The following is a 144,179-nucleotide window of genomic DNA, read 5'->3' on the forward strand; positions in this document are numbered from 1 at the left end:
GAAAGCACCGTCGTCAATCCTGATGAATTCGCCTATGAAATTGCCGATAGCCGCAAATGTTTTCTCTGAAAAAAACCCCAGGGGGAGGTCATGTAGTTGAACCCAAAAATTAGCAGTGTCGAGCGGTGTTACTATAGGGGGGATATCCGGTTGAACTTTGGCTAGGGCTAGTAAGTTTTGTTCGAAGGACCATGGTCCATCTTCAAGGACTCTCTGCATGTCAATGTCGTGGAAGAACTGGAAGAGGTAGGTGTTGTTGATGAGCTCTTTAGCAGCCACACCCATGCGTGGACGCCACACGGCAGCCATGGTATCCCTCATAAAAGCAAACTTGACAATCTTGTCCGTCATAAGTCTCCCAACAAGAGTGAGGCTGAAATCAGTGATTGGGTCGACATCTTCCTCAAAACCAAGGTCGAGACCATCAGATTCATCATCAGCGTTGATGTCGAGGGCAGCATAGGCCTCCTCCAGAGGAGGTATGGGAACTTCGGTTGGGATGGATGAGCTTGGATCGTGCTCAGACATGGTGAACGAGCGAAGAAAAACAAAGAAACAGAGAGGGAAGAAGGATGAAGAAAGAAAGGAGAGGCTTGCTACAGAGAGCAAGAAGAAAGGCTAGCTATCTAGAGAGAAGCTAGAGAGAAAACACATGGTTCATATTCATTAAAAACTATTAGTTTCTATATTAGATAATGCCTTATTTTTATTTTTATTTTTTGAATTATAGTAATTGATAAAAAGTTTTAATTAATTATACTTTTCGTTGATCGGTACTGCTGTACATAGTACGGAGTAATCAATATGTTTCGAATTAAATTAAAATATTTTATTTTTACAAATTGTATATATACTTTTGAAGGATAAATTTTTATAAATTAATTTAGAGGAAATTTCAATTTTGGTCATATAACTATAGGGGTCTTGTTAATTTTAGCCCCTGACTTTTAAAAGTGTCAATTTAATACCTTAACTATGCAATTTTTGTCAATTTTGGTCACTCCGGTCAAATTGTCGGCCAAATTTCGCCGAAAATTTTTAATAATTAAAATAATGAGAATATTTTGGTCGTTTCACGCCTCTTTTCTTCTTCTCCGGCGAGTCCATCTCTTTCTCTCCCGTTTCTGGCGTTCTTTCTCCCTGTAAATCCTATCTTTAATATCATCAAGCATCCTTTCCCCATCATCTTAGTTCATTGCATTCGCCGGAAATGGGAGAGGAATGAATGGACTCGCCTGGGAAGAAGAAAAAAGATGTGAAATGATCAAAATACTCTCATTATTTTAACAATTAAAATTTTCTGGCGGAATTTGTCCGGAGTGATCAAAATTGACAAAAATTGCATAGTTAAGGTACTAAATTGACATTTTTAAAACTCAGAGACTGAAATTGACAAAACCCCTATAGTCATAAGACCAAAATTAAAATTTCTTCATTAATTTATAAGCAATATGGTCATCATTTGATTCTATTATAGTTTTTTTTTTTTTTTTTCCTCCAATACGTCATTTAATGAGAGTAAAATAGTTATGGAATAATTAAGGGGCTGATGTAGTGATCGAATACACCTGGATATACGGTTTAAGTGATATAGTGATTATTGTAATCGAGCTCGGGAACAAATGACAGTAGGCTCCTAAGTATTTAATGTAGTATTTATAGAGGTTGAGAGGGGACACATGCGTCCACGTGAGCAATGATTCCTGATAAACTCACATGCAGTGAGGTCGGGCAAACTGATAGGCAGAGGGGTTTTGCGGGAGAAAATCCAATAAGAGCATGGATGTCGAAACCGAGCTTAGGTTATGCTGCCATAAAATAAGGGCTCGCACCCGAGAGAAAGACCGGTCCTTAATTTAGGTCGGGTCGGGACCTTTCTGGTCGGATCCGGTTGGGAAATGTTCATCAGGGACTGTACGTACAAAGTAGGTACACGATCGTATATACAAGGGTATATTTCTCATCAGGGGCAAAGTGAATTATTTAACCATTGTTGTAATTATTTTTACATAGTATGTATGTGCATATATAATTAATTAATATAATGCTTTATTTAAAAATATACTCCACGAAATATACGTACACTATAGAGTGAATTTCAGTTTTCATATTTTTATAAAATGGATCGGAGTTTTTGATGGGTAAGGTTTCGATAGATTAACAACAATTTATGTGTTGTTTCAACTTTCAAGTGTGATACATGTAGAGCAATATAGGTCATGTTTCGAATTGTATATAGTTGAAATATGTGTTCTATTTTAACTAAAATATTAATTTATTGTTAAAATTCATGACCTTTTAGCTATTCCATTTACCAGATTAGGGAATTGAAGAACATATTGCATATGGCTATATATATAACGCATAATTAGGCTACTGACTGGTTGGCTAACACATTCAATAGGTGTTCAGAGATAAAAGTACTTACGAGATCCCTGTATTATAACATTATATTTTGTTCAATTTAGTCTCTGTACTTTCAAAAGTGGTGCAATTAACGGCAATAATTAATGGTGTTAATATTACCGTTAACTTAGGTTACGTGGCGCTGACGATATTAATATTCTTACTCATATATTACTTTATAAGTATTTAAAATTAATTATTTTTACCACCAATATATTAAATTAGTATATCCAAAATAAATAATTACAACCATGTTCTTAATGAGATTTAGACAATTGTCCTTAATTAGTTTCACCACTTTTTAAAGTAGAGAGACTAAATTGAACATAATAAAGGTATAGTACAAGGACTAAATTGGACAAAATATTATAGTACACTGACTTCATAGATAATTTGACTGACTCCTATCTTTCTTCTAACCATTTTTTTTATAGAGGATCAATTGGGTGTCAGTGTCACATACGAGACCGAATTGGAACAGGGAAAATATTACATGTACTCCCATTTTGTACTCCCAAACACAAAACTTTGATGTAGACACTTGTATTGGGACCTACATGAAAAAAATAACTTATCAGAATCCGTCACATCAGGGAGTAAAATTTAGGGGGTAAGATTAGGGAGTACACGTAGTAGAACTCTTGGAATAGTGTCACATACAACTCCAATCCACAAAAAATAAGTACACTGCAGCTCCGTTTGACAATTCGAAAAATGATTTTCGGAAGTTATTATTATTATTTTTTTTCCGTGTTTGGCTACTCAAAGAAAATAAAGTCAAAGAAAAATAATCATTCTGGTCAATGGAAAAAGGTTCAATTTAGTGAAAAATTTCTTCTTAGATTATATTTTTAGTCAGAAGATATTTTTTCGGATAATTTATTTTCATGTCTCTCTTTTCTTTCAATTCTCTCCAAGCTAATTTTTCAAATTATTATTATTATCATTATCACCACCACCACCACCACACAACCACCACCTCTATCACCACGACACCACCACCACCACCACCACCACTAACACCAATACCAGGCCACCACCACGACACAACCACCACCACCACCATCACTATAATAATAATAATAATAATAATAATAATAATAATAATAATAATAATAATAATAATAATAATAATAATAATAATAATTATTATTATTATTATTATTATTATATGTTCGCTTTCAAAATATGAACCAAACAGAAATAAATACAATTTCTTAACTTTTAGCCAAACAGAAAAGATAGTTTTGTGACGTGGATTATTTGTGATACTATAAGATCGAGATGAGGAACAATGAATTTTAGTTTCGACATTTATTTTTATTTTTATTTTTTCTTTCCTCCAATGCCTAATATAAAGAGTATCCATATATGTTTGGAGTATTAATATTTTTTTTTTTTTTGTTTTCTTTTTGGGTTCACATCTAAAAAAAATTTAACTAAGAGATTTTTTATTTTTTATTTGTGAATTTATATATGGCATTATGACAAAAGTTATATTGAAATGTGATCATCTTGACCTTAGTTCTCTATGATTATTATCACCAAATGGTAACATACAAAAACAAATATATACAAGTTAATTATTGTATATTGTATATATATAATATATATACCACAATATAATGCAACCAATGAATTAATGTCAGCAGACAACATTATCTTCATTTCCAAAAACTCAATTCTTCTTTGTATTGAAAATCTCCTTGACCTCAAACATTAGCAAAATATATATACTCCGCCATGCATACATCATCTTCTTCACCCTCCCCCCCTCTCCCATATATATATCTTCAAACTGCATTTCAGCTAAGCTAGTAATTCAGCAGACGAAGCCAAAAACAAAAAATAAGGGAAAAGAAAACTACAAAGAGGAGGAGGAGGAGGTTTACGTGCATGGCTGTTTTAGTATGTTAAAACCTTGGCTGTCTGTCGGCTGAGAATGCAAGTATATATATATATATATATGGGATGGAGCAGTTCAAGCTAGAAATACCTCTTTTTTATATTTATATATATCGAATAATGCATTCCTTTTTTTTCAATTCATTCCCAAAAAAACCAAAAGGAAGAAGTAAAACAAAAAGAATAACCTAATTAGTAAAACCCAAAACCAGACGATAGCGGATAGTGGATTGATCGAGTAGCTCGGTTTGGTTCAATAATGTTGTTTTAGTCACGCTCCTTTTGGACCCAGTCTGGCCTGCCTAATGTGAATTCCAAACTAGGGTTCTTTTCACAGTCCTGCAAAATAAATTTGTAAAAATATGGCTAAATTAAAGCACTATATTACATTCAATTCGATAACCATATATATAGTTCAGTAGCATAAGTATGAGACACTTTATATGATGAGAGGTTTTGTGTGCTTACGTCGATTGGGTGACCACATCTTTGTTGTGTTGGAAAGGATGATGATCTGATCAACCCATTGCTCTCCTGGGAACTATTAGTTTGTAGCCATGCTTCTCTGCTGCTGAAAAATTTAGCACAAAATTCTTTTTGAATATAATTGAATTCTCTTAAACATAATAAGAAGGGAACATTAAACAGAATCTCTAATTAATCATATATTCATATTAGCAACTAGCCCTTTGAGACCCATCCCAGATTGAAATCCAAAATATCGTCCACACACACTTATAAAGTTTAAACTTAGGGACTTTTCACCGCTCCAGCCTGGAGACAGGAGACGGTGGATGAAGCAAGTCCATATATATGTATATATGTGTGTGTGGGGGGATATATATTAAGTTATATGTATTTGGGTGTTATATATCCATAATGTATGATATATGATTATTGCAAGAAACATTTTTTTTTGGTTGATCCAGTACCCTAGGATTTTTCTAATTATTACACACACAAAAACTATATATATATATAAAATCTAAAAGTAATTAAAAAGACAAGATAGAGAATATAATTAGCTTGGGGAAGAGGGCAAGAATCCAGACAAAACTAAAGACATTTTAGAGAAGATTATGGATCCAAAATTCCAAATAAGGTTGAACTCTCTCTCTATATGTATATGTGGGTGTGTATGTATATATGTAATGTATATGTGTGTGTATATATACACACACATATATGATATATAGACTGTGCGGGCATGTCTATTTTTTGAATCAAAAGACACACAAAGACAAACACACGCACACAAAAACAATGGATGGCTTATATAAATACTACTTTGAGAAAAGGAGAGCACTTAAGTCAAGATTCTGGTCCCTTTCTGCTCATATATGCTAAAATCACCTCGTGAACAGAATAAACACAAAATGCATTAATTTATATTTATTAAAAAAAAAAACTAGACTGAAAAAGTGAGGCAATGGTTTGCTTTTTTACTTTCTTAATTAACCCTCCACTTAATCACCATTCCATCATTACTTCTTTCCTCTCCCAAAAGACTGAATCCCCAACCCTAAGAGTCCCATTTAGAAGGATGTAAGTTATCGTGACTCAATGACTCAGCAGACAAGACCAAATCACAGTGACTCCATCAACTAACACTACGCAAATATGGTCCAAAATATGTGTTGCAGTAAGTGATAGATAGATATATACATATATACATATATATATGTACAGTAGAAAGGTATATGTTGTACTAGGTACGAGATAGATAGATAGATAGATAGAGGGATTTATGAGATGGAGAATGGTATTAAAAGAGATGAAAGACAAGAAAAGCAAAAGCTGAAGGTGCTGGGGAGGGGAGGGGAGAGAGAGGAAGCTTTTTGTTGCTGAGAAAATGGTGGACGTGCGTTTGCATTTCTGATGAGATTCATGCAAAAGAAAAAGGGAATGAAATTAATCCCTTTCTCTCTCTCTCTCTATATTCAAATTTCCATTACTCTTAAAAGTCACCTGCTATCTGCTGGTGCAGATTGTACGTGCGCGTTTTATTCGCTAAAGATTTTTCCATTTTCTTTTCAAAAAGTGTAAAAGACAATTCAAGAAACTTAAATGATACTACTCACTCCATTAATTTCAATCAATGGTTTCTGATCTGATAATCTTACCTTGAAGAGTTGCTCCATAGAGTGGTGGTTGTGGAGTTAGGGAAATCCGGTTCCGACGACCCATCCGCCACCGCCGCCGCCGGATGCCCTCTTTGATCCATGAGCCGAATCCCGCCGCCGCCTGCGGCGGTGCTTCCCAGCACGGTGAGATCTTCTTCTCCGGACCCGTCGGATTGCCCTTCAAAACCAACGAAAAAAAATAAAAAAACAAAATACTTGAATTGAATTTCAATCTCCTCTACAATATCTATCTGGTAATGCAATAATGCATGCATTTCTGGAGTTGTATGGTGAATAAAAAACAAAAAAAACTGCATGAATATATATATGCAATAATGATTAGGCTAAAAAGAGACTAAAATTATCAAAGTATGAATTACCTGAGGAAGCAGCAGGCTTGTCAGTGGTTTTAACAGTTCTATACATCTGCATTGGGAAACCATTTTGCAAATTAAATTCAAAACCAAATCAAATAGCTTTTGGGTTGCTCTAAGAACAACTAAAATATAATCAAGCCCTCCATCTCTCTTCACAGCTAGAATACATACATATACTTCAATATATATATATAGAGAGAGAGAGAGAGTGTGATGAGTTTTGGTGCGTGCAGGCATAAATCTGAGGTTGTGAAGTACTGAAAATGTTGTTTTTTTCTGGTCATTAGTCACGAGGTCGATGTTTGATAAGGAGGTAGTAACAATAAACAATAAACACTACTACTCTAATACGGCTAGGCTGTATTATTGAGAAATGATGACTTACTTTTGTCTGTTACACTATTCTTTCTCTCTCTCTATCTCTGCCATCAGAAAATCAGACTTCTTTTACTGTGTATTCTTTAATTCATTCATTCACTGCACTCATCGGCTACTGTGCCGGAGCTACTCAGCTCAACCCACCCCAGAGAGAGAGAGGGATTGAAAGATATTCCCTTTTTCTTTTTCTATCTTTAAGTTTTGCTCTTACCTGCAAATGGCTCTTCACATGAGCTAGAGTGAGATCTTTGACATCCATTAGTTCCAGTACTGATTTTGGAGTTGCCCCTATATATATAATAAAATCAAATCATCAAATCGCGAACAAGAAAAGCTAAGGGGGGGAATTAATTAAAGAAATTATTAAATTAAAGATTTATTTGTTTACCCACTTTCATGGCCACCGAGGAGCTCGACGGCGTGGACGAAGCGGGCGTGGAGGGTGCTGGTCCAGCGCATTCTGGGGGCCCGCATGCTTCGCTTCGCGGGAAGCTTAGGGAGAAATCTCGATCTCATCATCATCCCGTGAGACGGCGGAGCATCGTGGTGAGGGTGGTGGTGATGGTGGTGAGAAGCTGCGGTGGCTCCGATTCCAACTCCGCCGTACTGGTTGTGGGGCAGCTGGTAAGCGGAAGAGAGGCCGTTGAATCTCCGGTAAGCTGCTGCGGCGGCGGCGGCGGAGGAGGAGGAGGAGGAAGGAGAGGGGTTGTTCAAGAGGGATAGATGATCGACGACGGGGTTAAAGAAGGGGGAAGGAGAGTGGGAAATGGAGGCGGTAGGCGGCGGCGGCGGCGGCATTGGGTAGAAGCACATCTTGCTGGGATCCTTGTTTTCTCGGTCCATGGGGAGGAAAGGGAAGGAACGGTTCTGATACACCGGGATGCCCTTGATGGGCCGCAAACCGTCGGATACATCCAACAGTGAAACCCCATGATTTATGTTGCTCATCTGGCTGCAACTGCTGTTATTACTATTACTATTATTCTGTTGAAAAGTATGCGTTTGGAGATGATAAGGTTGAGGATAAGTTTGTAAAGTCTGATGTTGTTGTTGTTGTTCCCTCCCGGTTCTCAAGAACCGGTTCTCCTCCGCTGCGGTGGCGGTCGGGTTCGCCAACGACAGCTCCGGGTACACGGCGGCGGCGGCGGAGGTACTAGTGTTGTTGTCCGTTTGACGGTGGCGGCGGTGGTTGGTGGGAAGATCGAATCCGGCGGCGGCGGCTACCAATTCATTGATACAAGACGACGGCCGGGAAGACGATATGGTGTTGTTGGGCGGGCTAATGTGGAGAGAAAGATCGGGAAGAGGGTTAGAACGAGAGGAGGGTTCAATGAAAACCCCTTCTAAGGGCATGTTTTCACCTTCTTTCTTTTATATATTGTATTCTCTCTCAACAAAACTTGCAAGAATGGCTACCTCACCTTCCCAGCTCCCTTTTGCCTTTTCTTTTCTACAAAGCTAGCTAGATAGAAGCAGCTCTCTTTTGTACGTGCAGGTTCTTGATTTAGTGAAGATGCAGCTTTAGAGGATTGAAGGAGAAAGAAAGAGAGATAAAGAGAGAGAGAGAGAAAGAAGTTTCAAATTAAAGAGAAAAAGAAAAGGAATTCCAGAAAGGAATGGAATGGAATGGAAAAGGAGGAGAATTGAAGAAGGGAATGGGGGGAGGATTTGGGTGTGGTGTTCCTCGAGAGTATATCTCGGAAAATGACACTAGAACAATGAGGTCTCTCTATCCATCTATACTCACTAGTCAAAACAAGCAAAACAGCTGCAAATGCAATAATAATAATAATATATATATATATAAAATTATTATTTCTCATCAAATTAAAAAAAAAAAAAAAAGAAAGAAAAAAAAGATAAAGGGTCACTTTTTGATTGATTTCCTTTTCGATTACTTCCCCGTAGAGGACGGGTTAAAAAAATGGTTGAGAGAGAAAGAGACTCCTCTCTGTGATTCTTTTTCCCCCACCCTCTTTGCTTCTTCAATTCTTCTCTACTACCTCTTGTCTTTTCTTTCTCCATCTCATTTACTTTTTTACTGCACATATATTTCTTCCTTTATCATTCCAGGACATTAATGAATTTTAAAGGCGTTCCATTTCCATGCTATAGAATGGGCAGCAAGGATAATGTTATTATTCAACGCAACCTACTTCTTCAATTCTCTCTTTCTCTTTTCTTTTCTTCTCTTCTCTTTTTAACTTACCCCGGCCCTACTCTACCAACACACCAACTCCAACCTCTTACTATAAACACATCCAACATCAATTTGGATCATTAGTCAAGTATTTTGATTTTTAATAATGTGACCAAAATGAGGATCCATTCCCCAATTTGGTTTATTACCCCCATCTACCACCAAAACTAAGAGACCCTAGCCACTTTTTATATATATAAGAGACGGATCAGGTCAAAAAGCACACTCAAGCTAGTGTGAAAGTGCACTGCACAAAATTGCAAATTGTAGTTCTGCATGGTGCACTTTTAGAGTATGTACATTTCTTGAATGCACTTTTACATGTAATAGGATGCATTATTTTGTAGTATTACATAGTGCACTTTTTGTTGAGTGACAAGGGAAACTTGTAGCCACTACCCAAAAGTGCGTACTGAGTAAACCTTCTCTTGTGACCCTAATCGACAAAGGATTACAAAGAGGTAAGCCAACTTAAGATGCCCATATAGCTAATTATGACTCGATCAAATCAAGAAGGTTAATAGGCTAATACACATTACAGTTTTGCATTTGCAGTTGGACGCTCATTCTCACTTATCCTTCCCCTCTCTCTCTCTCTCTCTCTCTCTCTCTCTATATATATATATATATATATATATATATATATATATATATATATATATATATATGTTTCAAATCAGGTGAGGACTTATCCTTAGGTGAGGACGTGAGGACTAATCCAGATCATTCATTTGGAGTGATCTAAAGGCTATGACAAAACAAAAACGGACTGCACAACAAAGTGGGATTGATGCACATCAATCACACTATGAATGCACAACAAACTGGGACAGAATGCACAACAAACTGAACACGGTGACATTTTCGTAAGTATCACCAACTTTACTATGCAAACATGAGCACCAAAATCTGTAATTTTTAGACTTTTCAAGGTTTGCACATTTTGCATGTTTAGTATTAAAAGATTGTACTTACAAAAATACGAAAGTGCATTGCACTTAGAGTTTTGATTTTATTGACTGAGTTTTTTGGTTTTATTTGGTTTAATATTTCACTTTTTAATACTTAGGGTCTAGCATTTATGGTTTATATTTAAAATTTAATTTTTTTTTATTGATTTTATAAAATTTACCAGGTTTGCATAGTTTTTTTTTTCTTTTCTTTTTTTGAAAGCAAAAGCGAGAAATGGATTACTGTAAAAGATCTGAAACAAAGTCAGGAGGGACAGAGTCCCAATACAATAATTCTGGGTGAGAATAGGCCTTTGAAGCTAAAGTATGAGCTAGGGTATTAGCACTTCTAGAAACAAGAGTAACAGTACAATGTTCCTACAGAAAGAGAGTGTATAATGTTCCTACAGTCGCTTGCAGCAATACCAACATAAGACCGAAGCTCTATCGTAGGGGTGGTAAGAATGTGATGAAGGGAAGAGCAATTAGTCTTCAAGAGGACAAAAGTGCCCATACGGTCTTTCAACCAGGACAAGGCCTCTTTACATGCAAGGGTCTCTTCCATAATAGGGCTCGTGCAAGCCGGAAGAACTCCGTTTATGGCTGCCAAATAGACTCCCGAGTGTGAGAACAATACTACTCCAAAAGTTGCCTTGTCAAGTGAAGGATTATAACCAAATTTGCATAGTTAGTTGTAAAAGATTGCATATTTAAGTGTTAAAGTTTGCATGGTGAAATTGATGATAATTACGAAAATGTCACCGCATTTTTTTTTTAATCTGATTAGATCCGTCAAATTTTTATAGAAGTAAAGTCGAGATTTGTTCTTAGTTTTCTCCGATCCTAAGCATATATATATATATATATATATATATATATATATATATATATATATATATATATAATAAATTTTTTTTTATATCACCTAGTCTAGTACCTCAAAAATGAAAAAGACAACTATATTTTAATCATATTAAATTTTAAAATGACAATGAAAAGATGTGATTTCTTCCAAACTAGTGGTACAAAAAATTCGTTATCTCTTGCTCTGATCTAGATTGTCATGTCTAAAAAGAAATTGAATATCGGAATAATTTTGGGTGATAGATTTTTTTTTTTTCAATTACTTGTTAGGACTGAAATATTCTTATACTGTTACTGTTTTTAGTAGAGACACCGAAGACAATGACACTAAAAATTTTCTTTTACACATAAGTATATATAATACAATACACACACATCTAGCTAGTATATATTATATATGCATATAGTAATATATTAGTACATGTACACGAATATATATGTATGAACATAAAGTACAAGTAGACCCATTGACTTGAGAGGGAGAGAGAGAGCGCTACAAAGGGGTATTTGTTTTGTAGTAGAGAGTACTGTATAGTTTGAAATATGTGTGGTGAAGTATGTGCATGTGCATAAACCTAAAGAAAAAAGAAAAAAAAAAAAAACACACATACATACATACACACACTACATTACCTTCTAATTCCCTTATCATACTCCCAAATATTCCCTTCTAATCTTTCAACAACTTTGTCTGGCATCTAAGGTTTTTATTGTGTCTTCCTCCACAGCCTCATATATGCACTTTGACTCCCCACCACCCCAACCCCCACTTTCCAAAACCCTAGGCTAAATCAATGCCTAAATATTCATTTCTTTATGTTTGGGATCCTTTTTTAACCATTATTATACTGCCTTACCTTCTTCTTCTTTATTTGTATTGGGAAGTATCTCCTCTGGCACTTTTAATGCTCTCACTGAAGATGAACAAAACTAGGTCTAGGAGTTGCAAACATCTTTGTGCTATCCTTTTTATTTTTATTTTTTAATTTGGATTTTTCCCATTAATTTATGCTGTGTGGATATAATATTGTTGCAGACACTTCTCCAATGTGACACTAAATGACACAAGTCCATGGGCAGTGTTTGGCTGGGACATTGGTGATAAAAATTGGATTTTTCACAAATTTGAGGTGAGATCCGATGACGCAATGGATAAATTTTTTATTTATATTATTATTTTTGCAGAAATTTGCCCATTGCGTTTATAAAATTAGCAAAGTACATTAATTTAAGAGGGGTGAAGACAGGAAAGGGAATTGGAAATGTGGATTTCATTATAGTACGTGTTGGCATAACATATAACTTGATTGTGGAATTAAAGTGTGTAGGGAGTATGAGGTTAGTTGCTTAGTAGAAGTAATGAAAATGTAAAGTGCAAGAAAAAGATTGATTTTATAGTGGTTCGGAGAAATTTACTATTCTACTCTTCTCCATTATCACCAATGAAGATTTCATAATGAATGAATTGCACAATACAAGTGAAAGAGAAGCCATCAACTTCTTCCGATTGGCAATCATTGAGATAGCCACGAGAGTCTCGTTAACTTATCCTTCATTGCCTGATCAAGAACTAATCAATAGTTAATCACCAAGTCGCCTTGCTAGAATGATCTTCCAACTTCAATTCCTTTGCCAGGAAATATGATATTTGTTGAGTGTTGGACTTTGAAAGAATCAAAGTGATTATTCTTTAGGCTTAGAATCCTTGATTTTGCAATGCATCAAGTTTCTCTTTCAATAGCTTTCAGTACTTTGATCACCGTAAATAGTTTTCCTAGCTTCTTCTTCTAAATTTGGGGTTCTCCTTTTTATAGATGAGGAGAGGTAAACGCCAACTTAAAATTTGAATTTTTTTTTTGTTTTCGCTCAATAAGTAGTACCTGCTCAGAAGCTCCACAATCACCAAAAAATTCGTTTCCAAATCCCTCGATCGACTTGTGCAACTTATGAACCATAGGGTCAAGACTTTTTTCTATTAGTGTATACGCACACTTTGGTTCAAAAGAACTTGTCTACTTATCACCAATTTTTCTTGTGTGTAGACTTGTAGGTGTCAAATAAGTAGCAATGTGCCTAACAAATCTTTTTATTCTTCTTCGTATGAGCTCTTTCCAAGGATGATCTTCCATGAAAAGATTCAATAAAGACTGTTTTGTAGCTTGGTGAAGTGATAGTAGTGAATGTCTTTGAGAAACCATTTACAACATCCTAGCTTGATTTGAGTGGAAAATGCCTTCTTCCGTCACTATTGGAAATTATGGAATTTTCGACCACGCGAAAATGATCTTAAATCAAGTCGAAAGCCTTGTTCCGACCACTTTTGGTATCCGGGAAAATTTTTGTTGCTATTTCCGACCACTTTTTGGTATCAACTTGATTTAAGATCACTTTCAGGTGGTCGAAAATATCATAATTTCCAGTAGTGCGTCTTCTGTTCTTTGATTTAAGATCAGGAGCCTAATTGCACTATTAATACTTGTTCGGACTTATTTGACCATTTTCTTATAAATTATATATATTTAGTTCAAAATTAGTCAAATATTATTAATTATATTATCTTTAAAATAACATAAAAATCTTTAAAAATACTAAAATGGTAGAAAATGTCTCAACTAGAAATTGAACCAAAGATCCTTGCCTCAAGGAACTCGTAAATGACAAATGTGCACACTGCACACAGATCATATATTGTTTATTAGATTTTTGTTTTTATTTTTGTTTGTTTGTTTTTTTTTTTTTTTTTTTTTTTTTTTTTTTTTTTTTTTTAAGAAATGAAAGTTAATTAATGTCAATTTGACCACATTAAGCTAAGGTTAATATTTATATATTGATCCCTTATCCATCCATGTCATAACCTTCCTTAGCCATTTCTAAGTGTCTTCATCGGACAAATATTGTATTAATTATAATTTACGATAAGATAGATTTGACAAAACCATCCTATTAAAAATAAATTGTCAAATACACATGGAAGGAAGTGTTGCATTTGTTTTGGGATATAAGCTCTTATAGTTAATGTAATTATATTGCCTCAATACTTTAGGGTGTGTTTGATTCATGGTTTTATACACTACGAATGTGATTCAACAGTAGTTAGTATTTGGTTGATAACCTTTTAAAACACAACTATGGAATTTGATTACACTTTCAATTAAAAATCTCATTTTCTAATTAAAAAAGGGTCTATAGTTTAATTTTTAAATTTGAATTAGTACTTTTAGTTGGGTTAAAATGGATTCAAATTTTCAATTTAGCAGTTGGATTTTATATTTTATATATTATACGATTATATAAGGAATATTTTTGATTGTTTTGTATTGTTGTTGTTTCCCACTTTCGAGGGTGGAGATTAGGGATGACAATTCGTCCCGTTCCCGACAGGAATTCCCGGCCCGTCTCTGTCCCGACAGGGACAGGAATGAGAAAAATTTTCGGGAAATGGGGACGGGGACGGGGACACCCCTCCCTAGCCCAACCCTGTGCCCGAATATATATATATATATATATATATATATATATATATATATATTAATTTAAGATTTTGACTAAAAGTTGAATGGGGACGGGGATTCTCCGTCCCCACCAAATTCTCTATGGGGATGGGATGGGAACTATTTTCAATTTCCCGCCAGGGATGGGGACGGGGACGGGGAGTATACTCCTCGCCCCGCTGCCATCCCTAGTGGAGGCCTCCAGAAAAGAAATCTATAGAGGGAGAAGAGAGCACCAGAAGAAGATAGTAAAATTTTTTAAATCCAGGATGATGTCCCTTCATTTTATTTCTACAATATATATACAAGTAGATGTTCTAACAAACATCGAGTTAATACCCAAAATCGTCTTCGACTATAGTGGTTTTTCTCAATTTTGTCCTAAACGACTTTGGTGACTTAATGTAGTCCCAGAGTTTTGTGTTTTTACTCAATTTCGTCCCAGACTTTTGTGTTTTTGCTCAATTTAGTCCCCCATTTGTTATTCCGTCCATTTGTTGTTAAATAAATAGACAATTTAGTAATTTTAATATTGGCATCTCTTTATTCATAGACATGTGAAGTGCGAAATCCCTCTTTTTTTTTTTACGAATTACTCCCAGAATCACTTCTAAAGCTGCGAATATAAAATTTGATTTGTAGGTCTGAAAGTAACTCTGGGTGTAATTCGTGTAAGAAAGAGAGATTTCTCACTTCGCAGGTTGAAAGTAAAGAGAGGTCAATATTGATATTATTGAATTGTGCCTTTATTTAACACCAATTTGATGGAATAACAAACGGAGGACTAAATTGAGCGAAACACAAAAGTCTGGGACTAGATTAGGTCACCAAAGTCGTTTAGGACGAAATTGAGAAAAACCACTATAGTCGAGGACAATTTTGGGTATTAACTCAACAAACTTCCTACCAAATTACCTATAGTTGCTAGTTTTATTTAATGACCAGAATAATTAAAATAAGATAAAGACAAAGTAAAAAAGCTAGATAATTTAGGAACAGACATAGTCATGTAGTTTTAGAGGTGATCGTGTGATCCGCTTATTGTGTAGATGGTCTGTCTTCTTCATAAATATAATATTATAAATTTTATTTGTGTACTACACAAAGCCAGGGCTGAATTTTGGGCTGTACAACAGCACAAGGTTTAAAATTTTAGAGGGCCCAATATTTAATTTTTACCTAGCTAGTTAAGAAAACTAAAGACAAAAAAATTATAATTAATCTTAAAAGACTCATTGGTAGAACTGTGTGTTTATTGTATTTCGTCTTGGAGATCTAAAGGTTGAATCTTGTTTATAACTCATTTGGTAAGGGCTCATTTATGGCAAATTATGCTATGGAACCGTGTCCACCTTGCAAGGTGGACACAGTTCCAAAACTGTCATAATTACGAATATAGAGTTCTATAATTAAGAACATAGAGTCTCTAATTGTGAATATGAAGTTCAAAAATTATGAACATTGAGTTCAACAATTATGAACATAGAACCGTGTCCACCTTGTCATTTATTACAAGAACGGTACCACGAAAATCTAGCTTCATAGTGTATCTATTGATATGTTAAATTTGTTTGTACTACTTTTTAAATTGTCACTGCTTTTTGTCATATTTGTTAGGATCAAGTGTCGCCGAGTCCTTCCAACCCTTCGCCCAATAGTTCAACAAGATTCTAATTTGTGACTTGCTATGATATCAATTGTCAGGCTCAACCGTTTATCACTACACCGAATGTTATATATATTAGCAAAAAGATAATTTTATTCCATTATACTTATGTAGTAGTCAACATCACATTTCAATGATAGAATTGAATGCTAAACTCAACTCTCTGCGTCACTTCCCAACCGTTTTACTTTAGAATCGTATGCCAGATCGACAACTATTATTATTTCATATATATTTTATAAGAACACATGTTTTCACTTGAACTTGTCTAAAGTATATATATATATATATATATATATATATAGTAGGGTTCCAATGAGAACACATGCTTAGGTGAGAACATGAGAACAAATCGTGTGCATCCATCTAATTGTCTAGATTAGATTAAGTGTGTGCGAACGTGAATTAAATGTGTGCAAACGCACTTAATCGCGTTTGCACACATTTAATTCGTGTTTGCACACACTTAATCTAATGTAGACCATTAAAAAATATTAGATGGATGCACACGATTTATTCTCACCTAAGCATGTGTTCTCATATGATCATCTATACTAATAAGAGCCCAAGAGAGTTAGGCTATAATGGGTAGAAAAAATGACGGTCACAGATTTTAATCAAATGAATGGCTCAGATTGATTAAAAGATTGACCAGATTTAAATTTTACACTAAAATTTCCTAAAATACCCACACACCGTTACTAATTCCGTTATAATTTTAAGAATAGCCGTTAGTTCACCGTTAACTTACTCATTGATTTCAATAAAAAAAAGTCTTAGGTTCGAACCTCATCCCAATCAAAGTTGGCATAATTAGTACTCTATTTTACTCTTATTAAATTATCTAAATAATAATTTAGTAGTTACAACAAAAAATAATACATATGCATTTCTTTAATTTAGAATTATGTGTCCTCAATGCCTTTATTCAAAAAAAAAAAAATTATTCATTATCAATAAATTAAATAAGAGAAATAATTTTATTAGTTATATTGTCTTTATTTTTTTCAATATAAAAATTCTTTATATTCAAATTTATTAATTGATTATATTCGCTACATTGTCCTTACAATGTCTTTATTCAGTGAAATTTTTTTTATTAATTATCAATAAATTAATTAAAAGAAATATTTTCATTAGTTATATTGTCTTTATTTTTCTCAAATGTACAAATTTTTACATTCAAATTCATCAATTGATTATATTCAGTACATTATCTATTATCTTTTTTGTGCACTATTTTTCTAATTAAATATCAAAGTTATAATACAAAATAATGCTATATATTTATTTACCAAGTATTTTATCAATACCATGAAAAATTAAAAAAATATAATTAATAAAGCCAACCATATTAACTACTTGAGAGATTTTGTGACAAAGAGAGTATTCAAATCACACAACAAATTGAAGTGAGAACTACCTCGCAATGTCCTTGTTTGACAATCAGCAGTTAGCGGTTAGCGTTAGCGGATTTGACTAGCGAATTTATTTAATTATTAACATTGGGTAGAAAAAATGACCGTCAAATTATTAAATCAAATGAATGGTTCATATTGTTCAGGTTTTAATTTTTTTCTTTTAAGATTTTCTAATTTATCCTTAATTATATGATTATCCATTTAACTTTTCCGTTAATTCACCGTTAGTCTAATTCTAATATTAAAGTCTAATATGGAATTATAACTACACCATTAATCTAATTCTAATATTAAAGTCTTAATAGAACTTAACCACAAATCCTAATGTCGGAATCTCCTCAAACAATATTAGTATATCTTTAATATTTTATGCCCTAATTTTTATTTGTTCTCCCTTATGTCCCGTATTTGGTTTCAACTATACCTATACAATTATTTTATTGACAATTATAATCAATATTGACTATATTATCTTGCATTTGTAAACTTAGAATTACCTATTTAACTCGCACGGGCTTAGCTCAATGGTTTAGTGGGTAGTATTTGGGAGAAGAGACCAAGGTTTGAACCTTGGCGGCGGCAGTGCGGGAATTATGTCCAAAATGGGCAGATTCCTTGTGCGTATCAGCATTTGGCCCTGTCTGCTGAACCATTGAGTCACCGTGATTTACAACTTCCCACAATGCTCTGTCGGGTCGGAGTGTGGGGGCCCTTGGGGTTGGGGACTCAACCTTTGGGAGAAGAATTACCTATTTAAATACGCAAATTCAACCTTCAATTATCTATGCATGAACAATTTCAATATAATCCTGCCTTAATATACTTTAAAGTACTTATTTAACAAAAAAGCATTGGGCATTATCTCAATCGCGCAATGCGTGTAAAAAACTAGTATATATATATATGGGAAGAACACATTTGTCCAACAGCCTCAAGGTGGATAACACAATTGAACTCTTTGTATAAATATAATCGATCGATTAGAGAGTATGTTTAATCACGTTGCTTAATGGTCCCGTTTGATAAAACAAATGAATATGGACAATATGCTAAATTTCTCCCAAATTTAGCAATTAAAAGTTAAGCTTTCTGTTTCATATTTCTCAATTGATAATGGACAGCTTTTGTGACTTTTGCTAACTCAATATTTTGGAAAACTCCCTCTGATGTTGATTTTTTTTTTTTTAATTACTTTTAAAAAAAATTCTATTAAGAGGCAGCATCATATGATTTTGAAATTCTTGTTTAATTTATTGTGATATCAAAATTTGGTACTACAGAGTTCATTTTTGGACCGTATCCTTACGTGCACAAGAGATCAGATTCCAACAACACATTAAGTCCTCTTTAAAAAATTGAAATGTATTTATACTAGTGTAAACCTATATTTATTTTCAATATGAGAGATATATATGATGGTCTTGGTTAAGTAATAAGTCAAGAGAGGGGGGAGGGGGGGGAGGGATGAAGTGACGTGAATAAACTTATTTAAATTTTAAAAATTTTCAAAGATTTTTGAGAATAGCTAGAATCTTAGATTAAGGAAGTTAATTTATCAGCACAACCATAAGGGGGCGTTTGGTTCAGGTTATATAACATAACTAAGGGAATGTGACATTCCAAAACTCACATTCCTATGTTTGGTTCACATTATCTCAGGGAATCTAACATTTCTCAGGAATGTCACATTCCCTCCACATAGGATTTTGAAGGGAATGTGATTCCCTTCAATTTCTAAGGTTATGTAAGATAACCTTGGTTATGTTAGTTTATCACACACACACATATATAATTATTTTTGTAATTATATATATATTTTTTATTTTTATTATGCTAGGTTAGCATATAAAATAATTTTATTTCTCAAGTTCAATATTTTAGTTAATATTTTAAAATCATGTAATTATATATGATACCGTTATCTTATTTATTTATTTTAATTTTTAAATTTATTAAAATATATGAAAATATGTTAAGGATATTATAGTGTGTGAATAAAAGATAACCCTAAACCAAACATGATTATATTACATATCCCAATTTTAACCAAAAACAGGAATCTAACATTCCAGTAATCTAACATTCCCAGCAATCTAACATTCCCAGCAATCTAACTTAGTTATATTGAAATCTTAACTAAGTAGTCCACATACTATACGATTTGGATACAATTTACAGCCGAAAATATTATTTGCACACTTTGTGATTTTTATAGATGAAAAATATATGATAGTAGATCTTATGCACATAATGAAATGCATGTACTCAAAGTAAGAGAGAGATTGTTAGGAATAAATGTATAATAGCTAGATTTTGATGTTGCATGTAAAAGAAAATTAAAAATTAAAACTCCAAAAATTTCCATTATAAAATTCAATACAACTTATATTCAATCAACATTACAAAAAATCTCTAAGTGGGTATTGATAGAGTATTAGAGTATAAGTCTACAAATGACATAAATGCTGACATCATAAAATAGCAAGAGTTATTTGATGAACGGAATTAGTTGTTCTCTCCTTTCCAAATATTACTTTAGTTTCTTTTAAAGGAGCACTTCACATACATATATGCCAATGGAAATTAAGTTGCATTTTGGATAGTTAAGTTTTCACACTTTTGTTACTTAATTCCCTTTTTGGTTATTTTATTTCTATTTCTCAATTTTTAAATTTTGAAAAATAATCTACTAGTATTGTATTTTAAAATTATTTCACATTTAATTCAATATGTCTAAAATTCTTTCACATGAAATGGCAAAATTTGGAAAAATGTTTGTCGAGTAAAGATACTTTTAAATATTTTAAATTAAATGTGAAATAATTTGAGAATAGAGAACGAAACGTCTCAAAAAATTTAAAAATTGTTGATGTAATTTGAAATTGTCATTATGCTTGGCAAAAAAAAAAAAAAAAAGAAAAAAAAAGGAAAAGTAAAAGAAAGATAGAAAAGTTTCAAATATACTTTTTGACTCTTATTTTCTTCAAAAAAGGTTGAATTTTATGTGTCGACAAATCAATGAATCTTATGTTTATTATATACTTCAAGGGAACAAAACAATTCTTGCATAAGCAACAAGTTGTTTTGTAAGTATAGTATCATCCTATAGTGACATTTCTAGAACATGATGCAAAGAAATTTAAAATGACGAATTGTTACAATTCCACTGTTGTAAAAAAAAAAAAATGCATACATTAAAAAAAGTCAAAAGTATACAATATTAACTTATATTTATGGTATGATATGTCATGTCGATCAATAATATTCAAATAATGATATGTTACATATTAAATTATTAAATGTATATTGTTGACATAATGCATCCGATTGGATGCATCATAGTGGATGCAATAACTATTTTGCAATGTCCCATTGAGAATTAAATGCATTATTTCTTTTATGATCCTTTTTTCTCATCTTTCCACTACTGCCTTAGCTTCCATTCTGGCTTAATATTTTTATTATTATTATTTTTAATTTTAAAAGCATTTACCTTTGTAGAATTGTAGGGAAGTGATGATAAGACATTTGCCCATCAGCTACATCTAAAAGCTTTATAGCACCAAACATGTAATTGGTAGAGTTTGAAGGACTTGAAATTCATTCTTTGGAAACTATTTTTCTCTTCTTAGGTGAAAGAAAGTGTGAAATTGGAGCCAATTTGCGTTGAGTAGAAGTTTGAATTGGATGACCAAGTTCGACATCTTATTATTAAAATGTGATGCTAACAGTTGTGCAAGAGTATAAAGAAATAAATATGATAGTTGGTTACTAACTATAATTTTTGGCGTAATAGTAAGAACCTAATTGATTTTAACAATTGACATTATAGCAGGTTATAGGTTATAATCCCATTTTATTGCTGGGAAAGAATTAAATATGCAAATCTCAAAAGCAAGGTGATTCATTGACGCTTTTGTGTTCTTGATGTATTGTTTAATTGATCAAATTGACAATGGCTATGTTTGGCAAACTTAGTTGAAAAGGTAGCTGAAAGCTGAAAAGCTAGAAGCTATAAGCTAAAAACTGAAGAGCTGTTAAGCTAACAGATTATGCTTAAAAATGTTTGGTAAAATTATCTTTTAAATAAGCTGATAAATGTAAAAAGACTAAAAAAGACATCTTCATAAAATTTAAATAGTTTTAAATTTAAATAGGTTTGTTTGCATATTAAAATTTAACATTTTGAAATGAAACTATTAGCATAATCATGATCTAACATCTCATAATGAAATAGCAATATTGTTGCGAATCTCCTATCTCAATATAGGTCTCACTTAAATTTTCATTGATGGACTTATGAACGGACGATTAGAGTTGGAACTTTAAGGAGTTGCTGGGTGGTGAAGAGTTGAGGATGATGATGAATAAAAATATAGGAGAAAAGGCCAAAATGGTACATGATGTCATTTATTTAAAATAATAAGGATAAATATGAAAAAAAAAAAAAAAAGTTAGAAGCTACTAGCTTATTTTTGAATCGCTACCTAAGGTAGCATTTTAAAATAAGCTCTTACTTTTTTGGGAAAATGACACTTTTTCCCCCTGAGTTATATACCTATAGCATTTTTGCCCCCTAAATTATTGAAGTGGCTGTTTTCTCCCCTGAAATGTTAAATGGACATATTTACCCTTCAACTAAATATTTAATTTATTTTTTTTTCTCCAACAAATTATGACCATAATTTGGTTCAAACCAAACAAACACTATAGCAACCAAACCGAAATATTCCAATTACAATTTAGAATCGAAATCCGATATTTAGAGTTTATTAAAATCGTGAACCAGAACGGACGGTTCATGTTCCGAACTGAAAAAATAAAATACATATATTGTTGAATTTATACTATTTTAAAATAAAAAATAAAATTTTAAAATAAAGGCGGTTCAAAATCGTGAATCGGATCCAGAACCGCCGGTTCACGGTTCAAGATTCAATTTTTTTGATACATAATTTTAATAAATTGACATTTAAATATTGGATTCTAGATCTGAATTATAACCGAAAACTATTAATTCGATTGCTATAGTATCCGATTCAATTCAAACCGAACCGTGCTCATCCCTACGTATACGCAATAATTTGTTGGAGAAGTAAAATAAATAAAATGTTTACGTTAAGGGTATAAATGTCAATTAAATATATCAGGGGGAAAAAACACCACTTTTAGAATAACTGAGGGGGCTAATGTGCTTACCTAAATAATTGAGGGGGAAAAAGTGCTATAAGTATATAACTCAGGGGTAAAAAGTGCCATTTTCCCTACTTTTTTTTCTTTTTTCTTTTTTTGAGCTAAAATAAGCTCTTATTTTAAGCTACTAGTTTATTTTGAAAAGATTACCACATAGAGCTTAAAATTTATTAGTAGCTTAAAATAAGATATAAGCTCCTAAATAAGCTGTCAAACATAGCTTGTATAGGTGGACTTCAAACCAGTGCTTAGAGAACTTTTGGCAACTCATCTAAGGTTAAATTCTTACATTGTGCACTTGAATTTCAAGAAAGATATGGTAACTTTTTGCTCATTTGTTTTGTGACTCAATTTGTTTGATTTTCCCCCCTTTTTGAAAGTTATGATAAATGACAGTTACTTTTAAAAATGAAGATCTTTTTAAAGCATCTGACACCTCACCGTCTAATTAAATTTGTTACATTAAAAAAATATGCATGGAATCCCTAAGTTGATTCCCTTATACAAATATTTATTAAATTAACACCATCATTTTTTAATCATTGATCATCCTAGATAGATGTATCAAATTAGTCTACATGAACATCTTATATATTCATTTGTGTGTGTATGTGTGCGCGCGCGCCAGTGTTCCCGTGAGCCCACCCTGTTATATGAGTTCCTGTGGACAGATCTGGGCCATTGAATACTTGAGATCAATGGCTTAGATTTGGCCAACTGTGCAACTTCGCAACTGTGCAATTGTGCAACCGGGCAACTAGAGACTTCACTTGCATAGTTGGCGAAATCTAATTCATTGATCTCAAGCATTCAATAATGACTCAGATTTGTCCACACGGACGCATATACCAGGATGGACTCATTTGATCACTAGTGTGTATATATATATATATATATACACACACACACACACACACACACACACACTAGTGATCAGGTGCGGGGAAGGGTTCCAGTGCGATTGTGCGGTTGACGCACTTAAGCATTAAAATGGCGCACCTTAAGTACATAAACCACGCACCTTAAGCTACAAACAAAACACCTTAAGAACACAAACCACGCGCACCTAAAGCTTTAGGCCGACGCACCTTAAGTACACAAACCACGCACTTTAAGTACACAAACCACGCACTTTAAGTACACAAATCACGCACCTTAAGAAGCAAAACCACACACCATAAGTACACAAACCTCGCACCATAACAACCGCACAACCGCATCTGAGAACACCAACTGCACGGAAATCCATATATATATATATTATATACATACATACATATAGGTATGGAACTTTAATGAGGTAAGAACAATTTTGTTTGGTAAAAAATAATAGTACAATATTTGTAAAGTAATGTACAATTGTACTATTATAGAAATACAAATAAAAATTATTAACACCATAATGACCTAAATCATTCCCAATATTGCAAAAGCATAATTAAAATATTGAGTTTTGTTCTAAATAATCAAAAGAAGATAATTACATGGAAAAAAAAAGGAAAAAGAATTAAGCTTCCTTATTATTATTCTTTGATGCTCAATTGTCAATGCCATGTATATAGTTTGGCTAATTAATTGACCAAAGTTCATGTTAAATTTTTTATTGTATTTTTTAATACTTTTTTTTTTTTGAAAATTGTATTTTTTAATACATTCTAACATATTCATACTATATGTTTAACAATTATGTCAACTCTAATTGGGATAGGGTTTGAATCTAAGACCTTCCTTATGAAAATCTATATAAGTTAAGAATAATAAATAGTTAACGGAATATGAACCATTCATTTCAATAAACAACTGGACCAACATTTTTTTTACTTTCCGTTATAGGCCTAAGTTTATTGGCACTTATTAGATTAATTATTTAGTAGAAATTTTCACAACTTTTAAAACATTTGAAAATAATCTATTTAAATGACGAGTAGGTAAGAAATATGACAAATTATATTATGGATCATTGTCCACATTTCAATGTGAACCACTAATAAATGTTCATTTTAGTATTCTGAATGTTCATTTTTAATGTAGAGTTAATTACTAAAATGGTCCTTTGACTATAGTGAAATTATCAATTTAGTCCTTAACTATTTTTTTAACCAATTAAGTCCCTTAACTTTAAAAATTTTAACCAATTTGGTCCTCCGTTTGTTTGACCGTTAGTTAACCGTTAACTTGGGACCAAATTGGTAATTTCGCTATAGTCAAGTGACCATTTTGGTAATTAACTTTAGGGGTAGCCAATTCGGTTTAGTTTTCTCGAATCGAACCGAACAGTATTGGATTCTTGTATACCGAACGGTCCGATAAAAAATCGACCCGAACCGATTGGTAAATTATTTGGTAAAAAATTGAACTGAACCGAATATCGTTTGATTTTCTGTTTTTAAAAATATAATAAATAAATAAATAAATAAAAAGTAAATCCAAATCCCTTGCTACTTGCTCTGCCGTTCAGCTCATATTCTCACGGGTATCTCGGTATACAAGAATCTATTACCGTTCCGTTGTTCGGTATATTACCGAATCTAACTAGTTTGGTACGGTTCGGTTCGAGAAAACTTAACCGAACTGCCCACCCTTAAAGTTAATTACCAAAATAGTCCATTGACTATAGCGAATTACCAATTTGGTCCCAAGTTAACGGTTGACTAACGGTCAAACAAACGGAGGACCAAATTAGTTAAGATTTTTAAAGTTGAGGGACTTAATTGGTCAAAAAAATAGTCAAGGACCAAATTGGTAATTTCTCTATAGTCAAGGGACCCTTTTTGTAATTAACTCTTTAATGTATAGAAGATTCTTTTTTCAATATACTACCTAAAGTGAACTTTGATGTCTGTTTGGTACACTGTAATTTAGTTGTAAAGGAATTGAAATTCAATGTACAGGTGAATTACATTGTTTGGTTGGAGGGAATTGCAATTCCTCTGAATTACAATTTCCTCCTTTTGTTGAATTGCAATTCAATCATGGGGTACCCCCATGAATTGCAATTCAATGGATGTGAGAAAGACAAAATAGATGAAATGACATTATTACCCTTAGTTATTATTACTATTATTATTACACAAAGGTATTTTAGTTTTTATACCACTTCTTTCTTTCTCAATTTCAGTAATTCTATTTCTCCCTACCAAACACGATAATTTAAATTTCTACTTTATTCCACCTTATTCTTTTCCCACCAAATTACAATTCCTTTCTCTCATAATTCATTCTTTCCAACCAAACGCCTTATCAAATAATACACTAAAAATATAAAAAAAAAAAATCATACTAAAAATAATGTAACCTTCAATATATTAAGAATAAATATGTCTGTCAATGGTCCATGGTATAATATGATTGGACAAATATTTGATGGTTCACTTTTAAATGAGTATATGACATACATTAACACAACAAATAATTAATCATATAAATATATGTCTGTCAATGGTCCATGGTTTAATATGATTGGACAAATATTTGATGGTTCAATTTTAATATGAGTATATGACATACATTAACACAACAAATAATTAATCATAATCATTGAGTGATATAAATTTGTAATTTTAACTAAGATGTCATAATTTTAATTATTTAATCCCTTTTTAGGTCTAATAAAGAACATAAATATTAAAAACACAACAAACATGGCAAATCCATCCTAGTAAATAGTAATGATTCTCGTACTAAGTAGATATGGTTGCTTCGGAAGATCTTGTGGTATCATATGTCCTCGGAATCAAATTGCTGATATTTTCTCTAAAATCTCAGGAGTTCAGGTCCAATCTTCAAATTTCTCAATCCGAAGAGTCAATTCTTTGGCCTAGAACAGTATAAGAAAACTGTGGAATTTTTATTAGAGTTAATTACTGAAATGGTCCCTCGACTATAGCAAAATTACCAATTTGATCTTTGACTATTTTTGTTGACTAATTAAGTCCCTCAACTTTAAAAATCTTAACCAATTTGGTCCTCCGTTTGTTTGACCGTTAGTCAACCGTTAATTTGGGACCAAATTGGTAATTTGTTATAGTCAAGGGACCATTTTGGTAATTAACTTTAAGGGTCGGCAATTCGGTTCAGTTTTCTCGAACGGTACCGTACCAAACTAGTTAGATTCGGTAATATACCGAATAACCAAATGGTAATAGATTCTTGTATACCGAATGGTTCGGTAAAAACTCAAACCGAATTGAATTGTTCGGTAAAAACCGAACCGAACCAAATACTGTTTGAACTTTGGATTGCTATTTTGTTATATATTAGAATTTGGATATGGACTATGTAAACACCATAACACATAATATAAAACTTTTGATAACAAACCATAAATAAATCAAATAAAACATTTACGAGAGATACCCGTGAGAATATGAGCTGAACGACAAAGCAAGCAACAAAGGACTTGGATTTACTTTTTATTTATTTATTATTATTATTATTATATTTAAAAAAAAAAAAAGCAAACGGTATTCGGTTCAGTTCAATTTTTTACCGAACAATTCAGATCGGTTCGGATCAATTTTTTATCGAATCGTTCGGTATACAAGAATTCTATACCGTTCGTTGTATATTACCGAACCAAACTAGTTCGGTTCGATTCGAGAAAACTAAATCGAATTGCCCACCCATAAAGTTAATTACCAAAATGGTCCCTTGACTATAGCGAAATTACCAATTTGGTCCCAATGTTAACGGTTGACTAACCGTCAAACTAACGGAAGACCAAATTGGTTAAAATTTTTAAAGTTGAGGGACTTATTGGTTAAAAAAAATAGTCAAGGACCAAATTAGTAATTTCGCTATAGTCAAGGGACCATTTTGGTAATTAACTTACTTGTAAACTTAGCCAAAATACTTTCCCCAAATCGATAAAAGCCCTAAGTTGCTTATGTAATCAGCGAAGAAACCCTACTCCCATTTTTCTAAAAAATCAAATTTCAATTTTTCAATTCTATTTATATTAAAAAAAAACAATTTAAATTACAATTTTTTGACAAATACATAAATTTGTTTCGTAACATGGACAAGCTTGGTATCTTTTCCCTCGATTAGCATAATTCCATGACATTTTGATGGGTAATAAATCATCACATCTACATTGAAAATTATCCCCAAATTGAGGGAAAGATGAAGTACCACAACTAAGAGATGAGATCCTATCAGTAATGGCTAAATTAGTTCATCAAACATATAAAATAGAGAAACAACTTACCTGTGAATTTCGCAACTTGGAAGTGGACGAATTTGAGATTTTAGAGCTTGGGTAAGAAAAAGACCTTCGATTGTAAGTATAAGAAGAAAAGAATGACTATTTGCGCAATGGGTTTCAACATAAGAAGGGGATTATAATTTGAAATTCTTGTTTTACCCCTCTACTATTAAATTGTTTTTAAGTTTTTCGTTAGCTGCAGACGGAATATTAACGCTAGGGATCAAACTCACCACTTCGCTCATAACTGAGGGACTAAACTCGGATACGACCATAACTTAAGGACTGAGTCAAAACTTGGTTATAACTCAGGGACTAAAGATGCAATTTTTCCTTATTATTATTATTATTATTATTATTATTATTATTATTATTATTATTATTATTATTATTATTATTATTTTGGGTACAAAAGTGTATCATTTTTATCTACATAGCTACACAAAAGAACTGACTTTGTTACTTTACAAGAGGGTGGAGCTGGAAAGTGGGAGAGGGTTGGGATGGTGGATAAATAGCCAACAATGTTTATCAATATAAGGATGAAGTTACAATGACCAAATTAAAAAGTTTTTATCAAAAATTTTCATAATAGTATTTGATATGCTGATGTAGCAATATATGATTCATATTTGATTAATAAGTAGATTTATTTTTAACGTGAGGCGGCGAGTTAATCAATTCAGGGTAACTAAAGAATAAAAGGTGTTTTATTGTCACGTCAAATAATGAAAGATTTTGGTGAAAATTTTTTGTCTATCTCTTATAATTTTTACTTTATGGCTTGTTATTTAATATACTGTAGATTTTTTTCCTATATGCATTTCATTCTTGCCGAGACTTTTTTTTAAAAATGATATTTCTTTATCTAATCATCAATTTGTGGTGATATCAGAATAATCGATAAATATTGAATGTTTTCGTTTTTAACCTTTATAGATAATTTCACATCAAGGCAATAAGTGAACATAGCATGCAACTTGTGGTAGGAAAAATAACCTTTTTTGTTTTGTTTTGTTTTGTTTTTTTTTGTTTTGTTTTTTTTTTTTTTTTTTTTTTTTTTTTTTTTTTGTAACAAGAAAAACTCGTAGTCACCAACCGAGTGTGTGCATTGAATAAATTTCACATTGTGATCTTAGTTGAAAAATAATCACAAAATAACTAAATTAGTCTAGGTTGTCCATAACTAACTGGTTCAAACCAATTCAAGAAGACCAATAGACCACCCACTAGGATTTGAACTTGAAACAATGTGGTTATAAACTAAGCGAACAATTTGACAAACTTGATTGACCTTGCTCCAACATTTTTTTTTTATTAATATATACATTATTGTGTGGTTATTGTGTCAAAATACATAAATAAATGAAAGTACTCCATACGTACTGAACATTTACTATTTTAAAAGATTTCACTACGAGATATGAAACGCAGCGCACATTTATAACCAAGCATCTACCACATACCGTCCAATATTGAATTTGTGGATTGAAAGTCCCAATATCTAACTTAATTAACTAAAAATGTTTAAAGAATATGCTTATATTAAGTTATTTGTCCAACTTAATTATAAGCCAAATTAAAGGAGGTGTTTGGTAAATAGATATTAGCTTATTAGATTAGTAGGTTTGACTAGTTGATAGCATTAGTTGATTGTAAAAAATTAAAGTGTTTGGTAAATTACTGTTAATTGATTACATGCAAAATAACTCTCAAAAAGTTGTTAAATCAAATGCACACAAAAGTTGCATCCACTCCCCATTGTTCAATCACTCAGTACACAATACATTTTGTAAGAATCAATACCTCCACCATCGAAGTTCGATTATGTGACTACTCATTTGAAATGATAACAGAAATGTCATCACACTATATATATAATAGTTAACCGTACGCATCTATTATTTAACAGAAAATCCACTAAAAAATATTTTATAAAAATAAAAAATAAAAAATAGGGATGAGAGTGACACATCCCAAATTCCATTTAATTCCTCATCTTTATAGTGTGACATTTGCAAGATGGTGTAGCCCTAGGATGTTTCTGCCTCAAACCTATGTCATCTAGCTATCACAAAAACCATGTTTTGTCTCTAATTATCAACAACGTGTCATTCCTTATCTTTTAACTACGATATGATACACCATTTTTCTTATTATATATATTGTGGGTTTATATTATTACGCCCATATGTTTTTCCTAATCACAACATTCACTTACATATGTGTTTATATTCCTACGTCTAGTCCTAGTTTTTCCCGTCCTTTTCTTCCACCTCTGTCGGTTGGCCAAGCGTACCGATCATCGCCACCCGGCCCCATCGCCGCTGTGCCATTTCCTCGACGATACTCTCACTGTGTTCCGATGGCGATTTGCCCACTACACTTCAAATTTCCTTTTTTTTTTTTTTCTCTCTCTCTGCATTATTATTTGTTTTTTTTTTTTTTTTTTTTTTTTTTTTTTTTGCATACGTCTAAACAGTAAACAGTACTTGAATTTACGTATGAGACGACTCATCATAAATCGTGTATTCCTACTAAGAGCATCTTCAATATGCATGAATTTTTTGAGGAGTTTTTGCAGATGTAAGTAAGATTGAGAACATAGGAGAGATGAGGGAAAGAAGAAAAAAAAACAAAAACAAAACGAAAAAAAAAAACTGCAAATGAAATAACGTGCCCACTGGGCGCGTGGAGGGTGGGGGTCCCGGGTGCGCATTATGTGCACCAGGGAGCAATTTCACAGATTTGGTAGGGTCGACACAGACAAAAGTCAAAATCTTTTTTCAAAGACCTAAATTACTCTCTCCTCCCTCTATCTCTTCTACATATGGTTACATTTCCTAAAAAGATTATCCCAAAGTCTCTATTGGGGATGCTCTAATGATTTGTGATTTAAATAGGAGTTTAGAGCATTTTCAAGAATTCAATTTTTTGGATGGTTAAAAATGAAATAAAAGTCACATTTACGTGCCCAGTTAGAACGATAACTTTTTTTTTTTTTTCTAATACAATGGATCCGAAAAAATGTTGTATTTGCAGGATTAAAAAAAAAATGTACAAAAAAACCCTCCACCGAATTTTTACTTATGAAAAAATCACCCTAAAAAATTACTCTTGGAATTGCACTTAGATTTTCCATGAGAAAAGAGGAGGGAGTTATGAACCAACTACTCATAAATCAGTATTTGAGCTGATTAAATCCAGGCTAAAAATAGAATCTAATAATTAAGCTTAGATTATAAACTTGATCCGTAGAGAATAGAGGTTTGGATGACCAATTCTAGCGTCATGCTCTCAATGTGCTTTTCGACATCAGCAATAATTTATCGCATAATAGTAAACGTTTAATATTGGCAAATTCAACTCTTTATTTCTAACTTTTTAATATATAAGACATATTCAACAATATCACTTTAAATAATTTGAATCTTGCATATTGACAAAATTGAATTACTGACTTTTTAATTTAGGAGTCTCATCAATTTGAGAGGAGTCTCAGTCTATCTCCTACACCTCGTCTTTAACTGCGAATTCTTGGGAATTGTCATGATTTATCTTTAGGCAGGAGGATCGTAATTAGATAGGTCTTAGTTTCTGTTGCAAATTGAGTGTATCCTTCTCTCTCTTTCAAAAATAATAATAATATAGAATACTATATAATTAAAGTACCCGCATGAGTAGTTCAACTGGTTATAGAGGTGAAAGTTTAGAAGAATGACCAAAGATTAAGTCACACCATCGGCAGTGTGGGAAAAACCTCTCAAAGTGAGGGGATTCCTTGTGCGCAGTGAGCAAAGATCTAGCTTCGCCAGTCTTTTACAAGAATGCCTTTAATTACGGTACTATGCTCGGATCAAGATTAATTATTGTAACTCAATTTTTTTTTGGGTTGCCCAAAGGTATCCCTCCAGCCGATAGTCAGAAGACTAATCCCCCGTCCTTACGGTCAGCACACTAAGTAGTAGGAGACTGGACAAATGGTTTGCTCCATTTACATGGGTGGGGATCGAACCCCAACCTCATGCTTAACTCAATTTAGATTAGTTGAAACTAGCTAAGTATTAGTTGTTAGCCGATATTAATTAGTGCATTGAAAAATTCATCAATTTATTATAATGCATGTGAAGAAAAGATAATACTTTTTAAGTATGTTTTACTTCTAAATCCCATTTCCCTCGTGGGAGCGAACAGATTGGATAGATGTGAAACAACGTCCGACTAGGTACAACTCACATTAATACTATGATCAGATAACCTCATAATTTAGTGTCAATTAAGAGACCTTTGAATTATAAATAGTGAAATTGGTACATGCATGAATGCCACTCAAGAGTGCCCTTTTAAGTCAAATAGTTGCATCACAAAAAGCTGTCCGGAATTGAAACTAAAATAATTTTGATACACAACAAAATGTGTAAAGCGTTCACATGTTCAATGGGGAAAGGTTCAATTATGCCCGGGTAACTCAGTTGGTTACTGGAGTACAGTGTAATTTAGAAATAATGACTTGAGAGCGAGTCTCACCAGCCACAGTGTGGGAATAAACTCTCAAAAATCATCTAAAATGCTTCACTATTGAGGATACTCTTAACTTGTTGTTTGATTATGTTAGCGAAATTCCTTTAACTATTTTGATATCAATTACCAAATTAAATGTTTATCATTACACAAAAAGTTATAATTAGTAACAAAAACACAACTATATTTCTTTGTACTTGCATAATAATAAGCACTACATTTAGAAGCACTTTACTTTCTTTCTATAATTGCAATAATTCGTTAGTTCCTAGATTTACTAATTTATTGGCTCACTCTGCTTGTTCAATGTATTGAGACTCTGTTCTTCCTGACTTTGTCTCAGTCTTAATACAGTAATGCAATTATGACTTTTATTTCAAAATAATAATAATAAACGCTACATTTCAATTACAGTTAATACTCAAAATCGTCCTCGACTATAGTGGTTTTTCTCAATTTCGTCCTAAACGACTTTGGTGACCTAATATCGTCCCAGACTTTTGTGTTTCGCTCAATTTAGTCCTCCATTTGTTATTCCGTCAAATTGGTGTTAAATAAAGGGACAATTCAATAATGTCAATATTGATCTCTCTTTACTTTCAACTTGTGAAGTGCGAAATTCCTCTTTCTTGTACGAATTACACCCAGAATTACTCCCGGACCTGCAAATCAAATTTTATATTTGCAGTTTTAGGAGTAATTCTGGGAGTAATTCGTAAAAAAAAAAAAGGGATTTCGCAGTTCACATGTCTATGAGTAAAGAGATGCCAATATTAAAATTACTGAATTGTCTATTTATTTAACACCAAATGGACAGAATAACAAATGAGGGACTAAATTGAGCAAAAACACAAAAATCTGGGACTAAATTGAGCGAAACACAAAAGTCTGAGACGATATTAGGTCTCCAAAATCGTTTAGGACGAAATTGAGAAAAACCACTATAAGGAGGACGATTTTGAGTATTAACTCATTTCAATTACAGAAAATTAGACTTAACCTTTCAAACTTCTATCCAAAACAGTATGTGAAGGTGCTATCTTACCAAGCTACTACGCATTCAAACATTATCGTAATAACGGCTCCTTAAAGTTCTCAATTCATTACTTCACATGCGAAATCCTTTTCGACTTTCCCTAAATGAGAGAATGGATGTTCACTAGGTTAACGACGTTAACCTATCGTTTTAATCACAATTTAATCAAACATCAATTATTTTACCTATTTCATTCTAAAGCGTTTTACAGTTGTAATGTACCAAAACCACCCATGTCTATTGAAGTCTTGGTATCCCTAGACAACACATTTCTAAACAACAAAGTTAAGAGCCTATGGCTTACTAGGGGAAGATGGGAGGTCCCTCAACTTTAGGTTTTTTTTTTTTCAAACAAAACTTTATTAACAAAGGAACATTCTTCAAGTGTGGTGTTTAGGTTTTTTTTTTTTTTTTTTTTTTTTTTTTTTTTCGTTTATAAGATTGAGATTGTAATTATATCAATATAGTCATTAGTAGTTATAATAGAATTGTAATTGATAGGGTTATTGGGTAATTCAATAGGCCTAATAATCATTGTTAGGAAGGAGTGTAATTATATTAGATTTTGATGAATCAAAGTATAAAATATAATGAATATATAGAGCTAATTGATCTACCAAGCTCAGACTTTCAACGTACTCACATTTGTATTCTATTGCATAAAATATGTATTGTAATATTGCCACTAAAAATATACTCAATAACATAACATTGCACTATTACTTTCTACACTACTATATTACTCTAAATCTTACTCCCCAGTCAATTTAACCCATCACTGCTAATATAATATTTGTATTGATTGATAAAACTAACGTTATTAGGGGATAAAAAATTGATGTTATCTTACGTTGGATTGTGTGGGGTCATAATGTGTGAGATTCTAATTAAGTCAAGACAAGCTTCCAAAATTAAACACAGTGATCTACACAAGAACACACTGTTGCAAATTTGACAGCACTATCGATATCCTTTTTTTTTTTTTTTTTTTTTTTTTACGTGGTCAGTAATTATTGAATGTGAAAGGGAGTGAATAATATAATAATAATGATTTTTGAGAATATTCTAAGGTTAGTACAACAATAGCTTTGGAAGAACTATTTACACAATATTCCTGGAGATCCACAGAAAAATGTCAATCTATCATCATATTTACTGTTCATAACGTCGTTGCTCTTGTTGGGCTATTTTACAATTAGGTGCCATTGTTCCATATATAGTCCCCAACTTCTGCCACAGTGGCACCAACATTCCTTCCATTCAATTCATTTTTCTTTTAATAATATATATATATATATATATATATATATATATATATATATATATATATATATATATATATGTACCATATTGTTTTATATTGTTGGGTGGAGGCCTAGAAGGTCAAGTTCAACATCTTGTTATTGAAATGTGTCATTGGCTATTATACAAGCATTTGAAAAATAATAAAGTTGTTTTTTTGGGTATAATTAAACTATATATCTTTTGGCGTAACGGTATGCATTCGATCTGGCCATTGGTATCAAAGTGGGGTTATGGGATAGGTTGGTAGGTACTGGGAGGTAATTGTTGGGTGGAGATATGGAGGGCTAAGTCTAGTATATTGTCATTGAAATGTGCCACTAGCTTGTAAAATAGTGGTAGACGCTTAATGCTAACATATTGGTAGCGTAAATGGACTCCGAGTATACAAGTCCAAGTCATGGTCTATGCCATTTATTTATACGGAGATAAAGTGCAAATGTACGAAATAGTGAGCGATGATCTTATTACTGTTTTGAGTACTATGTAGGGAGACTAGGAAGCTAAGGCTCCACACAAGGTTAGGAAGCTCCGGTTGGTACCATACAAGTTGTGTGAAATCAACGCTCTTTACACTAGGAGGGAGACTCTATTTATACTAAATAGCAAGCCAACATCATAATGACAAGTTACTAATAGAGCTTCTGTGACATTTATCAATTGGGCACTTAGATCAGTCACAACCCTGTAAAATGTTGATGTAACCATTGGTGAAGCGATGGCGGAATTGATTTGTCTAATAGTGTTATCAAAATGTTTACTAATATTAACATCCGGTAGTTTTTTAATATCAAGAATTGAAAGTTATTTGATATTGAGACCAAAGAAGTCAATTAGAATATAAATTTTTTCACTTGAAAAATGATGTAAATTAAATTAATCAGGGAACTAAAATTTAAAAGTTTTCTTTTTTTTTTTTTAAAGGAAAAAAGTTTTCTTATTTAATTATTGATAAAATTAATGTTATAATATGTTGATAAAGAATTTTTTACTATTCCGGCATGTGATCCTGATTTGATCTTTAACAGTAATAGTAGTGTAATACCATACATGTATCCCAATTTTATTTCATTTTTTTTAAATGAAGATTTTCAGTAACTTGTTTGATTTTTATTATTTTTTTTTTTTTAAAGAGGACCCCCGTGAAAAGTAGAACAATTATTTGTCATCATTTTGTTATCTTTTGCTGTAATTATTACACCTTTTTTCTTACCACGTCCCATGTCTAATCATGCTCGTCTTAGTCATCAGTTAAATCAATTGTCAATATTTATTCTATATTTATTTATTCGTCCCCCCACTTTTCTCAGCTCTATCCTTTAAAATACAATTTTTTTTTATTTAATATTTTACCTTTCAAACATTGGTTAAAAGTTTCAAATGCACGGTTGTTAGGTTAGACTTTTCATTTTACAATTGCGACGTTTTGTCGGCTTTGTAATTTATTAAAAAATTAAATTTTATTGATTAGTCCAACATTTTTGTCATATGTATTTATTAATCATCAGTCATAGGATATTAACATAACAAAAAAACTTGTGCGAGACGATATGTGAGACGGTAGGCTCAGAATGAAATGTAATATTTTTAAAAAAAATATTTATTAATGATATGAAAAAATGTAATACTTTTGAAAAAAAATATAATAATTTTACATTTTGATATAAAAGTATTATATTTTCCTTTATATGTGCAACATTATTTATAAGGAAAAATATAATACTTTTGATGAAAAGGTAATACTTTACATCAAAATATAAAAGTATTACATTTGTCCTAAAAATTATTATGTTTTCCTTTATAAGTAACAAATATTTTATTTTTGATTTAGTATTACATTTGCATCGTGACCAGACCAGACCCGTCTCACGAATAAGGATATGTGAAGCAGTCTCACAAAAGTGTGACTCTATTAACATTTCTTGCGTATTATATGTCTACATATATTTTGAATTTGATTAAATAATATTGTAAAGTGAATCCCTGGTCTTTTCATTAATTAAAATATTCTTAAAGTGAAAAAAAAAACAAAAATTATTAAAAATGTAAAAAAGGGATGAGATGCTCAAATATAAAATAAATAAATAAAGGGGTGTATTTTTATTAAATATTTATAAATATTAATTGATTATTATTAGTTCCATAATTAAAACTATTAAACTATATAGATACATATAGTATATAAAATATAGGAAACACACATGTCACAATATGAAATAAGAACTTAAATTAGAATTCTTTTGATCTATTTTTTCGATTATAGCCTAGAAATGAGCCCTTAGGAAGCAAGCCTAAAAACTTTTAAATATACAATTACATCCCGAGATATTTTATGAAAATTTTAAATTTTTAAATAAAATGTGTATGAACCACTAAAATACTATTCTAGATTTTTTTTTAGTATTATAGTTTAAAACTATCATTTCCAAATAAGTTTCAAGCATTGGGAAAGTTCTCCTAATGTATACACTAGAGAAATGAACAAACCAATATAAATAAGGTATAGACTCAAACATCAACGAAACAACAAATGTCAACTTTTCCCATATGAGAGGAACCAACACAAAAAATTTATGCACTTCAAATTAGATGGTACCTAATATAATTACCAATAATAGAGGGTTCCTAACCAATGTCCTAAAAAGAAATTGCCCATTTCTAGTCTTAGAATTTTAGCTTTCATTATTATTATTTTTTTGTAGTACTACTGATTCTGTTATAATGTAGTATCTGTTCAAACTACTTTCTCAACATACTGAAAGAGTTAATACCGCCTCCACTAGGATTCAAACTCATGACTCATTTGGGAGAGCCACTTCATACCACTAGAACACAAGACCATTGAAATTATCTTTAAAATTTTTAGTTTTAGGAAAAAAAAAAGAAAAAAAAAAGAAAAAAAAAAAAAAAAAGAACAAACATGAACATATATGGATTCTTAAATACTATTATTCGGATGTGAGCAGTTTTGTCATACACAATACTTATATACATGTCTACATTTCTAAATTGGTCCCCCTCATATGAAATATACAACACATAACAGGAATTGTTCCTAGCTTCCAATGCAGGATAGAAAGGAATTTTATTTTTTTTTTTAAGTACAATTTTTTTTTCTCTCTTTTGTATGATGAAATTCATGAAATGACGTGGCAGAAAAAGATAAAAACTAATTGCCAAGAAAGGGTCATTCATGTATGAACCCAAAGTAGTGTGAAAAAAAAGGGATAGGTTAAAGTCTATGAAAGCAAGAGCAAAAGGGGAACTCTGAATGCTATGTGACATTGGCCTATTGTCTATCCTCACGTGCCCCCATTTGTTCTTTGAAATTTTACTCCAATTATTGGTGTAATCATGGTAGCATTCAGTCAAAAAGGTATTAGACAACCTAGCTTGCTCTTCTTTTTTTTTTTTTTCAAATATATATATATATATATATATAATCACACTCAGGTGCAAATGCTTCGCTCAGGCGCGAAATAGGAATAGATTCTGTCCGTCCACGTGTCCAGATCTAATGGATGAGAAACACTATTTTTTTTTAAAAAGCGCGGTGACATTTTCATAAATAATTGAACATCGAAGTGCAAGTAAAATGTATTACAAGTGCATGTAAAATGTATTATAGGTGCAAGTAAAATTTACACTGAGCATCAATACTAAGTGCACCTATAGTTATAATAGTTGCACCTATAGTTCTAAGTAGTTGCACACATAGTTATAAGTAGTTGCACCTAGGTGCATGAATATTTGCGAGTGGTTTTCAGGAGTATTACTACCCGCTGAACTCAAATCAATGAATGTTAACAAGGTAAAATTACATGCACTTATAGGTGAAAGTAGGTGCATCTATAGTTATAAGTATTTGCATCTATAGTTATAAATAGTTGCACAAATAGTTATAAGCACACCCAGGTGCATGAATGTTTGCGGGAAGTGAATGCTAACAAGGCAAAATTACATGCACTTATAGGTGAAAGTAGGCGCACTTGTAAGTGATTTTACTTGCACTTTGATGTTCAATTATTTACAAAAATGCCACCGCATTTTTTTTAAGTTATTAGATCTGGACACGTGTCACGCGCTGATTCGTTCGCATATTCCTTCCTGGGCACTTATTCGTACCTGAGTGCATCCCTCTCTCTCTCTCTCTATATATATATATATATATATATATATATAAAGATTAAAAGATGAAATTTTTTGTCTGATTATTGATTACTTATGACAACTAATTAAATGATGAGATATCACAAAAACAGTCAGCAGTCAAATTAAATATAAAAAGAGTTGAACCCAACAATTTGGGATAAATTGTAAGCGGACTGCGAATACGATTACAATGTCAAAAAATTATTTTTGTAGGAGTGCTTCCAGATTAAAGAGTTTTGGGTTAGACCTTGCTCAAGAAAAAGTCAAACTCTGTTGGCCCAACTCATGTTGAACTTGAATATAATTTTTCTTAATACCTAAGGTTTTCTAGCTTACATTAGACTAATTCTAAGCTTCAAGAACCCTTGCTCAAGAGTCGTTGAAGGGGATAAATCTCAAATCGTCCTGTTAGTCTCAAATTCCCACCCCTTGTTCATATATTTTGTACATAGAGAATCTTTATCACCTCTGGTCGGTCAAGGTATACCAATAACGTTTGCTATCAAACCATATTATATGAACTATATTGTCGGGGGAAGATTGAAGGTCGTGCGAGAGGAAGATGCTAATCACGTGACTGGTCATTGTTTTGTTGTATGTGTGTTATTTCCAACTCTGTGATCTCCTAACACACCACATATGTCCCATGGAATTATTATTAATCTATGCTAATATATAGCAATATTTTATGTGAATGCATGCATTGGTTTATATATATATATATATATATATATATATATATATATATATGTTCAAATGCGGAAGCTTCCCGTGTGGCTGGTACGGATTGCACCCTTAGATATGTATAAATGCATCATACACTATTCGAAAATGCACAAATGCACCACACCAAAAATATACACTATCTAATAGTGCATTTTTAAACACTTTGTGGTGCATTTATGCATATCTAATGGCGAGTGATTACAGCGACGACCCTATATATATATATATATATATATATATATATATATATATATATATATTGCAGACAAAGAATTTGGTTTTCAATGAGGTTTTATTAAAGTATACATAAGCTCCCTAAAAGAATATATCATAATATGAGAGATTGGTAAGTCTCCTATGATTCTACTTGCCTTTTGACTCTCCCACCCTCCTCTCTCTATACATATACCCAAATACATATCTCTCTCTGCAACATTCTTAATGGGACCATCCCAACATTTACGGCCTCGCCAGCTGTTCCCCTCAATCTTGTTCTGAGTATTTTTTAACTTCATGTTTTGACCCCACTTATTATGCCAGTTAGACACAACGTTGTGACTCATAAAACCTCTTAGAAGCATTTAATTCGCCACTTTTGATTAAGGATCCAAAATATATATTGTAACGTTGTGCTTAACCGATTGAGAAAGTATAGATAAATAGATACTACAATATAATAAAGTTAGTAGCTTTCAAAATAATATATATATTATAACGTTTATCTACTAATTTTTAATTAACTAATTGAGTATATTTAACATTTATATATATATATATATATATAATTATATATATACTTAGGTGATTCCAACTTTACCGGACTAATCCTCAATTGTTATAGCACCAGGGCGCACAAAGCATTGTGTGCCCCCACCCTGCCCTAAACGACATTGTTTTGTTAAGTTTTGTGAGGAGTTGACGCGACGGAGTTTATGTGTATTCTGTTATACAATTATGTACATTCGAAACAAGAGATTTTTTTTAAGAGTTAAGAGTTTATGGGTATAATGTTAAGAATTTATGTGTATTATGTATTATACTATTATGTTAGATTATGTGTATTATCCTTTCAAAAAAGACTGTGTATTCTGCTATACAATAATGTACATTCTATTATACAATTATGTACATTTGAAACATGGAAATTTTTTTTTTAAAGAAGTTAACAGTAGACACGGGGAGCGAAATTTTCAAAAAAAAATATGTACAAGCGACGTCGTTTTGGGCCAGGGCGCACAATGCATTGTGCCCCTGGTGGACGATATAATTTGCCACTAACCCTAAGCTTACAACACCCCACGCCCCTCGGGTCACTACAGACGTAAATAGCGAGTCGCGCAATCAATCAACCGGTCAGATCCTAGTCTTCAAACGCGCACATTCACACATTCCATCATCATTGACCTTTTTCTCATTCATGTTTCCAATGAGACTTTTTAGTCTTTGTTTGATCTTATTGGATAGCGACTTAAAGGGCTTGGCCCACAATGTTGTTATCATAACGTGATATGGATTGTTATGCAATTATAAAGAAATAAAGTTATACACTCGCTATTAACCATAACTTTTAAAGTAATGGTAATTAAGTGCTTGAAATAGCTTCGAATGTATACTCAATTTGTTCAAGAACACAGTTCTTGCTTGTTTTGTTGTTGCTCCCTATCCATCATTAATTCTAACGATTACTTTTGAGACTTGTAATGAAATATACCATTTTTTTTTTATTTTACCATGAAAGATTCTAGTTTTAATTATCAGTTAATTTTGATTTATTTGACCACTATTAACTATTTAACTTGATTAAACAATTAATATTGAGTTCGATTAATTAGCTTTTTGTAACAACATATTACTTCAAAATACTAAAATTCACTAATTCAATCCACAGTTTTTTACAATCGCTATCAACTAGTCAAACTCACTAATTCAATCAGCTAATAACTATTTACCAAACACCACCTTAAAAAATATATATATACATCAAGAAGAGATATGATAGAAGAATTTGTCGTGTGAATGATGAACTGCCCAAATCACCTTTGGGGATTCCCAAAATCCAAGGGGGACTTTTAGGAAGGTCCGTGTTCCCCTTCCTTTGGTAAAATGATGCTTTCATTTTCATCAAAGTTGGCCACAACAACAACACACAAATGCCTGTAAAAAGCAAAGCTAATCACTTTCTGTAAAGTCATATATTTATACTAATTTATATCTCTCTTTCTTTCTTCTTGCTTTCTTCACTTTGCTTTTCTGCATGGAGGGATATTTTTCATACCTGTCCTTTCTTGTGAGATCAACCAAATATTAGCATAAAATGTCCATTTTCTATATATGCTCATCCCTTGCCAAATTAAATAGATTGTTATCTATATACCACATCTTGGTTTAATAAGATTCGATTATTTAACATAGACTAATTACAAGATCTTTAGAGCAACTTCATCAATTTCAAAATTTTCACAGTTTTTTTATGTGCCAACTTGGAGAGAGAGGAGAAAAAAGGAGAAGGAAAAAAAAAAAAGTTTGATCGTCTGAGGAGAATTTTTAATAAAAAAAAAAAAAAAATAGCAGACGGCGTGCACTGCACACGCACAAAGTGAGTAGTCTTCTGCCATCTCTCTCTTTTCGGACTCACAAAAAACACTGCTGGAAATTATGAAATTTCCGACCACCTGAAAGTGATCTTAAATCAAGTTGAAAGCCATGTTCCGACCACTTTTGGTATCCGAAAAAACCCTTGTTGCTATTTCCGACCACTTTTTACTTTTGACTTAAGATCACTTTCAGGTGGTCGAAAATTCCATAATTTCCAATAGTGAAACTTGATGTTGCAGGAGTAAAAACCACCTTAAAAACCATTGCCCATATATATATATATATATATATATATATATATATATATATATATATATATATATATATATATAACCATCTTTAAGTTTTTAATTTGACAAAAACAATCAAAAAACAATTGTTGTGGAAGCTCTTCATTCTAATGTTGGTAAAGAAATATATAAATTTATCCATTTGATGTGTTCTAATGTTACTTTTGAGCAGGGTCGACATTTGAGGTTCAGGTTTGAGGTAGCCTCTTTGAGTGTAGAAATGTATAGTTTGATAGTTTAATATTGAGTTTCAAAAGTTAAATTGCTTCAATTTACTTTCTCATAGGCTTGAAGACGAATTCATGGGGTCTAAGATATATTCTGACGTAGTCAAGAAAGCTGGATTATAAAATTGAAAAAAAAAAAAAAAAAAAAAAAAAAAAAAACACAAAAAAAAAAAAAAAAAAAAAAGGTAATGTGACCCACACACCTAAGATTGGCTTGAATTATGTGTACATACATATGTTCTTAAGCTACTTTTTCCCTTTAAACAATCAAAGAAGTCGTTTGTGCTTAGGATAGTGGCTTCTTCTACACAAGGAGTATGATGGTGGTTGTAAGTCAACATCCCCATATCCCAACTAGCTGGTACAACTCTACCTCTACTTTTCCCACTTAATGAAAACAACATCCATCATATATTTGTAATTGCAAACAGAACATATATCAGGGGATATATGATTGATAGTTTTATTTTATTTCTAAAATATGCATACACTTTTTTGTAAAACATAAAAGAACTTTCTAAAATATGCATAATTTCAACATTTTTAGGGGATTGGGCTCATCATTGATACATATGCTTTCTCATGCTTAACCTATAAACAATGGAAAATTTTAAACAATATCATATTGGGGGTGTTTGGTAAATAATTGGTAGCTGATAGTTGTTAGCTGATTGGGTTAGTGGATTTAACTAGTTGATAACATTAGCTGATTGTAAAAAAAGTATTTGGTAAATTAGTTGTTAGCTCATAGCTAATTAGTGTAAAATGACTTTCACAAAAAACTGATCGAAAAGCTACTTTGAGCAGCTTTTTGAATTTTTACCTTTTGGAGCAATAAGTTGTTACAAAAAGCTAACTAATCAAACATTCATATTGATTGTTTAACCAAGTCAAACATCAAATAGTGATCAAATAAGCCAAAATTGACTGATAAACTAACTATGTTACCAAACATGGCCATTATCAAAAAGAAAAAATATTCTATAATTTTTACTTTCGCTTTTAAATTATATTAAGGGGTATATATTATGATCTCTTGATGAGAGTTGGAATAAGAAATTTTAATTTGAAGTGTAAAACTTGAGAATGGTGATGAAAAATGTGGAGTAGGGTGGAAAAGACAGATCCTCACTATCAAATTGTTGTGCTAATTGGATAAATTATTGTGCTAATTGGATAAATTTTGTGTAGCTACAACTTTGTCTTCACATTAGGGAACTTCATTGAGTGACATTCATCCCCTCTTAATAGCATATATTGTATTAGTGTGACATGATGATCATGTTACATCTTGTCTTCAAGAAATAGCTATAAATTGATAGATTTTGATGATTATAAGATTTTTATTAAGAACTTAGATTCTCCAAATTAATTTCAACTTTTAAAAAAAAAAATTAGTAAATTTGTAAAGACAACAAATTTAAGTAAAACTAAATGCAAATATGCTAAGTCTACAACTAGAAGCGTTTATCAATGGTTGAGGATTTTAGTAAAAAAAAAAAACAAACACAAGATTAATTTTATAATTATTGAAAACGTTTAAGAGCTTGATTTATTTTATAATTATTGTAAACTTGAAAGTTTAATTAGCAACGGTAAGATCCTAGCCTTTGATTTCTCAAGATAGAAAGTGTGGATGTGTCCATAATTTTTACAGGGGGGGGAAGTGTTCTCACCTAGACCCTCCTATATATATGTGTGTGTAGCAAATTGCACTTTTAGTTATATTCTTTTAATTTTACCTTATTACATTATTAACTTTTTTTATTGTCACAATTTGTTCTCTATTTTAATAAATAATGATGACAATCATAACATACTACATGTTCAAATCCCATTAAAAGTATGTTATGCAACTACGCGAAGGAAGCATAATGTTAAATGTTTAACCATTACATTATCAAAATTTAAAATTTATTACATTAACACTATATAGATTTCTTATTCTTTTTTTTTTTTTTTTTTTTTGGCAAAAAGGGGATCATCAAACTTGATTGATTGAAAAGGATAGGGATTGGATGAATGATATTAATTCTAAAGCCCACTAGGACAATATTGAAAATTGATGCTCAAAAGGCAAATCAATTAATGTTGGCACCAAAAGTCTAAAATCAACAGGAATCCTGAAAGCTAACAGGTCACCTCGGTATATTTATTACACAAGGGCATAGGTATATAGAGAGAAAATTTTCCAATGTTGATTCATATCTATAAATTGTTTTTTTTTTTTAAACATATCTATAAATTATTAAAATGGATAGGTGCGTCTTGCAATTTTGTGCAGTACGTTTTTAGCTTTAGCAAAGTTTGAGATACTTGTCAAAATATTATCGCTTTTTATATATATATATATATATATATATATATATATATATATATATATATATATATAAAGGTGGATTCAAATGAGAATAATATTTTCCTGTAAAAAGTGAAGATTGATTTTAATTGTCATTGAAGGTTAATTAATATAATGGTTGAATGTTTAAGTATAAAACAAAACACGAGATTAATTTTATATTTATTGAAAAAATTTTAAAAAATTGTAATAACTATAAAATTGACCATGTGCCAAGCACCTTATGTTCAAATAGTATTTAGTGACTCTCTTATATGGGAGATCCAGAGATTGAGCCTTAGTGGATGCGGTGTTGGCTCTTTGTGCTTCAACAGATTGAGAAAGTATAAATGAACAAATATTATAATAGAGTCAATAGTTAAAAAAAAAAAAAAAAAAAAAAAAAAAAAAAAAAACGACCCTATTTATTTTCTCTTTATTTTAAACAATTTTCACATGTACTCAGATGAATATAATCCTATATATTTGTGTCTGTGTGTGTTTGAATTTTCCAATGTTATATTATAAGTGATGAATGTTTGAATCATGCACAATTACTACCTATCTACCTTAGCTTAGCTTAACTTAGCTAGCTAGCAACTCTAGACTTTGAGTTCAGTAAAATTTAAAAAATAAAAGATAAAAAAGTAAATAAAGATAAAAGCACAGTGTAAAGAAGAATAATCACGTTTTGCACATACTTTTATGCTTTGACTATTACAGCTGCACCATCAAATCAACAGTATTCATCCCTCCATTCCCTCACCCTCAGCTCTGTGATCTCTGAAATTCACTTTTTATTTTGTTTTCTTTCATTCACTTTTTAACCATATTTTGCTTAATCTTTTATATGCTCTTTTTTTTTTCCTGCAAAGTAAAAATTCATGTGTATTAAGCATGAAGAAACGAAAAACTGAATAAAAGGAACTAGGTATTACCTAATTAACATTCAAGATAACTACGTCAAAAGATGAAAGCGTAACTTTATTTTTATATATTTATATAATAATACCCAGCGTCATGTTTCGAATGTAGGATACTGGACTCAACCCTCCAAGTTTCTGCCAAACATTAACCATTTATCATACCAACATAACACGATAGATGTTTAGATAGCGCAACTAGACATGAAAAATATTATTTGTAGTCTTGTTTATATGATTTTGATTGATTCATCGGAAGTTTAAAAAAAAAAAAAAAAACTAGAATTATTAGTAGGAAACGAGAGATTTTATGTTAAATTACATAAACTTATTTTTAATTTTTCATTCTTTTATTGCTCTTTTAATGAAGAAAGTAAAAGAAGGTGAAAATGTGATAACTCTCAATGAAAACAATTATTAGTGTCTTCTGTGTTAGTACGTAGGCGCTCAACAATTAATTTGTACTTATCATATTTTCATATTATCTTTCTCACTTAATGTGTAATTTAATGATTCAAAATTGACTTGAAGTGTCATTAAATAATTGGAACGATAAAAGATGAGTTAGTATCTCATAATATACCTAAGGGAAAATGGCACTTTTTCCCCCTATGTTATATGCTTATAGCACTTTTTTCTCCTGAGTTATTCATGCATCCACATTTGCCCCCTCAATTATTATAAAAGTGGCGGTTTTTCCCCCTAATAATATTAAATAGACATTTTTACCCTTAAAATACATATTTTATTTATTTCTCTTGTTCAACAAATTATTGTTTATACGTAGGGATGGCCACGGTTCGGTTCGAACTGAACCGAACACTATAGCAATCAAATAAAAAAAAATTCGGTTATGATTCATAACATAACCCAATATTTGGGTTTCCGTTTATTAAAATTGTGAAGTGGAAAAAAATAGATTCTGAACCGTGAACCAGAGGTTCAAATCGGAACAACTACTAGCAATAGCTTAAAATTAGAATTATAATATTTGCAAATAGTGTATGTTTTTTTCGCATTTATATTGACTCTCACATATAAGTATATATAATCGCGATTTGGTTTTTATTTTGAATCATTGTTTCACAATTTCGGATCCAATTTGAACTGTTGGTTCAAACATTATTTTAAATTTTTTTTTTTATTTTTAAAGTATTCTAAATTCAACAATTAATGTATTTTATTTTTTCAAATTGTGGTTATAATTTGTTGGAGAAGTAAAATAAATGAAATATTTATTTTAAGGGTAAATATGTCCATTTAATATATCAGGGGGGGAAATTGCCACTTAAATAATATAGGGGGAAAAAGTGCTATAAGTATATAACACAGGGGAAAAAAGTGCCATTTTCCCTATACCTAACTTTGATGAGTGAATTAGTCAATCAATGAATAAATAATGATTTAATGCAATATCAAATTTTGAAAGGTATAAAATCTAATGTGGTGAAGTAGACCGTAGCGGGGTCACCCCTCCCTTTTATTTAAAAAAAAAAAAATTAATGTGGTATCTATAAGGGTATATTTGGTCTAAGTATAGTACGAGTTTAAAGTGCCTTCTATAGTTAGAAGTTGCTCAAGACACCTCATGCTTGACTAAAAAAAAAAATTGATTGACACAATAAATTTATAATAAAGTAGTAATTTTGGTAATAGACCTATATATAAGAGGTTATGATATATATATATATATATATATATATATATATATATATATATATGTGTGTGTGTGTGTGTGTGTGTGTCTTTTCAATTTTTATTTTATTTTTATTTCTTAAAACAATCAAACACAAAATCAATTGAACTCAACCAACAACATCATTGAGGTTCATTGAAGGTATTAATTTCATATTTTGTGTTTGATTATTTAAAAAAAAAAAAAAAAAAAAAAACAGTCGAACACAAAATATGAAATTTATACTTTCAATGAACCTCAATGAGACTGTTGGTTGACTTTAACTGATACCTAAATTTTATTTTGAATATTCAAAAATTTTGGGTGATACTTTGAAACCTAATATCCAAACCATATAATAATTCGGATAATAATCTTTTTATCAATTTTATTTTTTACATATTAATATTTTTTGTATACCATCAAACTCAATATAGTACTAAACACTAACATATTAAGTAGGAGAGTTTTAAAAATTAATATAATATTATGATGCAATTTTTAATAATTAATATATAATTTACTATCCTAATTATAATATTTTTAAATTTTAACACCTAATATCTAAATCAAATTCTAATTCAAATATCACAATTTAAAATATTTGAACTGATGACTATTTTTTTTTTTTTTGAAGGTCAATCATGCGATTATATTAATGAATCAAAGCCGAAATAGCGTCAGGTGGGATAGAATCCCAGTACATAGCTTGATCCTGTGTAAATGCTAACGAAGCTAAAGTATGCGCGTGTAAATTAACCTGTCTAGAGACATAATTTAAAGTAATACGATCAAATAAAGACATAAGAGTTCTGCATTAGTCAACCGTGACCCCAACGTATGAACGAATCGGCGTGTGATGGTGCCGGATAATTGTAGTCAACTCCATGCAATCCGTGAGTAAACTTACTGATGTGTTGTTCCGTTCAAGTAGCCAATACAGTGCTTCCTTGTACGCCTGCGCCTCCGCCATAAGTGGTGAGAAGCAAACCGGTAACTTGCCATTTTTTGCTGCCACAAAAGAGCCATCTGGCGCTACTAGTAATATGCCGTACGTAGCCTCGCCCGTGCCGTGACGGAAGCCCGCATCCACGTAACACCGCAGGGCGCCACCTCCCGGTTCGGTTGATGTCACCGACGCCGCATCCGGTTGGGTGCGGTAATCCTGGGCAGCACCGTATGCCTGAAGTGCTGCGGCTGCTGCCCTGCCAACTTGGGTAGGCCGCGTCATAGATCCCTTCCAAACAGCTGAGTTTCGGGTGCTCCAAATATAGTATAACACCGCTACCATCAATCGGGTTTGCTCCTCCGTCAAGACCGCCAAAACCCTTTTTAGCCATGATGTAAAAGAGTCTGCAATAATATTAGTGATAGGCAATTGTGTTACATTCCAAACAAGTGTAGAATATTCACAGAGCACTAAAACATGTAACACATCTTCATGATCTAAACCACACATTGGGCATATTGGGTCCACCTCCACCCTTTTAATAATCAAGTTAGTGGTTGTTGTCAAAATATCACATATGGCTCTCCACAAGAAAGTCTTCCACTTGGGGGGACTTTTAATTTCCACATTGAAATCCACTTATCAAACATCACGGGGTTATTCTCATAGTCGCCCACAGTACGCCTATAGGCATTTTTCACAGTATATGTCCCCTTTGGGTCACCCATCCAATACCATGAGTCCTCGTAATCAGGACTAATAGGGATCATATTTATTCGTTCCACATCCTCAGGAATAAACAGGTCAGATAAAATATGTGGATCCCATGTATGTGTATGCAAATCAATCAATCCTGCAACACGTGCCTCTCTCAACTGCCCTGGCATTTCTGTTTGGATCAATGGGCTAGGATTATCTCGCAACCACGGATGTCCCCATATTAAAGTTGTCTGTCCATTCCCTATTCTCCTTCGCACCCCCGAGACCACCATTGCATGTGCTGCCATTATACTTCTCCAACAATAACTTGGGCAATTACCAATAGTAGCATCAGTAAAACTGGCTGTGGGGTAATACCTTGCTTTATAAATTTTTGCTGCGAGTGTTCCTGGGTCTGTTAGAAACCGTCATGCCTGTTTTCCCAGCATAGCAAGATTAAAAGCCCTAAGCTCTTTAAAACCCATATCACCATACTTTTTCGGTACGCACAACCTGTCCCAAGCCTTCCAATGTATTCCCCTTTCTCTTCCATTCCCCCACCAGTACTTATTCATAGTTCGCTCAATTGACTGACAAACTGTCTCAGGTAATAAAAAAACACTCATTGAGAAGGTAGGCATAGATTGCGCTACACTTTTCAATAATACTTCCTTACCAGCCTGAGAAAGCAACTTTTTACTCCACGAACCAATCCACTGTCTGATCTTCTCCTCCACATAACAGAAAATAGCTCTCTTATTCCTTCCCACAAAGGAAGGCAGGCCCAAATATTTCCCAAAATTGGGTGCTTGCACCACCCCAAGATAATCCGCTACCTGCGCCCTGTCACCCTCCTGGGTATTCCTGCTAAAGCATATATTAGATTTATTATAATTCACCACCTGGCCTGACAATTTCTCATACCTTGCCAGGCATTGCCTTATAACTCCAGCCTCCTGGATATTCGCTTTAAAAAATAGGAGACTATCATCCGCAAAAAATAGATGTGATACAGGTGGTGCCCCCTAGCTACTCTGCACCCATGTATAGAGCCTGCTAATTGCTCATACTGCAATATCGTCGAGAGAGCCTCTGCACAAATAATAAATAAATACGGAGAGAGAGGATCCCCTGCCTGAGACCCCTGGTTGGTTTCACGCTCCCTCCTGCCATACCATTGACCATTATAGTATAATTAACAGTCGTTACACACAGCATAATAATAAGTTTTATCCACTTCTCAGTAAATCCCATAACGGTCAGCATCCTTTCCAGAAAAGTCCACTCCATTCTGTCATAGGCCTTTGACATATCCAGTTTCAATGCACTCCAACCCACTACACCACATTGTTTTCTATTTAGATAATGCCCCACCTCAGCCGCCACCAAGATGTTATCAGTGATAAGCCTTCCCGGAATAAAAGCACTCTGGGATTCTGAGATCAGTCCTCCCATGAGCGTTTTCATCCTATTTGCTATCATCTAAAATTTAAAATTCAATTTGAATTTTGTATGTTAGTTCAAAGAATCCAAATAATGGTCACCCATAAGCAAATTTAAGAATGAAATATGAATCTTATTTATTTCCTACGCAATATATTTCTTTGATTTATAAGAAAGCTCGCAGCTGTTACTCAAAAAAGTGATCTTTGAGTAAAGTCCACCTTGTGACCCTAAGCAATAGCGCGCAGACCAACACGGACTAAGAAAGAGAAATCTAGTTCTTATAAAATAAAATTCTTATTTTATCAAATTTCATTTCACAAATAAAATATGTTGTAAATTTCTAATCATTGTTCCCCTAAAATGGAAGCTAGACAATATTTAATTGCATCAATATTTTGAATTAATGTATCATTTCCTTAAATTAACTAAATTAATAAGTTAATTTTTTTTTCCCTTGAGGTGTGGGGGTTTTATGTATATATGATCGGAGAGGGATGTTTTGGTTTCATTATAGAAGGATGTGAGCAGTACTAGCCATGCACAGTGCAAAGACAGGGGATGTTTCAAAAACCCAGACAATTATTCAGTTTTCACATGTATCATTCTTGTTTTTTTCCTTGGATTAATCCTCAGGATTTTCAGAAAAGAAAAAAAAAATCTCTTTTTTTTCTTGAATTTTTTTTTTTTTGGGGCGGAATTACTATCTCCATTGAGGTCCAATCGCTGATGAGCTTCGTATGGTCGTTGTTTGTGGAAGATTTATTAGAGACAAATTTAGAGCATGGAGATATTCTTTTTTCAGTTTTGTTTATATATATAATATATACATTTTATAATCATTACTACTAAATCATGTGCCTTCAATAATTTGTCAATGATTCCTTGTACAATTATTATCAAATAATGTTATTTTTCCATCTTAAATTTACTTGTTTTCATTTACTGTCCATAAATTAACTGGCTCATTACGTGTTTAAAAATGAATTTAATTTATAATCAAATAATAAAAAGTCCAATCAGATAATGTCACATTAATAAGTGAATATTATGAAGATGTGTATCATTACAAACACTTTTGCCCCCATTCAACTAGTGTAACGGCTTTCCACTTCTAGTTATTAGTTTTTTACATACCTTTCAGCTAACTTTTCCATTACGCGTACCAAATAGACCAATGTCGTCTACAATCTGTTTACAATAGTACTCTAGTAATATTTGTAATCTTTTCACTTTTAGTCTCTTAATTATATTTTTTTTTTCATTTTTAATCATGGACTAAAAATTGATCATATTTATAGCTAAACTTTTGAAAACTTTTAACACTAGTATAGTATGAGTACTAAAAGTAATAAATTTTCAAAAGTCAGTTATTGGGAGTGTTTGGTAAATGACTGCTAGCTGATAGCTGTTACTTGATTGGGTTAGTGGGTTTGACTAGTTGATAACATTAGCTAATTGTAGAAAAGTGTTTGGTAAATTAGCTGTTAACTGTTAACAGATTACATACAAAGTGACTTTCTCAAAAAACTTATCGAAAAAGCTATTTTAAACAACTTTTTTAATTTTAGCATTTTAAAGCAATAAGTTGTTATAAAAAGCTAATTAATAAAATATTTATATTGATTGTTTAACTAAGTCAAACAGTTAATAATGGTCAAATATATAATTCAAAATTGACTGATAAGTTAACTATTTTATCAAACATGGCGATCATATTTGATCGGTTTTGAAGTAAAGTAGAAAGAGTGAAAAAAAAATGTAATATTCAAAATTAACTCAATTTACATTCATCTCCTCCAACTTAACCCATAGTATATAACTCTTAACTTCTACATACATATATACAATCATATTTTTATATGGACTAATTAACTTTGAAAAGGAAGAGGTACTGTATATATTTGTGGTTGCTTTTCAGGACCACAAGATGTGAATATCCCAGAACAGAAAGATTACAATTATACACATGATGATACGAGGATTAATATAATTAACGTAAGTAGGATGGTGTGTAAAGGGTGGAGAAGTGTAAGACAAGTTGTGAAAGGGAAAGGTGATAGAGATAAGATAGGTATAGTCTAGAGAGAGAGAGAGAGAGAGAGAGAGAGAGAGTAGGGTCGTAGGAGGGAGGAATAAAAAGGAAAGAACACAAAATCTCTGCATTTTCATCCCTTTTGACGAACGAATATATTGAGGCTGAAAGGAAAGGAAAGGAAAGACTACATACATACTACACCACCATGGTACCTTATTATATCCAACCTCATCAGATCATATCAGTTCAGTTCCACCAAAGGAACAAGAATGTTAATGTAGTGAAACAGTACAATAATGTTATGTCTCTCATCACCTACATATATATCTATCTCATCAATACTAAGGTATATATATATCCACCACAACCCTAGCCTCATTGTACCACTTTGACTTTCCACATCTTATATTAAATGAATCCTCCCTATATATTTTTTTAATAGGTTTAAACTAACCCGCAGTCGAACATCCCACTCCAGGCACATGGGTTCGAACACTGGACCACGACTCGAGTTAGTTGGTCCCATTTCAGAGAAATCTCTACCAAAGGTGTCACTTTAATCACTACTGGAAATTATGGAATTACCGACCACCTGAAAGTGATCTTAAATCAAGTTGAAAGCAAAAAGTGGTCGAAAATAGCAACAGGTTTTTCCATATACCAAAAGTGGTCGGAACAAGACTTTAGACTTGATTTAGTATCACTTTTAATTTAGGTGGTCAAAAATTCCATAATTTCCAGCAGTGAATTTGCATACACAAATAAATTCAGACCCTAACTTTGACACAGTCTAGTCCTGTTCGGGAGAATATTATTACTTACAGAGATTCAAACTCATAACCTTATTTTGGGGGACTTAAGTTCAAAGCCATAGAATATATAATATACTATAATGCTAAAGCATGATGAGTAATATAATGGTAGTTAATTAAGACTTAAAGAGTGGTAAAAGAAAGCAAGCAAATGGTAAAAATAAAGAAAGAGTGTAGGGAGTGCATGCGCATTATGAACGTACAATACGTTGACACTGGGAACAATGTTGTACCCATTAGAAGTTGACATATGAGTGTGACAGAGAGAGAGAGGGGGGTGGGGGTGGGGAGTAGGGCAGGAGGGGGAGTGGGGGTGTCTAACTCTAACCCTAGATGGCCCATTCCTCGAGAAGAGAGGGAGGGTGTAATTAATGCAAGGGGGCAGAGAAGGGTACAGGACTTTTTTGGCAGAGCAGAAAAGATGGATAGATGTGAGAGGAAATGAGAGTAAATCATTTTGTAATCGATTGCTTTATGATTGAAGAGCATGAGAGAGAAAACTTGGAAGAAAGAGAGAAAGAGAGAAAGAGAGAATGTGAGTGTGACCTTTCTCTCTCTCTCTCTCTCAATTTCTATATAATAATAATAAAAATAATAAAGGGGTTTTCTAAAGCTTTTCTTCTCTTTACTTTTCTCCAGAGGACAAAAGGTAGGGGGTGGGGGGTTGGGGTGGGTGGGTGCTATCACAAGGCTATGATGGCACTATGATGAGAGAATAGAATTGTGGTTTCTTTGCAGTTGTATTTATTCACAATCCTCTGCCCTAGGTCCCCACCCTTGATTGTCACTCTCCCATCAATTTCTTTTTTTCTTTTTTTTTTTAAATACAATTACAAAAAAAGATTTAAATACACACACACACACACACATATATATATATATATATATATATATATATATATATCAAATTATATCGTGCACCGCGGTGCATAATTTATTATGCACCGAGTTTCAAAATGACGTCTTTATTTAATAAAATAAAAATAAACGACACCCGTTTCGTGTCGTTTCGCAAAAAGTAACTATGTTATTCAGTTTCATTTTGTATACATTGCAGTTTCAGTTCAACACAACTACAGTTTCATTTCGATATAACTACAGTTTCATTTGATATTTATACACTCAAATATGTGAAAATGTTATTTTATTTTATTTAATATACAATATAGTTTCACTAAAACACAACTACATGCTCATTTCGATATAACTACAACTTCATTGCACAATATACACTCAAATATGTGAAATGTTATTCGGTTTCATTTTATATATACTACAGTTTCATTTCACTACAACTACAGTATCATTTTGATATAACTGCAGTTTCATTTGATAATATATAAAATAATACGTGAGGCAGTGTCAGGTTAGATACACTGTAGTGTCAATTTAGATACACTGTAGTTTGAGTTGGTAATTAACACACCAAAAAATACGCACTTCGTTAACAGTAACGACGCGTTGTTTCTTTACTTAAAGAAACGACGCTGTTTTTACCGCAGTGCACGTGCACCGCGGTCCATATTATAATTGCATATATATATATATATATATATATATATATATATATATATATATATATATATATATATATATATATATATAAAGGGGCGCATTCAAGTGAAAACGGAAGCTCAGGAGAGAAATGAGAACCAATCACAGTCATCTATTTGTCCAAATCTAACAGATCATATGTAATTTTAAAAAAAAATGCAATGGTATTTTTATAAATAACTCAAACTTTTGTGTAAGTAACATGTGTTAAAAGTACAAGTAATTGGTGCAAGTGTGCAAACTAAGTAAAATGTGCAACTAAAATAACTTAAAAGTGTTTTCCAAATTTTTTTTAAAAAAATCACTTAAAACTGTAACCATTTTCACTTAATAGTGCAAGCAATTTACATTTCCTATTGGTGCACCTAATGATAACGTTATTTGCACTAAATATTGTTGCTCGGTGCATATTATATTATATATTGCATTTGTAATAATACATTTTACTTGCACTTAGGTGCACTCTATGAAACTGTTACTTGCACTTTTAACATAATTTACTTACATTTGAAATTCCGAATGTGAAAGGCGTTATCATTAGGTGCACGAATGTGAAAAAGATAAATTACTTTCACTATTAAGTGAAAATGGTTGCATTTTTAAGTGATTTTATTTACACTTTTAACACATATTACTTGCACCAAAATTTGAGTTATTTACAAAAATATTACTACATTTTTTAAAAAAAATTTATATCTGATCTGTTAGATTGAACAAGTCACTACAAGAAAAATGCACATAGACAACACTAGAAAGACAACAGTTTTTAAGAAAAGTGTTGTCTTTTGTATCAAAGACAACAGTTTGGTCCAAAACCGTTGTCTTTTATGCAACACTTTTGTCAAAGACAACAGTTTTTACTTAACCGTTGTTATAAGTGTGTTGTCTTTGTGCATTTTGTGATAAGACAACACCACAACGACAACGGTTTTTTAAAACCGTTGTCTATGTGCGTTTTTTTTTTAAAAGACAACGGTTTTTTTAACCGTTGTCGTTGGTGTGTTGTCTTTAAGCGCACTAGAATACACAACACTAGAAAGACAACGGTTGTTTAAAACCGTTGTCTTTGTGCGCTCTTTTTTTATAAAAAGACAACGGTTTTATTTAACCGTTGTCGTTGATGTGTTGTCTTTAAGCGCACTAGAATACACAACACTACAAAGACAACGGTTTTTTAAAACCGTTGTCTTTGTGCATTATTATTTTATAAAAGACAACGGTTTTATTTAACCGTTGTCATTTATGTGTTGTCTTTAATAGCACTTGAATACACAACACTACAACGACAACAGTTTTATATAACCGTTGTCATTGCGCGTTCTTTATTTGTTTAAGACAACGGTTTTATTTAACCGTTGTCTTTGGTATGTTGTCTTTAAGCGTATTTGAATACACAACACTACAAAGACAACGTTTTTTTAACAACCGTTGTCTTTGCGCATCATCATTATTCTATAAAAGACAACAGTTGTATAAAATATAAACAAGGATTTTAACAACAAGAATCGAACCTCTGACCTCAAATATAGCAATTAAGGTTTAACCAACTTAGCAACACAAACTTTTATGTATCAAAGTGCAACATCTTGTATATAACTGGGTTGTTTTTGTGTTGTCTGTGAAAACCAAGACAACGATTTTATAAAATAGGTTAAAAATACCTCTAAGAAGAATAGAACTTAAGATTTCTAACATAATCTAACATCACAAACTAAGATAAACCCACCAAGCCACACCAACACTTATATACTCAAGCGCAACATCTAAGATATAACGAGTTTGGTTCTGTGTTGTCTGTGAGAACCAAGACAATGATTGTATAAAATATAAGTTAAAGATAAAACCCATGACCTCTAACATAACAAATAAAGCTAAACCCACCAAGCCACACCAACTCTTGTTTACTAAAGTGTTACACCTTATCTTTTATCTATAATTTGGACCTTCATTGTTTTTGTTACGAGATGAAAATAGATGTTTAGAAGATCTAGAACAAAAAATAAAATGTAAATAATTTTTTTTGTCCAAATATAGTGCATAAAATTTTAACAAAGAAATAATACAATTCAAAAGTTAATTTAATAGTTCTATTTTCGTTCATATTTAAATATAAAATTATTCACCAAAGATTTTATAAATCTATAGTATGGAATTTATGAATCTACAGTATAAAAATCTATGAATCTCGCGTTTTGTACCTATATACCCAGTACTATTTTGGGTCTAGTGACCCGGGTAATAAAGCTAATATTTTCTTACCCTGTTCTATATCTATATCGCCCGGTTTATGGTGGACCCGGTCCCTATAAAACCATGAATATACCCGGCCTACAGGCACACTAGTCTAGTGGTCTCTAGTCTCTACAGGCACCCTAGTCTAGTGGTTCGATTCCTATGTATTCACACATCACAGAACTATATGTTCATAATTTGATAACTATACAATTTAGAAATGATGAATCAACAATACAGAAATTATGAATCTACAGTTCATATATTATGAATCTGCATACGTGTAGAAATTATGAATCTACTGTATAGACACTATGAATTTAATGTATTTAAATTATGAATCTACAGTTTAGAAATTATGAATCTACAGTAAAAATTTTATGAATCTACAGTATAGAAATTATGAATCTATGCCTATATAAATTCAGAGTTTGTAGTATATAAATTATGAACTATTTTGGACCTAGCACCCCAGGTAATAAAGCTACTATTTTCTTACTTCCCGTTCTGTACCTATATACGCGGTACATCCCGAGCAATAAAACTACTATTTTTTTTACCTCGCGTTCTGTACCTATATACCCGGTACTATTTTGGGTCTAGCGTCCCCGATAATAACGTTAATATATTCTTACCCCGTTCTATACCTATATACCCGGTTTATGGTGGACCTGATCCCTATAAAATCATTGAATATATATAATATACTTATTTAATTTGGAAAAAATGAAAGCTTATTATAAATTAAAATAAAATTTCGTTATTTTTCTAATTATATTAATGCATAGTATATAATATGTTATTTCCCTCTTTGCAAAATCAAAATAATTCCTTCAATTATATTATTTTCCTTTGCAAATTTTTAGGCGCGAAATTTCCCTCTTTGATAAAGTTTCCCGTCAGAACACTTAGGTCTTCTTTGCAAATTTGCCCTCTAAACACCGCCATCTCCACATACATTGCTCGCCTCTAAACACCGCCATCTCCTCTTGTTCGCCGCCAAGTGCTCTCCGCCGACCGTGCTCTCGCCGCCTCCAACCTCCGACGCCGTCGCCGCCTCCATCCTCTGCCGCCATCGCCGCCTCCATCCTCTGCCGCCATCGCCGCCTCCCTCCTCTGCCGCCGTCGCTCTACTTGAAGATGAAGGGCAATTACCATCGCTATTTGGCTGAGTTTAAGATTGGCAATGAGCGCAAAGAGGCTGTCGAGGACACTATGCTAGCCTATAAAGCTACTCAGGTAAAAAAAACACAAAAACCATATTTATGTTTCTATGCATCTGGATTTAAATTCTCTATATTTTCACTACTTTTCTTGTGTTGTTGAGATCATTACTGGGGTTATTAAATATTATGTTTGCTTCTGTGTCATGACTCTTATATCCATGCCCTTGAATTGATGTTTTCTGGGATTAAAAGGATGATAAGAAATACATTGGTATTCATTTCCGCAAATCAAAATATATGCTTCTATAATGTATTGGTCACTTGGTATTTCTCATGAGTGCTCCATTTTCTCTCCACCAACAGCTACAAGAACAATTTTGAACATTTGGAACTCCTTAAGCTTTTGGCAGATTGTTTTACTTCTAGAAAAGCAGAAAAAATGTTCCCCCAAGTTAGGATCTATGGAGAATAATGAGTTAAAAGATTCATCATTCATGTCAAAGCATTTATTATTTGGCTAATCATCCTTTTTCTGCTTGTTAAAATTATTGGAAGGAATGGATTTCAAATTGTTCAATTATCAGTGGCTCCTTTCTGTCACTTTTTTCTTCTTTTTCTTGTTTTTTTTTTTTTTGGCATTATCTCTGAAATGCTTCCATTTAGTATTTATGCTGCAGTCTTTATTAAAGTGAGGGTCACCTAATTTGTCATGGAAAAGTACTTTGTAGGTTGTGTTTACTTTTGGTAACTTTTGTTTAGGGGATTTATAGAAAACAATTGCAGATTTGGTAGAGTGACAATTCTGAAAGCAGAGAAAGATGTTTCAAGTATCTTCACCATGAAAGGATAGAAATATTGAAGCATTTGTCTAACTTGCAGCAGGCAGGTTAACTAGAGAAATATTTTGATTTCCTTTTTTATGAGAGTTGATGTTCATCTCTGAGAGTGCCTTGTTACTTTGTTCAGTAATGGCTTTAATTGGATATTTGCTTTACAGAACCTAGGATGGTTTACCTCCTTGTAAACAAAATTCATATGTTTTGATTATATTATTATTTATTTTATGGATCTAGTAAAATGTCATTGTTTTCTGCACTATTAATATAACATGGTATCTGTTCTGTGCTTGGATGTAATTATTTAGCTATATGTGTTTATTGTGGAAAATGCTCATTATTTGTGCTCTGAATGTTTTATTAATATCCTCACTACACTTTTGGGCACTTGTAGTTTTGGGGATGCAGTTTGATATCATCTTGCTAGATGGCACTTAATCTATCTCAAGTTTTGATAAGATTTCTGATGTATTTTCTTGCTGATTAAAGTTTGTTGGGACAGAGGAGGCAGTACTTTTAGATTACTTGATTCATGAAATGCGGAAAGTTCTGTCTGCTGAATCACATTCTTTCCCCGTCTCCTTTATCTAATTTCTGATTTTCTATCAGGATTGATCCCTGCAGAGTCATCCCATGAATTGAAGATGGAAGTTAAAAACCTGAGGCACACTCTAAATGAACTCCATATGAAGCACATAACATTGACAGGTGAATTGCAGAGCCATAGAGATGCTGACGTGAAGAATAAGGCCAGAGAATTTCTTGCTGTCTAATAAAGCTGAAAATGCTGCCTTGAAGGCAACTGATTTTGGCCTCTCTGTGTTCATATTTTCTTTTCAATTTGTGACTGGTACTTCCATAGCTTATTTCAATCTCATCTTTTTTAGTTCTTGTCACACTTCTTCAGTTTACAACTGCTGGCCGCTGGATAATCAATCTGGTCACTCTGGGTTGGAAGCTGAAAAGGTACCGCATTTCTATCTTTGCTTTATTTTCATGTATATAAACTGTTTGATATATTGTGCCACTAGAGCAAAAAAAGAATATTTGGGTGATAATGTTCTGCAGTTTTCATAAGGTTGTACTGATTTTCCCTATTTAATTTTCCGCCTCTCCCTCTTTAATTTTCCCTTCATATGGACATTTAACCATTCAACTTGCGCATTTTAGAAACATGTCTTTGAAATTGAGAGAATTATCGGTGGTTGAAATCTTTTCAATTTTGAGCACACCTTACCAGATTCCCATTTCAATTTTGTCATATTCTGGATGGAATCTTCTGTCTTGTTTCTCTTCATCTTCCTTGTTCTTAAGTTTGTATAGTAATCATAATTAGGATGAATTATCTGTGGATTAATTATTTAATTAGGTGGCATTATCTTATCTCTAATACCACTGTCCTTGTCTTCAGTTCTAACTACTCTTCTTCTTCTTCATAGCCACAGCTTTTAAAAGCTCACCAAAAAGGAAGGGGAAAAAAGACTGTACTGATACCCAGTTAAAGCTCAAACAGGTAATTTTCTCCTCTTTCCTCTTCCCCCTCCCATGGGATTTATGGGTATGTGAAAAATCTTCAGTTCTAAATCTCGATCATGAATACCAAGTCATTTTCATAAGGCTGTACTGATTTTATTTGTGGGCTCTTCATCATTAGCTTGCAAATGAGAGTTATCTGGATATAGAAAAGCTGCAAGTTGGGTGATAATGTTCTGCAGATAGCTTTTTAGATTCTTGTATTCTTGGTACTATCATACTTTCTTGTTGTTGGTTTTATTGTTGTTAGTTTTATGTGGTGATGGGTGGATTGATTTTTAATTCCTTAGGTACATAAAGGAACATCAAACCAGTTAATTAAATGCAAATTTTCATCAGAATATTCTTTTTTTTTTTTTTTGGATATGAGGGAAACCTCACAACCCTTTTGGTTAAATATAGAATTCAAAAATGTAAGAAAAATTATAAGTTGGTATGAGTGGCATTTGGAATAAAAAAAAAAGTCCAGTATTATACACCCAAAAATCCAAAGCTACAGATTTTTTATTTGACAAATTTGGGTTTAAATTAATTAACTTTGTAATTTAATTGGATGATGGACTGACTTAATAAGAGTATAAAGAGTAAAAATGAATTTAGGTGGAAGTGTGAGGTGTTATTATATGTGAGTTAAGGGATTTTGGACAGAATGTAGTCAATATTTGAATGCTTCTTTGTTGCTTTTTTTGTTGCATAATCATTATTTTGAAAGTTATGATAATATATGTGAATATAAATATATTGGCATCGCGACCACCCGACAATAATTATTTCTTTATTTTAGTTTAGAACAGTTTCATATGGACAAATATTACAGCTCTATACAGTGGTTAAATTTTGTCTCAACTCATAAGTATCTTAATTTGTAAGTTTAGTTTACCAGTTGCTTTGTCTTAATGAGTATTTGGTACAATGATAAGTTAATCCTATAATTGCAGTAGAAGGCTTATGCATTAACTTAAAACTATTTATTCTATTAGCTTCTTTTGAGTGCAGCAAATAGGTAGAGTTTCTCCTTGAAAACTATAAGTTGGATCACTGGATTGTTTTTATATTGTTTTATATGATACCCAACTATAACTCTACTTTTATGCTTTCTGAATTACTCCTAACTTATTTCGCATTTCATTGCAAATTTATTATATCTATACTAATTTATTTACTCACTTTTTACATGTAGTTCCAACAAGTTGATTATGATAAAGCGGTTATTGATCTGGTGCGTTCAGAATGAGCCGATATTCTATCAAGTTATATAGAGTAGGTATGATTTGACGTTGTAATCATTTAGACTTTGTTCGTAGAATTGTTTTTTGTAGTATTATGACTTGGATGATGATTCGATTAGAATTGGTAATGAAAGTATTTTGACTTGTTATTTTGAACCTTGCTTAGCTTCTTCAAAATTATGTAACTATACTTGGCCATGGTGAATGGATAAATTGATTTTTTTATATGATTAAAATTTAAGCAGGTTAAAAATGGGTTGAGACAACGGTTAAAAACCGTTGTCTATTTTACAATAGACAACAGTTTGAAACTGTTGTCTTTTCTACAAAAGACAACAGTTTATGAGCGTGATTTTTAACAACAGCGATTTCAACAACACACAATAGACAACAGTTTATAACTGTTGTCTTTTAAAGAAAAGACAACAGTTAAAAATCGTTGTCTATGTGCATCACTTTTAACAACACCGGTTTCAACAACATTGAATAGACAACGGGTCAAAAACTGTTGTCTTTTCTAGAAAAGACAACGGTTAAAAACCGTTGTCTATGTACGTGACTTTTAACAACACCGATTTCAACAACACTTAATAGACAACGGTTAAAACACCGTTGTCGTTTATAGAAAAGACAACGGTTAAAAACCGTTGTCTATGTGCGTGACTTTTAACAACACCGGTTTCAACAACACTTAATAGACAACGGTTAAAAAACCGTTGTCGTTTCTAGAAAAGACAACGGTTATTAACTGTTGTCTATGTGCGTGACTTTTAACAACACCGGTTTCAACAACACTTAATAGACAACGGTTAAAAAACCGTTGTCGTTTCTAGAAAAGACAACGGTTATTAACCGTTGTCTATGTGCGTGACTTACAACAACACCAGCTTCAACAACACTTAATAGACAACGGTTAAAAAACCGTTGTCGTTTCTAGAAAAGACAACGGTTATTAACCGTTGTCTATGTGCGTGACTTACAACAACACCGGCTTCAACAACACTTAATAGACAACAGTTAAAAAACCGTTGTTGTTTCTAGAAAAGACAACAGTTAAAAAACCGTTGTCTATGCGCGGGACTTACAACAACACCGGCTTCAACAATAGAAATTATACCCCTACGACAACGGTTATTAACCGTTGTCTATGTGCATTTTTCTTGTAGTGAGTGAACGGCTATCATTAGTTCTCATTCTTCTCTGGGCATCTCTTCTCACCTTAAACTAACATTGTTTAACTCAACCCCATTCTTTTATGTATTAACAACGTATGTATAATGTATACATACGTATATATACAGAGTATAGACATAGAGATACATAGGGATCTGAAAAATGCATGGGGGTAGGGGTGGTGGGGGGGGGGGGGGATGTAAATGAGTTTTCACATCTTGGGTTAGGGTGAAGGGGCTGACATTGTCCTTCACGAAAGGCGCTGACCGTATTGTCTGCCCCGCATTTAAAGCGCGCCCATTGCTTCTTTCTGCACTTCGACTTCTATACAATCCCCAACCCCATGCACTGTCACACTGTCATTATCTATTTTCTACCCTTTTTTTATTTTTATATATATTTTTTAATTTTTATGTTTTTATATATAAATAAATCTCTGGGTTTTGTGAAAGTGGACCCGAGCTTTTCAAATTTGGGCATCTGTCACGTCTTTATTTATGTCATAGTGTAGGGGGGAGAGGGGATGTTTGGGAAAGGAAATCAGTAATGCATCGGAGGGAGAGGGACTCAAATTTTTTTTGAAAGAATAATAATTTTTAATTACTGTTTGTTTTTTTTTTTTTTATGATTTATTTCTAATTCCCTTTTGTTCAGTAATTAATAAATTTCAGGTATTTTGTATGGGGTTTTAGTACAGACTGAGAGCTGCTAAGTCTGGAATGTTTCCAACATTCCTTTTGGGTTCAATTTTGTCCATTCATCCAATTGGGTTTTCTCAGTTTCAAGAAGCCCAACTTTGGGTTTCCTTCTGTCACCACTTTTAAGTTTTAAACCCTCACATTTTCTCTCTATTGGCCCAGCAATTTGATTTTTTTTTTTTTTTTTTTTGGTCACGATGGTGATTAGGGTTAGGGTTAGAGGACCTAGTCTACCTATGTACAATGAAAAGATTATTAGATGTTTATTATTATGTGTGTTTTTAATGATGTTATTGACCAAATGGGCATACGTATTTGACATGACTAGAAGGGGAGTGCAAAATGTTTGGCCATCTTTTTCAATGCATTGGGTGGAGCAATAAATGTTACACATCTGATGATGGCTTCACAATTAGGGCTTTGTCAACATCACTTACGTGTCCAAACAGAAAGCACATATTTGGAATTTATGTCACGGGTCACCTATACATGTGTCCACACCTCTTGCCCCGTTTCTCTCGGGAGACGAAGAACATCATTTTTTCCTTTTCTTCTTCATTTTTTTTTTAATATAATATAGTTCATTTCGAACTCATGTTTCAGTCAAACCTTGTACAGACATGTTTTTGAAGTTGTGGGCTTTGAAATCATTGGGCCTGTCTTGGTTTGCACCAGCCCCATATGAGAGTCCGTACAATGTAAAACCGGCAATTTATACTGTACACCACGACGCACATAGCAATGTGTGTCCAGGTACAAAATGCGCGTGTTTCATGCTGATGTCACTCTGTCCATCCGAACCGATCGAATCTCATTATGTGTATTCAGTTAAAATTTTATGTGTATTGTGTTATGAGTTTATGTATATTTAGTTAAGAGTTACCAAGATCATGTGGTCTAATGGTACTCAGCCACTTAGGTTGGACTTTTATTTGGAAGATTGTGAGTTCGAGTCTCAGTGGAGGCGTTATTGGTTCAGTAGGTTGAGAAAGTATATGAACAGATACTACATTGTAATAGACTGAGCGCCCTAAAACCAATTGTTATATACAATGAACCAAAGTCTATTAGATTATGTGCTCTCAATTTATTTATGGTATATGCATAATCTGAATGTCGTTTTGGACCAGGGTACACAATGCAGGTGGGCTCTGGTACATGGTATAATTTGCCATGTAAAAGAAGGAAGAAAAGTCAATTGTTTCATTAAACTTGTTGTGTGATCATTACACTTAATTCTTATTGTTGTAACACATTCATTGATTCATTCTCTACACAGTTGAAACAGTGATGAATTGAATTGCTGCCATGGAAGTTTATGCTTTGGATCCTTCATACTCCAAGCAGCCTGCAAGTGAAAAGAGAGTATAAGTCCAGCCATTCCCAGTAGGCAATAATGTATTATATATGCAACAAACCAGAACGAATACACGTGTCGTTTCACCTCTTTAGAGAAGATTGTGTGCGCCTGATGCCAAAAAAACAAAAGTAACAATGTTGATTCATCTTGTATGGAAGAATACAGAAAAAGACATGTTTTATACCACAAATAACTTACCTCTGAGAGAGCTGAGGTTTGGCCTTTTGCTTTGGCTGCTCTGGAGCTTCATTGCTTCTAAGTGGTATACTCTTAACCTGACAGGAATGTTATGGGTTTATGGGACAATGTTTTGAAGCATAATATTTATGCAAATATGGGAATATATGTATATATATATATATACCAAGTTCCTGTACTGAAGTTGGTAGAAGGCTTGGATATATCTTTGGCTTGCTTGTTTCTGATCAGGGAACAATGTCTTCCAGAAGCCATATATAGACCCCATGTTCAAAACCTTGTTTGCATAGATCTTCCATGTGTAGCTGCAAAGATTTGGGCAAGAGAAAAATCAATAAAATGATTGAAGAAAAGATGATAAATCAAAATCTGATTCATTACCATTCGTTTATACGCTTTAAGCCCTGAGCAGAAATCCTATTCCAGTAGTCAGTGTCATCCCTGCATTTCTGGAAGAAATCTGCAATCTTGTTGCTAGATTCATCTCCATTGTTGGGGTCAATATGGAAGCCTGAAACCCCATCCACAATGATCTCTGCAGGGCCGCCTTGGTTGGTTGCAAAGGTTGGTAATCCACAGTTCATTGCCTCAATGACTGTAAGGCCAAATGCTTCGTACAAAGCAGGCTGTACGAAAGCTCCCTTTGAATCTGCAACAGTGCGGTAGAGTTCGCTGTTTCTTAGTCTGTCAGTCTGGGCTGCTATCCATCTCATTTGGCCCTTGAGTTGGTATTTTTCTATCAACGCGTGCATCTTCTTAATCTCGGCTGCTTCTTCTCTATCTTTGGATTTTGAAGGATCGAAGGAACCTCCAACCACAACCAGATTGACCAAGCTTCTCAGCCTCCTGTTCTTTCCATACCATTCTGTTAATCCACTCGTGTTCTTTACTGTGTCAAGCCTTGCCATGGTGAATATGATTGGTTTCTTTTTGTCTTCCAAATATCCACTGTTGTAAAACCAAATCAAGTTTCTAGCTCAGATCAATGCTGGTTTGCATACACTGAAAAATCCAAACTTAATATTCGACTCACTCACATGTGTTCATCGTTATCTGCTTTACTGAAGAGAAGTTCTTCAATGGCAGGACGAAATGATGTGAATCGCTTCTGTTTCTCCGTGTAAGGGAAATAGACGGTTTGGTCTGCCCCGGGAGAAGCAATGTTGAATTTTGGATCAAACACATTAACGCCAGAAACAACCCTGTAGAGCCCCGGCATGGTAAATGCACAGTGGCTTTCATATTGCCCCGGCCTGTCTTTGCTGTAGATCATGGAAAATTTTCAATAAGATTTACATATCATTCAATAAGATTTATCACGGCTTCCGATAAAAAATTGTTATGTGAATGCATTTTGTTTACCTTCCTGCTATTTCTTGGTATGTGCTTGTTATAATGAAATCTGCAGAATTCATTGCAATCATATCAGCTGTGAATTGGCATGAGAAATGATACTTGGGGTCTAGCTCCTTCCATTTTATGTCTGAATCTTCATATTTTGTCTTCTCTAGGGCATGTGCAATGGTACCCTTTTTCCAAAATTAAAAGTTGGTCAATAAACATAGGTATATAAAATATAATATTCATATTCAATGGATGAAACAAGATACCAGAGTTATCCCCAGTTTATTGGCCATGAGTGATGCCACCAAATTCCCATCACTGTAATTTCCAATAATCAAATCTGGTTTTACTTCCATTATCTCAATGATTTTATCAGCAGCATCCTATTGAAATGCGACAAACCGAGAAATCCAGTAAGCATAAATCTTTATGCAGAGGGGTGTTCAAGATGATAGATAATCCTAGTACCTGACTAAACCTCTCAAGATAAGGATAAATATCGAATCGAGAAATCCATTGATCAAGAACTCCATTTTCCGTCCTAAATGGCACTCTAAGGATGTGGGAGTACTTTGTATTGATGACTGGTTCAATTTCCTGGTTGCATTTTGTTCCTTTTGCATCTGGGATCAGCCTGGTTACCTATATACCCCAAAAAAAAAAAAGAGTAGAAAAAAGATTTACTAAGTTAATTAACTGAAAAAAAGTCTCTCCAATGCCATGCAACTCACCACAAGTATTTGAGGCTTGATATTAAGGCCTTGCTGCTTAATTCTATAAAGCAATTCCTCCTCAAATGCAACCACTTGATCCAAAACATAAACTACCTGTTTGAATCATAAGACGAAAACTAACTCAAACTGCAAGTCTGCAACGATATTCTTAGAGTTAAGGCCTTTTCGGTCTAAAGATATGAATTACCTGCCCACCGGTGTCTGGCAGGCCTAGTACATCTGCTTGCCCGAAGTATCCATGGACCGAGAACAGCACAATGTTAAATATTATTGGAAGCCTACCAAAGAATTTCTCCACATTCAACGGGTCAGGAGCCTGAAGTACTTCAGATAGTATTCTCATTGTATCCTGGACTCTTTCAGCAGTATTACCCCACCCCTTCTCAAACCCCAACTCTTTGAGCCTACAAAAGGGTAAATGTCACTTTTCTGAAACCCACCAAAAACAGCTAGAGGAAATGAGGATAAACTAAACTTTTACATTAGCTCAAAGCTTTGGTATGGTGCATCTTTGGGCTGTGAAGAGAGCGCCGCCTCAGCTACTATGAGTGCTGCCTGAAGCTTTGAGATGGTGCTGAGTGTCTCATTAATCATCAGTTTCTGCAATTCATGCAAGATCCTTTCAAAAACAGTTTGATTTTTTTTTTTTTTTTCTGTGTTATGTATAAGATAACATACGTCTCCGTGGTGATTCATGGAAAGCAAATAGTTCACAAGAGCCTGTGCAGTCTCTGATCTTCCAGCTAGCTTTGTACTGAGGAACTTTGCCACAGAATTGAATCCATTGCCAATGGAAGAAGACAAAGTCAAGTGAGGCATTGAGAGCTCTACAGCTCCAAAATCAATTTCCAGTGCATTTTCATCAGTTGCCCTGCAAACCATAAAATTCTTGAGCTATATATACTACTGGGGTCTGGGGCTAATCTAAACATGTGAATCTCAGTTATTTAGAATGCAAAACAAGAATCACATACCAATCCTCATCCACAATCATTTCTTTGAATTTCAAGTACTCTGTAGCTGTAATGCCCTCAACGGATAGATCATTTGCATTAACTTTAACATACTCCCAGAACCCCGGATTTTGCCTGGTGGCAAAGGCAATATGAGGAGGAACAACAGCTGCTTCCTGTAAAGTTCCACACACAAATCATGTTAACAAGTCGAGCAAATCGAGGCCTGTTTATAAGAGTTCTCGAGATTAGTTTCCCTTGTATTATTGTCTAGGACTTGCACAAGACATGAAAACAACATTGTAACAAGACACATGCAATGTATATACCATAGTAGTGCACAAAATGTAGCCAAGCAAGCCTTCCAACACTTGGTTCCTCTCAGCTTGATCATCTATCACTTTCTCCATCTCATCCATCAAGTGGTGAAGCTTCATCATCCTGCTCCCTTTCTCTGTGTACTTTGCAAAGCACCTTTTCATATGGTACCGGCTTTGCCTCAAGGCCTCTGGCATGCCATCTGCTATGGAGTCGGACCGTTTCAGAGCAGGACCGGTAGCCATTTTGAATGTTCTGAAAGCTTAAAGATTGGATATTTACACAACAAAAAAGATGACTTGTTTGGTTGTCTCAGCAATGAATGGGGGATTTTATAGTTCAAACATAAGGACAAAAATGAAGCATACATTATGGCAAAGAAATGGCAAAAGAAAGGAATATTTACCATTGGAAAGATTCTTAGATGGAAAACAAAGGTAATCTGTGTCTGTGGCATTAGATCGACTAGGTGGTGGGCATGGGCATCATTCTTTCCTTTTTCTGCTTCATGATTATTATGACCTGTGAGAATATGTTTCAGCTTAAACAAATGATGTTTTGCTGGGAAAGTCTACTATGAAAAATGGCAATCTTGATACCTTAAGAACAAGGCGAAGGATTTCTTGCACCATGGGCAAGAGTCTGTAGGTTAGCTTCATCATGTTTTGAGGACCAAACACTTCCCAAGATTTCAGCACCAAAAAGGGCTAAATTTGCAACAAGATTACCCGATTGCATCACTAAAATGTCTCAATTGCAGAAGAAAATGTAAAAGCAAGTGTTTGGAATGTTTTAAATTATTGATTCTATTGAAAATATTCATAGTTAATGGTCCGTTTGGAAAGCAGGAAAATGGCTTCTGGAAAATGAGTCATTTTCTGGAAAATATTTTCCTTTCCGGTGTTTGGTTGCATTCTGGAAAACTATTTTTGTGTGTTTGGTTCATTTTCTGAAAAATAAGTAGAATTGTATAATTAAATATTTTAATTATTTTATTTAGAATATTACAACATGTATAATAATATATAATAATATAATAATAATTTTAAATATAATAAAAAATAAGTAATAATATAAAAAATATTATGGTGGTGGTGGTGTAGTGGTAGTGGTGTTATTTGTTATATAATAATAATAATAATAATAATAATTGGTGGTGGTATGACGGTGGTGGCAATGGTGTGGTGGCGGTGGTTGTGGTGGTGGTGGCGGCGGCGACAGTGGTTGCGGTGGTATGGTGGTGGTGTGGTGGCGGTGGTATGGTGGTGGCTGCGGCGGCGGTGGTATGATGGTGGTGGCGGCGACGGTGGTTGCGGTGGTAGGGTGGTGGTGGCGGCGGCGGCGGTGGTAGTGGTGGCGGTGTGATGGTGGTGGTGGTAGCGGCAACGGTGGTATGGTGGTGGTGATGGCGGTGGTGGTGGTGGTAGTGGTGGTGGTGTGGTGGCGGTAGTATGGTGGTGGTGGTGGTGGCGGCGGTGGTGGTAGTGGTGGTGGTGTGATGGTGATGGTGATGGTGGTAACGGCAACGGTGATTACGGTGGTATGGTGGTGGTGGTGGTGGTGGCGGTGGTGTGGTGGTGGTGGTGGCGGCGGTGGTAGTGGTGGTGGTGTGATGGTGGTGGTGGTAGCGACAACGGTGGTTACGGTGGTATGGTGGTGGTGGTGGCGGCGACATTGGTTGCGGTGGTATGGTGTTTATGGTGTTGGTGGTGGTAGTGGTTGCGGTGGTGGTGTGGCGGCGGCGGCAGTAGTGGTGGTGATGGTGGTAGTGAGGTGGTGGTGGTATGATGTTGAAGATGTTGGTGGTGGTGTGATGTTGGTGTAAAAGTTGGAAAATGACTTCCCCCAAAAAAAGTGGAAGTCATTTTCCTCCAAAATAAGCCTATTTTCCAAAGTCAAAGGAAAATGATTTCCGTTGACTTGATTTTCCAGGCACATCCAATGGAAACTTGGAAAATGATTTCCAGAACTCATTTTCCAGGTTTCCAAACACACCCTTAAATGAACTGTAATATGGGTCCGTTTGGAAAGCAGGAAAATGACTTCTGGAAAATGAGTCATTTTCCAGAAGTTATTTTCCTTTCTTGTGTTTGGCTGCACAATGGAAAACTGTCTTTTGGTGTTTGGTTCATTTTCTAGAAAATGAACAGAATGGCATACTTAAACATTTTAATTATTATATACCGAAAAATATATTTTTGTTTTTGTTTGTAGAATATAACAATTTTTATTACAAATTCTATGCAACATAAATTTTGATTGTATTTAATTCTAATGTCATTGCTCTCTATCTTTCTAGTACTAAAACTATTGTCACAATATGACAATTTGAAATCACAATTACATGTTAGAAACAACATAAATGCATAAATAATCAAGTCTTGAAAATTAAAGTCCACAAAGTGTTAGGATCCAATATAACAAGTACTAAGATTCAACATAACCAACCAGCTACAAAACATACATAAAAATAAGTCTTAAAGATTACAATCCAAGTCTTAACATGCATGTTAACCAACAAAAAAGACATACATAATTTAATCCGTAGAAGAAATAAATTTCTCAATCCATTTCCTCTTCAAACTTGCATTCTTCGCATTGAAAATTCGCGCATGAACCTCATTTGTCATCAAGTATTCAAATACCTTACATAGGTCATCCTCATGAAAGCCATCACCTATGCTCATCACATCCGCAAACAACTGATTTTCATCAATACCGGTATTCAAAGATTTAATTGCCGTGGCAATGCTACCGAGCTGTTCAGCAATTTCATCCACCTTCAAGTCAAGTGACTTTCGCTTCCGACCGGATCTTTGAGACGACGCAGTTAATGCAGATGTTTTTCCTTACTTTCTTCATCAATGTTATCAGGCAGGGTTTCATCATTGTTACCAGGCAATATCTCATCATGAGGACCATCTAAATTAACATCTGCAAAAGACTTTGCAAACCGTCCTATGGCACAATCTCTGCCAACGATAATGGACATCTCATCATAGAAATTAATCTTCCTGTTCAACAATGTTTCATACTTGGGAGTTGCCTATGAATAAAAAAAAAAAAAAAAACATGAGTATTTACCATTGTTGCTAATATAAAGAATGAAAAATATAAGTCCTAGGTTTAGTGTAGTGTTTTGTCGTATTGACTTGATGTCATGACAGAAGGCGGTAGTGTGGGGATTCGAATGATAATGAAATGTGTGGATTAAATCCTTTGTGCACACATAAAGATTAAGTTTGACCAGTGGTTGATTGTGCGATTCATAATTTACCTATGCAATGGCTCTAAGGATGGATCTTGTGGGCTTATAATTAGTCGAGCTTCAATGTGGACGATATTGACTTTTTGTGCCTCAATAAATTTAGAAAGTAGTTATGAACAAATATTGCATTGCAACAGAGTCAATAGTACTAAAAAAAAATGTCATTATTTATTTGACTAACGCATTGTGCTTTCATTAATTTAAGGAAAAGTGGCTATTATTCATTTATTTTTCTTCATTCAATAAAATTAAGAAATTTTGCGAGAGTTTTACTAGGCTAGGAAAGACCAGCTAGATTCTTTGCCAAAATGTATTTGAACGCCATTACGGATTTACGGATCACCAAAAGCCTTGTGCACCTTGCATCGCAAATTATGGTGTGGAAACGTGTTCACATGCGCATGATGAATACAAGGGTAGATACATAATTTTTATACTGTAGATTCATAATTTTGTTTTTTCATTTGTTGTTAACGACGTTTTTCTCTTCGCAATCACATTATTTCGTCTTCGCAGTACAGATATTATGAATCTACAGTACAAAAATTATGAATTTACAGTATAAAAATTATGAATCTACAGTATAGATGTTATGAATCTACAATATAGAAATTATGAATCTACATCTTAGAAATTATGTTTCTATCCTGTGTTCACCATGCGCATGGTGAACACGGTTCCACAGCATAACTATTGCACCTTCCATGCTAAAGGTACAAAATTGTAAAAAAAAAAACAAAAAACAAAAAACAAAAAACAAAAAACAAAAAAAACAAAAAACAAAACAAAACAAAAAAAAAACAAAACAAAACAAAAAAAAACGTTATTCTTTTTAGAAGGAAAGACATAATCGCATTACTAATCAACCAAGTGGGAGATACAGGCCAGTGGAACAGATGGTCACGACCTTAGGACAGACAGAGAATTAGTTGTCTGTGCTAACACATGATTCGCTGACCTCTTGACATGATGAACAGATACGTTCCTAATGTCAGTAGCAATAATACAACATTGCTTAACTATATTCATTTTTGCTTCCAAACCTCTTATTCCTTCACCGTTGCTCTTTAATAAATTATGAGTCACTCTCAATCATAACTTATCGATCTATACCTCTCCTTATACAAGAGTTAATTTATATTTCTATTTCTATCAAGAGCAATTTGAGGTAACACAATTTAATTTTTCATATAAAATTATTTAGCATGTGTTTATTTAAAATTATTATAATAAATCTTTGTCAATTATTCTAACAATATTTTATCCCATTTGAATCCAAGCCGGGGAGCGTTACAACTCCAATCTCCCTTACCAATTGTTATGCCATGGACCCGAGTCCACTTTGCAAGGTGGGTTTGGGTAAAAAATAGCGTTGTCTGAATTTTTTTAGAAAGAAAAAAAAAATTGTTTCTTTCCTTGCCGTTTGTCTTCAGAATTCGTTCATCTATATTCGCAAATTTTAGAACTCTATATTCAGAATTTTAGAACTCAATATTCACAATTGCAGAACTCTATATATTCACAATTACAGAACTCTATATTCACAATTTTATAACTCTATGTTCACAATTAAATAACTCTATATTCACAATTAAAGAACTCTATATTCAACAGTATAATACAATTTTTGAATATATATTCACAATTTTTGAATTCTATATTCACAAACTAAAAAAAAAAAAAAAAAATCATTGACTGGAAAAACAGTATCACTAACAGCGTCGTTATTTCAAACATACGTTTTAGACCCGGGTCGACCTCGCCAGAATATAATTTGCCCTCCCTAACCTATCAAACTAATCAAGCATTCAAGCCCATATTCCAGCAATATTTGAACTTCTTGATGGATGGGCTTATAATTTACAATTTTCATAGGGCCTATGCCTTATGGGCTTATAGCTTACAATTTCATCTATGGCCTATGCCTCCTTCACATTAAAATACAATTTTAAAATAGGATTTCAAAAAAAAAAAAAAAAAAAAAAAAAACTCAGAAGGATAAAAAATGTTCAAAATATGATAGTCTAGATGTTTAGTAACAAAAAATAATTGTCTGTGGCTAAATTTAGAAATGTCACCAACGACAAGGGGTCTCCGTTGAAATAAACTCATTGAAAAAAAAAGGAAAAGTGTCAAATTGGCCCCCTAAGTCGACCGGATAGTGCAATTGGGTCCCCCAACTAAAAAAAGCTTCAGTCAGATCTCCCAAACCTGTAAAATTGTTCAATTAAGTTCAAAGTGACTTGTTTAACAAGTTAAGTCTTCACATTGTTGACACGTGTCATTTAAAAAAAATTGTTTTTTTTTTTGTAAAAAAATTATTTATTTATTTATTAAAATATATATTATATATAAAAAATAAAAAATAAAAATTATATATATATATATATATATATATATATATATATATATACACACATACACAAAGCTTTTTTTTTTTGAAAACGCACAAAGCTGTTTAGGTGGCTGTGTTTTTTTATTTTTTATTTTATTTTATTTTTTTATAAATAATATATATTTTAATAAATAAATAACTAAAATTTAAAAAAACAAAAAACAAAAAACAAAAAAAAAATATTTTTTTAAATGACACATGTCAACAATGTGAAGATTTAACCTGTTAAACAAGTCACTTTGGACTTAATTGAACAATTTTACATGTTTAGGGGATCTGAATGGAGCTTTATTTAGTTAGGAGACCCAATTGCACTATCCGGTCGACTTAGGGGGGGGCCAATTTGACACTTTTTTCCGAAAAAAATTGGAGAGACAAAAATGTCATTTCTAAAATAATGTTTCACCAAAAATTTATCATAAGGACCAAAAGTGTCCAAAATATGATAGTCTGGAGTGTTAAATGACAAATACGATAGTATGTGACTAAATTTGGAATTGACATCAAAGACAAAAAACCTCTGTCATAATTAACCCTTTAAAGAATCTTTAAAAGTCTGGATCTAATACAACCATAAAAGTCTTGATTGAATACACCCCTAAAGTCGAATCAAATAGAATATATTTTTAAATGAGTAATAAATATATTAATATGTATCACGTGAATATTTCTGAAATAAAAGAAATACAATTAATTATTAAGATCACAAATCAAAGCATTCACGTACAATACCAAGTGGCTTGTGGTCTACTGGTATCGGATTGCTCCCCTATGTAGGAGGGTCTAAGTTCCGAGCCTCAGTCTATATATAGATTGTATGGGTATCCCCTTTCCTTGTAATATTAAAAAAAAAAAAAAAAATCACGTACCATATTACAAATCAAAACATTCATGTACAATACTACAACCCGCCACGCACTACGGGACATGTATGAACCAATTCAAGAACTTTGACCCACTTTAATAACCTTAACTACAATAAAAGACGGAGGAGTACCACCCCGCACCTAGACAAACATAGAAATGTTTCTAATGGGTGACACTATTCACCGTTTAATAAACTAGAAGTTATAAATATTATTATAAAATTCTGATAACCATCAAATCGTGATAAGTGATAACGCGTTGATTGTCAATTAATACTAAAACAAGATGATATGATCTCATGAGACAATAATGTGCATCACTTTACGACGCGTTGTTCGTGTTCACATATTTGAAAATACAGCCAGCTCGCCTCCTTCAATTGCTCAAAGCTAAGATATATGTATATGAAAATTTATTATAGTTCGTTCATATACTTTAATTGTCTCCTCGAAAATTGTACATGATGCATTGCATGAGCTAATACTGCACATGCACAAAGAGAAAACATTAAATGAACCCATAACAATCATAGATCAACATACTTTTTTTTTTATTCATTTGGTAACACCAAATATTTTATATATATATATATATATATATATATATATATATATATATATATATATATGGTTCCATTTCTATAAATAAATAGAAATTTTAACTATAAACTATGCGTATTTATCTTATAATAATGATGTGTATGTATGTATTTAATTTTTTTAAAAATCTTTCTACGCATATTTAAGATAAAACAAAATGTGTTTAATTGGACTATGCGTATTATTTATTATAAAACAATGTGGGTTAAAAACTACGTGGATTTATTTCAAAACAATACATTTTTAGCCTTCCCACTCTCTTCCAAGAGTATTTATACCAAAACAGTTTGAATTCCTTCCAAGATGATGCCAAAAAATAGCATATTTAATATATAAAATGACATTGTATCTTTCATTTAAACTTTTACGTATTTTTAACAAGTTTTTCTTCTTTTTTTTTTTTTTAAAAAAAAACAAGTTTTCTCTAAAATAATATAATGTTTGTTGAATTGAATTGTCTTCCAAATATAATGTTGTAATGAAAGTTTTACATATTTAAAAAAATGTCACAATATTTTTTAGTTAAATAAAATGTCACAATATTTTTTTTTTATTACAAGAGAAGGGGATACCCAAATTACTATTCACCTCCACTAAGACTTAAACCTATCACCTCCCACCTAGGGGAGCAACCTGATACCATTGGACCATAATGTTGTTGGTATATTTTTTATTTAAATATAATGTCATCTATTCACTATTTTTTGTGTTGATGCCATAAAATTATTTTTATTTTTTCACACAAGATTCTATTATCACCTAATCTTATCCTGTTATCTACTATCTACATCTACAGCTACATCTACAATTCTAATAAAAGCCAATAATATTAGGCCCTTAACTGGAACAAAAAAATGTCGGTAGTATTGTTTCTTAAAATGAATGGTTCATATTATTTTGATTTTAGTATTCTTTTTAATGATTTTTCTTATTTACCCTCAATTATATTCTTTTCTATCTACAATTATAATAAAAGCCAATAATATTAGGCTCTTAACTGGAACAAAAAAAAATGTCGGCAGTATTGTTTCTTAAAATGAATGGTTCATATTATTTTGATTTTAGTATTCTTTTTAATGATTTTCCTTATTTACCTTCTATTATATTATTTTCTTCCCTTAAATAACCTAAATTCCCGTTAGTATAAACTTTAGTAATGGAATATTTCGTTAATTATTTATTATTTTTAACTTACTCATTAATTTTTATTAGAAAGGTCTTAGGTTCGAACCCCATCCCAGTTAGAGTTGGAATAATTGTTAACCATATACTACGGATATGTTAAAATGTATTTTATATATATATATATATATATATATATATATATATATATATATATAATTTAACATAAACTTTGGTCAAATAATTAGTCCGACTAAATAAATAACATTCAAAGTTAAACATCAAAGATTATAAATCAAGAACTTTAAAAATCATTTGATTTTTATGCATTAAAAAAAATAATTTAGGTTAAGTTTTTTTTTTTCGTTTAATTAATCTTCTTTTGATTATTTAGATCAAAACAAAATTTAATAGTTCAATTATATTTTTGCATTATTAGTATAATTTAGGTCGTTATGGTATTAATATTTTTTGTATGTATTTTTATAATGGAACAATTGTACATTACTTTACAAGTATTATATTATTTTTTTTTACCAGACAAAATTGTTCTTACATCATTGTTAGATCTGCGCGACCTAACTACAAAGTTGTTGGTCATAAATACAATTACACCTAGACTCTAAAATGGTAGGACCATTTTCCAAAGAATGTAAATAAAAAAAAAAAATCAATGATTTCATTATTGTTGATGAACAGTATGTACGTCAATTTATTAGTCTTATTAAATTAAATAAATTAGTGATTACAACAAAAAATAATACATATGCATTAAATTAATTTAGAATTAGATGTCTAATGCCTTTATTTAAAAAACTTTTTTTTTTGAAAGCTACTGGCTCTATTACATTGTAGTATCTGTTCATATACTTTCTCAACCTACTGAAACACAAAGAACCAATAACGCCTCCACTGAGAAAAAATTATTCATTATAAAAAATTTAAAAAGAGATATAATTTCATTAGTTATTTTTGAAGGGATAATTTCATTAGTTATATTATCTTTATTTTCTACAATTCAAAGATTCATTACCTTTAAATTTATTAATTTATTATATTTACTATATTGTCCATTGTCTTCTTTTTACATTATCTTGTAATTAAATATCAATGTTATAATACAAAATATATTATATATATTTATTTATTTACCAAGTATTTTATACAAATATAATAAATATTAATATTTTGTTCAATACTTTCACATGATAACCTATGACACACATCTCACAATGCATGAAACATCCAGGGGAAAAACTACCACTACCAAATATCAATAGGTTCTTGTAAGATAAAGAGTTAATAGTACAACAAGATCCCATCATATACACAACAATGCAAATCTAAAGCTTCCTACACCATAATATTTACATTCAAATTCATCAATTGATTATATTTACTACATTGTCTATTATCTTTTTTGTGCACTATTTTTTAATTAAATATCAAAGTTATAATACAAAATAATGTTATATATTTATTTACCAAGTATTTTATATTATTAATACCATGAAAAAATTTAAAAAAAATTATAATTAATAAAACCAATCATATTAACTACTTGAGAGATTTGTTGACAAAGAGAGTATTCAAATCACACAACAAGTTGAAGTGAAAACTACCTCGCAATGTCTTTGTTTGACAATCAGCAGTTAGCGGTTAGCGTTAGCGGATTTGACCAGCGAATTATATCAACGGTCAGTAAAAAGATATTTGAAAAAATTAGCTGTTTAGATTAACATGTAAAATGACCTAAGGGCCGGGTATACATAATAATAATAATAATAATAATAATAATAATAATAATAATAATAATAATAATAATTTTAAAAAATAAAAAATATAATTAAGCTAATCATATTAACTACTTGGGGGATTTATTGATCCGCTCTTCATAGACAAACTTGTGATTTGCACACAACAAATTGAAGTGTGAAACTACCTCACAATGTACTTGTTTGGTAATCAGCAGTTAGCTCTTCAATATTAGTATATATTTAATATTTTATGCCCTAATTTTTATTTGCTCTCCCTTATACATATTGTAACATAACTACCACTCAAAAAAAGAAGTGTGTTGATATATATATATATATATATATATATATATATATATATATATATATATAAAGAGATCAGAGAGAGAGAAATTAAGGGCCCGTTTACTAATAGAAAACTGTTTTATGTTTTCTATTCTCTGTTTTCGAAAATTCTCTATTTTCAATTCTCTATTTTATATTCTCTGTTTAAAATGCCATTACAAAACATATTAATTGCAATAATTTAAAATAAGTTGTTTCGTGACGAAATGTGATTAAAAAACATTGTAAATAAAATTGAGTACACCATCAATGATTATAATTTGTCAAGAGTGTAAATAAAATTGAGTACACCATCAATGATTATAAAATCAAATATAATCAACTACAAATTTAATATAATTAAATTAATTAGTATAAAATCAAATACAAATTTAATATAATTAAGTTAATTAGTATAAAATCAAATATAATCAACTACAAATTTAATATAATTAAGTTAATTAATATATAATCAACTACAGATTTAATATAATTAAGTTAATTAATATAAAATCAAATATAATTAGGAAAAAAGAGAGAGAAGGCGAGAAAAAAAAAAACAAAAAAAAATAAAGAAAACGATGGAACTTGCTGGGTTGAGATCTGCAAAAATTGAAGAAAAAGAGCGAGGTAAAAATCCAAACGACGGAGCTCGGAGTGGCGTGACCGGCGGGTGCGGCTGGAGCCTGGACTGGCGACCAACGGATGGAACTCGGAGTGCAAGACCGGCGGCTGAAAGCTTTCGCGTGAGCGCGGTGAGGCAAGGGACGGCGATGAATCCGATGAGGCAAGGTACGACAATGACTCCGGTGAGGCAAGGGTATAGTAGATGGCATGAGGCTGAAGATGCGCAGGACTACTACACAAGATGAAGAAGAAAGAAGAAGACAAGGGAAAGAAAATTGCTTGTGATGGGAATCGATGCCTTGTACTGTGCATTTTTACTGTTCATCCGTGTTTTCTAAATAGAAAACAAGTTTTAGTTGTGTTTCAAATTTTCTCTATTTTAGAGAAGAGTTCTCTATTTTGAAAATGGAAAATAGCATTAGTAAACATGTTTCTTGTTTCCTTATTCCAAATTTTCAAAAATTTTCATAAATTTCCTGTTAGTAAACGCACCCTAAACTTTTGTTCAAATGCGGTCGCGCCCTCCCGTGCGGTCGCTTGATAAAATACACCAACAGTGTTAACAAAATGCACCAATAATGTTAGGAAAAAGCACAACAATGAAATGCACAAATACTCTAAAAACACACAACACACCCAAAAAAATGCAACATATAACTCCACATCCCTAATGGTGTATTTTTGAACATTGTATGGTGCTTTTATTCATACCTAATGGTACGTTTTTGGTGATGCGTAGCTAATTTGTGCATGTTTTTTGTTGTGCATTTCCTAACATGGATAGTGTATATTTGTATACATATTGGTGCAGACACTGATAGCACGAGAATGCGTGGCCGCACCTGAATTCAACTCGATATATATCAAGTAACCAATAACAATAGAGTCATACATCAATAGAGTTATATTGCTCAACTAATTTACAAAATGTCACTGTTGTTTTTTTTTTCTTTAACCTAAATCTTCATCTTTTTGTTTTATAAATGGATATATGGTCAAGATTTATATAAAATTTGACTCTCATGAGAATTAAATTTGCTGAGCACCAACAGCAACAACAGTAGTAGTTGTTATTTTTCAAATTTTCAATTTTGTATTTAGATAACAACTCTGATCTTAGATAATCATTTTCTTAACAGAAAATTAAAATGGATATAAAATTAATAGTTAAATGATCAATTATGATTGATTTTTAAATTGAAGATAAAAATTAAAACAATATTAATAGTGGAGCGATATGATGATTTTAAAAACTAACTTATATAGAAGCATTGCAACAATATGACAAAAGACCTCAATTGTGGCCATGACCTACCACACATATATATATATATATATATATAGCAAGCACGGCATCACGTACAAGTGGAAAGCTCTACACACACGGAAACATTACAAAAATGTTTGGCTTCATATAGAATACTGAACTATCAACTCCACTTTTCTTTTTCTTTTTTGTTTCTTTTATCTTTTTTTTTGAGGCTTTGATTTTTCATATATTTGTGTTGGGTGTCTTGTTTACGACAATGTAACATGTTGCAATTGCAAGTTGTTTTGGAGTTTTTTTCGTGAAAGACATAAACTATGACTAGGGTATGTAGCAATCACAATCGTGAAAAAAAGAAAAAGTCTAATTTAATTGTTCTTTTGGTAGTTGAGAATTGAACAAGTTGAAAAGGATTTGGAAACAGTGTTTTTAATTTCTAAACCATTAGGAGGGGAAAGAGTCCAGCAGAGTACTCCATTAATTAAATCTTCACATGGGATTAGTTATACTACTCGCCTATTTCTCTATTGAATTGATGAATAATTAAAGTGAATTCTCTATTACCGAAATGGTCTCTCGACTATTGCAAAATTATTAATTTTGTCATCGATAATTTTTCGTGTCCAATTAAGTCATCAACTTTGAAAATATTAACCAATTTAGTTTTTCGTTTAATTTGCCGTTAGACATCTATTAACTCGGGACCAAATTGGTAATTTTTCTATAGTCAAGGGACCATTCCGGTCATCACATACACCATTTTTTTCTGAAAGTTAATTACTGAAATGGTCCCTTGATTATAGCAAAATTACCAATTTGGTCCCGAATTAACGGATGTCTAACGACAAAATAAACGGAGAACCAAATTGGTTAACATTTTCAAAGTCGATGACTTAATTAGACACAAAAAATTGTCGAGAACCAAATTGACTGATAATTTTGTAATAGTGAAGGGACCATTTCGATAATAAACTCTATTATATTTTAGCCCTCTTAATTCTACTCCTTAACTTAATTCGCACTTCTAACTTTCTCCTCTTCCTTTCTAGACCCTAAATACCTTGCATTTGAGTTCAAATTATCCTCTGAGCCCAATTAATTCTCGGATCTTCACTTCATAACTCAATTGACCTCGAACTTACAATCGTTATGTTGTGCAACCGATGGTGCACATGGTTGTAAAACGATGCCGTTCCATTTAAAAAAAAAAAATTTGTTCATTGCCGTTAACGGCGTTAGGTGGTTTACTTTCGTATTCAAATAGTAGGATATATACATAACTTCATAACTATATATCCAGAATTACATAACTATATATTCATAATTATATATTCATAATTTGATAACAATACATTCAGAAATTAATAATTACACATTCATAATTGACCTTATCGATTCTGAATATATAGTTCATTCATTCTGGATATATAGTTAATTCATTCTGGATATATAGTTCATTCATTCTGGATATATAGTTCATTCATTCTGGATATATAGTTGAGTATGATGATTTTTCAGATTTGGTCCCCGTCTTTTAATTTGGACAATTTAACCACCCGTCTATTTAATTCTTTCCAATTGAGGTCCTTCCGTCAAATAGGTGTTATGTCAGCGTCAATTTCAGGGGCATTTTGGTACATTTACTTGCTATGCGTATTTGTACTCCTTAATACGCCAAATAAAATTTAAAAATACCCATCTTATACTTGCTGTGCGTATGTGTCGCTTAGATGGTCTAAAATACCCAATTTATTTGCCCAACCCTAATCGCAGGAGCTGAGAAGTAAGCAAGCAAGCTATGTAATGAAAATCCCCAAATTTTCCCATCTTAAACCATAATCGCAGTCTAGCGTTGAAGCTTGGGAGAGAACGAACGAAGAACATTGATGGAATCGAGAGGGAAGCAAGCTAGCGTTGGTTGCAACTCTGCTCCAGCAGGTAAGTTTGGTTACCTTTATGGTTTAGGAGAACGAAATGGTACATGTGGGGTCCGAATGTCTGTGTTGTGTTGTTTAGTATATACTTTCACTCCTTTCTGTGTTGTGTGTTGTATATTGTGCTTAGTATAGGTACATGTGGGGACCATAGGTACATGTGGGGACCTTTTTGTGGTTGAAAATGGTGTGTGGACCAATGTTTGTCTGATTATATATGCATATGTTGGGGACCATAGTTGTTGTTTTTTTCTAAAGCCTTTACTGTAAAGTAGTGTATTGTGTACTTCCATGTTGTGTGCATTACAGTGGACCATTATATGTTGTCTAAAGTGCTTTGGAAATTTGAATCATTGATCTCAGGGATTTTTACTCTTAAACTAAGACATGGAGGAATGATAAGTCAAGATTTACCAGCTAAATATTTAGGAGGCAGTGTTAGTGTATTTAATGATATGGTAGAAGATGAGTGGGGGTTAATTTGTTTAAAGGAGAAGGTTGGGGAGATTGGTTATGTAATGGATGATACTTTGAGGTACTTCATGGCCACAGAAATGGGGTTGCAAGAATTGGTTAAAGACTTTGAGTTGTGGAATTTACTTAACCAATGTTGTAGTCCTAAGGTCTTAGAAATCTGGATGGTAAAAGGAGTGATTGGTGATGATGCAGATGTTGGCAGTGCAAATGAAGAGGAGTATGATGGCAGTGGGTCTGAGTGGTGTGGCAGTGGGGATGAATTGGATTGTACTGATGAGGAATACAATTCAGATGAGTTAGAGGATATAAGTGTGCATGATGATGAAGAATTTGTCAAGAATATAGATGTTACTGCAGATTTGGAGGCTTAGGTGATGTAGAACCCCAACTCCCACAACCCATACAACCCCCACCAGTAGATGATATTGTCAACTACTCTGATGAAGGGAACATGGTAGGCAGTGATGGTGAGGGTATAGGGATCAAATGGCAAAAGTTTTTGAAAGAATCTGAACGCACTTGTCCTAAATTTGAATTGGGACTGACCTTTAAAGATAAACGGGAGTTTAGAGAAGCTATAACAAATTATGCAATCAAGGAGGGGAAGGAAATGAAATATCACAAAAAATGACAAAGTTAGATGTGTGGTGAAGTGCAAGCATGAAAGCTGTCCTTGGCAGGTTACCCTTAGGTTTAATAAAGATGATAAATGTTGGAGGGTATCAGTGTTGAAGGACAAACATGATGGCTGTATAAGGACTCAGAATAATTCAATGGTCAATTCCTCTATTGTTGCTAAGAGATGGAAACAGCAAATTAGAGGAAATATGGAATGGAAAACTAATTCATTTTTAGAAAAAGTCCTAACTGATGACCATTACATTCTGAGTAAGAAGCAAGCATGGAGGGCTTTAGTGAAAGCAAAAGGTGAAATTAAACATGAAGCAGAAGATTACTTCAATAAGATTTGGAGCTATGTCTTGGAAATAAAAACAACAAATCCAAACTGTACTTGTGAAGTGAAGTTGAGTGACCTTAAAGAAAATGGAAAAGAGAGATTTTTGAGGATGTATATCTGTTGGGAAGCTACAAGGGAAGGATTTAAGCACTGCAGGAAAATCATTGGCCTAGATCGGTGTCACTTGAAGTGTAAAACTGGAGGAGTATTGTTGACAGCAGTTGGAATAGATGCAAATGAAAGTTTATTCCCAATTGCCTATGCAGTTGTAGAAGGTGAGAACAAAGACTCTTGGACTTGGTTTCTACAGTTTCTAAAGAAAGACTTGAAGCTTGGTCCCTTAGTACAAAGTCAGTACACTCTAATGTCAAACAAGCAAAAGGGTCTCATACAAGCTTGTGAAAGTACCTTACAAGGAGTTACGCATAGATTTTGTGTTAGACACTTGCACAATAACATGAGGGTGGCTGGTTTCACTGCCAATGCTATAAAGGATGCCTTGTGGAAAGCAGCAAGAGCCACTACTGTGAATAACTTTTCAACAGCACTACTTGAATTAAGAAAATTGGATGAAAATGCTTATGTTTGGCTTGGTGATAAGCACCCATCTGAGTGGTCAAGATCCCATTTCAATACAGCTGCCAATTGTGACATCCTAGTGAATAACATCTCAGAATCATTCAATGCAATGATCTTGACAGCAAGGGAAAGTCCTGTTATTAATTGCTTGGAGATAATTAGGAAAAAGATCATGCTAAGGCTATTTGAGTCAAGGACTGAAGCTGATGAATGGACTGGAGTACTCTGTCCAAGTATTGTGAAAAAAATTGATGACATTGAGATAGCTGCAGGTGGAATGATTTGCTATCAGTGTGCTCCCATGTTGTTTGAGATAGTTGGGACACATTCTGGGCAGTATACTGTTGATCTAGGTAGAAGATCTTGTTCCTGTAGGAGATGGGACCTAACTGGAATCCCTTGCCCCCATGCTGTGTGTGCAATATGGAAGAAAAATGGGAAAGGACCTATTTGGCATTATGTGGATCCTTGCTACTCTATATCCACTTACTGCCAAACATATGATGGGTGTATAAAACCAATGTCTGGTCATGAAGAGTGGCCTGCAACAAGTAGACCACCTCCTTTGCCACCACTGTATACTGCAAGGGTTGGAAGGCTTAGAAGGTTGAGGATGAAGTCTGCTGGAGAGATAAGCAAATGTGGGCAGTATTTGTCTAGGAGCCTTGTTACTTTACATTGCACCAAATGCAAAGAATTGGGTCATAACCAAAGAAAGTGTCCAAAATACCCAGTTGCCAGGCCTGCCAATCAGGTTACATACTTTCACATTTGACTTTAAATTTGTCAATAACTGGTTGTGTTAAATAACATAATCAATTTGCAGGTTAAAAGAAGAAAATCAAGTGTTAGGTCAACAAAAGGAGTACAAGTTGCTGCTCAGCCTGAAGTCCATGATGCAGATGCAGCTCAGCCTGAAGTCCATGATGCTGCTCAGCCTGAAGTCCAACCTGATGTAATTACTCAACCTGAAATTCAAGAGACTCAATGGGAGATTCCAGATGAGATATTGGATGAGCAATGGCACCAAATCCAAATTGAGGCAGAGGAGATTGTTAGAGGTATGTTATACTGCTTATCCATGTGCCATCTAAATGCAAATATTTGACTCTTATGTATTGTAGGACCTTCACTAAGTTCCAGTCTGTCCATTCCAGTCACTGTTGTGGGAGATTCAATGCAAGCAAATGTGCCTTGTAAGTTATACAACCAGTCCATTCATGTGCAATTATAATGTCAAAACACAACTTATAATTTCATCTAATATATTACTATGTGCAGATCAACAACACAAGAAGACTGATGGAAACCACCAAGTAACGGGAAAAAGAAAAGGTTAAACTGATGGAACCAAGTCTACTAGGAAGAAATTACAAATCAAGAAGCATCGTACAAGATCATCAACCACATTCAAGTCTAAATTCTATGGGAATGACAAAGATCCAATCACTTTGGATTAAGGGAACTACTAGTTACTGCTTTTTTGGATTAGTGACTTTTATGAATTGTTAGGTCACTATTTGGCATGTGTTAATGTTGGCTTAGACAATTGCCTTTTGATCTGTAATGGGATTTATATGCCAATTATGATGTGTTTTGGGGTCTACAGACCTTTAGATATGTAATGGGATCTATCTACTATCTTTTGAAATACATTTGTAATGATCTTATTTATATGATATTTTTGTTATAAATGGTATTTGGCCTTCAGATTGCAGTATGCAGTGTGCTAATATGGTATGCATTATGCATTGTCAGAAGCAGTTTATGGCAAAAAACCATAACTCAATTTTCATTGCATTGTGCTTAAACTTACAATTGTCAAATAACAAATACAATTCTTCAATATGCAGAACTACTACCTAACATAAGGTTATTCTTTCCTCTACCGACCTTCGCAACTATAACTGCAAATAACACAATGCATACTGCTATAACTACACATATCCTAATACCCTTGCCATGTCCACAGTTGCTTCTTTTGACACCAACATTATTTTGTAGCCTCATTTTTAGCAGTGCAATCTCTTCTTCATCTCGATTGATCCTTCTCAATAAACCAGGAATAATTCTTCTTGACCTTGCGCACATTGGAGGGTCATGCCACCTAACAAAACCACACCTTTGACCTCCCTGCACCAAAAGCCGATAAATACATATCAATTTGAATTCATTTGCCTTACTTAACAGACATTGTGCCTTCAAATAAGATATTGGCAGTATTGCTCGAAGGAAAAACAATACATTCACACTCAAATTTTTGAATTTTTTTTTGTTTCAACTACAACAAGAACCCTTAACTATAATGAAAGCACTCACATTTTCAATAGAACATTGCCAATATCTTCTGCTGGGATTATCATTTCTCCAAGATGTTTGAAGCTTCAGACGTTGCCCACCCTCACAATTTGGAATGGATACCAACTCACCATATATGTATTCATGCATTCTTGAAGATGAAGAGCTCTCGCTGCTATATCTTCTAGCCATCTCATTGCTAATTCGCTGGAAGGAAAAGGAAGTTGAACTCGGATGTGGGCTTCGATGAGAAAGATGACTTCGGACTGCTAGGGCTTCGATGAGGAAGATGAATTCCGACTGCAAGGGCTTCGATTAGGAAGATCAAATCGGACGTCTAGGGCTTCGATGAGGAAGATGTAGTCGGAGCTCTAAGGGAGTCGATGAGGAAGACTTCGGACTTCTAAGGGCTTCGATTAGTATTTATTCCCGTATATTTGGCGTATTAAGGAGTACAAATACGCATAGCAAGTAAATGTACCAAAATGCCCCTGAAATTGACACTGACATAACACCCATTTGACGGAAGGACCTCAATTGGAAAGAATTAAATAGACGGGTGGTTAAATTGTCCAAATTAAAAGACGGGGACCAAATCTGGAAAATCATCATACTCGGGGGACCATTGCTGGAATTAACTCTATATAGTTCATTCATTCTGGATATATAGTTAATTCATTATGGATATATAGTTCATTCATTCTGGATATATAGTTCACTAATTCTGGATATATAATTCAAATTATGCACGGCATAACACCGTTAACGGCAACCAAAAATAATTTTTTTTTTTTTAAAGTTGGACGCGTAATTTTTAATTAAAGTGACACCATTTTGCAATCTTGTGCACCATACATGATACACACAGTTCGTTGCACGGAATAATTTGCGTTAAACTTAGGCTCCATTCCCCAATTACGATGAAATGACAACAATTTTTTTAGCTTAATTAATTAGAGATCTTAGACCAAGCTCTGAAAATACAGTTTGAAGAGAAAATGAGAGATATTCTATATTTTGTTTTAAACACCATTAATTTCTATTTTTTTTTTTCATTATACCCTTTAAACTTTTTCTTAAATTGACTTGATAAGGCAAATCTATTTAAGTTATATTTGGCAAACCTAGCTGAAAGAATACCATATCTTATTTGTTTTCTTACAAATCATGACAAACACAATTATACTACAAAATGAGAAAGAGTGAGTATTTATTATTCTTTTGAATAATTTCCTTATAATCATTGCTATAATATTAAATACAAACTTTTAAATTATGTTAGTAATCTATCTTTGCTGATTCAAAAATATATTTATAGGAAAATATCCTTTTTCTTTGTAGTTGTTCTTGTGTGAACGTGTAATATTTTTAATTTTTTTTATAAAAAATCTAATACTTTTTTTGAATCTCAAAAAAAAAAAATTACATTTTCATTAGAAAGTACTATGCTTCTCATATGCCAACGTCTCACAAGTCTTTGCGTTTTCTTCAAGTAATTTTTAAGATAAGATTTGCAAATTTACAATTTTTTTTTATCAAGAAAGATGGTGATGACACTGCACCTTGAACATAGCAAATTATCTGTAGGATTTGTGTACTCCCATTTTAAACTTCCAACTTGTATTTCCTCTCACATGTTTTTGATGTAGACACTTTTCTGTGGATCCACATGATAAAAATAATCAATCCCGGTTTGCCACCTCAGGGAGTATAAATGAGGGAGTAGAATGTTGGCAGTCTATGTAGTAGAACTCTAAATATAGCACCCATTAAACTAGGCCATTGAACTATTTGGAGAATAGCAATCAAGTCATCGAACTCGAATAAACTCCAAATTCATCCATAAACTTATAAAAAAATAGCAATTAATATTTTTAACAAGTTAACAATAGGTTTGGGTTGTTTAGGATGTCATGTGTATTTATATTTTATTATTATTATTATTATTATTATTATTATTATTATTATTATTATTATTATTATTATTATTATTATTATTATTATTATTATTATCCTACTACAAAATGAGAAAGAGTGAGTATTTATTATTCTTTGAATAATTCCTTATAATCATTGCTTTAATATTAAATACAAACTTTTAAATTATGTTAGTAATCTATCTTTGCTGATTCAAAATATATTTATAGGAAAATATCCTTTTCTTTGTAGTTGTTCTTGTGTGAACGTGTAATGTTTTTTTTTTTTTTTTAATAAAAAATCTAATACTTTTTTAGAATTTCATAAAAAAATGACTACATGTAAGCATTTGACCCTTTGATGTCAAAATTTAAAGCCTATTTTCTTCTCTTCTCTTATTTCTTCTCCCGTTTTTCATTCGTGTCTGCAATTATCGCTTCTGTATTTCTTCTCTATTTTCCCTTTGAGTGGGCCGCTTTAGCGGCTAACACATGTCGTTCTCTTATAACACATAATTCATGATTTGATAGAAACAAACCATATAATATATAACTCATATACAGTACGTACATACATAACATATATAAATATGTAATAAAAACATTAGGTGCGAGCATAGGTGGTTTAATGCATTGCCTAAATTAGTATTTAGATTTTTAATTGATTGTTCCACCCACTAGGTTCTTTTCCAGAAAGTCAGAAGCAGGAGAATTCAAAGATCCAGTGGTGGTGCCGGAACCTCAAAAAAAAATTATTCCCTTTGTGATTTTTGATTCCAAGGAAAGCATGACAATATATATATATATATAGAGAGGATCATGTTCAGGTGCGAACTGTCCGCCTAAGAGAAAACTAAGAACAATCCAACATGCGCCACGTGTCCAGATTTAGGTGCACCTATAGTTATAACTAGGTGTACCTATAATTATAAGTAGGTCACCTAGGTGCATGAATGTTTGTGGGTGATTTTCATGGGTATTAACTACCCGCTGAACTCCTCTGCAAAAACAAAAGCGATGCTAAATCGAACGAACTCAGATTGAATGTTAACAAGGCAAAATTACATGCAGTTGTAGGTAAAAGTAGATGCATTTGTAAGTGATTTTACCTGCACTTTTTACTTGCAAAGGTGCACCAACTACTTGCACATTTACATGCACCAAAGAACACATGACGCGCGTTGGATGGTTCTCAATTCTCTCCTGGGCGACCATTTGATTAATTTCATTGATTCTAAATGTCGATCAATTTCGGCAAATCCATAATTAATAGAACCTTATAATTAAAAATCCCCAAATATCAAGAATCCTAATTTTAATGATTAATCAATTTACAAATAGGCTCTTGATATCAAATGTTAATCAAACTTTTAAGTATACGCAGCAAACCTGATAAAAGCGCAAACCTGTTGTTACACGCATATAGTATTTTTCCTGATTCAAAAATACTGCAACCAATCACGAAAGAGATAAAAGGAGAAGCGATAGTTGCAAACGCGAATGAATATCCGAAAAGAAAATAGGAAAAAAGGAAATTAGGGTTTTAAATTTTGACTTTAAAGGGTCAACTGCTTACATATAGTCCAAGTAGAATAACAAGAAAATAAAATATAAATACACATGACATCCCAATCAACACAAACATGTTGTTAACCTACTAAAAATGTTAATTACTATTTTTTTTTTACATGTTCATAGATAAATTTAGAGCTTATTTAAATTTGATAACTTAATTGCTATCCCTTAAATAGTTCAATGGCATATTTGTACATTTTCTTTATTCATTTGGGAAAAGTGTTAAATTAGCTCCCTAAGTGGAGTGGATAGTGCAATTAGGTCCTCTAAGTGAAAAAAACTCAATTCAAGTCCCCTAAACCTGTAAAATTGTTCAATTAAGTCCAGGTTGACTTGTTTATCAGGTTAAATGCATACGGTGTTGACACATGTACTTATTTTATTTGTTATTAAAAATATTATATATTATAAATTAATTAAAATATAATAATAATTAAAAAAAATATTTTTTATTAAAAAAATTATTTATTATAAATTAATTAAAATAATAATAATAAGAATAATAATAATTAAAAAAAATAGTCTTGGCCGTCTAAGGAAGACGGCCATGGCCAACAAAAAAGAAGATGGCCATGGCCGTCTTCTAGATCTAGAAAACGGACATGGCCATCTTCTTTTGTTGGCCATGGTTGTCTTCCTTAGACGACCACGACTGTTTTGCTTTTTTAATTATTATTATTATTATTATTATTATTATTATTATTATTATTATTTTAATTAATTTATAATAATAATTAAAAAAAACTGGCCATCTTCTTTCGTCGGCTATGGCCGTCTTCTTAGACCCGGCCACGACTTTTTGTTTTATAAAATTATTATTATTATTATTTTAATTAATTTATAATAAATAATACTTTCAATAAAATAAAATAAAATAAGGACACGTGTCAACACCGTATGCATTTAACCTGATAAACAAGTCAACCTGGACTTAATTGAACAATTTTACAGATTTAGGGGACCTGAATGAAGCTTTTTTCACTTAAAGGACCCAATTGCACTATCCACTCGACTTTGGGGGCCAATTTGCCACTTTTTCCTATTCATTTTAACACAATCCACAGACCTATAATTTTGGCACCGAGCAAATACCAATTTTGGTCCCACAAGTTTTAGCAAAATGACAGTTTTGGTCCACATGTTTAATTCCTACCAATTTTCATCCACGACTATTGTTTTAGTACCAATTTTCATCCACAACTATTGTTTTACTGCAAAAATTCATCACGCCGGTCACTCCTTCGTTTAAGACATGCCGGAATATGAAATTATTAAGGGTAGTTTCGTGCTTTTCAAATTAGGATCCATATTTGAGCATGAATAGAGGGATTTAAGCCCTAAGATCTATCCCAATTCACAGTTTTCCTCCTCAAATTAAGGTATGATGAGGAGGAGAACTGCGAATTGGGATCAATCTTAGGGCTTAAATTCATTTATTTATGCTCAAATTGAAATATTAAGTTGAAAATAACGAAAATGCCCTTAAAATTTTTAGATTTCAGGATGTCTTAAATTGATGGGTAACCGATGTGATGAATTTTGGTACTAAAATAATAGTCATGGATTAAAATTGGCACTAAAACAATAGTCGTGGATGAAAATTGGTAGGAATTAAACATGTGGACTAAAACCGTCATTTTGCTAATACTCGTGGGACCAAAATTGGTATTTGCTCTTTTGGCACCTGTAAGGCCGTAAGTATTGAATTACAATTTTGATGTAATCTAACTCTAAACCTAAAATATACATTTAAAAAGGAAAATGAAATTAAATACGTTATTCGCACCTACATTCAAGGGGTAATAGTGTAATGCACCAATAACGTAACATGCACCATATAGAATTATTGTAGGGTCCACAAAAGTGAAAAAGTGAACGAAAGTGGGTAGCGTTACGTGTCACATAGATTGCCTATGGTCTATTGAAGGTGGAGGCTCAACGCATGGACACCCAATTCTTATATCGTGAGTCTGGCTCACAATGCATTGTGTTTCCTAATCTAAAACGATGACATTTTTATAAGTTAATAGAGAATTGACGCGACAGACACCATTCGTTCGTTCAATCCCCATTTATATTTTTTTTCTTTCTTTTGGTGTATTACTAAATTATGTATATTATGTTAAGAGATTATGTGTATTCTACTATACAGTTTTGTACATTATGAATTTCAATTCTATAAACATAAATGATGTTTATAAAACTTGTGTTTATGTGTATTCTATTATATAATTCTGTACATTATGATTTTAATTCCATACCTCAGCACACATAAAAGATATTACGTAGACTTATGATTATTTGTGTCATGTTAAGAGCTTATATGTATTCTACTATAAAATTTTGTACATTTTTTAGAAGTTAACGGCCGAAACGGGAAACGGAATTTTCAAAAAAAAAAAAAACGTTAATCAAAAAGGTACAAAACGACGTTGTTTTGAGCCAGAGCGCACAATGCATTGTGCATCCTGATACACGATATAATTTGCAATGGACACCCAATTCGTATATCATAACCAAAGTTTACATTACATTGTGGATTTGTAACATTCAAAAACATTACATTGTGGATTTTAGTCTAAAAATTATATATATGTAGTTAATATATTATATGTCTTTAGTTAATAAATTATATATCTGTAAATAAATTAAAAATACATAATATATTAACTATAAACACATAATATATTAACTCATTATATTATTGGCCTTTTTCCTTGTTTTTGTTTTCTTTGACTATAAAATCAAATTTATTTTGTTGACAGTATAAACTCTGCGTTAATTCAGAAAAAAAGTTTTAAAAAATATTTATTTGTGCATTTTTCAATGTGAAAAATAAAGGAGAATGAATGAATTTGTTTTTTTTTTTTTTTTAAAAAAAAGTAAATGCAATAGTAGTTTCTAGTAGTAATCCTAATATAAATTTAGTTTTTCCATTATTTTGCTAAAAAAAATTAAAGACTAAGGGTCCGTTTAGAAAGCAGGAAAATGACTTCTAAAAAATGTTTTCTGAAAAATGAGTCATTTTTCAGAAAATATTTTTCTTTCCGGTGTTTGGTTACATTCTGGAAAACTGCATTGGTGTATTTGATTCATTTACTGGAAAATAAGTAGAATTGTATAAATAAATATTTTAACTATTTTATTTAGAATATAAAAATATTTATAATTATAATACTAAAATAATTTTCAACATAATCCTATAATATTAAAAAAAAAAAGCAATATAAAAAAAAATTAAAAAAAGAAGATATTCATTGGTTCCCAGCGGAAACCAAGATCTGGTTTCCGCCGGGAATACAGAAACCATGTCTGGTTTCCGCGCAGAAACCAGATGAGTTTTTTATTTAAAAAAATATATAAAATATAAACCTTTGGTTTCCGGCGGAAATCAGATTCCCGCCGGAAACCAAAGCAGGAAACCAGTGCTCACTGGTTTCCGGCAGGACGCCGGAAGTTGAAGAAGATGAAGCAGCGGGAAAGTGAAAAAAAGGAAGAATTCAACATCCGGAAAACAATTTTCCCTTTTAGAAAAGGAGAAGTTGTTTTCCGAAAAAACAAGCCCATTTTTCATAGACCAATGCCTCATTTTCAGTTGACTTCAAATTTTCCGTCTTTCCAAACACTGAAAACTTGAAAAATTATTTTTTGAGTTTCCAAACATACCCTAATTGATGATATCATGCAATCCCCAAGCTCATTTTATTGGATATATCTACCTAATAGGGGGTTCATTTTTATTGCTGTCATGCCATACTAAGTTACACCTCTTTAGCTTAGTATTTTATTCATTCCTTTTAGGTCACCATATTTCCTTCATTTTTACCAATAAAAATGGAACCCCCTTTCATGCTAAGATCTATCCAATAAAATAAATCCCGGGGTCATGGCTCCATCACTAATAACTATTTTAGTTCATGGTACCTATGGTGAATCCATATCGTTTAACCAAGTACAAACACCTTATGTAACCATAGTTGAGCGTTTGTTTGAGCCTTACCTCTAGATCTTTAGAGAACAGAATTGTACAAAATATTTCATTGCCAAAGAATCTATCTTGCATGGGGTCTCGACTCTCGTGGTTTCGCACGACCTTTTAGAAACCTATAACTGGCATCGTCTTGTGTCTTCTTAGAGTTTTTCCTCACTTCTATGATAGAAGAAAACAAATATTATAGTTACCATCTAAGGATTATAAATGTCATTTTCTTCTTTTTATTTTTGAGTGATGAGGAAAACTCGTAGTCATTATTCGAATGTATAAAAGTTAAATAATTTGTAAATGTATATATTACAATATCCAAAAATTTAATGGGAAATTAAAATACACTATCCAGTATCCAAATAAAATTTGATAGACAGGACCTCAAAATTAATATTTTGATTTTTGACTTTATTATTTTAGGGTAAATTAGTGAGAAGAGCATAGAAGTGGTGGTATTATTGTCCACAGCCACCTAAAAGTGCCGCCACTTTGCATTCCCGTGGGTCCCATATCTCACTTGCTACTCTGAATTTGGACTGGATTTTCTGTAGCCAATCGTTGCTTGACACCTGTCAATCCGACCACTCTCGGCAGTTCTATTTTGATAACGTTATCTTCCACTGATTCGGTTGCAGGATATACGGATATACCCGGAACCTCCCTTTTCCTTTCCGGGTTGATTTTTTTTTTTTTTAAATTATTTGAATTTTAAGGTTGTACATCTAAATCTAACAAATTTTAAAATATCCAATCAAATTCATAATTTTAAACTCATTCGAAGATTATGATGTATAATATCTTTTTGTAAGATGATTATTTATCTAATTATCTTTATAAAGTTATTAATTATTAATCCTTACTTATTTAAGGTGGTGTATATGATTTTTGTGATGCATTATAACAATTTTATAAGTTGTGTAATATAATATACTGCCTTTCATTTAAATTACATTTGCCTTGTTGAGAGAAAGTAATCAAGAGAAGTTTTGAGTGCAACTAAGGATAGGAATAGTAAAATAACAGCCTGATGCTACTAGTTAATTCATTCCGAGAGAAATTTAAACTTAGATAAAGTGACGAAGGAAGTCAAATATATTCAAGCATTTAATTAAGGCATTGTAAGACATAAAATGAGAGCAACTGTCAAAACAATAAAAATTAACATTATAAAATGGATCGATTAATAATGAGAATAGAGAAGGAGAGATGACTTATTGAGTTATTATTGTTTTAAGTAAAAGAAATTGAATCAAACCAATTTAAAGTGAATGTAAAAGAAACTAATATATCAAAAATATGGAGAAAAAGAAAAAAAGAGTTAATTCTATTTTTGGTCCTAAATTTATAGGTGTTTGTCCATTTTTAGTCATTTTTTTATTAGAACATTTACAGTTGGTCATAGTATTATTGTGGCATGATCATTTTTGATCTTCCATCAACAAAATCGTTGAAATGCCATTAAATACAAAGACATTTCGATCATTTTTATACAAAGTGAGTTGATTCTGCTATATTTTTATGTTCGTTTGTTTGTTTGTTTTTTTAATGAAAAAATCTATAATTGAAGACCGAAATGTCTTTGTATTTAACGACATTACAATTGTTTTGTTGATAGAGGACAAAAAATAGTCATGTCACAATAATACTATAACCAAATGTGGATGTTCTAATATTAAAAAAAAAAAAAAGACTATCGTATATAAATTTATGACAAAAAAAAATGAAATTAACTATAAGGAATAAAGGTCGGATTCGATTTAACCCAACATCCTGAGATACTTGGTAGTTGGTAAGTTAACTATTAATGCAATTATAAGGTTAGAGAATTATATAAGTAGATGGGATAGTTAGGCAATTCGTTAGGTAACTACATGGTTTCAAAGTTTAATATTTTCACTTGAGTAGTCCGAGTAAAGTCAAACTTGGATTTGAATTAGTTTTTTTATTTTTATTTTTTGAATGCTACGACTCTATTATATTGTAGTATCTGTTCAAATATATTTTCTCAATATAAAGTAACACACAGAGTTAATAATGTCTCCATTGAGGCTCAATCTCATGGCTCGATTTGAATTAGTTTATGTTATGCATTTTTTTAAAAAAATGTCTGAATTTGGCTCCATAATATTAAATATTAATGGACTAAAACTGCAAATTTCCCATTTGTTTTAAAAGCTCGGATCCGATTTACTGAGTATACAATTCGGGTCAGGAGAAGTCGCATGGACCAGATACCACTGTTTCACTGTTTGTGGTAGTGGACAGGACCTGGTGGTTGTAATTGTTTAAAAAAAAAAGAAAAAAAAGTGAGCAAACAACCTCAATCACTCAATTCTATCCACCCAAATGGGACAAGAAAATAAAAAATGTGAATGGCACAGGAAGAGCCAGCAGAAGGTTCAAAAGCGGAAATACAAGCCACTGTAGATAGAAAGACTAGAATTTTCCAACAAGGTTGTGGTAATCCAAAGGATTTGAGGTTGCCCATTGTTTGTTTCTTCCAACTGATCCTCATACCTTAAAGCCCTGTTGTGCCCATTGCAAGTCTATTGCTTTCTCTGGAGCAAAGAAGCAGGTAATAAAGCAGCTTCATTTCTGCTGCTTATTTCTTTATTTATTTGTTCTTTATTGTTTTTGCTTCATAGTGCAACAATAGATATGAAAGGTTGGTCCATTCAAGATAGCTCGTACGTGTAAGGAAGACAAGAAGTGTTGCATATTATATTCCATTTAACTAAATATAGAAATCCCCAATAACCATAAGAAAGTGATGTCTGGTGCATAATCTTGCAGATTATTTTATTGGTTTCCTTTTTTTCTCAATATTAAAGATCCTTTCTTTGTGCAGCACTGTAGGGAAGGTGCTGTTGTTGTTGATTTAAGACTTTTTTGATCTTTTTTTTTTGTTAAAGGACATATGGTGCTATAATTCAGTATGCCCAGCAGGTTATTTAGTTTGATTTGTGGTTCATTTCATTGTGCAGAAGGAGATAAGAGGGGAGCTTGGTGTTCATAATTCATAAACCCTTTGCTTTTTTGTGGCAGTTAAAGCAAAGTCGGTTTGATTTGGTTGTGGGGGGGTTTAATGATCTCTTTTGCAAAAAGCCAAGGTGGGCATTGTTTGAAAGTGGAAAGACTTTAGTGGGCATATTCCATTTTTTACTATAAACTACACACCAGGATAATCAAGGGAACATAAATACAAAATCTTGGAAGTAGTTATATACAAACTATTTCACCTCAAGTATGTCTAGTGCCTTGCTGTGGGTTGTTTCTCCCTCTTCTGAGCTATCAAATGGCACTGGAATCTTTTATTCGGTGAGGGAGGGAATCCGGGTCGTGGATTCATCGAGGTTCCTTGGCAGGAACACGAGTTTGGTGGGCAAAGGCAGGGCTAAGAAGGGTAAGAAGCAAGGATGCACTTTGGCGTCTTTCAATGCAGACTCGAGATATCTTTGTTCGGGAGGGTCGGGCTCGAAGAATGGAGGGAAATTCCCCGTGCTTTCGAATGCGGTGGTTAGTCCAGCCGGGGAAATGGTGATGTCATCCGAGCAAAAGGTCTACGATGTAGTGTTGAAGCAGGCTGCTTTGGTGAACAGGAAGTTGAGATCCAGAGAGGATTTGAAGGTGAAGCCAGATATAGTCCTTCCAGGCGATTTGGGCGTGTTGAGTGAAGCTTATAATCGATGCGGTGAAGTATGTGCAGAGTATGCTAAGACGTTTTATTTGGGTTAGCCTCTTTTATCTACACCTTTAGCTAGCAATTAGCAAAACATTATATGTTATACCATGCGATCGAGGACCTTTGATCTTTACTTTAATCTACGTTTTCCAGGAACCATGCTAATGACACCTGAGAGAAGAAGAGCTATCTGGGCGATTTATGGTGAGAATCTGAGGCATGTAATGTAAAATACAAAAAAGAGATCAGAAATAGGTACAGTTTAAGCTTAGATGGTCGACAGGGTAGCATTTAAGAATAAAAATAAGATCGAAAAGAGGTTTATGTCTTCCGTTAATCGAATATTTTCAAAGTAGTTTGATAAAAGTTGCTAATTTATTAGATTTGGGCCACACTAAATATCATACTTTTTAACTCTTTGCTTCATTAACTTCCACAAGGAATCTTTGACACGGACTTTTGACTTTGGTGTCACATGCAGTGTATCTTGTGCTATTTTTATTTTTTTTTTTCTGGTTAACAAAGTAATCTGTGCCATGTTACGTTGTTCTAATTTGTTTATATGTTTTGATTCCAAAGTCGAAAACTAATGACTCTGAATCTTAAGTCTCCTAACCTAGTGGGGTTGAGTCAATTGTAAAGATGGGTACTTGCAGGTTTTTGTATCTTAGTGTTATCACTAACGGTTCGAAAAACTAACTAGATTGTAAATGGCTACCGAAATACAAGCTGTGAAATTAGAGACTTGTTTCCTTGATTTTCTTGATTTTCTTTGTTTAAACAGTGTGGTGTAGGAGAACTGATGAACTTGTTGATGGGCCTAATGCATCGCATATAACTCCAAAGGCCCTGGATAGATGGGAGGATCGGCTGGAAGACGTATTCAGAGGGTGCCCGTTTGATATGCTTGACGCTGCACTATCAGATACAGTATCCAGGTTTCCAGTTGATATTCAGGTCCGGAACTTTGGAATCTTGAATATGCTCGAAATTTTGATTCTGTGGAATCCTATAAAAGCTGCAGATTATAAGTCGAATTAACTCTCATTAGTAACATGAACCTCTAATTCTTGAACGTTTTTTTTTTTAAATTTATTGCAGCCCTTTAGGGATATGATTGAAGGAATGCGAATGGACCTCTGGAAGTCGAGATACGATAACTTTGATGAGCTATACCTGTACTGTTATTACGTTGCTGGTACGGTCGGTTTGATGAGTGTCCCAGTTATGGGCATTGCGCCCGAATCGAAGGCAACTACAGAGAGTGTCTACAATGCCGCTTTGGCTTTAGGCATCGCAAATCAACTAACCAACATTCTCAGAGACGTAGGAGAGGAGTAAGTATGAAAGCTTTATTCCACAACTTTAGAATTTTACGGGGCAGATTCCCGGTTTGCAATGAATGGTACTGGCTGGTATCATAACAGATGAATAAAAACTAAAAATCTCCTAGTTCCTTACACTCGGGGGCTTTTTTTCTTCAGTGCCAGACGGGGGAGGGTGTATTTACCTCAAGATGAATTAGCTCAAGCGGGACTTTGTGATGAGGATATATATGCTGGAAAAGTTACTGATAAGTGGAGGAACTTCATGAAGAAGCAAATTAAGAGAGCAAGGAAATTCTTCGACGAGGCAGAGAGAGGTGTGACTGAACTTAGCTCCGCTAGTAGATGGCCGGTAAGTACCTATAACTACTCAAACTAAAATCGCATGTGGTTAGTCAACAAAATCACAAATCCTCGTTCCACTATGCCACTATAACTCGTGGCGAAGGCACTGTCACATTTTCGTGAGGTAGGGTGCTGGACACACTTTGGTGGATCTGCACACCCATCCTGTGACTGCTGTAAGTCAAGCACGCTTAACCACAGAGTTCTTTAGCTATTTGGTTGCCGTTCTTTGGCTATCTGGTTGTCATATCATAATTAAAACCAACCAATTGGTGATAAGTAGGTGAACATTAACCATTTAACCACATTCCTCCATGGTAAGCCACAGCGCAACGTCTCGAATCGAGCAAGGGCTGAACTCGATCAACCCGACCGACGCCCAACACACTTACATTGAAGTCCCCGAATAGAAGTTCAATCAACTTCACTACTGTGCAGTCTCACCGTCAGTTTAAACTTTTAGTTGAAATGAACGAAACACATCCTTCAATTACTATATCGATCTCTCGTGTTTCAGGTGTGGGCATCGCTGCTGTTGTACCGCAAGATACTGGACGAGATCGAAGCCAATGACTACAACAACTTCACGAGGAGAGCCTATGTAAGCAAGCCGAAGAAACTGCTTGCATTGCCTATTGCATATGCAAAAGCTGCGATTCGACCATCATCAACTGCTTCCCCTCTGGCAAAAGCTTGAACACAAAACTTATTATACTGTGTAATACTGTACTGAAGAAGCTGAAAGCATTCTGTACATTACAACTTTGTAGTATTGCAATGTAAAATCAACAGTAGATAGTGAATTCAGTTTCTCACTTCCAAGTATGCCTCTTCAAGTTTCATATTCTTTAACAGAGAATTATTCTTTGTCTTCAATGAATTTTCTCATAGCCAATTTCCACACACGTGAATGATTATTTATATATTATCCGTTCAGCAATTATGTCGGATGGTACATGACATTTTTAGGTTTATATTAAGATTTTGTAGACATAGGGATTCACGTGATGTCATGACCGAAGGTGGCAGGGTGGGGCTTTGAATCTCACTGGAAACATAAATGTGAAAAAGGTTCAAGATAATAAAATTTGGAAGGTGTGGATTGAATCATTTGTGCGCGTATGAAAACTTGGATCTATGGATGTGTTGATTGTGCAATTTATAATATAATTTATCTCTGCACCGGCTCTAGGAGCAATTTTTATATGTTTGTTTATATTGTTGGAATGCACTTGAAAGGTGAAAATTGAGAGCTTTTGGCTTGTCAAGGGGCCATTAAATTAGTAATGACACTCCAATGATGAATTACAATTTGTCACTTTATTAAAAATAAAAATAAAATATTAATTAGGTCATTCAATCAGCACTTTACTTTTTAATTGGGTCGGTCCGGTGCAAATAGAGATTAGTCTAGGTATAGTACGGGCTTAAATGTACCTCTTACCGTTAGGGTCTCCTTAGAATATCTCTTGATCTGACCAAAAAATATTAATTAGGTCGTTTTTGCAAATATTTATATGAGTAATTTTTATATAATTTGTTTTATTAAAATTAAATATTTTTCATTCTAAAATATACTACTAACCCTAAAACGATGACAACAATGAGGGAATTTGCAGAGAACCTATGAAAGGGATCTTAAAATGTCTACCATCTTCAAATAATTATAGAAGTGTGTAGTCCTCCTTTGAAGGCTGGTTCCTCTCCCTTTACACCCAAGATGAAAATAGAGTTTAGTCCCGGAAGGGTATAAATGACAATTTCTCCCGCCCTAAACATGAATCTTCGATCCCTGTCTCAACAGAAATAGGGATGGTGATAGGAAAAAAATTGGAGAACCGGGGGAGGAGGGGGTTGGAGGAGGGTGGGGGAGAATGTTTTTAATTCTTCATCAGGGACATGGTACCTCTCCCAGCCCTCGATTTTTAAGGGTGTGTTTGGTTGATGGGTTTTGCTCACAGAAATGAGTATGAAAGTGATTATTATTGTTTGGTTGATAGGTTTTTAGAACACTATTATGTGTTTCGAATATCCCATTAATTAAAAAGTCCATACCCAAATAAAATAAGGATTTTATTCCCTTATTCCTTCTCAAGCATTTTTTTTTTTTTTTTTTTGAAAACCAACATGAATTATATTAAAGCATCTAAAGATAACGCATTACAAATGATAGGAGGAGGATTTAAGAACCACTCTGAGCATCAGACAAAGAAACAGACTGCTTTGCTAACAGATGTGCAGCCTGATTTGCAGATCGCCTAACGAAACATAAACTAACTTGAGTAAACGAACTCAATAAGTTTTTAACATCATTTAAAACAAGATGAAAAGAGGAATCGCCCTTCATAGAATTAATCGCTTGCACCACTTGGAGCGAATCCGCTTCAACGATCACTTTATCGAAGTTGTGAGCTTTGAGCCAACTGAGCGCTTCTCTAATCGCCACTACTTATGCCTCTCTGGAATGAAAACTACCTCTCCAATGTGTCCCTCTGGCTGCAACAAATTGACCTTGATCATCTCTTAAGGCACACCCGAATCCCATGCGAGAACTCTGATTGTCGATTGTTGCATCTACGTTGAGCTTCAGGTATCCTGGCAATGTTGTCGTCCATCGGGCTCCACTAGCATTATGGGACTGTGAGGTAGGAAGATTGTCCTTAGTAGCATTAAACCAGTTGTTGTAGAAATCTTTTGCTTTCCGTACTGTGAAAACTGCCAAGTCCATTGCTTGCCCATTCCAGAGGATGTTGTTCCTTAGCGACCAGATATTCCAGCATATCGTGAGGAAATTGCAGAAAGTGCTCTTGGGTAAAGATGTCAGCATGGTGTTGATCCAATTCTGAAAATTTGCGCTATTGTCATGAGGTAATTGGACTCCAAGTTGATTCCAGCATGCACGGGCATAGTCACATTCCATAAAGATGTGGTTGATTGACTCTTTTCCAGTAGGACACAGGAGGCAGCAATTAGTACAATTGATGTGTTTCTTCCTTAGAAGATCCTTAGTTGGAGACTCTGAGTACATACTAGCCATATGAATGTCTTCACCTTGGGAGGAATTTTACAACTCCATATCTTGCTCAAACCTTGAATGTCATTATCATCTAAGACACCTTGCAGCACCCTATAGCAGCTCTTCACAGAGAACATCCCATCATCTTCCGTTCCCCAAATAAGTTTATCATGAGCATGATGCCTGGGCAGAGGGATACGCATAATGAGGTTTGCATCTCTTTGATTAAACATGGATCTTATAACATCTTCATCCCAGCCATACAGGTTTGGATCAATCAAATCGGCTACTGTAACATGTTCCATGAGGGGATATGGATAGGAGATAATTCTTGGATTCAATCTATCAGGGAGCCAATTATCTCCCCAAATATGAACATGACTGCCATCACCTATTCTCTGGTTCTGCTTGATTATTCCTTGTGTAGCAATTAGAATGCTCTAAATAAAGGAGGGATTAGCTCCTAGTCTGGCGTCAAGGAAGGATGAACTCGGGTAATATCTGGCCTTGTAGATCGGGGAAACAAGTGAGTTCAGTTTTTGAATGAGATTCCAAACCTGTTTGCAGATAAGAGACAGATTGAAGCTTCTGATATTCCTGAAGCCTAAGCCATCCCATTTCTTTGGCTGACATAAATGAGACCATGCTTTCCAATTGATGCCACCAGTTTGATTTCTTCCTCCTTTCCTGTTGAATGCTCAGCACATGTTTGATAAAAGGCCAGAGAGAGAGATGAAAAGCTAGAGTTGGGAACCAGAGAACTGAAGTTGAATTGAAGAAGAAGAGAAGTTACAATCTAATAGGCAAAGATAGTTCCTGTTATATACACTGTCAGGGCAGTTATAACAGAACCAAGAAAGGAAAATACAAAAAAAAAACCTTAGGCTAGATTCTTCTTTCATTTTGCAGCTTGTGCATACTTTGTCACCTGTAACACCCCGTGTTACGGATCCTAAAACCAACTGATTAATTAATTAATTAATTAATAACCTAGGAGAAAGAATAAATTATAATGGTTAATTAGGGAAATAGGCCACCATAGCCCATGGGCCCAATTATATAAACCCAACCCCTAAACCCATTATGAATAAACTCTAAATAAACCCTTGGATCTATAAATAGGGAACTTAGGGAGCACCTAGAACCCCCTCCCACACGCCTAGACGCCCCATCACCCCAGGAGAACTCCAAGAATTCCCTTAGGAGAAATCAAGAAAGCAAGAAAGCGTAAAGAAAGATCCTTCATAGCCAAGGAATTAATTAAGGCTAAGAGGTAACCCATGTCTCAACAAACCTATTTTCATAGCTATGATTTCCCCCTTAGGGTTTCCCCCATATTGTTGTAAATGGCGATTGATGATTATTATTATTGATGTCGATATAATGATTCCATGAGGAACCTTGATAATCTTGATATTGATGGCGATTGATGATGATTATTATTGATGTCGATATAATGATTCCATGGGCCCAATTATATAAACCCAACCCCTAAACCCATTAGGAATAAACTCTAAATAAACCCTTGGATCTATAAATAGGGAACTTAGGGAGCACCTAGAACCCCCTCCCACACGCCTAGACGCCCCATCACCCCAGGAGAGCTCCAAGAATTCCCTTAGGAGAAATCAAGAAAGCAAGAAAGCGTAAAGAAAGATCCTTCATAGCCAAGGAATTAATTAAGGCTAAGAGGTAACCCATGTCTCAACAAACCTATTTTCATAGCTATGATTTCCCCCTTAGGGTTTCCCCCATATTATTGTAAATGGCGATTGATGATGATTATTATTGATGTCGATATAATGATTCCATGAGGAACCTTGATAATCTTGATATTGGGAGTTTCTTGACAATTATGATGTTCTTGATGATTAATTGGGGTTTTGATGATTATGTGTTGTTCTTGATGATTATGATGTTTTTGATGATTAATTGGTATCCTTGATGATTATGTGTCGTTCCTACCGAATCTTGCAATTAGAAGATGAATTGTATTCTTGTTGATATAAAAGTGATTAGAACCCTAGGTTGTATCGTATGATATTATTCTTGGATTATCGGGTGGGGAAATCGCATGTTTGGGTGTTGATTATAGTTAGAAAAGCATGATAGATTATGTGTCGTTCGTTTCTCGTAATTGATCCGTTAATTGTCTACGTGTCGTCGTTAATTGCGTTGTAAAGTGTCTAAGCATGGTTTCGGGTTCCACAACGGTTCCCGGGACGAAAAGTTGATGAAAGAGTCAGTGGGGGGTAGGTGGGGGGGTAGGGGACCCGCCACCTACCCACGGCCGAGAACACTGTTCCGGCAGCGGGCAGCCGGCGGGCGGGCAGCTGCCCGCCGGCGACCCGCTGCCCGGAACAGTATTGCCCGGCGGGCAGCCGGCGGGTGGACCCCCACCCACCGGCTACCTGCTGGAAATTCCCCCCCCTCGGGACCCCGGCTTCCCCGTTTGATGTTTCCCCGATCCCCGTGGTGTCCCAACGGACCCCGTTTGTCGTGCCTATGTCTAGTTTGATATTTCGGGTACCGTTCGTAGGTTTATGAGTCTATTATATTGCATGCTAGGTGAATTGGTATCCCGTTGACCTAGGTGGAAGAAGTATGAACCCCTTAGGACTCTTCTTAGTACGTGATGGATCACGCATAAGGTTGTTATACGCTTTATCCCCCTTCCCAATGTGTAATGTGGGTTGCATGTGCTTGCTATGTGTTATGTGTGCGTGTTACCCCAATTCGGTTGCGATCAGATTGGTTATCCTGAGTTGCGGTTCAGAAGCGGCTATGGTCAGATGGGAATTCCTGGCTGTAGTCGGATGACGGTATCCTGGGCTGCGGTCCAGAAGCTGGTTGTAGTCAGATGGGAATTCCTGGCTGCAATCAGGTGACATCTTTCCTGAGCTGCGGTTCAGAGGCTGGCTGTAGTCAGATGGGAATTCCTGGCTACAGTCAGATAACACACTCTCTTGGGCTGCGGTCCACTGTTTGGTTGCGATCAAACATTATGATGAGCTGCGGTTCATCGGTCGGTTGCGATCGGCCTCCTCGTGTTGCGATACGGGGTATGGTGCTGTGGGGCCGTGTCAGAGCTATATGCGCTGACCCGCATGTATGGGCATGCGAGTGGTCCTGTGGCGCCAACAACGTGCGTTATGTGTTGTGATAGGGACGAGTTGTGATTATGAGTGTCTTGGGGGATGTGACTATGGGCTTCATATTGGGGATTGTTTATGATGGGTCATGATTACTGCTTATACCTTGCCTTATTTGCCTTATCTGTTATGAACTGCTTATGACTGTTATAACTGTTGCTTGTGTCTGGCCTTATCTGTCGAGTCATTCCCGGTTTTAAAGCTAGAGTTCGTAGGATATATCTTCATGCTCAAAATGGTTGTCGTATATCTATATATATATATTGCTATATGTATTGTATCTCAACGCGTTGGAGTGGGTTACCAGCATCTCTCGCTGAACAGATATATTTGGCTTTCAGGCACAGAGGATTAGAGCACTGGAGCGCGCTAGAACCGGAGCGTAGAAGTAGTATAGTTTCCCATTCGGCCTGCGTGCCATATTATGCATTTATATTTCAGAGGATAGTAGTTAGACAGCCTGTGCACCTGGGTTCTCTAGCCCAGGTGTGGCATAGCACCCCGTACACTTATGTTACGCTTTGGGATTTAATGAGATGTTACCTTTATTATTAAGTTTTAAATGTCTTGAAAATCAGGGGTGTTACATCACCCCCCCGTAAGCTGGAGTGTGAATGTCTTGAAGGCCCAGCTTAGAATGAAATGTGTCAAAACTCAGCTTGGGTAAAGCTTTGGTGAAGCCATCAGCAACCTGCTTTTGTGAAGGTATGGACATCAACTTAATCATCTTTTCACATACCTTTTGTTTGACTATGTGGCAATCTATCTCGATGTGTTTGGTGCGTTCATGGAACACATGGTTTTCTCCTATTGCAATAGCAGATTGATTGTCACAGAACAGAGTAGTTGGACCATTAGGTTTTATTCCAAAGTCTGCTAGTAAGTATAAGAGCCATTGAATTTCACATGTTGTAGATGCTAGAGCCCTGTATTCTGCTTCAGAAGAAGACCTAGATACAGTGGCCTGTTTCTTTGTTTTCCAAGAGATTAGAGACTCCCCAAGGTAGATACAATAACCAGTAATTGATCTCCTTGTCTCTGAGCAAGTTGCCCAGTCTGAATCAGAATATGCTTGAAGTTTTAATTGAGAGCAGCTTGGGAAAAATAATCCCTTTCCAGGAGACCCTTTGAGAAATCTCAATACTCTGTGAGTTGCCATAAGATGTGTACTTCTAGGCTTGTCCACAAACTGGCTCAACTGTTGCACAGCATAGGAGATGTCTGGTCTAGTGTTTGTTAGGTAGAGGAGTTTGCCAACCAGCCTTCTATATTCCTCAGGTTTGTCTAGAAGAGTCCCCTCTGTGTTGGTAAGTTTCTGCCCTGTATTTATTGGAGTTTGGGCAGGCTTAGCATCCAAAAATCCATTCTCTTCCAAGATCTCTAAGGCATACTTTCTTTGGCATAAGTTGAGACCATCAGAAGTTCTAAAAGCTTCAATCCCTAGGAAATAGTTCAGCTGGCCAAGATCCTTTATTAATGTCTTGTCCAGGTATTGTTTCAGCTGGGTGATCTGCTTGGGATTGGTTCCAGCAACTAGGATGTCATCAACATATATAAATAGAGCTATAAATGAATCAACTGGGGCTTTAGTGAATAGTGATGGATCTGCTGGGGATTGTTTAAAACCATCATCTAGTAGGGCCTTTGTAAGCTTAGTGTTCTATTATCTGCTGGCTTGCTTTAGACCATATAGGGATCTTAATAATCTGCAAACCTGCTTTGGCTTTTCACTCTTAATTCCAGGAGGTAGAACCATATACACTTCTTCTTCTAAATCTCCATGCAAAAAAGCATTATTGATGTCTAGTTGCTGGACATCCCATCCTCTTGCAACAGCCATGGCTAAAAATGCCCTGATAGTTGTCATTCTAGCCACAGGTGAGAATGTTTCAATATAGTCTACCCCTAGCTGCTGAGTATAACCCTTGGCAACCAACCTTGCTTTGTGCCTCTCTATTGAACCATCAGCTTTATGTTTCACTTTGTATACCCACTTGCATCCAATTGGAGTTTTTCCTGCTGGTAAATCTGTCAAAACCCAAGTCTTGTTCTCAATTAGAGCTTCTATTTCAGATTGCATGGCTTTTCTCCATGCTTCTTCTTTGACTGCCTCAATGTAGGATTGAGGTTCATGTGAGGAGATGATGGATGAGGCACAAGTCTTGTGACAAAGAGGCAAACCTTCATAGGATAAAACTTTGCTAATGTTATGTGGAGATGTTCTGATATGAGACTTGCCTACTGAATGACAGTAGTAGTCTTGTAATCTGGTGGGAACACTCCTTGTTCTTTCTGACCTTCTAGGCTGCAACTGAACAATGTTTTCTTCCACTGCACTTCTTTCTTCTGGCATTGCATCAATATGTGATCCAGATGTCATTTCAGTAGTTGTGTTGTCATCACCACTTACAGCTTCAACAGGGTCAGGGTTGAAAGCTATCTCAGTGGTTATAGGAACCAAGGGCAGTGTAGGATTAAACATTTCAGCTTCAGGTGACTTTGAAACATCTACTGATTGGCTCTCTTTTAGGGGATATACCTGCTCATAAAACTGAACATCCCTGGAAACAAACACTTCTTTATTTGCAATGTCATATAAGATATAACCTTTAACATATGCAGGAATTCCCAGAAAAATGCACTTTCTGGCTCTAGGATGCAATTTGCTTCTGCCTTGTGAAAGAGTCGAGCCATAGCATAAGCAACCAAAAGTCTTAAACTGGTCATAGATTACAGCTTTCCCAAACAGTGTTTCAAAGGGAGTTTTGTCTCCAAGTATTGAAGTAGGCAGCCTATTTATCAAATAACAGGCATGTAGAACACAGTGACCCCAGTATTCCATTGATAAACCAGACTGAAATCTGAGTGCCCTAGCCACATTCAAAATATGCTGGTGTTTCCTCTCTGGAATTCCATTTTGCTGAGGGGTATAGGTACAAGACTTTTGATGTATGATGCCATTTTCATTGTAGAAACTATTCATCATAAATTCAGTGCCATTGTCTGTTCTTATGGTTTTGATTTTTGTTGTAAACTGAGTATCAACATAGGTGTAGAAGTTCTGAAATAAGGTCTTAACCTCTGATTTGTTCTTCATAAGATGCAACCATGTAAACCTGCTATGATCATCCACAATAGTCAAGAAATAATGCTCTCCCTTTAAGGATGCAACAGCAATAGGGCCCCAAACATCCATATGCACTAGGTCAAAACATTTTGCAGCTCTAGAGGTGCTGATAGGAAAAGTAGACCTTTTGTGTTTGGCAAAATGACATGCATCACATATAAACTCATGAGATTTACAGAATTGTGTATCTTTTATTCCATTCAAAGAGTGTATCTTATTCACAGGGTAATGCCCTAATCTACAATGCCACAACTCTAAAGATACACTATTACAATCAATAGTCCTGTCAGATTGAGTGTTCTTCCTTCTAGAAGGGGGTTGAGTGATCAGGTACAGCCCATTCCTTTCTTCAGCAAAACCATCCACTATTCCATGAGGGCCCTGAATGGTGCATGAGTCAGATTTTATGACAATTTTACATGTCCCTTGCTTTGTCAGTTTACTAACAGAAACAATATTGAATGTGAATGCAGGAATGTGTAACACATTTCTCAACAACAGATTTTGATGTAACCTGATATCTCCTACATGTGTAACATCCACATTTTCCCCATTGGGTAATTTGACAGATAATCCATGAACTTTATAACAATTCTCAAAGTATTCTAGTGAGCATGCAATATGATCTGTGGCACCTGAGTCCAAGATCCATATAGTATCTACTGCATTATTAACATGTAGATTAGAGATGAACCTGCCTTCATTGGATTCCCCATTGTTATTCATGGTGACAACAACATTAGTTGTTGACTGACTTGCTTCATTCCTATATCCCCAACTTGGTTCACAGAGGAGTTATGAGCATCCTGAGTCTGTTTATTTCTAGATTTGTAACCTGCAATCCATCCTGTAGGATATCCATGCTTTTTGTAACATTTTTCAACAGTGTGGCCAATCATATTGCAATATGTACACTTAGGTACATTCCTTCCTCCATTATTGAATTTCTTCTTGTTGTTAGAGGCTGAAAAAGCAATGATCCCTTGTTCATCTATTTGTTGATCCTGGCTGGTTTGGATGGCATTTGACTGAATAAGCTCAGTACTCTTTTGGTTGATGGTACCATTGATCTTTCTCTCTATTTTCAGTCATATTAAGAACCTTTTCCATGTCAGGAATTGGATCCATGACCAGAACTCCTGCTTTTATGGATTCATATTCATCATTTAATCCTTCTATGAATCTAATGACCTGATCATCTTGTTTCTCTTTTGATATTTTGCTCAACAAAGTACATGAACATCTAGGAGTGCATTCACAGATTGGTAAGGGTCTCATAGCATTCATCTGACCCCATAAGGCATTGCATTTTGTAAAATATTCATTCACAGATTTGTTACCTTGCACAGTGGTGAAGATTTCATTCTGGAGCTCAGCAATTCTGTGAGGATCAACCTGTGAATACCTCTTGCTAAGTGCACTCCAGATTTCTGATGCTCTGTCAAAATAGAGGATGCTTTCTGCAATGGTGGGAGTGAGTGATCTCATGATCCAGGAGCACACAATCTTGTTGCACCTCATCCACACTCCATATTTAGAATCTGTTACTGCTGGAATTGACACAGATCCATCCAAAAAGCCAAACTTATTTTTGATTTCAAGAGCTGTCTTCATGGATCTGCTCCATGAAGAATAGTTAACCTCAGATAAAGGAGGAGACACAAGAATCATATTTGGATTCTCAGTGATATGCAAGTAGTAAGGATCATCAAACTCTTCATTTCTTTGATTCATATTTTGATTAGCTGAATTCTGATTCACAGGATTAGTGTTGTTCCTGTTTGAGTTCCCTTCGCCTGCATCAGTGTTCATCGTGACGACTGCTGCGTAGCTTCGAGGAAGCTCTGATACCATGTTGAATGCTCAGCACATGTTTGATAAAAGGCCAGAGAGAGAGATGAAAAGCTAGAGTTGGGAACCAGAGAACTGAAGTTGAATTGAAGAAGAAGAGAAGTTACAATCCAATAGGCAAAGATAGTTCCTGTTATATACACTGTCAGGGCAGTTATAACAGAACCAAGAAAGGAAAATACAAAAAAATCCTTAGGCTAGATTCTTCTTTCATTTTGCAGCTTGTGCATACTTTGTCATTTCCACCAATAAGAATTCATAGCAATTTCGATTTCCTTGGTCAAGCTTGCTGGTAGTAAGAACACCCCCATTTCCATTCCTAACCATTTCCATTCCACTCTATTACCAAACATGCTAAATACTTTCACCAATCCATTACCATTACCAAGTATTTGATACCCATTTCGATTCCGATTCCGATTCCGATTCCCATGTGCGAATCAAACACACCCTAAATTATAATAAAGAAAATTACTTGTGAAGAATAATGGAATGAAACCCTTATTTTATTATGGAATGCGGTTTTTTTTTAATTTTTTTTATTTTTATTAAGGGGGTAATCAAATCCAGAATAGTGTTCCCTTCAAAAAAAAAAAAAAATCCATAATAATGTTCTAGAAACCTGCCAACCAAACAATAACAATGACTTTGATTTCCATTACTGATAGCTAAACCATGAACCAAACACATCCTTAATCAATTTGGTTCTTCTTCTTCTTCTTCTTCTTCTTCTTCTTCTTCTTCTTCAGTTAGTTAATATGTTTATAATTTTATAATTTCACATTCTGGATTTATATTTATGAAATTATGGATGTGTAGTTATGCAGTTATGGATTTATAGTTATGAATTTATGGATGTGTAATTATGCATGCAATTCTGAATTATATTTATGAAGTTATAATTTCACATTCTGAATGTATAGTTATGAAGTTATGGATGTGTAGTTATGCAATTCTGAATGTATAGTTATGAAATTATGTATGTGTAGTTATGTATGCCATTCTGAATGTATAGTTATGAAGTGATGGATATGTAATTATGCAATTCTGGATTTATAGTTATGGAGTTATGGATGTGTAGCTATGCAATTTTGAATGTATAGTTATGAAGTTATGGATGTGTAGTTATGCAATTCTGGATTTATAGTTATGAAGTTATAAATATGTAATTATGTAATTTTGAATGTATAATTATGAACTTATAGATGTGTAGTTATGTAATTTTAATTTTTAATTTTTCTTTTTTAAAATCAGACGTCAAAACGACATCGTTTTTGCAACCTGCACCGGACGGTTGCATAGCATAACGGTCCTTAAATTAGAGATTCGGCTTTGTTAATGAAAGACACCTACCAGACTACCAGGGGAAGAGGCGCAGAACGGCGATTAACCCGAGGCACCAGAAACGCGTTTCAACAAACTCAGGGAGATCTGATTGAGGCGTGAGCGATAGAATCTCTGGTGATCGAAGCAGTTTTAGTGAGGAAGCTCGGAAAAGTTGTTGAGCCTGAGTAGTATAAAAGAGGTGCGTTTGAAGGGGGATGCATCATCGTTCTCACCGGAAAATTACAAAAGAGCGGGAGTGGCTGTGCGATTTCCGTCGCAAGTCTGTTCTGTGCGTGCAATTTTTCCCCGGCGCAGCTGCGAGTCTTCGACGGAAAATCTGTTATTGGCGGTGGTTGGATTAATTTGGCAAAAAATCCTTCTCGGCAGTTCTGGGATTTAATTTCTAGCAGCGGCGACTTCGACTTCCAATAGGCAGCAACAATTCGTCTGCAGTGGCTTGGCAATTTCTGGTTCTTTCTTTAATTTTTCCTTAATTTGGGCCTGTTGGCTTCTTCGTAATTGTTAACAACAATCAATTTAGTGTGGGTTTGTAACCCACTGTCCTTTTAATTTCAATTCTGCTGAATTGTTTGTGCTGCTATGTAATGCTTAATGATGTTGCTAATTACCATGCTTAATGCTTAATGCTTAAGTATGTTGCTAATTGTGATGCCTACTTGGTGGCGTTGATTGTTTTTGTTGCCAAGTCCGGAAAAGATTAAAATATTGATTTTAATCTTTCGTTTGTTGTTGATTTCTTAACTCTCTTGTTCTAGTAACTTGATGAAGTTACTATGAAAGTTTTGTATTGATATGTTCTATTTTGCTAATTGGGTTTAGATTTATTGTTTGATTTTATCGTTTTAATTGTTTTTGTTACTGGGTGGCCAATTTTAGCAAAATTGATTGAACTAATTTGAGGGAATTTTAGAGTAAATACCATGCCTAATAATTTCATGTTCTGAATAAATAGTTTGGTTATCTTTATTGAACTGTTTATTTGGTTCATAAACTGTGTATATTCTGTAGTTCTTTTAGGAAATAATTGTTTGAATAAGTGCCTTTAGACATAGGAACAGGCCCGCTTGCGGGGTTGCCATATTAAAGAAAGATTCATGTTCCTAGTCCTTGTTCCCTTTGTCTTGTTTCATATTTTACAGTTTTACTGTCTTTCATGCCTTGTTTTTTATGCCTTTTCATTTGTTTTTGAGCACTTTAAATTAAGTCAACTTTAAATTATTAAGTCTATAAATTGCATTTCAAGTCTATAAATTGCATTGTGTCAATTTTCTGTGGGTTCGACTCTTGCTTTGCACATTATGTTATAGTGATTTGTGCACTTGCGAGGATTATTTAAAATTTAGAGTTCAATTATGAGATTGCTAGCCAGTTGATTTTGCTGATTGAGGATGAGTTAGCTACATATTATGTTAATATGCAATATAGAATTTAGTTTGTTGTTTCTATGTTCTTAGATTTTAGTTGTTATCCTAATAAACCTATTCAGTTGTTATCATAATAAAGGAAAAATGAAATATACAATAACTGTAGCTATATTTTTATTCATAACATTTATACTTTGTTGTGTGGAGCCGTCATAACGGATCAAGAATCAAAAGTTTCAGTACACACTGAAGCAAATAATAATAATAATGCTACTTTGACTTTAATAATGGAGGCCAAGGGGCCAAATGGTTGCCGCCGCCGTCACTGTCCCCATCTCTCATGGGTGGGATTCTCGCCAAGCTTTTGACATGTTAAGGGGAACTGCTTTCCAAGGCCATGAATAATGAATGCCTCCTTCACCTTGTTTGGAATGCAATTTTCTTTCACATGGCAAAAGCTTGGCGGCAGAGATGGTGAGAATCCCACCCATGAGGGATGGTGACGGCGGCGGCGGCGGCGATCATTTGGCCCCTTGGCCTCTATCATTAAAGTCGAAGTAGCATTATTATTATTATTAATTGCTTCAGTGTGTACTGAAGCTTTCGATCTGTTTTGACGGATCTACATAATATAAGTAGAAATGTTATGAATAAAAGTATAGCGTTATTTATAGATTTCATTTTTGATTTGAGAATAGGTTTATTATGATAACAACTAAATCTAAGAATATAGTAAAAAATTCAACAAATTTAATTCTATCTCATAAAAATCTCTAACTGTAATTTCTAACAAAGTAGATTATATCATTTAAGTTGCTGCATTTGTACCTCAACCTTGTGACAAGTAGTAAGGACTTGAGCTTTATTTTTAACGGAGGAGATTTTAATTAGAGATTATTTGGTTTTCCAATTAAAATTCTTGAAGTAATTAAGTTCTTTCTCTTTCTGAGAAAATCAAGCTTGCATATTTTATGCTCTGTACTTGCTGTATGTACTACTGCCACTGAGCTGTTCTATATCTTGGCTGCTTATCTGATTTTTTTTTTAATTTTTTTTAAATTTTTTATTGTTTGTTGTTGAGTATATGTTTGACATTTGGTTTATGCTTTCTAGAAAGTGAAACTTGGTTTTCCCTTTTATGTCGTGCTGAATGTGTCGTATCAGGAAGTTTAGGGGTTTAAGCTTCTCAAGCTATCATGGATTTGCAAAATCTTCTTGATTTACTGGTGAAAGTAAGAAATTTTAATTTAATGGTAGTTGTGTTGGTATACTTTGACATTCCCATGTTGGCTGTAACTTGGTGCATATGACCATTCTATTATGAATTTATGATGTCCAAAGTTCATATTTTTACTTCCAACCAAACGTGTGAAGCAAGTTTTGATGTTTGAAAATGCTATGGAACACAGTTTCCTCCTGTGTTTAGTTTTGGAGTGAGGATTATCAAGAAATAAGAGCATAGGAAGGAGATCTTAACATGAATATATCAAGTTTGTCTTTAGGCTTTTGGTGAATGATGGGTTCTGAATTGGATGATTTATTACATTATTGTATCATTTGAGAGAAAAAGCAGCAGCAGGATGCTCTTCCAAAGTATATGCCACACTTTTTTCTTTTGTCTGCTAATATCAGAAAGAAGACTGAAGCTGTTGATAGGTACTATTATTATTTAGATGCCTTTCTTGTATATGAATTAATGAGGGTGATTATCATGTGGTTTGTTTATAATATTGTTGATATGGATTGAGTGTTGCAGTGTGCATGCATGAGCATTATAGCTACTTTATGATTTGATTTGCATTTTTACTTTAGTATAGTTCAAAACTTCAAAATAGTTACTCCCTCCGTCCCATTTTCCATGTCTTACTTTCCTTTTTAGTTTGTCCCAAAATGTTGTCCTCTTTCCAAAATTGAACATCAATATCATTCTACTTTTCCAATTTACCCTTATGACTTTTGCTTTTATTTCCAAAAGTAAGAAAAGTGAAGGGCATAATTGGGAAATGACATAGCATTTACTTTAATTCCTTAAAAAGCGTGCAAAAAGCAAATGAGACAACTATTTCGGGACGGAGGGAGTATTTTTTTGAATGCTACTGACTCTATTACATTGTAGTATCTGTTCAAATTCAAAATAGTTATTTATGTTCTACCTTTGTCATATTTTGAATGGATTGTTGTGGATGATTAATTGATTATTAGTTAGAATATGGTCGAAAGAAAAAATCTATATTTGACCGGCCAGGGTTTCTTCCTATACGTATGAATTCCACCGAACCCATATGATAAACAACATAACATTGTAATAAAATTGATTTTTTTTTTTTTGTTTAAAATTTTATCAAATTATTGTTCATTATATTATTTACAAATTTTTCTTTAGTAAAAAGAAGAGGCTAACGTTTTGAAAGTATCATGTTGTCCTAGAAATTAAAATTAATTTGACAAAAGTATAATAAAAGATCAAATTTGATAATATTCTTTCCAAACATCACTCTTATGACCAACTGAGCTGTCTATGCGGGTTTAAATTTAATAATATTAATAGAATGGCAGCTGGTTAGGGGCTTGGAACATGTTCTGCGTGCGACTGGAGCTGAGGCGTGAACACTCCTTAAGGGGATCCAATTCGCGCAAGCTTAGGGATGCAGTCGTGTCATATTCAAAGGTGACTCTAGCCATAGTGGAGGGAATTAGTAGCAACAAGATGATCAATAACTTGCTCATTGCCTGCAAGCATGAATCAGGGGTGGAGCTACCATGGGGGCAGTTATCCCCCTTCCCCACCCCCACTCTATAACCTTTGTATATGCATGTATGTATAGTACATGTTTTAGTATAAGTATAAAAAAAAATAGATAAAAGCTAACAAGAGATGGTTAGATCAGTTGGCAACGGGAGCATTTAATTCTAAGAAAGGCTAAGGTTCTAATCCTTATTATGGTTTCAACACAGCTTGTTTACGGCTTTTCTTTTTTTTTTCAAATTATATATCTCTTTTGTTTTAATATTGGGAAAATGCACTTTTTCCCCCTGAGTTATATACCTATAGCATATTTTCCCCCTAAATTATTGAAGTGGTTGTTTTTCCCCCTGAAATGTTAAATGGACATATTTACCCTTAAACTAAATATTTAATTTATTTTTTTTTCTCCAACAAATTATGACCATAATTTGGTTCAAACCAAACAAACGCTATAGCAACCAAACTGAAATATTCCAATTACAATTTAGAATCAAAATTCGATATTTAGAGTTTATTAAAATCGTGAACCAGAACGGACGGTTCATGTTCCGAACTGAAAAAATAAAATACATTTATTGTTCAATTTAGACTATTTTAAAATAAAAAATAAAATTTTAAAATAAAGACGGTTCAAAATCGCGAATCGGATTCGGAACCGTCGGTTCACGGTTCAAGATTCAAATTTTTTTGATACATAATTTTAATAAATTGACATTTAAATATTGGGTTCTAGATCTGAATTATAATCGAAAACTATTAATTCTTGCTTTAGTATCCGGTTCAATTCAAACCGAACCGTGATCATCCCTACGTATACGCAATAATTTGTTGGAGTAGTAAAATAAATAAAATGTTTACTTTATGGGTACAAATGTCAATTTAATATATCATGGGGAAAAAACACAACTTTTAGAATAATTGAGGGGCTAATGTGCTTACCTAAATAATTGAGGAAGAAAAAGTGCTATAAATATATAACTCAAGGGTAAAAAGTGCCATTTTCCCTTTAATATTTTGCCCCCATTGAAAATAGTATAGCAGTTTTCCTAGGTATCCCTTCCACTTGATCCAAAAATTTGACAATATTAATAAAAGCATATGATTAAATGTTATCAAAACAAAGCTACAATAAATGAGTTGAAGTGTGTGTGAGGCCACATGAGACGGTAAGTGACCACCCGCGATGGGCCCCAGTCAACCACCAAATAAACCAAAATCGCGTGCCAACCCCCAGACAATCCTCTGCATGCAAACTGCCCTCCTCGATCTATCAAAATACTATAAAGAGATGCTGAAATTGGAACAGAATATCACATTCAAATTAAATAAAAAGAAAAGGGAAAAAACATACACCCATTCACCAACTAACATTCGATCGTTACAATATTAATATTGTGTTGTGTGAATATGGTAGTTAAGGTGTTCGGTTCTGCAACAGCGGCATGTCCGCAGAGGGTGATGGCATGTCTCTTTGAGCTTGGTGTGGATTTTGAGCTTATCCATATTGACCTCCAGTCCTTCGAGCACAAAACTCCTGAGTTTTTGCGTCGCCAGGTACAAATTCTCATCTAGACACGTTTATTATTTCTGTCGTTACGATAAATCAGTGTATATTTTAATTTTAATATTGAGTTTAGATATATATTGTGATGATTTATTTTTTTGTATGCCATCCCTTGCAGCCCTTCGGACAGGTTCCGGCTATTGAGGATGGAGACTTCAAGCTTTTCGGTGATACACTATACAACAAACTTAATATTATTTTAGAATAAGCGTAAAATAGGCTGCTAATAAACTTAATAAGTTTGTGCAGTTAAGTCTGTTGAGCATGTAGTCATTAATGTGCAATTCAACTATCAGCTTAGGCTTTTAGTTGAGATGAAGCACATGCTTCAATTAAGTCATTGAGTTAAAAGCATATGCAAAATATGTGCTGGTTGTGCAACTTATTCATTTATCTTTGCAAGTGATTTTAAGGGTGGGGTTTTGTGAGCTTAGGATTACCGAATAATTGTATTTTTGTTGTGATATATAGAATCCAGGGCGATCATAAGGTACTACGCAACAAAATATGCAGAAAAAGGCAAGAACCTAATGGGAAAGACGGTCGAAGAGAGAGGCGTGGTGGATCAATGGCTAGAAGTGGAATCCAACAACTACAACGACCTAGTCTACAACATGGTTCTTCAGATGTTTGTGTTCCCCAGCATGGGACAGCCCAGCGACATGAGTGTGGTGAAGAAATGTGCAGAAAAGCTGGGGAAAGTGTTGGACGTTTATGAAGAAAGGCTTTCAAAGAGCAAATACCTGGCCGGAGATTTCTTCTCCTTGGCTGATCTTAGCCACCTCCCCAGCCTCAGATTCTTGACCAACGAAGGTGGTTTTGGGCATTTGGTGAGTGAGAGGAAGTGTTTGAATGCTTGGTATTCCGACATCTCTGCCAGGCCTGCTTGGAACAAAGTGTTGGACCTCATCAATAACCAAAAAAATTGATCCAGTTTTATTATATTATTATATTTCCCTTTCTCGTGTTTTATTATTTGTATATTTTCTCTACGTTATCCCTTCCTAATAAACTTATCCTTGCATCCTAATCAAAGTTATAGGGTTATTAAATTGGGATAAAGGTCAAATAAACAATCCAACTATATACCAGAATTCAATTAGACCTTCGAATTTAAAAAATATTTAATTAGAGCCTTAAACTTGTTAAATTTGTACAATTAATCTATTTAAACGGTTATCAAAAGATAACTTGTCAACTTTATATACATGACATTTTTTTTAAAAAGCTAATTAAAAAAAACTTTTCGACGCAACACTTCTCCAATTTGACTGAGAAGCCCAAGCTTCTTCATCCATGACAGCTGCCATGGACAAAGAAGCAATGGCAGCGCGCCAAGCTGCCATGGCGAGCTTCTTCGTCCAAAGATCAGATGGAAAAGCCTGCCACGGTTCTTCGTCAATGGCAGATTAGCTGGCATGGACAAGAAGCCATGGCAGCTCGGCTGTCATGGTGTTTTTTTTTTTTTTAAATGAATATTATTATTTTAATTTTATAAAAAAATTAATTTTTAAAAAGTATTAATCTAAATGGTATCTTATGTGGCATCTTACATGGCAAGTGACTTAGAGCATCCTTATCAGTTGAGGTTATTTCTCAGTTATTTGTGGGTCCCAGTATCCACCTCACCATCCATCATCTCATTCAATCAAAAAAAAAATCTTTCTCCACATCAATTTTGAGTTATTTCTCAGTTTTTTATTGACCCACCATTTAACCCACTATATTTTAATTATTTCTCTTACCTACTGGGCCCACAAATATACCATATTTTGCAGGAGAAATATTTTTGAAATAACTCCTCCCCACATCAGCTATTAACTTTGGGTGGAGAGAATTCATTTAGAAATAACTCCTAAATAACTACTAATGTGGACAGTGGCGGACCCGAGAATTTTTTTCAGCGGGGGCAAAATATTAAAGCAAAATTGATAATTAGAAAAAAAAAAAAAATGAAACACTTCAAAAGTATAACCATAAATAATGTTGGATATAAGAAAATTATAAAACACATCAAAACATTATAAATATATTCATAACAAAATATGAACATAATCAATTTGATAAAATAATTTGAATAAAAGATCCATTATAAATTACACATCTCATCTCATTATTAATATATAAATGAAGATTATATTATTGTGTAGAAGCAATATGCACTATTAATAATAGTGAAAATGTGAAATAATGAACATACTCAATTTGATAAAATAATTTGAATAAAAGATCCATTATAGATTACACATCTCATCTCATTATTAATATATAAATGAAGATTATATTATTGTGTTGAAGCAATATGCACTATTATAAGTATTAATAATAGTGAAAATGTGAAAAAGTAGTGTTAATAGGAGAAGGAAATGTTGAAAACAAATAAAAGGGATCAAACCTTGGCTTGTGTCCAAACCAACTATGGGCTCAGCCATCTATGCTAAACCACATTTTGTTAACAATTCTCTATTTTCTAATACTTATACTAAAACTTGTACTATATATACACATATACATACAAGGGTTATATAAGGGGTGGGGGTGGGGTGAGTGGGGGCAGCTGACCCCACTGCCCCCACTGTAGGTCCGCCCCTGAATGTGGATGCTCTAAACATCAATATCCTTTGGGGATATTAAGGAGTTTGTGTAAGGCTGACCACATCCCAGCCAAGACCCTTTTTTTTAATAATTTTTTTTTAAAAAACTTTTATATTTTTAATTTGTTTGTTTAATTTAGTTTATTTTTAATCACTTTTTTTCTTGTTTTATTTGTGTAGTTTGTTTTGCCGTATTTTTTTAATAAGTAATAATTTTTTAATAAAATAATATATTAAAAGAGTACATAACATTACATTGATTTAGAAATACAATGCATACAAATTAATTTCATCATACTTATTCATCTAAAAACTTTTTCATTTGCTTATCGTACAATTGTTTTTGCGTTTCATTCATACTTGATGTATCTAGTTGCATAAACTGAATGAGATGTTTATTTTTCTCAGTTTGTTGTTGTTGTTGTTGCAGTTTTTCTTCTTGTCGCTTCATATATTGTTTCATGAGGTTTATTTTTTCCATTTCCACACTGACTTGCGTTTCAACTTGCTCGCCCAAACTTTTTGATACCGTTGACTGTGTTGTTGATTGCATTCTTTTTCCTTTCGCCTTAGAAGCGTCCCTTCCCATGGGACGAAAGCTAAACCCTCCCACACATGGTGTCTCACTTGGTTGTGAATTTGATGATGAAGATGTGTATTTACCTGCAGACTCTGTATTTTTCGTTCGCTTTTGACGTTATCTCTGGTTAAGTCAACATCAATGCCACTCCCAGCTTGGTTACACCATTTCTCTTCATTCCTTAGCACTTCCCACATTTGATGTTTGTACACAAATTTCGTACAGAAATGATGATATTCTCTACCCAAATTTCCTCCAAAAAATGATGATCCATTATTTATACGTAGGATGATACACAAATTTTCTTAAACTAATTATTATATTCCATACACAAATTTCGTTCACCTAATTATTAGATTCCATACACAAATTTCCTTCAACGTATTATTATATTCCAACTTCTTACAAACTCAGATGATATTCCATACACAAATTTCCTCTACATAATTATTAGATTCCATACACAAATTTCCTCCACCTAATTATTACACTCCATACACAAATTTCCTTCAACGTATTACTATATTCCATACCCAAACTTCACAAATTTTCTTCAACTAATAATTATTAGATTCCATACACAAAATTCCTTCAACGTATTATTATATTCCAACTCATATGATATTCTCTACCACTTCAAGAAATGATGATCCATTATTTATACGTTGGATGATACACATTTTACTAAATCTCATTACTCTTTCTTCTCATCCCAAACTCATTACTCTTTCTTCTCCTCCCAAACTCATTACTCTTTCTTTCATATACTATGGATGATGAGTGGAACTCAATGGGCGATTCTAATTCATTTTATTCTGAATTTTCAACTGAAAATTATGAAAATCCTCCCTTTTCTAACTCATCTTCTTCATCCCAAGACCCAGATAATCCTTTTTCTGAGCAAAATATATCATTGAGTGGTTCATGGATGATACTCTATTGAACCTAATAAACCTTCGACGAGAAGCTATAGAAAATGAGGCTGCATCGTCTCGGCGTAGAAGAAGGCCAAGACGGGTCATTGAGAGAAACTGTGAAGAAGCAGATCAACGTTTATATAATGACTATTTCTCTAATAGTCCAACGTACACCGACGATTTATTTCGGCAAAGGTTTCGAATGCGAAGAAATTTATTTCTTCGCATAGTTGAAGGTGTTACAAATTATGACCAATATTTCCAAAGTACTATAGATTCTACTGGTAGACGGAGCTTTTCGCCACTACAGAAATGTACAGCAGCAATGTGTATGTTAGCGTATCGGAGTTCTGCAGATTCCATTGATGAGAATATACGAATGGGTGAGACCACTATAATGAGGTGTATAAAGAGATTTGTTCAAAGTATAAATGATGTGTTTGGGGAAGAGTACTTGAGAAGGCCAAATGTTGTAGACGTACAAAGGCTAATGCAAATTGGAGAACAAAGGGGCTTCCCAGGTATGCTAGGGAGTATTGATTGCATGCACTGGGAATTGAGAAGTTGTCCAACTGCCTGGCATGGACAATATGTTAGAGGAGATCACGGCTATCCAACCATTATACTTGAAGCTGTTGCTTCTGCAGATTTGTGGATATGGCATGCTTTCTTTGGTCTCGCAGGCACATTAAATGATATCAATGTATTGGACCGATCTCCCATCTTCCACGAGGTCTTGGAAGGTAAAGCACCCCAGGTAAATTTCGTTGTTAATGGTAACCATTACAATTTGGGTTATTACTTAGCAGATGGAATATATCCAAGTTGGGAAACCTTTGCGAAGTCAATCCCCTTAGCTCAAAGTGCAAAACATAAATTATTTGCAAAGAAACAAGAAGCTGCAAGAAAAGATATAGAAAGAGCATTTGGAGTGCTCAAAGCACGATTTGCTATCATTTCTAACCCGGCACGCATGGGCTCCAAAGAAACACTTGGACAAATTATGAGAGCATGTATAATCATTCACAATATGATTGTAGAGGATGAACGAGATTCATATGCTATTGATTCTAATTATACGAATGAAAGTGTGAATTGTAATGTATCTACACCTGAAAATAGTCCTAGCCACTTCATTCGAAATGAGGATTATATTCGAAATCATGCAATGATTCGCAATAGGCCAACAAACCATCAACTACGAGAAGACTTGATTGAGGAGATATGGAATCGGTTTGGTGGAGATGAAAATTAATGAATAAATGTATTTGCTTTCAATGTAATCCGTTAGTTGTAATGCCTTAATTTTTAATGCTTTGAGTGCTCTCGTAGTTGTAATTTGTTTCATTTCAGTGTTGTCGTAGTTGTAATTTGTACTTGGGTTAATTTTTATGATTTCAATTACTTTGAATTTGTAAGGTTCATTTGAGGTTTAGTTTTACAATTCAAATCGTGGTATAATATGCACTCGGTTATATACCATACATAATACGAATAATTTCTTAAATTATTCGTATTAAAATAAATTCATTAAAATTACGTGTTTAAAATTTATGTTGATATACATACATTTTTTTTTTGTAAGATTGATATACATACATTCATTACTATACGTAAATTAATTCATTAATACATACATTTAGTTTTTTCCATTAATACATACATACGTAATTAGTTATTTTCAAATTTGTTATATTTAATATTTAAATATAATTTATATATTGATATAAATAAATAATGTTGAAGAAAAAATAATATTTATTAAGAAAAAAATATTAATTTTTTAAAGTGATGTGAAATTGGACCCACTTTTGAAGGTTGATTGGATTTGCAGGGATGTAGTGCGAATAGTAGATGATTTGCAAATGAGATGATATGGAAGTGGGACCCATTTTTGAGAGTGAAGATGTTTGCAGGGATAAGTTCAGCCTAAGAGTGATTAGGAAAGACAATATGGGAGGGAAGAGAAAAAAATGAAAAAACAAAAAAACAAAACTGAATATTTTTAGAAAAAAAAAATATGCTACAACAGTGAAGTTAGGTGCGCCAATCGCCAGGCTTTGGCCAAGCTGTGCGCGAAACGTGCACATCGTTTCCTTTCTCCTTTTTTTTTTTTTTTTTTTTTTTTTTTCTTTTTTTTTTTAATGTTCTGGCACTATTTTGGGTAGTTGCAGGCAAATTCTTTCCTCAATTAATTCACTCCCACATTAGTTATGGTCTTTAACTTGAGATAATCACTGTACCAAGAATCCCAAAATATTCACTGATGACCATGCTCTTAGGAGTAACATGCTATTATAGGTCAAATGGATTAATTGCATAAATTTAACAAGTTTAAGAGTTAAATTGGAGGTTTTTTATTTATTTATTATTTTTATTTTATTCAAAGGTCTAATTGCACTTTGGTATATAATTAGGGGGTCTATTTGGCCCTTATCCAATTCTATTTTTGGAGTTGTTTTGTAGTTAATGCTAGTCATTGGTGGACAAAAGAAAATGAAACAAAAAAAAAAAAGTATGTTCGTGTTATAAATCTTTATTTATGGACATTATTATGGCATTGATTACTTGATTTGTAACTGTTATAACAGTCATTTTGTATAGATTATATATATGATGTATAAGGATATAATAAGAGATGATGAATAAGATATTCCCCTTTTCTCTCTTTTCTCTCCATTATGTTTTTATTTTAACACGTTATCAGCCTGTGCTCTAGCCAACTGTGGTTTCGATCGACGACACGTCAATTCTTTTTCCGACACCGATGACCACCTTTTTCCGGCGATTTGTTCGGCTCAAAGGTTCCGCCTCATTGAGACGGTTATGGAAAGGGGTCGATTGCTTTCAGACTCGATCGAACGAGACTTGGATCATGTTCGCGACATCCTTGCAGACTTGAGTCGTAGAGGCGTCCGTTTATCTCCATCGCGATCCGTCGGCTTCAGGCTGGCGATGAAGGTCCGGCAACATCCAACAACATCATCGCAATCATCAGTTCCCCGATTGCCATCAGTTTGCGATCTCTCAAATCGCGATCCAGGGTTCGGCTATTAAAGCTTCGTCCACGGCAGGTTGGTTTTTGCAGATGAAGATCGATGATGATCGTTCCCTCCACCCGCTTCAGGCCACCGGCGAACAGAGAGACCTGACAGAGAAAGGGATGGTGGTGATGCCGGTGGGCCTTGTGATGTTCCTCAATTTACAGTGGCAGGAAACAACCCGTCGTCAGCCTTAGTCGTGACACCACGTGAGCCCTCTGTTTTGGCCGTCATGGTTGACGGGAGATTACCAGTTCCTTGATTACCCTTCTCCCTAGGCTCGCTGTTTTCTTAATCGCCTAGAGACGACAGAGTCAGCATTCGGCGGTCGTAGACGGGAGTAGGCGGAGTGGCAGCTCGTAATAGGCTCGCCGTTCACGTTCGTGTTTGGACTATGACTTTGGAGGATGAAGCTAAGTATCTTATATCTTTAGTACTTCAGTTCTTCAATCATGAATGTGCATATTTCCATAAAAAGTATATTTGTAGATATGAATATCTGCTTGAGTATATATATGCACCTATCAGTATGTGATCATTTGCTGCTACTTTCTCTTGAAGAGGATGCTAATTAAACAGGGATCTTAACTGGAACTTGAGTGTGTTGTATATATACCATCAATCTATGTGTTGAACCATGGATAAATTTTTTTAATTAGACATGCATTACAGTGTATGTTTTTGAATTCTCCTCTCAATTGCCATTCTAATGTCAATTTTGGAAGAATGACCATATTTTTACAATTATATGAGGGCCCCTTTTGCAAGTTTTTTAATGGGGTTTTGTGGCTCTGGTTATCCCTCTTCTGTTTCTAACCAGCATGGTTATGGTAACTTGGCTGCAAAATGTGGCCATGACTATACCCGTGTGCCAATTGAAATTGATTCTTCTTACCATCTTGTGGATGAAATCCCTGTCATGATGCCAAATGGCGAACTATTTTCCAAATTAGTGGAATTTGAAGTGCTTCCCTGGTTATGTACTAATTGTTTTAGCCAAGAGCACTACATGGAGGAATGCACTAAGACCAATTTGGTGAAAGGGAAGCAACCTGCTTCGCCTAAGGCAAATAACACCCCTGTAGATGCTATGGTTGCTAATATTTTGCAGGTGGATTACTATGTGCATGTGACACCATATTTTCTTGAACACATGTCTTTATCGACTATTAATTGTTAAAAACTGTCAATTATTTAATATGTGTCATGCATATTGAGATGTATCTCACACTTTATACATGAAGCTATAGGCTGTTTTCAAATATAGCTTTGCCCGGAAGGCAAACCCTTAGTACTAATTATACGATAATTGTACTATGATAATTTACATAATCCGAGTTCAAAAGTCTATTTATTGTGTTGATACTCGATTATGCTGATTATTTGTCATGAGTCTAGATCATTGAAGATCTCAAATCTTTGTATTTAGACAAAATAATAGTGTCAAATTTTTAATATAGTGTTGCCCAGAAGGTAAACCAAGAGCAATTATACTAAGTGTTTTGAATATCATTGTTTTTTTATAAGAAACAAAAACAACTTAGATTTTTTTGGAATAAACTCTCTGAGTTTTAAATCTTCCATACATGACAATATTTTTTGCCATGATTGGACTATTTTCTAATAAGGTCTGGAAGACCTCAAATGGGATTGATCTTTAAGGTGCCTATTGGCTCATGAATGAAGTTTGCATTTTCTATTTCTAATGCTATGATTTTCTCCAAAAGTCAAAATTGACTCACATCATGTTGATTTGCCTGAAGCAAACAAATTGTGATTTTTTTTACACAAATCACTGCCTGAAAATTCTGATCGGCGCAGTTTGAAAATTAAATTCGTGAAAAATACTTCTTGAACTCCTTTTGGCATGGAATTTTTTCTGGAGAATCTAGACTCGTGGTATTTGATGTCTGCAAAAATATTTTGTTAAAAATATGCTTTGGTGATTCCAGAAAAAAAAAATTAAAGTTTTGGCAGTGTGCTGTCAATTATTTTTCTGCCTGGAGCAATGTTGGAAAAAAATTCGGGAATAATACTTTTAGACCTTGGATTGGCATGAAAATTTTCGTGTACGTTCTATACTTGATGAACTACATATCTGTAAAATTTTGTGCCAAAATGTGTTACCATTTTTCCCCAAGAAAATTCTGAAATCCAGGTCACAATTCTGAAAATTTTTGCCGTTTTCAGCTTGTATATCTTGCTATTTTGTGATGTTTTCATGCTTGTATGAAACTATGAGATAAAATGAGAGCTTGCTTGGAAAAGTACTGTTTTTGACTCCCAAAATAGGAATGAATGGGTCTGGCAGCAAACATGTGCTCATTATTCTTCGGCGAACGGTACTTCTCTCATTTTTCTAATTTATGAATTAATAAGAATATCTCTTGTCATGTCATGCCTTGTGTGTACCAAATATGATGTGCATGACTAAATAGAGTTTTTGGTGTCCAAGACATAAGGGACAAATATATCACATATTGCATGTGCTTCTCTTTAATTGACATCATTTAGCATATAATCTCTTGATTATGTTTATATAAGAGATTTTGTTATTTCTCTTGTTGGAATTTTATGATGTGCTATAGGTCATAGCTATTGAGATTTATCACCCAGCTTATAAGTGGGAAAATAGCATGAATTCTCAATATGGTTAGGTTGCACCTGTCGTTGCTAAACCTTAACTTGCATGTGGTAACAATTAAAGACTATGACATGTTTACAGTGCTAGTTTCTGCTATAGAAACTCTTTGACATGAGTTTTGGGCATATGATATTTAAATTTATAGCCCTCATTTTTTTTATTTGCCCAGAAGGTAGATTAAGGACTTTAATTCTCTAAGTCACCCTTTAGGATGGACCTTGACGATAAATTCATGACAAATAATGGTCCACCTATCCCATCAATCCCCGAAGGATTGCTATGACGTTACTATGAGTCAAGTTCTTTTTACCCAAGTCTAACTCAATGCATATCACAAATCAATCCCTCAAGGATTGCTATACCCCCTTTTTCACCTAGTACGTGGTTTCAGAAGTAACATTTCCCTATCTGCGTTATTTTATTTGCGCAGTCTATTTTATATCACCACCACAACGTACCTCTAAAAGGGCTATCAAAGAAACCCCCGTCTATTGATTAAATACCGAAAGCCCATGATAGGGGATCAATACATATAATTGGGTACGTTGACTGCATTCCTAATGAAGATTGTTTCTCGGCATTAGGGGGAGATAATATACTACTCCGTAGCTTTTTGGAATGCCAAGAAATTTCATAAGAATAAAAACATCTTCATTATTTAAATCCATGTACTAGTTAGATTGAACTGGAAGTTCAAAAGATAATCTATTTGCGATTTTAGCAAATAATCTGCCAAATACATCTATTGATCATAATGATTATAAAAGAAGTGACTAGGTCCTATATCCTTGGACCAAACATATCTATTGATACTCCTTGACACTAGAAGTGTAGGAGATCTATCGGTGAAAGAGATATGGATCATAATACTAGATCTAGTAAAGAAATATTGTCACTCTTGAAATAGCTTGAATAATTATGTCCTGCAGACGTTCGTCCAGATGACGAAAAACCCTGGTAAGACTTATAGGTGCACCAAACAAACGTAATACTAGGGATGCGGAACGACCAAATCAAAATATCTTTGGGAAATGTTTAGAATCTGGTTGTTTTAGAAATTGCCATTACTTTTACAAATATGGGAGTTTTACAAAAAGGTTATAGTTGTCGACAACACAATTGCCATTACAAATTGCTCGTTATATAATCTGGATCCAGATTTAGGCACCAGAAGTGCCATGACTATTTAATATATAAAGGAGCAATTAAGGCATAGCTTGACTCGCTAAAATGAATAAATTCTCTTTATAACAATACACCATTTGAGCGTTAACCCTGAAGGTTATAAATGGGTGTGTGCATGAAAGAGAAATAAGAATAATGAGGTGATGAAGCGAGTTTGTAGCCTATGGGTTCACGCAGAGACCCTTAATTTATTTTCATCAAATATACTCTCCCACGGTAAATGGCATTAAGTTCCGCTACATAATACAATTGGCAGAATAATAAATTCAGATATGCAGTTAAATTTATCTTGAGAAATCCCTGATGGATTCATAATTCTCAAAATGAGGATTTTTAAGTATTATTATGTGTCATTATTTACTCTTTAAAGGGTTGCGAATGGAGTTAATATCCTCATTGAAGGAATAATATGTACCATTGTGTGCTCGATAAAGGGTTGATAATGAACTTATTATCTCAGTCAAGATTGATGGTGTAAACATCAATGAAATATATAAAGAACTCGATAATGTCAGTTCATGTTTAAAGACTGAGACTTTTGAAATAAAAAGCTTGTGAAAGCTATAAGTATTATCTCGACTTGAAGATCGAGTTTTCTTTGAAGATTTATATATATATATATATATATATATATATATATATATATATATATATATATATATATATACCAGTCAGCCTACATCTAAAAATGTTTTTTTCACATGTCTATATGCATATAAGTGTCATGTTTTTATCAAACTAAAGGTTGCATAATAATCTCTTGAAGCAGATAAGGAACCTTTTTGGACTAGAAGTCCTTTACTTCATTATCGTTGGAGCACCATTATTGAACCAGAAGTTCTATAACCATAACATATTTGCGATAAAATTGCTAGCAAAATCTAGTGCTCCCCCTACAAATGAAGTACTTGAATAATGATTAGCATATCCTTTGGTATCTTTGAGATACAAAGACATGACATTTATGTAAGAAACCATGATACGGTTTTAATAGGCTACTTGGGTACTGGCTGTTTTGCTTGATCCCCGCAATGCCAAGTCCAAACTGGTTATACAATGAACTTCTCTAAATGTTCAAAATGAGGACAATAATACTTGTGTTGCACAAATGTTATATGAGCTCTAGAAGAGCCATAAGATTATTAGATATTTACTCTAGTGACAATCTAGAAGATTTGTCCAATCCATCTCTTCAAATTTTGAAATATATGTAGAACTTGAAGATTGTTATCTTCAGGGGGAGACGAGAAGTACATTTACTCGAATCAATCCGGAAGATTGAACGTAAAATCTTGAAAATTAAGTCATAAAAGACTAACAGTTCCGCACTATTTGCAACACAACGGGAAGTACATTACTTGAAACAATCCGGAAGATTGAACGTAAAATCCTGAAGATTAAGTCATAAAAGACTAACAGTTGCGCACTATTTGCAACACATAAATACATAAATATCATGTACTCTTTTCCTCACTAGTTTTCTCCCATTGGGTTTTCTAGTGTGGTTTTTAACGAGGCATGAGTATGATATAGTAATGACAATGGGGAAAAGTTGAAAAATAATTGCTTAAATGGACAAACCCCAAAATCCCGAAGATTATGTAGTTTGCGCCCTGAAGGCTTATGGTTGTACTCTTTTTCCCTTAACTAAGTTTTTCCCACAGGGTTTTCTTAAGTTAAGGTTTTTAATGAGGCGACCAAATACAATATATGTTTTTACATATATCATGTACTCTTTTCTTCAACTAGGTTTTTCCCACGTGGTTTTCCTAGTGAAGTTTTTAATGAGGCATGAATGTATGCTATCCATATACCTTGTACTCTTTTCTTGTTTAGGTTTTTCCCACAGGGTTTTCCTAGCAAGTTTTTAATGAGGCAAGATCGTGGTGTTATAATGTCCAAGGGGGAGTGTTATAAATCTTTATTTATGGACATTATTATGGCATTGATTACTTGATTTGTAACTGTTATAACAGTCATTTTGTATAGATTATATATATGATGTATAAGGATATAATAAGAGATGATGAATAAGATATTCCCTTTTCTCTCTTTTCTCTCCATTATGTTTTTATTTTAACAGTTCGTTACTTTTTATAGCTGTTTTTGAACTTGACATTTCCCAGGGCTAGGATCCTTTCTCCAAAATTTGTGGATGGGGTGATTTAACCATGGTTTTTATTCACCTAGAGTTACTATAAATACCATCCCTCTTTACCATTTATAAATCATCCAAAAAACATACTCCATATATAAGTTTTCATTCTTCTCCTCCGATCCTTTCCTCTTTTGTATTTTTATATCTGAGCAGTGTTTAGTGCGTTCTAACTGTAGTTAACAAGTGCACGGTATTACAAAATAGCTGTGTAACTTTGAAAAATAACATCGTTCTTTATGCCTTGCACCTAAGTACCTGTAAATAATAAAGTCAAATGTATAATTGCTTGTGCATAGCAGGTTTGAGAAGGGAATTACTTGGGCAGAGGTTTGAGTAAGGGAAATGCTTGGGCAAAGGTTTCTCCTATAAAGGGAAAAGCTTCGGCATAGGTTTCTCCTAGAGGGAAAAGTTTGGGCATAAGTTTGAGTGAGGGGAAAAGTTTGGGCTAAGGTTTTTACTTTTAGGAGAAGAATTGCATTTAATGTTGGATTAAATGTTTGGAAATCTCTAGACACATGAATTGCTATAAATAGACAACATTTATTCATTCATTTATCCCATCACATTTCGGTAGCTAGCATAGCAAATTCTTTAGAGTAAAAATAGAGAGTTATATTTGTAATTCCTATTGTAATATTCTTTTGCCTATATAGAAAATTCTTCTTTAAATTGCCTTATTCTGTGTATGATTTATTTTAAATCTTACACTAGAAATATTCTCAATATTTCTAGTCCAAATTACTATTATGATTAGGTGTTGTGAACCGTATCGATCCTAACAGTACCGGTGAAATTGTTCTAAAAAGCAGTAAGTCTTTTTTACACCATAGTTTTAATCTTTATTACATGATGAATTTTCACAAAGAGGAGTGTTGAAGATAATATATATAAAATAATAAATGTGTGGTCTCAAGTGGTTTTGTGTTCTTTTATTTCTGTGGTAGTGGTGGCTATTAGTGATGAGTTAAAAGGAAAATTGGTTCTACTTCTACCAATGTGGATAGTGAGTAATAAAGCTAACTAATGTGAAGAGTTGGGAGTCTTCAAAACTCAAATTCCAAACGCATTATTATAGTAATAATATATATTAAAAGAAAATACAAAATGGTTGTTATAAAATTAAAAAGAAGAAATATAATACAGCATACGTGGCCAATTTTGAACCGTGTAGATGGAGTCATGAGTTAGGAGGAGGACGGCGAACAGAGCTGAGGTAGTGTTCGAGTTCCCGGAGTTGCTCTGCCGTCGGCGGCGTTTCATTTTGCTTTATCGATCTGTGAACGTCGTACGTTGTCGAACCCAGGAACAGGATCCTATGATCATCATGTTTGCATCCAAATATTCAGTCATCGATGAAGGAGAAGACTAATAAGAGCAGGATTATATTGCAAGATCGAAGAATTGAAGTATATACATACCCAGAAGCTAAAAGCAGGAGTTGTCTTGGAAATATTCGCTTCCCCAAGATCTTCATCTCCTTTTTCCTACAAAGGTTTTTCAGTTCCGCGTCTTCCCGACCAGGTATTTAAGAGTATCAAGAAAATATTTGTTAGGTTGAATGGAAAATAATTACTCACCGAGTAAAACATCCATTTTATCTTTAACTTTAACGGCAAGTTTGGTTCACAAAATGAATTTTGAGGTAATAAGAATGTTATTCCATAAAGAATGGAATAGGCAAGGAATAAAATAAGAATTGTATTCTATTGTTTGGTTTGCGGAAGGACTAGACTTTAAGACTTCTATTACAGTGTTTGATTGGTTTAAAGAATAGAATGAAATATGTTTCAAAAGACATAAATACCCTTATAAAAATATGTGTTGGTGTTGGCAGTGATAGTGGTGGCGGTAGTGGTAGCGGTGGTGGTGGCGGTGGTAGCAGTGGCGACGGTGGAGGTGGTGGTGGAGATGGTAGCGATTGTGGTGGTGGTGGAGACGGCGGTGGTAACAATGGTGGTGGTGGTAGAGTATTTTCAGTATTATAGTACTAAAGCAATTTTCAAATACTTGGGAATAGCTAATACTAGTGGGTCCCCTAGGAATGGCTATCCCCCCTGCAAAGGGAATAGCTCATTCCCGAGACGCTATTCCCTTGAATAAAAAGACAACAAACAATGGGATAGGTCTATTCCCAGAAATTGTATTTCATTCTTAACCTATTCCATGAACCAAACATGCCATAATTAAAGAAAGAGAATTAGATAAATAAAAATCGTGTTTCACCCAAAAATATACCCGTTCTCGTTATAATTTAAAACTAGGGGTGAAAGAAATTAAAGTTGGACACGTTTTTACAAATCAAGTTTGAACGGAACTTAGGGGGTGTATTCAATCATGACTTTTGTAAAGTTTTAAAGACTTTTAAAATGATAGATTTTAATAAACGTTGATTGACTTTCATAGAGTCGTTCAAAACTTTTTAAAACTTTATAAGACTCTATAAAAGTCTATATAAAAAACATTCATAGACTTTTATCAACTTTTTATTTTAAAAAGTCTACAAAAGTCATTGAAATTCTAAATTGAATACATCCTTACAAATTTTCAATGATTTTGATTCTTATCATTTATAATTTTCTTACAAAACATTTATAATATATCATAAAATTTTCTTATTATGTAGTTCTTCACCCATAACAACATTCTCAACATTATTATTTTTATCCATAGTATGTTGAGACTTATATGCTAATTACTTATATATATTATTAATAAACATAAAAAAAATTATTTCATTAGAAATTCATAACAATATTGAATAATAAAATTTATAATAAAAGAATTGATCAAATAAAATATTTAAAAATATAATTACAAGTTGCATAAAATTAAAAAAAATAAAAATCTAATATATATATATATATATATATATATATATATATATATACTTTATATATTGCTAGGCATCACGCAAAAAACTATTTGAGACTGTGATTGCAACCCCAAATTGTTGTTGCGAACAGTAGTTCGCTATTTGTAGTAACTTGTTGTTAAAAAAAGGGAAAATATATATTACGAATATAAACATAAAAAGAATAAAAATCAAAATATATAAGTACTTATATGAATATTATGAAACATATACAAAAATTTGATGATGAAAAATTTGCTTAAAAAATTTATAGAAAAAATAAAAATCAATATAAAGTAAAAATAATATTTTTTCGAATTTTTAGAGGAAGATTGTAAAGTTTAGGAGAGAGAGAGAAATTGGTAGAGTTTAGGTATGAGGAAAATATAGGATAGTGAAGAAAAAAATAATTTTATTAAATTTAGATAGGTTTATAAAGTTTAAATTGGGAGAAAAAATAGAGTTTAAATAGAGAGAGAAAACATTCAAAGTTATTAGAAATAAAATTTTGAAATCTGAGGGTTGATGGTTGGATTTCAACTATTTATATTTGAGAAGAAAAAGTCTACAAAAGTCATAAAATTAAAAAGTCTACAAAAGTTCATAACTTTTTGAATACCACGTGACTTTTAAAGACTCTCTAAAAATCTTAATCGAATACCATACGACTTTTAAAGACTCTTTAAAAATCTTGATTGAATACCGCCTGATTTTTAAAGACTCTCTAAAAGTTTGAATTGAATACCCCCGAACTTTTAAAGTTCATAAAAGTCTTTAAAACTCTATGAAAGTCATGATTGAATACACCCCCCTTAAAGATTGAGCCTGTCAATAAACCTTTTAAGGCCTAAATATGAGTTTGGCATGCGCACACCATCAACTCTATTGGTTCTTTGGTGGTAGGTTATGGGTAAAAATACTGGATTAAGACCTAATAGTTATAGTGTGTAAGCTACACGCAATAGGTCATTTGACCGTAATGTGTGAGTTACATACAATGGGCCATTTAATCATCGTGATTTAGTCATCTACTATCCTATCGAGCCTTGGGTCGAGAGAATTACACCTTTAAACCTATTAGGGTAGAATAAGAGCGCCATTATGAGTGCATATTTAGTGATTTTTAGAACAATGAGTGGTGACATGGTGGAGAGAGAAAAAATAGTTCCCTCTACACAAAAAGTTTTTGGAATAGTGTTTTGATTAGAGAAACAAGAGAAACTGTGCGCATTTCGCGCACAGCAAAGTCCAGCCGGGCGCGTGCAGTGCACGCTTCGACTGACGAGTTAAGAATCTTTTTTATTATTTTTATTTTTTTTATTTTTATAAGTGACGGATCAGTTTTTTTTTAAATGCATCTCTAGAAGTAGGGATGACAATGCATCTTAAGAGTTTTTTTTTTTTTTTTTTTTTTTTTTTTTTTTTCTTTCTCTCTTCTATTTTCTAATTACACTTACAAAAACTCTTAAAAAATTACAAAAAAACTTCACTATTATAAATGCGCTAACATAGTCCTAAAGATAGGATGACATAGGTAACCAGTGTATTCTTTCATCTTATATGTACTAAGAGGCGTTCTAGCTTCTTACATTATTTACATGGTATTACTTGGGCCCTTGGACCAAATACATTTCCTTTGTTCATTTGTATTTGTTGCGTGTTTGTATTATTTAAAGGGCTTTAGGATATATATATATATATATATATATATATATATATATATAGAGAGAGAGAGAGAGAGAGAGGATTGAGATCAGATATGAAGGAGGTTTCAAGTGCGAACATGCAATTACGTATGAGCCGTTCATCAAATTTAGATTAACGGCTCAAATCAATGATTTTTTTTTTAAATGCATCTCTAGAAGTAGGGATGGCAATGGGGCGGGGCGGGGGCGGGGAGTCTGAAACCTCGACCCCATCCCCATCCACGGCAGGGAATTGAAAATAGTCCACATCCTCATCTACATGGGAAATTTAGCGGGGACGGGAAACTTTCCCAGTCAACTTTTAGTCAAAATCTTAAATTAGTGTAATTTTTAATTTTAAAAATTAAAAACTTAAGTTTTAATTGTATATTTGTTTATTTATATTTATTTATTTATAATTATAATAATTATTCGGGGACGGGGAGGGGTGTTGAGGGGTATCTCGTCCTCGTCCTCGACGGGGAATTACATACATTCCTCGTCCCCGTCCATGTTTCTCAAAAAATTTTCTCATCCCCGTCCCTGTCGGGAGCGGGGATCGGGGATCCCAATCGGGGACGGGGCACATTGCCATCCCTATCTGGAAGTAAGAAGCAACAACTAGAAATGGCGCACTTTAAGTTTTAGAAAGATGCACCTTAAGTGTTAAAATGACGCACCTTAAGTCTTAACATCGAGCACCTTCAGTTTATAAAAATAGCTCACCTTAAGTCTTAAGATCGCGCACCTTCAGTTTATAAAAATGGCGTACCTTAAATGTTACAAGGATGCACCTTAAGCTACGGAAAGACGCACCTAAAGGTTTAGAATGACGCACCTTAAGTTTCAACAAAAAACACATATTAAGTTCTCCAATGAAGAACTGACGCACCTTAACCACAAAAACCGCGCACCTTAAGAAGAAAAACCTCGCACTTAAAGTTTTAGACCGACACACCTTAAATTTCAACAAAAAAAAAAAAAAAACGCACATTAAGTTCTCAACTGAAGAACTGACGCACCTTAAGCACAAAAATCACGCACCTTAAACACAAAACTCACGCATCTTAAGCACAACCCTCACGTACCTTAAGCACAAAACTCACGCACCTTAAGCACAAAACTTACGCACCTTAAGCACAAGACTCACACATCTTAAGTATAAAACTCACACACCTTAAGCACAAAACTTATGCACCTTAAGTTTCAACAACTACTTACATTAAGGGTCCGTTTGGAAAGCAAGAAAATCACTTCTGGAAAATGTTTTCTAGAAAATGAGTCATTTTCCGGAAAACGTTTTCTTTTCCAGTGTTTGGTTGCATTCTGGAAAACTATTTTTGTGTGTTTGGTTCATTTTCTGGAAAATGAGTTGAATTGTATAATTAAACATTTTAATTATTTTATTTAGAATATTATAACATGTATAATAATATATAATAATATAATAATAATTTAAATATAATAAAAAATAACTAATAATATATCAAAAATATTATGGTGGTGGTGGTGGTGTAGTGGTTGTGGTGTTATTTGTTATATAATAATAATAATAATAATAATAATAATAATAATAATAATAATAATAATAATAATAATAATAATAATAATAATAATAATAATAATAATAATAATAATAATAATAATAATAATAATAAGAAGAAGAAGATATAATAATAATAATAATAATAATAATAATAATAATAATAATAATAATAATAAGAAGAAGAAGAAGAAGAAGAAGAAGAAGAAGAAGAAGAAGAAGAAGAAGAAGAAGAAGAAGAAGAAGAAGAAGAAGAAGAAGAAGAAGAAGAAGGGAAAATTGTAATTTTCGTCCCTAAGTTATAAGATAATTGCATAATTCGTCCCTAAGTGTTTGTCATGCTCACTTTTCATCCCTAAGTTATTATTGGCGTTGCACATTTTGTCCCTAAGTTATAAGGTAATTGTAGGATTCGTCCCTAAGTGTTGGTCATGTTCACTTTTTATCCCTAAGTTATTATTGACGTTGTACTTTTCGTCCCTGAGTTATATAAATAAGGGCAAATTTCGTCCCTAATCACTACTACATAAATAGTATACTACGTCACTTAATAGATGACGATTTTTTAAATAACCTCTGTCTAATATATTGTGTAATACTACATCACTTAATAGACGGCGGTTGTTTAAATAATTTCCGTATATAGTTGACATACACAACGGTTGTTTAACCGCCGTATATAGTTAACATAAATGACAGTTTCCAAACACGCCATAGAGAGTGTATATTTACAACGGCAGTCACTTACACGCGCGACACTTCGAAAACCGCCGTGTATGTGCAAAAAAAAATGTCGGTTGTTTTTTAAAGTGTATGACATAAAAAATTAATTAATTAAGGTATATACGACGGTTATTTAAGAAATCGGCGTCTGTTAAGTGACGTAGTATAGCAAAATATATTAGAGGGTGGTTATTTAAAAACCTTCGTCTATTAAGTGACGTAGTATACCATTTATGTAGTAGTGATTAGGGACGAAATTTGTAATTTTAGTATAACTCAAGGACGAAAAATGCAACGTCAATGATAACTTAGGGACGAAAAGTGAGCATGACCAACACTCATGGACGAATTTTACAATTACTCTATAACTCAGAGACGAAAAATGCAGCACCAATGATAACTCAGGGACGAAAAGTGAGCATGACTAACATTCAGAGACGAATTCTATAATTACCCTATAACTTAGGGATGAAAAGTGCAATTTTCCCTAATAATAATAATAATAATAATAATAATAATAATAATAATAACTAGTGGTGGTATGACGGTGGTGGCAGTGGTGATGGTGTGGTGGCGGTGGTATAGTGGTGGCGGCGGTGGTATGGTCATGGTGGTGGCGGCGGTGTGATGGTGGTGGTGGTGTGATGGTGGTGGTGTGGTGGTGGCGGCGGTGGTTGCGGTGGTATGGTGGTGGTGGCGGTGGCGGTGGTGGTATGGTGGTGGTGGTGACGGCGACGGTGGTTGCGGTGGTATGGTGGTGGTGGCGACGATGACGACGACGGTGGTAGTGGTGGTGGTGTGATGGTGGTGGTGGTGGCGGCGGCGGTAGTAGTGGTGTGATGGTGGTGGTGGTGGTGGCGGCGACGGTGATTGCGGTGGTATGGTGGTTGCGGTGGCAGTGGTGGTATTGGTGGTGGTGTGATGGTGGTGGTGTGGTGGCGGTGGTATGGTGGTGGTGGTATGGTGGTGGTGGTGGTGGCGACGATGGTTGCGGTGGTATAGTGGTAGTGGTGGTGGTAGTGGTGGTGGTATGGTGTTGGTGGTGGTAGTGGTTGCGGTGGTATGGTGTTGGTGGTGGTAGTGGTGGTGGTGTGATGGTGGTGGTGTGGTGGCGGTGGTTGCGGTGGTATAGTGGTGGCGGCGGCGGCAGTAGTGGTGGTGATGGTGGTAGTGAGGTGGTGGTGGTATGGTGTTGATGATGTTGGTGGTGGTGTGATGTTGGTGTAAAAGTTGGAAAATGACTTCCCCACAAAAAGGGAAGTCATTTTCCTCCAAAACAAGCCTATTTTCCAAAGTCAACGGAAAATGATTTCTGTTGACTTGATTTTCCAAGCACATCCAAACAATGGAAACTTGGAAAATGATTTCCAGAACTCATTTTTCAGGTTTCCAAACACACCCTAAGTACACACCCACGCACCTTAAGTACAAAACTCACGCACCTTAAGCACAAGCCTCATGCATCTTAAGTACAAAATTCATGCACATTAGTCACCGCACAACTGCACGGAAAACATGCACCCGCACTAGAACTTAATATATATATATATATATATATATATATATATAGTTAATTCCAGCAATGGTCCTCCTTCTGTTAAGTTATGGTTTGTTGACCGTCAGTCTAAGGGGTAATTGCGTCTATTAAGTGGAGGGTACAAGGGTAAATCGCTTGATCTTCTACCTCATCAGTCTGAAACGAAGTATTTATGAAACAAATAGTGATCGAAATAGATTATATATGTAGAGGTATGTCTAGTTGCCATCCAATAATCATTAAATGCAGCCTTAATTGAGAAAACATACACTGTTGAACACCAATGTAAACACAAGGATCTTTGATTTCATCTTAGGATCTGGCCATCTGGAGATATATTACTCATATATCTCTCAATCCATGGTGAGATCTAACACTAAAATAATAGAAATCCCATCACCACTTTATTAGATATACAATAGTCTAACTATATGAACCATAGTATACGAGAAACCTAACCTCGTATGATAGCGGAAGCGTAGCCATGTTGATCTCCAGCCATAGTTGATGTTCCTGTTGTGTTGCCTCTTAACGGTAGACCGTCAGCCATGTTTTGCCTCAGACCTGACTCAGAACCCTAGATGGTGTATTGGTATCTACTGAGCGGTCTGAGTACCGTAACTGAATGTGCTATCTAATCCATAAACCTGTATCCCATCAATGCAGGTTTATATTAGGCACAGAGTTTGGTTGACTAACAACTACTAGTTATTAAGTCCAACCAGACCACTTAATAAGCCTAGTCAACTTGCACCACTTAATTAAGGCCCAATATATAATATACAATATATATTATAAGGGAAAATCTTACATTATCCCACTTGGTGCAAGTACTAGCACAACCTTCATTAAAGAACAAAACACACGAATCATAGTGACATGTCCTCTATTTAATCAGAGTAGTGTCCATTATGGTCACATGCATTTTAATTCTCCAACTTAGGTCCTTAATGAACAAACCCTATGTTTATTCTCGGTACCTTAAGGGATGTTTCTCAAAATACATTATGTGCACAACTGAAGGAGAAAACACATCCAAATTGTACAAAAGAGTACATTGTATGATCTCTAAAACTTTATAAGCATGCCTTAAGTAGAGATCTCTTAATGTTAGCATAATGCTAACTATATTCCATGACTTCTTTATAAGTTAACTTTAAGTACTATCTCTAACAGCTAAGAGCTTGGAGTTAACACGTCTGTTACTCCCACTCATCAAAAATAGCCAAAAGATAGTCAAGTCACGGAAGCATTCCAATAACTTAGACAATAAACCAAAGGTCTAAGTCCATAAATTTGGAATCTTAAACATACACCATAACTTCCCAAATAACTTCAATGTTCACTTTAAATGAACTGAACATAATGAGTCTTACTTATATGTCTCACAAAATTGCTTTGAGCCTTACAAACCAAAATGGCTCAGGATCAATTTCGAAGAAACTAATTAAAGACTCTATTAAATCACTGAAGAATTTATTAAATTACAGTGCACCACAAGTTAAATGCTTTTGTTCTAATAAATTTCATAATATTGTTACAACATTTTCATAAATATGTTGCACAACCAAATGTTCAATAATTTGAACTTATGAATTTATATGAACAAATACAAGATTAATACTTGTGGAATATTATGGACTTATTGTTTAACATACAATCCAATTTGAAATGTATGAAGCCAATAATCCATAAACTTTAGTGGAGTATCTTAATGATCTTTTCTTCTAAATGATCACTCCCACTGATTAAAACATTCTTCAGCGAAATTAATAAAATGAACTTAATAATATACATACTCATAATTGATTTATTGACCAACTAACAAATGAAGACATAATTCCCCACCATTAGTTGGACATACTAAATAATCAATTTTTGGTTCCAATTAAAGTCCAACTAAATAATGAAGATACATCTCCCCACCATAGTTGGACATACTAAAAGAAACAAAATACATCTTTCAAAACCAAGTTAGAATTTGGCTCAAAAGATACATTTTATTATTATTGGAATCCAAAAGATGTATGTCAAATCACGTAACTTACTACAGTTAGTCCGAAAAACCGAGCAAGATTCGTGGATTAATTAATAGAAGTGACTAAATTTTGGGAAGTGACTGAAAAACATGTTTTGCCAATGCAAACCATGAAACTTAGAATTATAATTGAACTGAATTTATAATTTCTAAGAAATTGTGATAAAATTATCATCTAATGGGTGGTGGGATTTATTGACATAAAACTTGCATGTGGGCTAAAGTTTTAATCCTATTAAATCCAATTAAGAAACCCTTATGATAATATTTTTCACAATTACTAAATAGCCAGAAGAATCTAGAGACATAAAACTTGCCTGTGGGCTAAAGTTTTACTCAATTAGATCCAACTGAAAATATATTTATGATGAAACCATTATCAAATGAGTTGAAGAATCAAATGACATAAAACTTGCCTGTACGCTAAAGTTTTAGTCAATAAGATTCATTGCTATCATTATGATAAAAAAAACTTAAGAGATCATGTTCCTTTTTCTTAATCCCTGTGGGCAAATTAAGAAATATGATCTAAAGTTACATCATAAACCTAAACTTCGTGATAGAATTGGAAATTATTTACAAATAACCATAAAGTAAATAAATTGATTTATTTATATCTTCACTGATAAAACTACTAAACTACATTCCGATACATAATTGCCTGTGTGCTAAATTATGACCGTAGTCCAGTATTTCATCCTGATTAATCATACAAACATAACGAAATTGCATGTGGGCTAAATTCCATCATATTACATACAATTAATCACAAACGATATGTCCAAAACTTTATGTGATCAAAATAAACCGCTTAATATATAATTTTAACAGATTAAGGATGCTGTGGCTACTCCCAAACCAAATTAAAATTATAAGATCACTAGACAATTATCAAATTCTTGTCTAAACTTTATGTGATTAAAACTTAATAATCTTAGGTAGCTGAATATGCTGTAGTTATTCCTTAATTAACCAAGATTGAAAACTTAAGAGACTTCAGTAAATTAAAGATGCTTTGGCTATTCTTTAATGAACCAATATCAAATCACATTGGCAAGGAATACTTAAAATTTTGACAAACAGATTATACGAGATTGTGATGGGAAATTCTAAATATACTCCAAGGAAAGGCGGTTAGAGACTAAGTCTCACTGAAAACCAATTCCTTAAATAGAGTATCAATTTAAGGAGACTAGTGGCTCAAGATATTCTTAACTCATGGCCATTAAAACTAGTATGTCTCACCGATTCATATATACTTAATGTATAACTGTTTGGGGTATAAACCAGTAAACTCTATGGTATACACCAGAAAACTGTAGGGTTCACCTATGATTAAAGCTTAAATGGTGAACTAAATTAGCGGACTAAACGTGCTTAAATTCAGGCACTATCGCAACTAAAGTTTATGCATAAGTCCAACTTAATTAATAAGGAACTACTATAATTCCATCCCAAAGTATGAATTGCTAAAGGCATAATAAAATTGCATAATTTAAAACATAATATTATGCTTAGGACGAATATGCATAAAATTAAACATTAAACTCATATATTCCAAATAAATTGCATAACTTAAAGCAATTTACAATATGAGATTTTAAAGTATAAACTTAATATTCAAACACTAATGAATCCAAACCAAAAGAGACCCAACTTTTTGAATAACAATGTACTGAATATATACTTTAAAATTTTTAAACTGTAAGCCCATGGTAAAATGTTTTAATACATAAAGATCAAATTTATGAGAAATAACTGAATTTACAAATTCAAACAATATCAAACCAAAAGGATATGCTAGCATTTGTAACGGTAGTTGATGGTGTTGATGTTCCTGTTGTGTTGCCTCTTAACGGTAGACCGTCAGCCATGTTTTGCCTCAGACCTGACTCAGAACCCTAGATGGTGTATTGGTATCTACTGAGCGGTCTGAGTACCGTAACTGAATGTGCTATCTAATCCATAAACCTGTATCCCAT

The 144,179-nt window shown here is 33.6% G+C and overlaps 10 protein-coding genes and 2 long non-coding RNA genes across 15 annotated transcripts in view; 4 read left to right on the forward strand and 8 right to left on the reverse strand.

Moving 5' to 3' along the window:
• The window catches only part of LOC109167503, an 806-nt gene extending 278 nt beyond the window's left edge, over positions 1-528 (reverse strand). The window contains exon 1 of the mRNA XM_019316524.1: positions 1-528. This exon is cut by the window's left edge and continues 116 nt beyond it. Within this exon, the coding sequence (XP_019172069.1) occupies positions 1-528 (528 nt within the window).
• A 3,517-nt stretch (positions 529-4,045) lies between these two features.
• Positions 4,046-26,076, reverse strand: LOC109167478 (transcription repressor KAN1). 3 transcript variants are annotated; one of them, XM_019316484.1, is made up of 7 exons: positions 26,072-26,076; positions 7,582-8,557; positions 7,401-7,477; positions 6,815-6,860; positions 6,435-6,612; positions 4,780-4,882; positions 4,046-4,650 (listed from the first exon to the last, which is right to left on the reverse strand). In XM_019316484.1, the coding sequence occupies exons 2-7, from the start codon at positions 8,540-8,542 to the stop codon at positions 4,579-4,581; spliced, it is 1,437 nt and encodes a 478-aa protein (XP_019172029.1). In that variant the 5' UTR covers positions 8,543-8,557; positions 26,072-26,076; the 3' UTR covers positions 4,046-4,578. The 3 variants fall into 3 exon arrangements, with proteins under 3 accessions (XP_019172029.1, XP_019172030.1, XP_019172031.1); XM_019316485.1 differs by lacking the exon at positions 26,072-26,076 and adding an exon at positions 9,354-9,369; XM_019316486.1 differs by lacking the exon at positions 26,072-26,076 and having other exon boundaries at positions 4,780-4,879; positions 7,582-8,751.
• A 22,706-nt stretch (positions 26,077-48,782) lies between these two features.
• Positions 48,783-49,921, reverse strand: LOC109167504. Its single transcript, XM_019316525.1, has 2 exons — positions 49,563-49,921; positions 48,783-49,449 (listed from the first exon to the last, which is right to left on the reverse strand). The coding sequence occupies exons 1-2, from the start codon at positions 49,919-49,921 to the stop codon at positions 48,783-48,785; spliced, it is 1,026 nt and encodes a 341-aa protein (XP_019172070.1).
• A 120-nt stretch (positions 49,922-50,041) lies between these two features.
• Positions 50,042-51,068, reverse strand: LOC109167505. Its single transcript, XM_019316527.1, has 3 exons — positions 50,729-51,068; positions 50,290-50,580; positions 50,042-50,211 (listed from the first exon to the last, which is right to left on the reverse strand). The coding sequence occupies exons 1-3, from the start codon at positions 51,066-51,068 to the stop codon at positions 50,042-50,044; spliced, it is 801 nt and encodes a 266-aa protein (XP_019172072.1).
• Positions 51,069-61,064: 9,996 nt separating this feature from the next.
• LOC109167472 lies at positions 61,065-83,946 on the reverse strand. The gene is made up of 3 exons (XR_002051866.1): positions 83,934-83,946; positions 82,490-82,501; positions 61,065-61,125 (listed from the first exon to the last, which is right to left on the reverse strand). It is a non-coding gene; the product is annotated as an uncharacterized LOC109167472 (long non-coding RNA).
• Positions 65,504-69,953, reverse strand: LOC109167470 (sucrose synthase 7-like). Of its 2 annotated transcripts, none has more exons than XM_019316475.1 (17): positions 69,834-69,953; positions 69,641-69,735; positions 69,246-69,496; positions 68,938-69,092; positions 68,642-68,834; positions 68,445-68,563; positions 68,151-68,367; positions 67,961-68,056; positions 67,698-67,871; positions 67,496-67,612; positions 67,248-67,414; positions 66,923-67,147; positions 66,267-66,833; positions 66,052-66,190; positions 65,886-65,962; positions 65,772-65,795; positions 65,504-65,675 (listed from the first exon to the last, which is right to left on the reverse strand). In XM_019316475.1, exons 3-17 carry the CDS (start codon positions 69,477-69,479, stop codon positions 65,660-65,662), a joined length of 2,520 nt encoding a protein of 839 aa, XP_019172020.1. In that variant the 5' UTR covers positions 69,480-69,496; positions 69,641-69,735; positions 69,834-69,953; the 3' UTR covers positions 65,504-65,659. The 2 variants fall into 2 exon arrangements, with proteins under 2 accessions (XP_019172020.1, XP_019172019.1); XM_019316474.1 differs by having other exon boundaries at positions 69,641-69,756.
• A 376-nt stretch (positions 83,947-84,322) lies between the features above and the next one.
• LOC109167506 lies at positions 84,323-86,748 on the forward strand. The gene is made up of 5 exons (XM_019316528.1): positions 84,323-84,344; positions 84,598-86,162; positions 86,235-86,469; positions 86,533-86,604; positions 86,690-86,748. The coding sequence occupies exons 1-5, from the start codon at positions 84,323-84,325 to the stop codon at positions 86,746-86,748; spliced, it is 1,953 nt and encodes a 650-aa protein (XP_019172073.1).
• Positions 86,749-97,549: 10,801 nt separating this feature from the next.
• Positions 97,550-101,437, forward strand: LOC109167729 (phytoene synthase 2, chloroplastic). Its single transcript, XM_019316841.1, has 7 exons — positions 97,550-97,757; positions 98,167-98,912; positions 99,018-99,068; positions 99,649-99,821; positions 99,966-100,201; positions 100,349-100,541; positions 101,052-101,437. The coding sequence occupies exons 2-7, from the start codon at positions 98,429-98,431 to the stop codon at positions 101,229-101,231; spliced, it is 1,317 nt and encodes a 438-aa protein (XP_019172386.1). The 5' UTR covers positions 97,550-97,757; positions 98,167-98,428; the 3' UTR covers positions 101,232-101,437.
• Positions 101,438-102,716: 1,279 nt separating this feature from the next.
• Positions 102,717-104,195, reverse strand: LOC109167507. The gene is made up of 4 exons (XM_019316529.1): positions 104,108-104,195; positions 103,565-103,968; positions 103,010-103,376; positions 102,717-102,916 (listed from the first exon to the last, which is right to left on the reverse strand). The coding sequence occupies exons 1-4, from the start codon at positions 104,193-104,195 to the stop codon at positions 102,717-102,719; spliced, it is 1,059 nt and encodes a 352-aa protein (XP_019172074.1).
• Positions 104,196-118,440: 14,245 nt separating this feature from the next.
• Positions 118,441-119,761, forward strand: LOC109167490 (glutathione S-transferase F11-like). The gene is made up of 3 exons (XM_019316510.1): positions 118,441-118,691; positions 118,820-118,868; positions 119,173-119,761. Exons 1-3 carry the CDS (start codon positions 118,545-118,547, stop codon positions 119,628-119,630), a joined length of 654 nt encoding a protein of 217 aa, XP_019172055.1. The 5' UTR covers positions 118,441-118,544; the 3' UTR covers positions 119,631-119,761.
• A 3,038-nt stretch (positions 119,762-122,799) lies between these two features.
• LOC109167508 (putative nuclease HARBI1) lies at positions 122,800-124,047 on the forward strand. The gene has a single exon (XM_019316530.1). It carries the CDS (start codon positions 122,800-122,802, stop codon positions 124,045-124,047), a length of 1,248 nt encoding a protein of 415 aa, XP_019172075.1.
• Positions 124,048-132,848: 8,801 nt separating this feature from the next.
• Positions 132,849-133,412, reverse strand: LOC109167567. The gene is made up of 2 exons (XR_002051870.1): positions 133,239-133,412; positions 132,849-133,133 (listed from the first exon to the last, which is right to left on the reverse strand). It is a non-coding gene; the product is annotated as an uncharacterized LOC109167567 (long non-coding RNA).
• Positions 133,413-144,179: the final 10,767 nt, after the last annotated feature.

This window comes from Ipomoea nil, unplaced genomic scaffold, assembly GCF_001879475.1.
Source record: "Ipomoea nil cultivar Tokyo-kokei standard unplaced genomic scaffold, Asagao_1.1 scaffold3169, whole genome shotgun sequence".
Classification (NCBI taxonomy): Eukaryota; Viridiplantae; Streptophyta; class Magnoliopsida; order Solanales; family Convolvulaceae; genus Ipomoea; species Ipomoea nil.

What these genes read in the sequence shown, in the direction of transcription:
- LOC109167478 (XM_019316484.1), bottom strand. Translation starts at nt 8,542, where the DNA reads ATGCCCTTAGAAGGGGTTTTCATTGAACCCTCCTCTCGTTCTAACCCT. An exon ending in GCTCCTCGGTGGCCATGAAA is followed by an intron (nt 7,478 to 7,581) that starts GTGGGTAAACAA and finishes TTATATATATAG; the next exon opens with GGGCAACTCCAAAATCAGTA. An exon ending in ATGTGAAGAGCCATTTGCAG is followed by an intron (nt 6,861 to 7,400) that starts GTAAGAGCAAAA and finishes TTCCCAATGCAG; the next exon opens with ATGTATAGAACTGTTAAAAC.
- LOC109167504 (XM_019316525.1), bottom strand. Translation starts at nt 49,921, where the DNA reads ATGGCAGCACATGCAATGGTGGTCTCGGGGGTGCGAAGGAGAATAGGG. An exon ending in TATGAGAATAACCCCGTGAT is followed by an intron (nt 49,450 to 49,562) that starts GTTTGATAAGTG and finishes GATTATTAAAAG; the next exon opens with GGTGGAGGTGGACCCAATAT.
- LOC109167505 (XM_019316527.1), bottom strand. Translation starts at nt 51,068, where the DNA reads ATGGGAGGACTGATCTCAGAATCCCAGAGTGCTTTTATTCCGGGAAGG. An exon ending in GCAGGGGATCCTCTCTCTCC is followed by an intron (nt 50,581 to 50,728) that starts GTATTTATTTAT and finishes TATTTTTTAAAG; the next exon opens with CGAATATCCAGGAGGCTGGA. An exon ending in AAAGTTGCTTTCTCAGGCTG is followed by an intron (nt 50,212 to 50,289) that starts GTAAGGAAGTAT and finishes TACCTGAGACAG; the next exon opens with TTTGTCAGTCAATTGAGCGA.
- LOC109167470 (XM_019316475.1), bottom strand. Translation starts at nt 69,479, where the DNA reads ATGGCTACCGGTCCTGCTCTGAAACGGTCCGACTCCATAGCAGATGGC. An exon ending in TGCCAGACACCGGTGGGCAG is followed by an intron (nt 68,057 to 68,150) that starts GTAATTCATATC and finishes TGATTCAAACAG; the next exon opens with GTAGTTTATGTTTTGGATCA. An exon ending in AACTTCAGTACAGGAACTTG is followed by an intron (nt 65,963 to 66,051) that starts GTATATATATAT and finishes CATTCCTGTCAG; the next exon opens with GTTAAGAGTATACCACTTAG.
- LOC109167506 (XM_019316528.1), top strand. Translation starts at nt 84,323, where the DNA reads ATGGTAGGCAGTGATGGTGAGG. An exon ending in TTGCCAGGCCTGCCAATCAG is followed by an intron (nt 86,163 to 86,234) that starts GTTACATACTTT and finishes ATCAATTTGCAG; the next exon opens with GTTAAAAGAAGAAAATCAAG. An exon ending in AATGCAAGCAAATGTGCCTT is followed by an intron (nt 86,605 to 86,689) that starts GTAAGTTATACA and finishes TACTATGTGCAG; the next exon opens with ATCAACAACACAAGAAGACT.
- LOC109167729 (XM_019316841.1), top strand. Translation starts at nt 98,429, where the DNA reads ATGTCTAGTGCCTTGCTGTGGGTTGTTTCTCCCTCTTCTGAGCTATCA. An exon ending in GGTTTCCAGTTGATATTCAG is followed by an intron (nt 99,822 to 99,965) that starts GTCCGGAACTTT and finishes AATTTATTGCAG; the next exon opens with CCCTTTAGGGATATGATTGA. An exon ending in CTCAGAGACGTAGGAGAGGA is followed by an intron (nt 100,202 to 100,348) that starts GTAAGTATGAAA and finishes TTTTTTCTTCAG; the next exon opens with TGCCAGACGGGGGAGGGTGT.
- LOC109167507 (XM_019316529.1), bottom strand. Translation starts at nt 104,195, where the DNA reads ATGGTCTCATTTATGTCAGCCAAAGAAATGGGATGGCTTAGGCTTCAG. An exon ending in TGTCTCTTATCTGCAAACAG is followed by an intron (nt 103,969 to 104,107) that starts GTTTGGAATCTC and finishes TTGCTACACAAG; the next exon opens with GAATAATCAAGCAGAACCAG. An exon ending in CAGAGGGACACATTGGAGAG is followed by an intron (nt 102,917 to 103,009) that starts GTAGTTTTCATT and finishes TGATCGTTGAAG; the next exon opens with CGGATTCGCTCCAAGTGGTG.
- LOC109167490 (XM_019316510.1), top strand. Translation starts at nt 118,545, where the DNA reads ATGGTAGTTAAGGTGTTCGGTTCTGCAACAGCGGCATGTCCGCAGAGG. An exon ending in CTGAGTTTTTGCGTCGCCAG is followed by an intron (nt 118,692 to 118,819) that starts GTACAAATTCTC and finishes CATCCCTTGCAG; the next exon opens with CCCTTCGGACAGGTTCCGGC. An exon ending in TGGAGACTTCAAGCTTTTCG is followed by an intron (nt 118,869 to 119,172) that starts GTGATACACTAT and finishes TGTGATATATAG; the next exon opens with AATCCAGGGCGATCATAAGG.
- LOC109167508 (XM_019316530.1), top strand. Translation starts at nt 122,800, where the DNA reads ATGGATGATACTCTATTGAACCTAATAAACCTTCGACGAGAAGCTATA.